This window comes from Trachurus japonicus, chromosome 9, assembly GCF_045865225.1.
Source record: "Trachurus japonicus isolate A0001 chromosome 9, Traja_1.0".
Classification (NCBI taxonomy): domain Eukaryota; kingdom Metazoa; phylum Chordata; class Actinopteri; order Carangiformes; family Carangidae; genus Trachurus; species Trachurus japonicus.
Window position 1 is genome coordinate 30,673,278 of NC_140915.1, and position 144,179 is coordinate 30,817,456.

Below are 144,179 nucleotides of genomic sequence, written 5' to 3' on the forward strand. Positions count from 1 at the left end.
GACTGGTTTCATCCATCTATCTGTGTGTTTTATCTTACCACACCACGCCCCACATCCCAAGCTGACAGTAAAACAACACTGCCTCCATCTAGTGTGGGTACACAGCCAATGCAGGCCCAGCCTCTGTATCAGGGGCTGCATCTGCAGCCAACGGACATGTCGAAGGAAGTAATGTGACTGTAGATTTTACTTGCAAACAAGGAGGATGAGAATCAATCATGAACACACAGGAGCAGGAAAAATGGAACAAATCTCTCCCAATTTGTTCTGTTAATCTAGCAATTGAAGTCAGTGACGCACGTCAAAATGGCAGCACGTGTGGTTGCAGCAGCTCTGGCCTTGTGGGGAGCCAGTGCTGTGCATGGGGGTGGAGGAGCTTGACAGTCTGTGGGCGGTTTGTGAGAAAGTCTTTGATCCAGTCAGGGGGGAAATCCAGGGCAAGTAGTTTGTCCACAAGGATGTCAGGGATGATGGTATTAAAAGCTGAACTGTAGTCAATTAGTAGCATCCTGGTGGAGGTCTGTGGTGCTCCAGATGGCTCAGAGCAGTGTGCAGGGCTGTGGAGATGGCATCAGCAGTGGATATATTTTCCCTGTATGCAAAATGATACGGGTCAAAGGTAGAGTATGGAGTCACACAGGTCTCTTGAAGCAATTTACCACCACTGGTGTTTGTGCAATGGGTTGCTGATGTTTTTGGGGGACAGGGATTATTGGTAAATGGTAAACTTGCACTTTATAGGCTACAGCTAGTTTAGTCTCTAGGACCACTCAAAGCACTTTACAATGTACTGTATGTCACATTCACCCTTTTACACGCATTCATAGTGGACAAAAAAATGTCAGGGCTACCACAGACACTGCCAGGAGTAGTTTGTTAAATTATATGGTTGCAAAAATTGTGCCATAATTGCACATTCAAATCCAAATACAGGACTTCCTGTTTGTTTTAGAGTTTGGCTGCATGATGCTTTTTGTGCATCTTGACGTTTTCTATTGCGTCTCGATTTTTTTATCCACCCAAAAAGTAAAGCTGCTAGAGTATGTTAAAATCATGAAAAATGCAGTATGTTTCATGAAGGATCAAGGCAGAACTTTTAGTAAGACTTGGTGATTGCATGTACGTTCAGGGCAGGACTCTTATCAAACACCGAAGGCTTTGAGTCATTTGAACAATGTGTACTGGAATGAGAGCAATTTGGATTTTAATGGCAAATGATCAAAATTAGTGGCACTGCCACGGTCTCTGATGATAAGTCAAGCTTTTATCAACTTTTAATCACAAAGTCTTAAGTCGTTCTTCAGATGAAATCCCTAGGAGGTCTCCAAATCCAATACTATACAATAACCCCTAATATGGGGGGGGGTTGTAGAGTGGTCCAAGGGGTGCTAATGAGGCCTGATGTGTGTGCAAAGTTTCGTGAGTTTTCATTCTGTTCAGGCTGTCAAAAAAGCTGTTACTTAAGAGGAAGAAAAGTTTGCAATATAGACCATCCTCACCCCGTCTGGTGCACTTACTGTAGGCCCTAATAGAAAGGTAAGTCATTCCCCTCTGACCATCCCTATCTCTGCTCTGCCTTAAACGACTGTTACGAAATGAATTAAATCAAAATCACTTTATCTGTTGGGAACTTCCTTTGCAAAAAGCCCCAGTGCAGGTAAGACACACACATCACAACAACCTCATCAACACATCTCATGACAGTGGCAACATCAACACATGTGTTAACACAGCAGACAGGCAAAGCAAGCACAGCACAAAAGTTTAAAGTTAAAAACTGTGACATAATGATCTGTCCAGGAGTCCAATTGCTCACTGATTTGAGGTATATGCTCACCAAGTCACAGCAAGGGAGTTGGGAAACTGTTTGTTGTGATTTAGGTCTGGCCATCATCAGGTAACAGAAAAGCAGAACATGTAAATGGAACTGAGATATAAAGTGTTATCCAGAAGATGAACAAGTCAGGTGACATGCAGTAAAAAGGCATACAAAATACTGAACTACAGGAAGTAGATCTACACTGTCACTACCAGCTCATCACATACAGACACATTGCCAGGCCCTTTGTTGTCACTGTTTAACACATGTGCAGGATAACAATATGTTGCAAGTAAAGATGGACATTGCCTCTGTGACATTACTCAACTCTTTTCCACCGTATCAGTTCTGGGGCTGGTTTAGAGCTGGTGCCAAAGTTGGAACCAGTTCTTCTTGTTGCAACAAACAGCAGCAGAGTTCCTGATATCAGCAGGTTTTACTTCAACACACCTGCACCGTTCTCAACTAAACTCACAATTCCAACAGGAAACAAGCAGTAAGTCCAATATTACACCTCAACTGAAATGTGTTGGTGTCTTTGTACAGTAGTTCATAGGTTGAGCTAAAACACTTATTTATTTAGCTTCATCTACTCAGAATAACTACAAATATTTTCAGATTTCAACACTGCAGATGTGCTCTGACCAGCTGTACATTGCAGGACTGGACAACTGCTGTTGATATTCCCTGCTGAGTCTATGGTGCACACATCTCCAAAAACCCACAAGCAAATTTCCAAGTGGGCATCATTTGGATAAACTGACAACATATTTTGAGTCTTAAAGGAACTTGGGGCAGGATCAAGACATAAGACTCATTAGCGATACAACGGCCGTTGTGGCCGTTAGGGTGACTGCAGCCATCAGCCAAGCCGGAGCGGGAACTCTCCACAACAGTGCAGCTGATACTGTGACACTGTGGCTGTATTCCAAATCGCATAGCCTACTACTGTGCTGCTAGTAGCCTACCTAGCCTACTGATTTGGCCAAAATGTAGTATGTAGTATATACAAACAAAAGCTAAATCTGCAGTACTACTGCATGCGAAAGATTCCCGGATGTCGTACTGATTCAGAAAATATCTCCAGTATGCATCTGACCAGTCTACATTGTGTCCTGTGTCCCACAATGCAATGCGCCCATGACCTCTAGCCCTAACCAAAGACGGTTTAGAGTAGTGAAATATCTTTGCCGTGTACCGTAACCATGTTATATAACTTAATCAAATAAAATTGAATGTAGACTGATCGGTTCATTGTAAGAAAAATATTTATTGATGTGAATGTGGTGGTTTGTGTACATACAGAGCCCTAAAGCAGGGCTGCTCATCTGTCCTGAAGCTTCACTTTACATTCAAACAAACTAATGTGAGTGTGACTGCCACAGTTGTTAGATTTCTTCAATGAGACCAACATCTCTTATAATTTAAACCTCTAAAAACCTGTGGGTTACTCGGTTTGTTTTCTCCCTCAGGATGACGATGCAGCTCAGGAGACCAGCTGCTGCCTCTGAGACGACCTGCTGGTCCCAGTCGCTGCTCCCACAGGTGGAGCTTCACTTCTCCCAAAACGTTGGAGCAAATCTCCTAACAGACTTCAGTTGGATAAACTGGCCACAGATGAACTGATCTAAACTGTCACTTTCTCGTATGAAAAAATATAAAAACTGAAGTGACTTTTTTTTTTTTTTTTTTTACTCGTGACTGTTTACTGCAACAGAAAACAGAAAATCATAAGGTCTATCAGAGTGCACACCTGGCAGTCAGTAGTCCATTAGTTAGTGAGACTGCTTATACTGCATCTATGATATTAGAGTTATGTGTCTGTTGGTGGAATACCTGGTGACGAGAGGGAGTCACACACACGCATAGAGTGTCAGACTGCTGGTGGTGCAGGCAGTGTGTCTTTAAGCCATCCGAGTGCCTCAGCACATATACCTCTGATCTGTGCCACTCCCTACAAGGAAACACCAAGGTCAGCTTTCTGTTTTAATGCTACACACACACACACACACACACACACACACACACACACAGAATGAAAGATTTACACCCAAGGAGAAATTACAATTATGCATACATACATCAAGGGAAGAACAGTAGCCTACTGTAAATAAATCATCAAACACGACATATTGTTCAAACAGTCACAGTTCAAGTCATTTCCACAGGAAGTCTGAGCCTGACTTGGTTAAAGGCTTTTTTTAAGGGAGAAAAAAAAGGTAGCCTACCGTATTCATTATGGACAAGTTCAACCTGATATGAATAAAATGAACATACCGGTACTTTAACATTTTCATGTATTTCAATGCTGTAGTCTAAAGTAGCACAATTCAGGAAATTAAGAAATTTCTATTCAAGATTTCATGAAGACAGAGTCAAAAGTCTCTTTATCTTTGTTCTGAACCTGATCCTGATGTGGTTTCATTACCTGTGGATGTGTGAAATGTGGGTTCGTAATTGAAATAAAAACCTATGTTAAGAATAAACAGCAGTAAAGTTGAGAAGTTAAAAACAAGAAGAAACATACATACTCCCAACCACATCTGATTCAGGACCAGTCACTAAAGCACTGGTGTACAGATGTGGAAAAGAGTTTGTTTCCCTGGGAAAGTTCACAGGATTCAAGAAACCTATAGGAAACCAAAATGTTAGTATGGTTACAAGCAAAGAGTTATAGAGTTGACTATCAACTTAACTGAAGCATAAAACCAACAGTGAAACAGTGAGAGCTGACTTCAGTGAAAACAACCCAAATATATCAACCCACCCAGCTTCAGAACAATACTATACAATAAAACAATAACAATACTGCAATCACTCCTCCCCTGGTCCTAGTCCTGATTGGACAGTGGTATTATATTCCCCTATATCACAACTTTGCCATTCTGAACTTTCCTCCCATTCACATGAAGATTTCCTTCATGTTCTTTATCCTCTGGCCTGTGACTCTTCCAGTGACTGACCACAGTTTGAATGAGATCAGACACTTAACACAACTCAAAGGAAGAGTAACAGTCAGTGAAATAGCCGTTGATCAAACAGCGATTATAGGCCTCAGGGCTCATACGCTCTCTGTCCCACACACACATACACAATCCCTAATCCTAGTATGTGTGTAAATGAGTGTGTGTGTGTCTGTGTGTGAGAGAGACAGAGAGGGAGAGAGAGAAAGAGAGTTTTCATTTAACAAGATGGAAAATATCAGTCAGTGAGTGGTGTATCAGCATGGGATAGCAGCCACTATCACACTCACAGTAGCTCCATTCCTGACATGGGAAATTTATGAATCTCTAGTTGGACCTTCCTCATAAGAGGACGGAGAGGCAGACAGATTGAAGAGGAAGAATAAAAAATTATAATTGGACTCCAGGAAGGAGTGGGGGAAGCAGGGGCAGAAGAAGGAAAATGACGTGTCCTGAAAAAAAAAAAAGGGTAAGATCCTGGTAACTGATAACCAGGACAGCACTACATCCCTAGTTAGGGACAGAGTAACAGAAACAAGCAGGGACTCAGTTAGATCAGCAGAAGAACCAAAGGCTGGAAACAGCTGGGCCTGACAAACACACAGGAGAAAAGACATGGTTCAGGTAACAAGGTTTTTAACTCTGGTGATGAATTTGTGATCGGGAAATGGAGAGTTCCAGAGAATAACTGCTTATGAAAAACATAACAACCCCCTGTATGCCAGGTTGCTGAGGATAAACATCACAGAGCTGCTGAGCAGATGGAGATGATCTGCTTGGGGGAAAGAAAAAACCACACTGTGGACTTTGGACGGGAGCGAGCGAGTCGTTGTCCGATCTGTGAGTTGTTAGAATCAAAGTGTGAATGGGGGTTAAACCGCCTGGGAATGGCTCTATAATGGGTATCTGATCATTGGTGTCTTAGGCAACACCTCTGATCAATGATGGCTGTTCTGGTTGGACATATATGGTTCGAGAGAGGACGAAAAGCCTTCTCTATCAAAAATGTGGACATTAGCATCCTCAAAAGAGTGTCACCTGTCCTTAAGATGCAGATGCACAGCTGAATCTTGTTCTGCTGAGCCAGCACTTCTGAACTGTGCCATGCACCACTGGAGTGGTTATCTTCTATATATAGGTCTGAGCACTACTCACTGCACTGCACAGCATACATAACGTTGCTCAGCTTGTGCCTCGGTGTCTTGTCCTTGGGATGAACCAGTTTTTGTCTGGGGGTGTTGCTGGGTCTAATATGCTCAGAGATGTTAAATTTACACCAGTATTCCCATTAAGCTGGCCTGCTCTCGCTCTGTATACGACCCAGCCCGCCCATCAGAAGTTGCCTTCATCAGCTCTTCCTTGACTGAACTATCCCATATTCCATGTTGTAAACTGTTTTCTTGTCTGTAACAACATCTATTACACGTCTGTCCGTCCTGGGTGAGGGATCCCTCCTCTGTCTCTCACCCTGAGCTTTCAACTGTTTTTTCTTGGGAGTTTTTCCTCAGTGGATGTGAGGATCTAAGGCCAGAGGATTGGTATGATGCTGTGTAAAGACCTTTGAGACAAGCTGTTTGTAAAAAACGGGACATGCTTGTCAACAGTAAACAAATGCATGCATTTCAGAGCATGGTGACTGGTGAACAGCCTACAGTCCAACTTAAAATTACTTACAGGACAACCACAGCAAAGTTGGAGGGTACTCTCACATGTGCCTGTCTTTTTGCTCTCCCATTCTCCTCTGTCCTTGAAGGGGCTCTGCTGGGGGGACTTCCACTATGTAGGAAAAGACGGAGAAACCTGGAGGGGCATGACTGGGTGAATGGCTTCCCTTTCCTGAACCACAGCAGTGTTGCGTTATTGGGCTTGAAAAAAATGTTCAATCATAGGGTTGCTCATACAGTAAGTGTACTTGGCACCACAGCAGCTTAGGCCAAAGGTCAAAGATAAACTTCATGGTCGTATCATTGGACACTCGGGTTAAGAGAGGATTAGTTAAAGTTAGTTATCTCCTGAACCTGGCCAACACATCATCACATGAACCTGCAGCCAAGAAAAGATGCTAAGGATCTGGCATAAGAGAGAAAACCAGGCTAAATATAGATATATATATTTTACAAGCTTGATCTAATATATTCCCATTTTTGCTTGAAAGCCTCATTAATGAAAAACAAAGATCTACAGTGTACTGGCTGTTCAAATCCATATTTCTGATTACTAAAACAATGTCAGTTTTAGTCTGTTCAATAAATGTCAATACATTTGAAACATTTTTGATCTCTCTTAGCCTGTCAGCTAAGTGTTACGTTTGATCCTACCTTCTCTTTTGAGCAGCACATTAAAGATATCACCGAACCTGCTTTCTTTCACCTCTATAACATAACAAGAATTCTGCCTTTTCTGTCTATGACTAATATCTGATCCATGCCAATGTTTCATCTAGATAAATCCAAACTTAAAATATATCTTTAACCTCCAATCAGTACTTAGTTTCTAAAGTTCAGATTTTGCTCCTTTTCTCCTCCAAACCCCAGCAAGTGGCCTCAGGCTCCGTCTAATAGTTTGACTCTCTGCTGATGGACCAGGTTGTTGATTGTTGAGCTGAAAAAGCAATCTCAAGCTCAATGTCAAATCCCCATACAGTCAGTGTGAAAATAAGTGACTGCTGTTTTATGTTTGGTTTGTTATTTGTTATTTTGACTAAATGACTCCTGATAACTCAGTGCCTTGATGGTAAACAGCAGAATCATAAAGGTAATATACTGTAGTAAGGGGCTGGGTCACTCTGCAGAATGTTACTCATTCAGTTGCATCGTAAAACAACACAAGAGCACACAGCACTGCCACAGATCCTGATCTTGTAATTACATTGCTCATGGTAAATACAGCTCATTCTGATCCTGGATCAGTGATTAAGAGTCAAAGAGCAACTTCTGCCTGCAGCCTTTCTCTGCTGCCCGTCAAGGTCACTGTGTGTGTGTGTGTGCGCGCGCGCGCGCGTGTGTGTGTGTGTGTGTGTGTGTGTGTGTGTGTGCGTGTGTGTGTGTGTGTGCACGTGCGCGTGTGTTTGTGTGTGTTGGTAGGGTTTTGATTATGGGATAGTAGCAACTTGCTGAGGAAGCTGAACAGAGGAAGAAAGGAGAGAAAGAGAGAGAGAGACCACTGCAGTGCGTCTAAAGAGAAAGAAAGCGTAACACCATGAATACTGAAACCTCACTTTACCTCCATCTGTCTCTCTCTTCCTCTTCCTCTTCCTCTTCTTCTAGTCGCTGTCCACAGTATTTTTGGAAAGATATGAAACGGGCTGTGATACAGAGATCATTCTATTTATTTTCCTGTCTTATAACTCACTAATGTCACCTCTGAGCTTTCACTAAAAATACATGAAAGTGAGGAACCAGAAATAGAAGAGAAGTAAAAGAACAAAAGATGACAACAGCTTAGCAGTCTAACATGTCACTGTTACCTCAAAATAGATACAACTGTAAATAAGGGCACATCTGCAATGCACTGTGTCTTGATTATGTAAGCCTGCGTGTGTGTGTGTGTGTACGTTGACCAGATGAACAAGGTGACAGCATGTTACTGTACCCTCTCGAACACCACCCCCTGTGTTATCCAGCACATGCTCTCTCTCTGTGTCTCTCTCTGTGTGTGTCTCTCTCTCTCTCTCTCTCACACACACACACACACAGACACACACACGCACGCACGCACGCACACACACACACACACAACTTTGACAGAGTGAGAGTGCAGAGCAGAAGAGAAAAGGACAAAAGATTCAGAATGAGGGGAGAAGATCTTTGTCTCTGAGGAAGGGGATGTGAGTGTGTGTATAAATGTGTGTTGCAAATGTGTATCTAAGGGCCCAAGTGCACTGGATGGTGCAAGGACTGTGTTGTTTTCTTACTGTTGTTGTTGATGAAGATGATGATGATGAATATCATCATTATGACCAGAGAATTACTTTTTTGAGGGATTTCCCATTCTCAAAATCTCACGAAAATTGTGCATATTTTCACACATGGCCTGTGCAAAATGCCTCAAGAGCGCCCCCTGGACCATTAGGTTATAGGTGGATAAAGATCGGGAACCTTTTACACAAAAAAAGCCTCTGGCAGGCAGACAAAGTCTAAAACAAACAAGAAGTTGGCCATTGTGATTTGAATGTAAAATTTTGGTGCAGCACCTAATTGTTTTACCAAACCCTATGGGATCTGATCAAGTCTTTAGTTCATATCAGCTTCATCATGAGACCTTTGTGATTAATGTTGTTATAAGGTTGAATTCTTGTCAGAGGGCGTGTCTGAGGCTAATTTTGATGATTCTCCTTTAAAGTCAGACTGCATTCCTCCACTCTGTGTATGAGTTTACAGTAAGATCGTCAGCTGCCATTTTGAGAGTAATGTAGCTGCAGTGGGTGAAGTCACAGCCACTCAGAGAGTCTGATAGGGAGACTTGGCCTGTCTTGGCTGTACAACCACATTAGATGAAAGGAGCGCTGTGTGACTATGGACCTTGGGTGAGCTAAGAGAGAGAGACACGAGAGAGAGAGAGGGCAGACTAGTAACACGGTTAGTTCAAGCAGAGTATTTTTAGGTTATTTTTCCTGGAGCTTACAAACATCACCCATAAATACAGCTCGAGAGGATGAGCAAAAGTCATGAACAGGTAAAGATAGAAACTTTAACTACAACCTCTGTTTCTTTAAACTTTAACATCCACACTCTCTAGCAGGTAGTAGGCTATACAGTACATATCAGTGACATGACATCCCTATGAGCCATCCAAGTGGCACATACTATATCATAAGGGGGTAGGTACACACTAAAACTCTTATCCACTTATCATGTAAAATCATTTCAATCCACCAATTTTCAATCATTCTTCATCCACCTTTACTTCTATCTGTATCCAAAGTTTGGCCTGATGGTGACATATGGTCTCAGCAACACATGAGGATTCGATTAGATCAGGATTTAGTAGCTGCAGTAATATATATATATATATATATATATATATATATATATATATATATATACACAGTTATACAGTATCAAACTTGAATCATTGCTCTAACAATGCATTAGCACTCTAAGGGAGAATAGTGTTCACAAGGCCAAAACTGTCAGGTAAACAGGCTTTGTGACATGTAACATGCCCTTGATTTTATGACCTTTGACCCCCAAATATAATCAGTTCTTGCTATGATCCATTTTTAAATACTTTTAACACCTTTTCAAAACTCTTCACCCAGTTATCACAACAACAGCCTGTATGGGCTATACAATTAAAGGGATAGTTCAACATTTTGGCAAATTGGCCCATTGCCACAATCCCTATACTGTAGTCTCAGGAGTAGGTTTGTTACCTTTAATTGTCGGTGCAAGCTGTTTTTAGAACGGCAGAGCAGAGCCAGCAGCTGCTCAGAGCTTCGCTACGGAGGCTCATGGCATGGGGTTTCCCTCATGAAACTCATCACGGAATGGAACGTTACAAGACAGAGTTGTTTTAGAGGTAAATTCATGCAAAACCGCTGATGCGTGTTCCTGTTTTTAGGCAAGCAGTCTCTGTATTTGCCTCTAAAACAACTCTGTCTCGTAACATTCTGTTATTATCTCATAGTGTGGTGAATGTGCAGGTCACAACTTGTCCACCAGAGCGTTTTGGAGTTGTTGGATTGTATATTTGATGAGTTTGATGAGGGAAACCAAGAAATCCCATGAGCCTCCGTAGCGTAGCTCTAAGCAGCTCATGGCTCAGCTCGGCCTGTTTGCCGACTATTGTAAAACAGCAACAACAACAAAAAGTGATTCAGTGTGTGTTATTTCATCAGTTGTTAGTGTTTTTTATGACACTGTGCTGTGACTGACTAAATGTTTCTGTTGGAAGACAACCTGCTGTTTAGTTACACTGTTGTTTGGGGAATTGTGTGTTTTAGGTGTGATGTGCGTTAACGGTTTTGAAAAAGTTAAGAGAGAGTCTCTTGCGTTTCAGCCCCGCCAGGTCGGTGCTCACAGAGAGGGCCAGCAACATACCAATGGATCTGAGTGAATCCAAGGAAGAAATTGGAGCACACAAATCACTTGATGCTGCTCAATTAGGTGCAGAGGACTAACACATTCACTGCTTCTTCATCAGTCAAACAGTACTGCTGCAGTTTGAAACATTTACCTTCCTCATTACAGGGTTTCAACCCTGATTGGTTGTTGACAGTGGACCAATACTGTGACAGCACTCATGTTTAGTCCTCTATTCCAATCAGAAATTGACACTGTCACAGTTTTGAAAAAGTGTTTTAAAGGGGAATTGCCGTATTTTTATCTGGACCTTATTTCCAGCATAAAATGCGATCATTTACTCACTCAGATAACTTTGGTGTCATTACGAGTCCTTCTGACGAAATTAGATCCAGCCGAGAGCCGCGTACTGTATATCCATATAATGCAAGTATAGGGGGCAGCGCAATGCAGCCTCTAAATGACACATTATCTGCCGCGAAACTCATGAGACCGGGGTTACCTGTCTCAGAGGGGGATAGCACTAGCGTATCATCACAAAATATTGGTGAAATGAACGAGTTTCGTGGCAGATAATGTGTTATTTAGAGGCTGCATTCCGCTGCCCTGTAGACTCGCATTATACGGATATACGTGGCTCTCGTCCTTCGTCGGAAAGGGACTCGTAATCACACCAAAGTTGTCTGGGTGAGTAAATGATCGTATTTTGAGAAATAAGGTCCCGATTGTAAAAAATGGCAATTCCCCTTTAAGTATTGACAAATAGGTCATAGCGATCGTAAAAAACTGTAGCGTGTGACCTCTCAGGTTAGAGCTGTCAGTGACCACCTCTGATGTACTGTGGTAAAACTATTTTAAACACTTAAAAAGACAGATTTTGAATCCTAAATAATGCAGTGTTTCATAAAATAAATGAATGTTGCTGTTGCTGCACTTCTAGTTAGGAAAGCAGACTAGCGTACACAAAACTATGGTAATGTACTTTGCACAGCAGCACTGGAATACACCCAACAGTATAGCGTAGTGTTTTCAGCCTGTGGGGAACACTGTGGTGCCAGCTACGTGCCAGCTGTTTCTGTTGCTGGGTCAGTGAACTGATTAGCAGTATGTAGCAATGGAGGCATGAGGAACACTAACTGTATGAGGTGGTCCTTACATACTGAATGGTACACAACACAAGAAAGTGCATTAGTTAATGTGCTGCTTATGACTGGAGAGCAAACGGTTCTGTATTACACTAGTAACATGGTGCAAGTGACGAACAGCTCAAACCTGTATGAACTGTCCTTGAAGTAGCTGAACTACCTCTGAGTCCTAATAATCAGACTCCTGAAAATTCATGTACCGGTAATAATGTAGTAATGATAATGACAATATTAACAATAGGATGTAACTAAAGATGGACATATGGACAAGACATCACCCATAGGTGCCAGTCAGACATCAGCGCATGCATAACTTTAAGCCTTAATGAAATAAAAACAAGTTAAATTATATATATTATTATTAATTATATTCACAAAAAAACACCCTGTACAAAAAGTTGTAGAGGCCAAATCTGTTTTGTACTAGGCTGAAAACATTTATCTCTGCATTAAAATAGGATATTTTAACAGCCGCCAACAGCCTATAGTGACTATGTGACTGCCCATGATCCCCATCAAGAACAGAGCTTTGTATTGACACTGTTGCTGTGCCCTGTAACAGGAGGAATCGTGGAGGGAGGTTGGGTTTTTTCTGTTGTTACAACAAGCTTATAATATTACATAACAAAATTGATTCACTGAAGCATGGACGCTGTTATGAAGCTCTGCTTTTACAAGTTTTTCCTGTGTTTGAGTCATTACTGACGGCTAGTTCTCCCGCCTATTCCCCAGAGAGCTTTGTATAGGTTTTCAACATGAAATGCATCAACTCAGAGGATAATGGATAACGAACTGATGTGGATTGATCAGCTGCTGCAAATAATCCCCCACTAACACACTGGCAAGAGAAGGGCTTTTTACAGAAATGACTGAAACTGTTTCTTTGTGAGCTGTTTATGTAGAGTATAGAGCTATTCTGATCTTACCTGTGTCTGTGGTTGGTATAATAGTAGATTGTAATGTATCATGGCATCATATTCATTCAGATAGTCAGACAGTCAGGATATCACTGGTGAGTAAGATGGGAGTGTTCACACTACACTGTTGCCTTTGCTATCTGTGTAATGTCAGGTGACCTTGCCACACCTTAGCTTTAGCTAAATCGATGTCTCTGGGCTGTGTACAGTAATGACTGCCAGATAAATAGTGCAGGATTGATGATGTGTTCCTCCAGCCATGTGTGGACAGAGAGTGCTCTGGTGTTTGATTGGTCTATCAGCGACAGATCCGCAGCTGCCTCTGCACTCCCTCGCCGACGCCCAGCACTGAATCTAATACTGCTTCACACCCAGGACAAATCCATCAATCTAACGCACACACACACCCACACACACACACACACATAGCAGGGTCACTGTTAGGTTAGATTGAAGTCTTAACACGTCTCTCTCTCTCACCTGTCTGTCACACAAACTCAATTGATATCTGTCCAAATCAGTATCAGCCAAACCAAACACAGATTACAGAGACATACATACTCTCACTGTATGCATAAATGAACTGACCAAATGCTTTCATTTGATTGGCTGTCATCTGACGATCAACTTAAATAAAAACTGCTCCACCTACAAACTCATTTTGTTTGAAACTCGACTCAGATTAAAGGTTCACCTGCACAATACAACATTTAACACAACATTAGAGATGTATTTGGACTTTTTACAAGCAGAAATCGAGATTCGCCAGTGAAACTAGCCGCTCTATCTGGCTGCACTGAAACACAGCAGCATTGAACTTGTCACGAAAGTCGCTAATGATGTAAATAGCTCAATGTTCCACAGGTATAGATTGTTTCACATTTTAGTTTAGCCTGTTTGCAAGAGAACTTTAGACTATTGGAATTAAACACGACTGAGATAGCACTGTAGGGGATGTCTTTAGCTCTATTAGGTTATATTTGATTGGTTACAAAGTAAGATGCAGGTCAGATGACGGGTTAACGAGGCTGTCACACTTCACCCTGATGAAGGTGGATGTGTGAGATGCATGTGTGTGTAAATGTTGCAGCTATAGACCCTGATCTTCTTTTGTAAGATAGCAGTCAAATCAGTTTGTTAAAGACACTGAACTCAGTATTCATCAGTCAAAACCACAGAAACTTCCACGGACCAATCACCACGTACACTTCCTCTCAACACACCAAGGGCACATATTAACTACACACATATGAAACAACTCAACCAATCCAATAAAGCTGAGCAAGCCAAACTTTGACACACACACACAGATACACACACACACTACACTGTATTCACAGCAACACCCACAGGCCCTGCAGCAGCAGGGCAGAGGAGGAGGAGGAGGAGAGGAGGAGAGGAGAGGAGGTGTGACTCTACCTTGCCCTCTGTCCAGCAGAAACAGACGTTACTGGAGGTGCTCAGGATGTCTGAAATGAAGGAGCAGACGCCTAGACGCATGGTGAGAGACGACAACACCGGAGAGATGTAGAGATAAAAAAAAGAGGAGAAAAAGAGAAAGATGCAGGAGCTGTTGACAGAGCGGAGACCAAGCAAGACTGAGGAGAGAGAGAGGGGGAGAGAGGGAGGAGGAGAGGAGGAGAGAGGGGGAGACAGAGAGAGAGATAGAGAGAGGAGGATGGCTGCACTGTTCCTGCTGCTGTATGCAAGACTTCTGCAAGTGTGTGCCTCCGTGTATGCACCTGTGCATGTGCAAATGTGTGTGTGTGTGTTTTGCTCAGCTATTTCAACCTGGTCTTCACATGATTCTAATGATGTTCGTGTCTCATTAATACACACACTCACTCAGCCAATGATGGACCACCTTTTTCTTCTGCATCAGTAACATCTACATTGTCACTTCAGATGAACCTAATAAATACATTTCGCACATCCTGCTCAGAAACAATGTCATTCTAAAACACTTTTGTACATAGTTATAATATTTATGTGTAGTGTATTTGTCACTGTTTTTTGTTTGTTTTGTTTTGTTTTTTATCTATCTTTGATATTTTTCCATTTGACCTTTTTAATCTTTTTTAAAAAAAATACTGCAACAATACTGCAACAAACTATTTGGGAGATATTTGGCACTATCACCAATTCTAACAATATCAACAATAAATGCAATTATGAATAATAATGTCAGTAATAATTGTTTATTTGCACTACCTATTGACAACCTTTAATCCACCGGCCATTTTCTTTAATTATATTTTCATTATGTGTTTTTTGTAGTATTGTGTTATTGCTCAGTTGTTGGTGTCCTCGTTCTGTGTGTCTTTTTTATACATGGGTTATCGTAGTACACAACACGTCATAAAAATCCTGCAATTCAGTGTGTGTGTGTGTGTGTGTGTGTGTGTGTGTGTGTGTGTGTGTGTGTGTGTGTGTGTGTGAGTGAGACAAAAAACCCAAGTCAAATTCCTTGTATATTCGCACAAACCTGATTCTGATTAAGGAACAGAGGGGAAACTATATGAACTGGAGGAGGGTGAGGAGTCGGACAGTGGTTGCTTCTGGATTTGACATTCACATTAGATTAATTGGGATTATTTAAAATGTCCATAGGTTTGAATGTGTGTGTTTGAGGTCATTAGATGTCCATGGTGTACACTGCACTTATCATCAGCTGGGTGAATGGTATAGCTATTGCTGCCCCCTATGGATGTAAGATTTTACACATTACACCTTTAAAGGGACAGAGACAGCTGTAGGCAGGTGAGGGAGTCGGCACTGCATGCTTTCAGACAGACCCGGTTCTGGCTCTGGTTCCGTTCTGGAGTCTCAGAACCTCGGTGCTTCCTGTTAAACCAGCCCATGTTCACACCAGTTTAGTGGAACCAAAGTTGGCGTATGTTACTCTGCTTTAGTAAACACAACAGTGGCAATGTCATCCTCCTTCAGTGTAATGTAAAGCTAACTTTAGAGACAGATAACAGACCCAAAATTTGGGAAAGATCACATGTGGTTTACACAGAAAGACATATGACATATGAATGAGATTTTAGGTGTTGAATGAATAGTCTCTGCAAGGCCATGAAAGCCTTGTTTATTGTGCCAGTCACTTTGTAGTAATCATTATTCACAGATATATGTGAGTCTTTATTAGACACCACATTAAAGGTTTTAAAGATGCTGCTTCTTTGATATCTGATCCTATTTTACTGAGGGTCTGTGTGTAAAAAGTCATTTAAAACCTATTTACTCTGTTTACATGCATGCAGTTTCCTATTCATTTGTAGTTCATCAAATACATTTCATGTTCATATCTGTCCAGAGATAAATCTGAGATAGAACATGGATTTTTTTTCTGTCAATATTCTTTTCACATTATAACAATGTAATGATTTATGTTGTAAAAACATGAAACAACAAATTAAATGTTTGACTTTTTTTTTTTAAATATTCACTACATTGTTATAATGTGAAAATATATTGTTAGCAAAAAACAACAACACTGAATACACTTTTCATGTTATTATTTCAGACTACACTCCTTTTACAGTATCTGCTGCATTTAATGTTTATGCAGCAGTTCTGTTTTCAGGTTCCCAGTGTTCACATAAAGGGCAGTCTGTCTTTTACTTGTTCTTAAAGTAATACAGGACGTTTTCAATTAAGCATTCTACTTTCCTACCACAGTGTTATATTAAGCATTTTTCTGTAAAAAAACAAAAAAACAACAACTTGTGATTAGATTACAGACAGACAGACAGACAGACAGACAGACAGACAGACAGACAGACAGACAGACAGACAGACAGACAGACAGACAGACAGACAGAGGTCCTCAGGGCCACATTAAGATGACACACAATATATTGTTAGTATTGTTAATAGTACAACTTGCAGTTACGTATATGAACCAGTAAATAAGGCGTGAAGCAGCCAGAACCTGTGAGGGTGAACTGTTGGTGAGGCTGTTGAAAGGAGCGGAGACATCATTATTTAGGCTACATAAATAGATCCTTGATACCTTTTTTACCACCAACTTAATCAAAATACATTTACACAAGGACATGTGAAGGCAAGGCAAGGCATTTGTATTTGTATAGCCCATTTTTACAAACAGTTTGTCTCAAAGGTCTTTACACAGCATCATAACAACATCCTCTGCTCTTAGACCCTCACATCCACTGAGGAAAAACTCCATGGAAAACCCTTTTAACAGGGAAAAACTGGAGAAACCTCAGGGTGAGAGACATAGGAGGGATCCCTCACCCAGGACGGGCAGACGTGACATAGATGTTGTATACAGACAAGAAAACAGTTTCATGGCACAGAATATGCAAAACATGGAAATGTGAAGACAGGCACACACACACAACAACTCACCGTGCAGGTTTCCACAGTTTACGGGGTGCAGGGATCAACTCCCTCTTGTTGAGGAGGGTGACTCCTAGGGCTGCCTGCAGGATGGTTATAAACTTCTTATACTTCATGTTGCTGCTCAGCAAAGCTCCAGTATCATAACCACACATGTCAGTCAATCAGTTGCCATAACAACTCCTTGGCTGCTCGCCTACTCCTCTGTCACTAGGAGTTTGTGCAGTGTTGAGGGGACGAGCTCATCGCCTGGAAGCCGAGCACTGAACAGAGGAGATGGAGCAATGATGGAAAAAAGCCAAAAGAAAAAACAGCCCAGGTCAGATTTGTGTGCAAGTATCACTGTTATATAATTCACGCAGAAAATCCCATGACAGGAGGATAATAGTGGCGCTAAGCCCCTGGGTGCTTAACGTGCTACATCCTCCTTTTTTTTTACGAGCCACAACAGCAGGGTTTTAACCTTGTGTGTGTGTGTGTGAGATCAACGAATTGTTCTGTTGTAATGGATTGTTGGCCTTTGTGTTTACATCTACCTGACCGAAGATAAAATGACAAACTTAACATGCAGGTGTCTACTTAAGATCCAAATGAAGAGTTTTGAAGATGGGTGTTGTCTGACTGATGGGTATATGTAGTAATGACTAGTACTGTATCCAGACTCCTTGGTCTGTGGTTTAGTCACTGGTGAAGTAAGCTGAATGCTGTCTGCTGTCTATCTTGAAAAATGTCTCATGATAGATTCATCTCTTCTCGGAAGGACTCCTCTTTAGGGTGTGGGGGTTTCAGAAACCAGATCAATAAACTAATAAGGAGGGCAAGATCTATCGTAAGCGTGACCCCATATGCAGAAGATAATAGGTAGGACTTGAGGACCATCCAGTGAACAATGTTTCTGCAAGCTGTGGACAGTGTTCTGTCCAGTCCTTTGTACCAGCTGCCGTGAAGTTTGTAAACCAACATTGCTGATGAGTGCCCTTGTTGTTAATGGCAATGTGGTTCTGATGCATCTGATGTGGATGCACTGATGACTGTGATAATCTTCACAGTTCTCTCCTGTGCTGGTGACAGTTTTCTCACTGGGGGTTAGGTTGGCTGGTCCAAGATTTATATCACGGTATAATCTGAAGCGTAGATCACTCCACATTTGCTGAAAATGCATTCTTTTTTTTCCTCATATTGCAACAGCAATACTGTTTTTGTTTCAAATACTGTTTGTTACATTGTTACAAAAAAAATCAATGTACATATAAAACATGTTACTCCAAATATACCTACTATTTTCAAGAAAAACAAACCCCAACAGTACGAATTGTAGCTGAAATGTAGTGATGTATGATCTCCAATGTAGTTGACAGATGATAATAAAATCAATACTTGGTAATGTTAACAGTTATCTTACTCCTTAAACAGGTTTTATTGTATTATTATATTATATATTGTAGTAAACTCCGGCTACCTAAGCACAGAGTCCCTCATCAACTCCAGGCTGGTCAGTACATCATTTCCCTTGACACTATCCCTGCACTTCCTGTCACTCTCCATTGTCCCATCAAATGGAGGCACCATTAAAAAGGGGCCCTCAAAATGTCTTGTTTTCATGAACTTGCAAGGATCAGAAAATGGAGCAGAACTACAGCATCTACCCATCAATCATACATGTGTACTGTAGATAGATACATACGTTTTAATTACGAAAGAATATCAAAATATATTAACAGACAAAGACTAGAATCTGTACATTCAGTACAAACTAGATATTTATTGATCAACCAGAATGAATAACTAAACCCAGTGGTGGTCTGAAATCTTTTATTGAACAGTCATACAGTGGACTGGGAAAAACCTGTGATAAATATCAATAAATAATATTAATAATCTGACAAAGTGGGACCCAGATTACTAAAGGGGATCACAATACTACACTGTGGATCTCTGGATTCTCTGTGCTTTATTATCTGCTCCAAGTACACTCCTTGTGTAAATACTCCTGGTTATAATTTGATTAGCACACATGTGGAATGTGTGAATGTGTATGAAGTGAGTGAAGTGTTATTGTGTCACTGCAGATGAATGCTATTCATATAGTTGAACAAATGAAATAAATACAAATCACAAACTGACAGATCTCCAGCACTGTTGAGATACTGGAGTGTTGTTGGGTTCTGTTGTTGAGACATTGACAACAGATGTGAAAACCACTGATTGCCATGGAGACAGTGAGGGACGTTGAGGAGTTTACATGGAGACTGAATGAATACTCTCAAAGTGCTACACTTCATACTTTGGCTTTCATACAACTGAACAGTTATTCAGTGAGTCCCAGTGACTCTAGTACAGACGGGTGAATACAGGCCGGGCTCTCAGGAGTAGGGCAGGTCCGAGAGGTCCATGTTCCTCTTGAAGATATTGGAGAACTCTGTGGAGAGCAGCTGGTGGAGGCTCATACCATCATGAGTGTACACCCAGGATTCACCTGTCCAGTCGTAGCGCTTTGGTCCACTGCAAACAAGACAACAGAGGAAATTCACTGACAGGTTGATGTTTCAGAATCCCCAGACGACGACTTGATAATATTAGTTTATATTATTAATATGAATATTTATTTTCACCTGTCTTCATTCTGACACGTCTGTAGTAATCTCACAGGTCTTAGCTTTCCTTTTAAAAAATAGACTGAAATAAAACTACAAATCTAATGGTTGCCTATTTTTTTTTACATAGTACTGTATCTTTGTTAGATGTGTCCAAAAAAGTTGAAAAGCAATTTCTCAGTCTTTGTTAGCCGTTTGTGAAATTTTGTGCTCACGCGCTATGTTCGCTCACATCATGTGCATCTCCTGGGGGCTAAGCCCCCCCTGTCCTTAAAACCTAATGACGCCCCTGGTCCGGTAAAATAAAACAAAACTCATCAGTCCAGTCACTGACAGTCTTCCTGGTCCACTTTGCCTCCCTGTTATTATTACATCTGACTTACTTGGATATTTCACTCAGAGGACCGGTGGATCAGCTGGTGTGTGAGTCTCTCTCTCTCTCGGTACTGTACAGTGCGCTTATACCTCTTACGTTTCTCACTTAGTTTCATATTAAAACAGGTGCGTCAGTGCCAGTGGATCATCGCGGGTCAGACATTTGGCTCCTAATTGGACCGCCTAATGGGGATGGCTGGTTTAATGTGTCTTTGTCATTAAAATTGCTAAAAAAAAAACAACAACAACAAACAAAAACACGTCCATATAAAGTTTGCCGTGCTTAAATCCAATGTGCAATTTCCTAGTATGGAAATAATCGATTGTTTACCATTTAAAACAATGTTATATCAATATATGTCGCCCAGAAGGCCAACTTGCTGAGCACAGACCGATGTAGTTGGATCATATGAATATAAATGGATACATCGATGCAGTAGAGTAGATGAATCGTTACACCCCTAACTACCAGTGATGAATACAGCCCAACAGTGTAACGGACCTGGATGGAAGCTTTATTGATCCTTTTTAAAATTAGTTCATATTTTCACTTGCTTTGTTGAAAGATGTTGAAAAGTCTGATGGCACTGACGACAAAAGCCTGTGTAGGTGTTTAGTTCAGCTCTGTATAAATCACAGCAGCTCTCTTTGCTCTTCCTTGTTCATAGTATTTTCACAACAAAACAAATGCAACTGCTAAACAACTTCCTGTTACAATGACATGCACCGGTGTATGTAGTTGTTGAGGTATGTAGATGTTTTCAGCTGTGGTAGACTGTTTCTGAGGCAAATCTAAAAGTGTGTCAGTCTTACCTTGTGGGGGAAGAAAGCCAGATCTGTTTATTTGGTGTCTGTTTGTTGATGACATAGGTGCCATGGTCCCCGCTCACCTTAACTGTCAACACCCCACTCTAGGCACACACCAAAGACAGAACATTTATCTATTATATTTAATAAACCAGTTCAACAACAAGTGTAACCAAACAGAAATGTTCAAAAGTCCCATGAACATTAACAGCAATGAGCTTCACACTGCTCTGATTTAAGTGTCATCAATTTTACACTTTGATTGATTATATAATTTCTTCCCTTCGCTGTCAGATGGTGTCAGGAGTGAGCACGTTAGCTTAGCTTCACAAAAAGAATGGGATCAGTTAAATACTGTAGCTGGCAACACCTCTACAGCTCAGTGATGAACAGATTGTTCCATCAATATCATTATCATTAAAACCTGTGTTGCAGGATAAGTGAAACGTTTGAAACAAGGCCACAAGCTGACAGCCCATAACTCCAAAAAGATTCACGTGCAGTGTCACAGCTCTCTGCTTTATGCAGTCAGTGTGTGTGTATGTGTGTACGGGCCCCATGTGCTATTGCAGACGTTTGAAAAACGGGGTCAGTTGCCAAGATGGGAACACTTGGCCATCAGTGTGACAGCAGAGCCAATGAGGAGGAAGGTGTTAGACCAGACGGGGGTGAAATAGTAAACATAATCAGAGATTCTCCTCCCAGTCTGGAATCTGAAATGCTCATTTAAGTGAGCAATTAAATTAGCTTGTGCATATGTTTTCTTAAAGTCCCCCTCCAACGACCCTTTTTGGTTATTTTAAAGTACCGGTATTCTCTGTGGTCTTTAAATTGTGATTATGAAGTTTTTTGCCAAAATCACAAAACCTGTGTCATTTCCCAGGGCTCTCCTTCTGCACAGCACCAGCAGCTCATTAGCAATGCACCTCTGAGTGGTGGGCCGAGACTGCGCTGCTCTGCACCCACCCAGCCACCTCGCGTCTGATGGATTCATTTGCATTCATTCATCTGCTGCATATATATGTGGCTTTACAATGACAAGGTTTCTTTTTCTGTTGTTTTTTTGCAGTTATTCACACTACTCATTACCAAAATGTAAAAATAGGAGGAACTACGATAAAGCACCTCTGGTGCCTTCTTCTCAGGTGAATGGCCATTAGCCTATCACAAGTAAGTATCAATATCCTGCACAGAGACACACTCACAGAGAAGATGACGTCATATTCTGGTCCAGTGAACGCTTCATCTGTCAGGTCTTCAAAATAATCAGCCAGAGCATCCAGAGTCTCATCTGCCAGCTTCTCATAGGCAGGTTCAGTCAGCTCACTTCAACAAAGACACAGACAACATCACGTGACACATGTGAAGAGGACTGCAGATACAGCAGTCCAAACTGTCAGGTAGGAAAAGTAAACAGTAAACACCATACAAAAGACACAGACAGTTATTCTCCAAACATTCACAACCGTAGTAATGCTCAGAGCAGGGGAGCGCCGTCAGTTACCTTGTCTGCACGGTGGTGGGGTTCTCCAGCCGTGACGGGGTCAGATGGATGTTCTTCCTCCAGCTGGCTCCATCAACTCTGCTATCAAACCACTAACAAACAAAACCTGAGGTCAGACAGTGAACAACACACATCCTCTCTCTGTGTCTTTGGAGTTCACTCCAACAGGTGAAATGAACATGACCAGAATTCATGATTCATTTACCTCATTATTAGCTAAATAATTGTACATCACATTCTACATACATTCAGAAACACAGATCTCTTTTCTGTTGGTTCTGGTGGATCCGCTGCTGTCACCTTCCAACTACAGGAGCTTAGAGGGGCCTACATGCAAATATGAATATGAAGTTCAAACTTAAATTATCTCTGTATTTCTTTGTGTAATTATATTTTTACTATCATCAAATAGTTTTTTGAGGAAAATCAATATGCATAAACTGATATGGAGATAAAAACGCACACTACAATCAGTCATGGTTGTTGACATCAAGAAGCAATCATGACCACAACCACCATAGGACACAGGAAGTGTAGCCTATACCAGTGGTTCTCGATTTTTTTTTACATCAAGGACCCCTAAATTGAAACAAATTAGACCACGGACCCCCATTGCACAAAATTTTGAAACAAACACCGAAATACACAAATATTTGTTCTGAGACTGAAGAACGTTACTTTTTTGTCAATGTACATTCAACTTAGGGCCAATGGCATGAATTTTTGGAAAATTGTCGAGGAATTTCTGGAAAAAAAAGGTGGTACAATTTTTTCAAAAACATTAAAATATTTCTAGAAAAAAGTGGTAAAAATGTTCAGGAAAAAATTTTGTTGTTGTTTTTTTTAATCTAGAAAAAAGTGGTAAGATTTCAAAAAAAAAAAAAAGTTAAACATTTTTCTATAGAAAAAAAGTGGTAACCCCCCCCCCCCCCCCCCCCCCCCCCTCCCAATAAATAAATAAAGTTTTAAAGAAATTCTTGAAAAAGTGGTAATATTTCTAGAAAAAGTTGGGGACCCCCTTGAACCCTCTCAAGGACCCCTGGGGGTCCCTGGACTCCACTTTGAGAACCGTTGGCCGATACCATTTCATACCATGGATGTTGCTGTAATGCAACACAATGACACAATAGCACAGGCTATGTTAATAAAACTTTAAATCAGCATTAGTCATGTTTAAAGCAGAAGTAAGCAATCCGGTCATTTTGGCTAACTTCTTGTCAGCCGATGGAGTTAGCAGTCCCCGCCCTCGTCATGGATCTATTGGTCCTCATCCCTACGTCACCACATTCACGCGCATCCCTTGGCTGCACACACAGCCCTTCATGCCGTTCTCTCTCCTCATTGGAAAGGTTGTAGGATACAAGGAAGTATACAAGACGTTTTCTCCTCGGCTTACAGCAGAGCAGAGTGACTGACAGACCCGTGTTTCGAACCAAACACTCTATATAAGTGATTGCTGTCGGAAGATATAACTATTTAAGACTTATATTAACACAAATATTCCGCTTACTTCTGCTTTAACCTATTGATCCTTAAATTGTCAGACTTGTAGTGTGGCAGGAAGACTCACTGTGTGTGGCCGGAGACAGGAGGCAGCACGGCCCGGCAGCGTGTGTCTGGTGACTGGATGAAGCCTCATGAGGTGAGAAATACTCCTGAGCTGAAACATAAATAAGACAGACTGATTGTTGCTGCTTTCAAAAGTCGCACACAAACTAGTTCTATGTGTCTGCTATGAAATTACATCACTGTCACATCTGGTTCAGTGTCACACACACGGAACCGAATGTGGGACGCGTCCTCAGCCCCATCCCCTACACCCAGTTCACCCACGACTGTGTCCCCTCCCACAAGGACAACATTATCCTAAAGTTGGCAGATGACACGGCAGTGATAGGACGCATCGCTGGCGGGGACGGAGCGGCCAACAGGAGGGACGTGGCCGGTCTGGTGTCATGGTGTGATGACATCAACCTCACAGACAACACAAAGGAGATGACAGTGGACATGGGGGAGGAGAGGAGACCCCATTGGCCACTGTACATCCAGGAGCTCCAAGTGGAGAGGGTGAGCAACTTCAAGTCCCTGGTGTCCACATCAGTCAGGACCTCACTTGGACATTCAATACCACACAGCTGGTCAAGAAGGCCCAACAGTGGCTGTACTTCCTCAGGAGGCTGAGGAGATTTGGGATGTCACCAAAGATCCTTTACAGCTGCATTGTGACAGCACCTTCAGTTTGCACATGCACAATGTGTACATTATTTTTAGGCTATATGCTCTACTACCATTTACAACAGTTGCCTCCATCTGTGTTTAGCTTTTAGTTTTGTATTTTTTGTATTATTATGATTATATTGATGCTCTTTGATTGTCTTTCTATTTTTCTACTTAGTTTTATATCTCCTATGCTGGCAACTGTGTGTGGTCAACAAAGAAAGAACTGTCAGGGAAACATGCTTCCTGCTGTGCAAATGACAACACTTTGAATCTCGGGTGTTAAAATTCACCAGATGATGCAGGTTCATTGTAACATAATATCCTGTAGTGAGACATGACATCATGACATACAGACTGTGATCAGCTCTTCATAATAACAGACCAGCAATGAGACATTTGAACATGTCACGAAACTGAACAACCAGTTGAGCAGCTTCAACAACTGAACGTCTTGATTTGTGTCTATGTGGGTGTCGTTGCTGCAACTTCCCCAGACTTCAGCAGCCATGAGCTAAAGCTAACAGCTGAAACATTAACATTAGCACAGAGAGAGTTAACTCATTGAGTGCCAACCACGTAATTTCTCGTTTTTCGTTCCCATGCGTTGAGTGCCAAAAACGAAATTTTTCGTTTTTTGCTTTTTTTTTAAATTATGAAAATAGACACTTTAATACACATTATATGTAAATTTGGGGACTCTACGACGAGGAGAACTGAAATAGATGACGATCAAAGTCACATGACAGCTCATGATCTGGAAGTTTTTATCATAACTCAGCTTCTGCAAACGGAGTTCTGCATGTGGATGCAGCAGCTGCTCCGCTGCTGCTCCGCTCTCACCTGCGAGGCTGCAGCAGCTGGGAGCTGAACCAGGAAGCTCTCAGCCCACTGTCCCGCCCGGTCTTCATCTGGAGCAACACCGTGTCCTCCCCAAAGTCCTCCCGCGGTAAAATCTGATGGTCTCTGGACCAAAGCAGACCGGCACCACCGACCCGTACCACAGACGGACCGCGACCACCGGCGGGACCGGTGTTCGCGAGCCGCTGTGGCCGACAGAGCCTCACGTTCCGCGGCGAGAGGCTGTGACACGGCACGGTGCGTCTGTGTTATTGCTGTTTAGTGGCGCCCCCCCCGCCCCCGATGGTGGTTTTGTGAATAGAACAACAATTGTTGTGTATATTTATCTTATACGAGCCCTTTGATCCAGAAATGCGAGTGTCTGAAGAGCGACAGACACAAACAGCGCACCTTTCATAAAAGACGCTCTATCTCCTTTTCTAGAAAAAAAGGAGGGATTTTGGTGAAACCCAGCCATGTTTAGCTTGACTTTTCTCAGGAACGGAGGCACGTAGAAACAAACGGTTTGTGGCCATTTGAAGGATAAAGTTAAACCTTTCAATTGAGCTACAGTATGTGTTGGTGGCAATAATATAGAATACACTATGGCTCTAAAATAAAAAGTCAAATATGGTCTAATTTGCCGGTACACTTGACTAAAACTTTGGAAAGGAGCGCGGCACTCAATGAGTTAACATGAAGCAGACAGACACGTCAAGGTGTTTCCTTCTGCGTGTGTCGCAGGACGCAGGCTGCTACGTAAGTGTGAATTAGAAACGACACTGAGCATGTTCGAGGTGAATCAGCTGCTTCCTAACTTGTTGTTGTTAACTTGTTCCTGTTTGTGTGGCGCAGTCAGAGCCGGGTTCGAACCCGTTCCCTCCCTGCTTGTCAGCGACGGGCCGTCCTACCTGGGAACAGACGGTCCTGAAGTGAAGCGCCATCAGTGCGCTGAGCTGCGGCCTCAGGAGGAGACTGATGTAAGAGGAGCCACACGGAGCTCTGCGGAGGACGGACATGACGGAGCTGACGGCGGCGGGCTGCTCTGCCTCCGGTGGCCGCTTCCTGCTTCTCTTCTTCGGCCGCTTTGCTGGTGAGACCGTGCTGGCTCCTGCGCTGCGCCCCCTGGTGGGGCAGACCGCCTGGTGGAGCTGCTCTCCTCAGGCCGGCTGAACTTCTAATCTACACAGTAAGGTTAGACATTGTAATAGGCAAGGCAAGGCAAGGCATCTTTATTTATACAAAGGGGACTCAATGTGCTTTACATAGAGACAAAACATTTTTTTGCAGCATAAACAGCATAGAAACAAAAAGACAGAGTTAAAAACAGGAGCAAAGAAGAATTTAAAAAAGTAAAATAAAATAATAGATCAAGTTTAAAGTTCTTAAAAAGAGCTCAGCCATAACCTACATGAAAAGATAATACTCACAAAATGAGATTATTACGGACAGTTGTGGATTTTAAAGATTACACGTGTAGTTCCACCAAAAATCCAAAGAGTGGCGCAAAGCTTCTTCAAATGACAGAGCAAAATGAGACTTTTTTTTTTTGCAAGTCAACTTGTTCTACCGTAGTTGGTAGAAGATCATGGAGGACCTCACTTTATGTGTTTCTCTGTTAAAGTAGGTACACAGCCCAAAACCACATTCACTGACTGCAGGACAAAAACAATCAGAGAAAACTCTTTACTGATTAACAAATAAATGCAAGCCATAATTAAAGATTTTTTTTTGAGAGAGAGAGAGAGAGAGAGAGAGAGAGAGAGAGAGAGAGAGAGAGAGAGAGATTAATGTTTTATAGAAAAATAAGCAATTGCCTTGAGAAATTAATTTAACTTAATTTGTGTGTTATGTTTTGAGCATTTTAGTTGTTCATCTCAGAACTGCCAATCCCTTCCAAGTTTCACCAGTGTAAAAAAAGGGAGAAAAAAAAAAGATAGGCAAATTTACTGGTTGTACATGCAAAAGTAGATGACAGATTTACTTGCACTGTCTCAAATTTTAGGGGCAAAATGCCCCCATTTAGGAGCGGTCTGGAGCCCTGCAGTGACTACAGTTTGGCTGATGGTTTTATATTGTTTTATTTATTCTGTAGGCCTACAGTTTGTACGAAAATATATAGGAACTATATACAGCTATGAAACTATTGAGAATATAGAACATATATATATGGGCCTATTTACATGTACACAAGGTTGGAAAAATATTGCACAGTTTGTGGGCATAGTCACAGATACCACTAAAAATAAATAACTAGTGGTAGAACCAAAAAGATATACACACAGATTGTATATAAAGAATGTAAAATATTAGACTAAATAAATAAATATGGGTAAAATGAAAATTATTTTTTGTGATAATATTCTCCAGATATTTAACTACAGCTACACAATGACACAGAAATATGAGCTTGAAGTACTGTAGGCTGTGTCAGTTTATAACCTGACCAACACATTGACTGTGATGACAGGTGAGCTTCAGGCTCCTAGGTTACCTCTTATGTCACAGACACAAAGGCAGATTAGATACACACGGGCAGGTGAGCTGCACATTCTTGGTGAGTTCCAGACACTGAGGTGATTTACAGCCTCTTCTGTTAACTGTCCAATAGTATAACAAGGATAGATGATAACGAAAGCATAAACTGTCTCTGCCATGAGTCCTCTCTGTTAAAATATAAATGCTCTGTGGTACAATGTTATGTCCAGCTGTAACAGATATCCTGTTTAACAGTGTTAGGCCATTGCCTGCTGGAATGTGAAAATGCCCAGGGATTTGACAAATATTAGGCTATTAATTTAACATTTTATCCTTATTCATCAAGCGTTGCAACTTATAATCCGTTTCGATAACGTAAACTCAATGTTCATACTACTCTCACTAGAAGTTGTCCGTCCCCTCTTACATTATTTCCACAGTCAGGCTCCTCCTGAGAGAGGTCTGCAACTCATACCAAGTATGTGTACCTGTACCTGTGCATGCGCATGTTTACTTCCCAATTACGACACCTGAAAAGTGTGTTTGATTTCTTACTCTGGCATGTTAGATTTTTTCACAACCAGACCTCAGCCTTTTACTTAATCATCTCTTTAAACCGCTTAAACTTAGAACTTAAAAACTTGTAGAATATGCCACAAAAACTATAGATAACCAAGTAAATCAGCACGTTTTACACTGCAATTCTTTCTTTGTGTCCAAAATTTCAAACATGGAATTAATACCATGGTCTCTGATGAAGAATCTTCTTATTCATCTTTACTCAACATTAGCCTACTCCAGGTAAAGAGAGCATGTAGCTAGATTACGGTAGTGGAGTGAAAAGTACATTTGTCTGTAATTATGGGGTAAGTGTTTCAAAAAAATAATGATAACAATACTCAAGTTAAGTACAGATACTCAAAAAAATCTACTTTAGCAGTAGGATTACTTAGTCTGGATCATTTGGACAGTGAGGGACAGGGGGGAACACACTTTCAGTGTGGAATTTCTTCAGCATTCAGAGTTTGTTTAACTGTGTTCTTTGAACAGACCCTGAAACTCCAACACTCTGACCTGAAACTATTCACTCAGGTCACGTGTTTACATGACGCTCTCCTGTACCTGCAGTGTTAAAGAGGGGAGCGGAGGTGTGTCATTTAACTCCTGCCAAACTTCAGACTGGCTCATTCACAACTATTCATGAATCTGCTCTGCAGCGTCCTACCAGTGCTCAGCCAATCAGTGCGCTCACAACTGGTGAGATGTGCTGGGCCCTCTTCTGATTGGATGGTAGCCTCTCTGGTGAGGCCTGTGCACTGAGAGATCAGTGGAGGATTTCTGACTGAGACCTCTGCTGAGCAACGTGGGGAGAGAAAGTTAAAGCTGGATAATCTGATTAGAAGTGTAACTTTCACCAACCTATGGCCTTCACACATTGACTGGACATTGCTGAACAGTGAAGCTGCGTTCACAGGGTGACTCCAGGACTGCTGTTTAATCTCTTAATGCTAGGTCTGAGTCAGTCTTGTATGTTGTGCACCATTACTCTGTATGAACATATATGTTATACATATTATTTGGAGATAGTGATTGTTTTGCAAAACAAAGTGTTTTAGATTTTCTCTATATCTGTCACATCCACATCCAGGCACTGGTTTTCATTAGTATCACTAACATAATATAAAATAAATTTAAATTATAACATGAAAAGCCTGTTTATTAATAATATGTTTGTACATATGTACATGGCTGTGTATGTGTATGTAGGTGCATATGTGTAGAGATATTTGACAGTGTAGACATATGCACATCATGATCAGTAACAACTATACTGTTGCTCCTCCTTCTACGTTATGTATGCACTGTGCTGTGGATTGGGATGAGGGGGAAAAACTGTATTAACGTTAAAAAAAATTGTGTCAAAATGTTTAAATAACAAGAAAAAAAGTATAAAGTTTTATTGACATCAACCGACACAATGAAGTGAATAAGCTGTCACTCTCAAGTCTTTTTGTCTTTATTATAAAAAGTACCCAGAACTTCTGCCTCTTCCTGTTGAACAGCCACACTCACTGCCAGTGACTTCATCAACAGCGTATCACACCTGAAGCATCAACACTGCGCTAATGCAACGTACAACAGACTGACTGATTCCACTGTCACTGTCAAACACACAGTGGCAATGTAACTTGTTAATTTGAAGCAGACATCAATAAATGACAGGCTCAGCTCAAGCAGACATTGAGTTACTCCATTTCCATAGACACACACCTGAAATGTATGACTATACAACATCCATGATTAAATGTTTTAATTTAGAAAAATAAAACAAAGTCACGGATGTACATTACTGACCTGACCTGTTTCTTATAATTTGTTGGGGAAAATGGAGCAGTGGCAGTCAGGAAGCTGTTAATGAAGACTCAAAATGACTGCAGACAAACTGGAATAACTTGATTGCAATAATTATGACATGTTTTCTATTGAAGGTTGAGTGTTGGCCTAATTCAATGTTCTTCTCATTTCTAAATGTTGTATTGTCCAGTGTCAAACAGTCGGGATACAAGCTCAACAATTCACACACACGATCCATCCTCCTTCCTCTCTGAAGGACAAAGTCCTGAGTTAATCTCATCTGTTCTGTCCCTACAAATTAACTCAACCTATGACTTGCAGTCACAATTTTAAAGTGATTATCATCCACTCATTCACATAATTATCAGTTCCTGATGTTGGTCGTGGTTATTCTTTTTTGTCCTCCTGAACCAGGACTTGAATACTGCTCCATGACACTACAATCATCAGCAACTCAGATGAAGAAGTCTGGTCTTCACACCCATACAAGATATGTGCACTTTTTTATGCTGGCATGCATTGAGCATCTTTGGGCCATCCATGACAAAAGGTGATGTGAAACAGATGTTGATATGTTTGTTAGTGGTCCAGCATGAGATGTTTAAGATGCAGTAAAGACCTAGGCTTCTAACCCTAACTCAATTAGCAGCATGATTATGTGTGTTTGTGTATGCTGAAAATACTCCTCTTCAGCTAACTCCAGAACCTTTGCCCTGACCCCAGCTCTAGCTCCCATGTTGGCCTCTTTGAACCTCACTACACCATCCATCATCCAGATTCATCTCCCTTCTTCTTTGGATTTTGGACAATAAAAATTTGAGCTTAGCTTCATTGTGTCCCACCGTAGTGAGGGTGTTAAGCCTATAGTCTGTGTACATAATCATCCTCGTAGCCATGTTTATTAGAACATCATTGCACAGAATGACCTGAAGTATAAGTTTAGTCTGTGTACAGTCTGCAGGCTCCTTTAGGTCCCAGTGTTTCTGTGTTCACATTGTTGGTTTGGAGACAGGAGAGCTGCTTCGTCAGCACCCAAAAACCTAACAACATTCTGAACCATGGAAATGAGTAATTAGCTGCTTTTAGCACCATAGCATGAATACACAACCAAGAACACTCCCTTTAGCTTGAATGGATCCTTTGTATAGCCGGCATAGAGATTGGTCATGATACTCCTGAGAATGTCTGAGGTCTACTTTTTTTCGATGAATAATTAGTCTCTTTTATATTGTCCATGGTTTCCTGAAATTGTGTTCCTGCAGGAGACAACACTGCTCTCAGGATGCTGTCTTGGTGCAGGTTCCTGGGGTCTCCTGTAGATTCGCCTTGGACCTAGAGACAGGACAGTAACATTGTTTTAGACCATCAGGGTTGTAAAGAAATTAGTTGAGGCTTTAAATGGTTTGTAACTGGATATGTCCCTAAATAACAGTTTATACAGTGACTCTGTGAATCAACTTAATTGTTGCTGCTCCAGAAGCTTTTTTTTTTTTTTTTTACATTATAATCCTTTTGAGAATGTTATGCTTTTTGGAAATAATAATAACAACCAACACAAGTCAATAAAAATCTGGACAAACTGCACACTCCCCTGAGGAGGAATCTTCTGCTCCCTCAACACTAACACGCAGAAACATGTATACACACACTTCAATATACCTATCACAAGTCATATCACCTTATCACTGGTATTACAGAGCCTTCCAGCTTGAGATGCTGCGATACAGTTGTGAAAGTACCAGTGATACTGTACATATAAAGGGATCAGTGTTGACTTTTTACATTGCAAAACATTTGCTCTGTGCACATTGCTGGGTGTTGGGAGAAGTCACTATGAACTGTGTATGTGGCCCTGTTCAGACCTGGTTTTAACATTCAGCTCTAAATACAGGAGTGAATACAGAGGACGCATCCGAGATCCAATTACTCAGACAACGTTCAGAGGAGGTCTGGTCACATTCATTAGATACTATGAATTCAAAGCATGCTGACCACATCCCCTGATGTCCTTTACCAGAGTCTATTAGTCTCACCACTGTTTTACCATGAACCCAAAATATCTAGTACTTCAAATGGATAAAACTCCATTCTAAGAGCTATGCAGTGCATTAATTCACTCACTGTCTTCCACTTGCTTGCACTCCCTTTCACTCTCACTCCCACTCACACACAAGCACACTGACGACAGACCCATCTTTTAATTGCAAAAACATATATCTGTGGTCAACCCAGTCACATGCATTTAAAGCAGGTGTGAACAGACGGAGTTGGAGCTGACTACTTGTTGTTGGATGAACACATTAATACCAGGTCTGCCTGTGACTCTGCTACTGTCTCCTTCAGATACAACACTGAGTCATATCAATAAAGATTCCTGGCTCTTACCTGTTGTGCGTCATGTGACTCTTGACCAGGTGTCCAGCAGCCAGAGCAGCCATCAGTGAAAGCTCTCCAGCCAGGACGGTGGCACATACCACCCTGGCCAACTGCCGAGCGTTCTCCCCGGGACATTCCTGACAGGCTCCCTGTACGCCCAGCATCTTCACACACACAAACAAAACACATATACACACCCGTTAAAGCTGCTGTTAATGGTGTCTTTTCTTTCCAGCAGAAAGGGCTTGCTATTGACATATGATCAGATTTAAAGGGATAGTTCAACATTTCGGCAAATTGGCCCATTGCCATAATCCCTATAGTCATAGCAGTAGGTTGCCTCAAAAACAACTGGGTCTCGTAACGTTCCGTTATTATCCCATAGCGTGGTGAATGTGCAGGTCACAACTTGTCCACCAGAGCGTTGTGGAGTTGTTGGATTGTGTATTTGATGAGTTTGATGAGGGAAACCAAGAAATTCCATTAGCCTCCATTGCGTAGCTCTGAGCAGCTCGTGGCTCTGCTCCACCACTCTAAAAATAGCTTGCACCAATAATTAAAGGTAACAAACCTACTCCTAAGACTATAGGGATTATGGCAATGGAACAATTTGCCAAAATGTTGGAACTATCCCTTTAAAGTTTCAAATCCGCAATTTTTTCCACAGTAGTCACTGAAATGTGTGTATGTGTACCTGGAGGCAGGCTTGCTGGGGGGGCAGGTTGGTGCCTCCACCCACAGTGCCCAACTCTATGGAGGGCATGGTGCAGCTGATGTACAGGTCCTCTCCTGTTGGACCGGATGCCTCCATGAGGGTGATGCAGTTACTGCTGCCAACTGACTGGGCTGGATCCTGCAGGACACAAGCATACACTGACATAAGCACAGGAAACCCCAATAAAGTAAAATGAAGCGATAGATTTTGTGAAAACTATTCCACCTGTCCACAAGCGATGTAGATGGCTGCCACCAGGTTGGCTGAGTGAGCGTTGAATCCACCGATGCTCCCAGCCATGGCTGAGCCCACCAGATTCTTACTGATGTTCACTTCCACCAGAGCTTCTGTTGTTGTCTTCAACACCTGCAGTGAAGAAAAGAGCATTAGTCTGCAGGGGTAAAATTATAAAATATATACAGAAATATTTTGTATTTGATGGAAAGCGCAGTAAAATTAATTTAAAGGACCTTTCTGTTACAGGTGAGATCACCTGAAGGGCTGACAGCAGGACCCTTTAATCTGTGACACCTCATCTACAACCTTTTAGAAGTCCTAACTCCTCTTACCTCTCTGACTACTTTAGCTGGGATGGTAGCTTCACAGACAGCAGACTTGCCCCGGCCTTCGATCCAGTTGATGGCGGCTGGCTTCTTGTCAGTGCAGTAGTTTCCACTAACAGCTATGACCTGCAAGTCTGGGAATTCTTGCTTAAGCCTGCCGAGAGCCTGCTCTGTACCCTGCAGGGAGGACAGGTGTGGTGTGTGAGAGCCATTACCAATAAACAGGAAACCCTGAAATCACATATGCATGCACAATAGTTACCTTAGAGATCATGTTCATCCCCATAGCATCTCCAGTCCTGGAACAGAAGCGGATGTACAGATTTCTTCCAGCCAGGGCAACCAGCAGCTTCTGCAGACGTGCAAACCTGCAACAACAATCACAGACAAAACCCAAATGTAGATACAGACACTGAGCCATACTTTTAATATTGTCCTATCCATGTTTGGTTCCTGTTTTACCTGCTTGTGTTGTCAAAGGCTTCTTTCATGATTTGAAAACCATCTGCGCTGTCCAACCAAGCCTTGACCTCTGCTGCCTGGCAGGCAGAGGGCAGCCTCACCACTGGTCCTCGCGTCATGCCGTCAGCCAGAATACGACTGTTGGCTCCGCCTCCCAGCTGCAATGTATTAACATGTTATCGTATTAACACAGGATGCTGCTATCACAAGAGTCTTTACACGACGAAACAACTACTAAACCGAATCAAAAAGAAGTAGTCTGGACGATTTCATCATGCAGCTAATCAAACAGGAGAAATCACAAGTAGTCAACATGTCACTGCTCATGGCCCATATGAATGAACCACATCTCATATTTTAAGTCTAGACTAAACATTTTGAAAATGCACAACTTTACTTGTAATAACAAGTAGCTCACTGACTCAACTTGTCAGTGTGTGTGTGGGTCACACAGTAAATAGAGGACTGATTGTTGTGAGGGAAAATGGTTGCTTGACTCACAGCGATTGCTCGACAACCACGGTTGGTGCTGGCAACCAAGCATCCCTCTGTAGTTGCCATGGGAACCTGGAACTGCTTCCCATCCAAATGTAGTGGTCCAGCCACGCCCACTGGCACAGGAACATAGCCAATCACATTCTCACAGCAGGTGCCCATAACCTGGGAAACAGGAAGTGTGTTACAGAAAGGAATGCAGTGTGTGTGTGTGTGTGTGTGTGTGTGTTGAAACAATATCCACCTTTTTCCGAACATCATAAACGTAAGCCGTTTTTTTGCTCTTCCAGCAGTAAATGCATGGATTTTTTTTTTCAATGAAAATCTGCTTTTAACAATGGATATCACACAAATTGACATCCGTGTTAAAAGTCAGCGTTAATAGATCCATGTGTTTACCGCAACTATGACAACGACTGAAAACCATGGAAACGTAAACGTACAATTCCACCAGAAATACAAAACCGGCTTCCGGTTTTGACCATAGATGATGTTCGGAAACTTGTGGATAGATATACAAAAATGAGCAAAATGACGGTAATCAGTCGGTTGTTACTGTGGTATTATTGAATAATACGTTTTACCATCTTTTTTGTTTGTTTGCAAACAGCTTTCCTATATTACATAGACCAACTTATGAAATGTCTATTTTACTAGGCAGCTAAACAGCGTATAGGACAAAAGAGTGAGTTGCAGCCCTGAAATAGGTTTTCAATCACAGTGAGGTGTCTCACACAGAGGCTCCAACAGGAACACCCACCCAGCTGACCAGCTGGTCTACCAGTCTGCTATCAGCAGCCATCAGAACAGTATTTGACACCATCGTTGTGCGCCCTCACTTCAAAAAGACAGGAAAACTCAACTGTGGAAAAATATTAAATGCTGTCCTTGGTGTAAAAAGAATGAGGAGGATAAAATATCTCCTGAGTAGTGCCATACTTTGACTGCCAGACAACAAACCCCCACCTGGTTGTGACAGGTAAATGAACCACAGTAATCAGCTATAGTTATAGTGATACTAGATCTAAATGTTAATACTAACCATCTGGTAAATCGACTGTGAATCGACCCAACTGAGTGTAAAACCAGTAACCATTTCATCTCTAGTGTGTCCTCACCTTGGAGTAGTCATAGTGTGTGTATGGCAGAGAGGACAAGGCGGTAGGAGAGGGCAGCTTTGAGGAGATCATCTGTCTTCGGATGGCCACTCCTCTCTCTGGCCTCTCCATAGTGGCCTCCAGTTTGTATGCTGGGATGTGTTTGGAGTTGACCAGCAGCATCACCTCAGCGTCGCTCAGGAAACGAGGCCCCAGCTGCAACACACACATGAGGCCATTTAATGTTGACTGAGGACAGATCTTTAGCTTTAAAACATTTCAATCAGTTGTTTGACACAGGACTGTAGCAGGAAGCAGGCAATGACATTGCTGGTAAAGAGAGGGGAGGGAAGGTTAGAAATGAGACTGCTGTTTGTTTATAACCATTTAGTGTAAACCTGTTTGGCCCTCCATGAGCTGTGTTCATGTATATACTCCATTAACGGGAGACTCAGGTGAGCTGAGTGCACAGTGGCCCTGGAGAAGCCCTGCAAGTGTATTTTCTATTGGTGTCATGCACTAATTGGTTGAGCCTTAAAGAGATACCACTCTGACTAATCTTATTACGGCCCAGTTCAATCACACAACTTAAAAACCCTGCAGGCTGATTGGAGGGAGGTGACAGCACAGCCCACGCAGACACCCACTTATTAGCTGGGTTTATTATGGGTAATGTTTTACCTCAGGGTTGTTGAGGATGGCCACACATTGGTCCAGGTCTCTGGGCTTTAAGGGGAGGCTCGACTTAGCCGCCTCAGTCTTGAGCTCTTCCTCTTCAGCCCCCATGACAAAGAGGCTCTTCGGCTGGGGGTCAGCGGCTGGGGCGGACAGAGGCCGAATGACCTCATCTAAGGAAACATGGTGGGGTTAGAAGTTAAAGTTAATGTTAAAGTCGTCTCAGTTCCAAAAATCTGCCTCAGCATTGTCACTGCAGACGCACCTTTCTCTGCCTTGCTGGAGACGACAGCAGCCACGCTGTGGGAGGGGGCAATGGGGCGAGAAGTGGGCGGCTCCTTCCTGCAGCAGGTCTCGGTGGGCCGGCGCAGGGGCAGCACCGGGGCAGACATAGTGATGGGGTTCTTCAGTGACAGCGTGGACTCCATCTCAACCTGCTCGAAGAAGATGTACTTGATAGCCAGCAGCAGGGCCAAGGCCAGACAGATGACCTGCTCTATGTCCATGGTGATCATCCTGCAGGGAGGAGGGGGACAGATTCCTTTATGTCTCACACAAACACCACTATTGAAAAAACAGTTAATCATAAGAAGACACTGGCAGCACTGTTATTTCTCATCCCAGTATGACATCAGTACACTCCAGTCATCCAGGTTCACTAGATCCATCCCCATGTTAAAGGGATATGCCAGCATTTTTTTTTCATGTCTTGCCTCACTCCCGAGTCCATGACAAGCAGATGGACACCATCCATTCGACTGTGCGTGCAGTAACAAGGGAGATAGAGCCCGTATCGCCCGTAATTAGCTTAGCTCAAACGCTGGAAGTTTATCGTAATGGTAGCCTGCTCCACCTAAAGTCATCAGAGACACTCTTCAGCAACTCTAAACGGAAACCGACGGGCCGATCTTCGTCTCAGAGCTGATAAAACTCTCCGGTAAGGCATCTTGAATGGTCAAATGTCGGTAATGGGACGAGATCGGTCAAAACGGAGGGTTCAAGCAAAGATGGTTTAATTTGCTTCAAGCTAGCTACATCGAGGGTAGGTTAGCTTCCTATTTCAAAGTAAAAGCACAAATTCTTTCGTCATGGTTTTCTGTATGTAAAGGGCAACGGGTGTTTTACTTTGTGAAAGTAACCAGAAGTGCATTGGTCACAACGGCTAGCTTGAGTAGCGTCAAATTTGTCTGTACAAAACAGCTGGTATTTAGACAAATTAACGACATACTACTGATCTAAACGGCTACTTTCTCGCCTAAAAATGTTTGAAATGTCGATAAAGTGATATATTTACAGAATTTAGAGCTAAAATGAAATCAGCTTCTGACTGCTAATTTCGGCTGGGGTAGGAGTCAGACACTTCCTATGTACTTCCAGCGTTTGAGCTAAGCTAATTACGGGCGATACGGGCTCTATCTCCCTTGTTACTGCACGCACAGTCGAAAGGATGGTGTCTATCTGCTAAAACGTTGGCGTATCCCTTTAAAACCAAGGCCCTCCCTCCAGAACATGTTTACAAAAACCACTGTGAATGAACTGCATCTTAATTTCACATAAATATACAGTGCAGCTATCAGACGCACACAAACGTGCAACTAAGCAAATCCACGGCCTTCACCTGGTGAGGTAGAATTGCCAGAGTGGTTTCTCTGGCTCGACCCTCCTGGGAGACATGTGGTCCAGCTCCATGCCCACCTGTGGGATGCCCGCTGTGGTGTTGATGGAAAGGGGTTCAGCGATCCAGCGGCTGTGAGCATGAACCATCACCAGGCCCAGAGACTGAACAGAAAGCATTGAGAGGGAATCACATGGTGTTGGAATGAAGATGGAGAAACGGGAGAAGAATGGAAGGTGTTAGCTACCATGATCATTTTGACTCTCTGGGTCACAGGGTTGGGTTTGTTGTCCTCCTCCTCCATCACTCTGGAAAAGTGGCTCAGCTGCCAGATGGGATGGCCCTCCTGACTCTCACGAGACAGCTGCAGGAACACAACACAACACTGTCAGTAAGGCAGACTTGAATACATGTGTGCACACATACAACCATTGACTGCAGCCTTACCTCCAGCACCAGTGACACACATGCAGGGAAGAAGGTCATGAACACAAAGTAGTTGGCCAAGACAGACATGCAGCCGAAGCAGCACATGATTTCCAGCTGCCGCACACCTGAAAGACAAAAGGCAGAAATCACAGGTTAAGAGTAGCTCAGATATCCATGATTCAACGTCTGTGGCAACAGACAAATTCACCACATTCACAAGTATTTCAACATGCTTTTTTAATTTCATCAGATAAAGTTGTGTTGAAACGTAGATGTCAGTGAAAGGATAAATGGAGCTAGATGGGGCAAAAAGTACCTGACATGGTCCCAACCCCAATCACGAGGCACTCCACCAGGGCATCCAGAGTGAAGGTCGGTCCCAGCACCGCCATGCCACGAGCAATGTTGTCCCTCACTTCATCCTGAAAGGTTACAGAGAAATAAGCCAGTCAGGACACGCTGTCAAAACTCTCGGCCTCATATATACATTTGATGAGTGAATATTTATTTTCTACATACCTGAGAACTGGAGCTCAAAGCAAACTTGGCAAGAGCGCAGGCTTTTGAGAGGTCGATAAGAAGCAGGAAGAAGGGCAGAGCCTCACTGAAGGACAGAGAAGGACAATCAGCCGGAGCATGTTGACAAAGACACTAAAGAGAGGGCAGTATGAGGAGTAAGTCCTTACTTGAGACCGGTGAGCTCTTTGTCAAGAAAGTGAATGACCACCGTGCTGAACACAAAGCTGGAGAAGATGGTGAAGAGCCCAGCAATGCCTGGAAAGAGAGGATGAGTTGCTTTTTACTTATATCTGGTCAAGTCAGGGAATGTGAAAACATGCAACACTGTGACATCAACATGTGATCATCATCAACTTACCTAAAATATACTTGGATCCTAGCTGTCTCAAGTTTTGGAACTGGAAGTAAATATAGACAATGGCGATGCAACGCGTGATGGTGAGGATGATGATGTCGCTGCTCAGTATTTGCTATGAGACAAGAAGATCAGAGACTCTTGTTAGAAATCAGACCACAACTCAATGATAGATTGGATATCCTGACAGCATCTTCAAATCTACAAGGTGGGATACAAGACTGTCGCCAGCAGCTGTTTAAAGCAGAAGTAAGCGGAATGTTTGTGTTAATATAAGTCTTAAATAGTTATATCTTCCGACAGCAATCACTTATATAGAGTGTTTGGTCTGAAACACGGGTCTGTCAGTCACTCTGCTCTGCTGTAAGCCGAGGAGAAAACTTTCCTTGTATCCTACAACCTTTATCCAATGAGGAGAGAGAACGGCATAAAGGGGACCGGATCGCTTACTTCTGCTTTAAGCTTAGCACAAAGAATCAAAAGAGGAAGAGACAGCCAGCCTATCACTCTATCAGCATGTCTAAAGCTTTCAACATGGAATGCTGCTGACTCGTGAACGCCACACATGGAGCTTCTTACAGACACGGTATGGTTGTCAAAAAGAGAATATTGCATCATATTGTGTAAAACTATATGATATTACCAATGAACTGCTTGCTAATCAGTATTTCAATTAAGTAGAACGCTGCTTTTCTTCCTTTACAGCTTTCTTCTGGAAATAAAAAACTACTGTGATCAACTAACTGTGATAACAGATCTGAAAATGTAGAAGAGATCAGTGAAGCCTGTCCAGTCAGGACAACGCTCTGTCATTCATCTGGTGAATGGATCTCTAATGTGCGCACTCAAACAGTAATTATTATAATGCATACGCCAGCTTTTATGTTTAGCCTTCAACTCTCTGGATGCTCTTCTATCAGATGGGATGAGGAAATGTGTTTTCTAGTGCACATGTTTTATCTTGTTTGTTTCATTTATATAAAAAAGTGACTTTGAGTCAGTGGAGTCTCTGAGTTTGGCAACAGAAGAGTGAAGACACCAGGTAGTGATGAAGACAGGCAGGGTTACACCCTGGAATACACTATATTAACACACCTAACTAACATACACAACAAATTATTTCTCAAAAGGGATTAATTAAGTATTTTTGGTATTATTACATCAGAACTGTGTAATTGGTCAAATGATCCATATGCTGTCAGTGAGACATGTAGTCTGAGGTGCAGGTGCAGAGACAGCCACGAGGCGCTAGTCTTATCTCATTGTCTCACCTCCTCTGATTTGGGGCAATCAAAGTTCCAGCCACAGATCTGGTCGTTGCCGGTGAACATATTCATTGACATCATACAGATGGTGAGAGTGACTGTGCCAACAATCACCTCCCATGGGTGGGAGGCCACCAGGAGGCCATGCATACGGAACAGACGGGTCAGCATGGTGGAGCAGAGCTGCCAAACAAGAAGAGAAGTATGAGTAAACTGTGAGAATAACCTGATTGCACAGCCATCAGTACAGCCACAGCCAAAATCAATCATCAATCATAAGGCCTAGATAACACATAAAGAAGGAAAACAAAACGATTATGTGTCGAAATATAATCTAATTATCCAGATAATCAACTCTGGTACTTTCACATAACTATACTCCAGGACCTGGAACAAGGCAAGTTGATTTGTATAGCCCACGTATACTGTAGCTGAACAACAGTTTATCTCAAAGGGCTTTACACAGCAGAGAACACTTCAGAGAACCTTGTATTTACAGTATTATTGTCTATATCGGTTCATGAGAAGTTGATGTGATACCTGGAATGTTTATTATAGCCTAAAGGTTTTTACATTTTTATCATGTTTAGGCAGAAACAAGGAAAACCCATACTGGTTGTAGCTACTGTGAGTATTTCAACAGATGGGCATGATCAGACAAACTCCGGGAGCATCAACAGTCTGAAATCCGACCATCTATCATCAACTCCCTGGCCTCAGGTCTGATCATTCAGTTTCATAGGCTACTGTAAAACATCAAATCTCACACACCTCACTGGAACAGTCTGTGTGTATTATTTTTTCCGTTTAGACTGACTGGCCCAAATCAAAGCAGCTGTGCACGTTAATACATTGACACGGTTTTGGGAGAGATCTGCAGCCGCCGGCCTGTCGCGTGCGCTGGACGCGTTACCGGAGCGGATGAGATGCGGCGTCGCTCCCGGTGTACTGATCAGACATTAAACTTTACCGGCCTGAGTCGTCAGTGTGCTACATTCAGGCCTTCGTGTGTTTACAGACAACACAGTAAGCTGAAGTGAAGACAGACTTACCGTGTGCCGGTGCCGGTGCCGGTGGTGGAGAGTGGAAGCTGTCTGTAGGCGGATGCTCACCGACGGTCTCGGCAGCTCAGCAGCTTATGGAAGACCGATGAAGCGATGGCACGCTTCTACATCACCAGACGCTTCAGCCAATCACGGCGGCCACCTGCTTCACGAGCGCTTTATCCACGCCCCGTTTCCCTGGCGACGCAGTGAGGGGGCGTGGCCAGGAGGAGAACGCCTGATCTCACCATAAATGACAGCGATCTGCTCAGGGAGCGGTGCCGGCCCACGGCGCTGACAGGACCCTATACTATGACTTATGATTTATTGTATTATTATTTTTTTTTACCTTGTATACTGCATTAAAATTGAGGGGGGGGGGGGGGAGGGGGATAACAAATAAACTACTGCAATTTGTACTGACCTCAGTGACAAAGTATAATTATAATGAAGAAGACTCTGAAACCTCTTAATTCAGATGTTTTAATCCTGCTCTCTTATGCCTCAAACATTCGATTCCTGGGTGCATTAACTCATCTGGGGGATTTACATTAGCTCACCACAGAGTTTCACATTGTTGCTAAGAGTATCAGTGACACATTTCTTTTTTTAAATTCTTTTTAGAGACTTTGATGTCGAATCAGGTCTAACACCTGTTGTGTTGGTTCAGGGCTATGTTGTGTTGTTGCTATAAAAAAAGACATTCATTCAGAACAGATTAGAGTTTTAGAAATATTCAGTTATTTTTTTCTGTCTTATAATTTATCAGCGCTATAATAGTGCTCTAATCATTCAGCAGTCAAAGAATAGTTTGTCCCTTTTTATTCTGAAAAATCAACATGTCCTGTACCTGTAGTTTGATTTATCTGAGCAACATCCAATGATAGTCCTGTGGTTCTCCCTCACATGTGTCCTTCTGAGTGATGTCTCTGGTGTCTGTGTGAAGGACTGGTCTCCATCCCCAGGACTTGATATAGCCGACTAGGCTATATCAGATGTGTAAATTCTACAGTACATTAGCATGTATTATCATTTCTGTGTTAGTTGTCATAGTGTCATGGCTTTATTGGTTTTTCGTACGGTATGAGGTTCAACAAATTTGAGAGCATAGGTTAAAGGCTGAACCAACTGATCATCAAAGTCCAGAGGCTAAATGTGCTGCCTCTGTCCTGCACCTGCAGATTACAGCTGTAGTAACCAGGCCACAACATAGACCTCATGAAGACCTGTAGCACCACCTGGGCCTATTTCAGATATAATAAAAAAATAACAGATGAAACTGAAACTTCGAGGGTCAAACAAAATCAGGTTTTCTACATTTTAATGCCAATAATAAGCATAGATGTTGGATTCTAGATCATGAAAACTGAGGAACTATTTTTCTGGATAAAAAGTGTAGTAAAAGTGATATTTAAGTTAGGTGTTAGGTTTCTGTCAAGTGAATAGTGGGTGGTGGAAAGTAATACATTGTCGGAAACTCATTAGCCCACTAAGTTTTAAAACTGCTAGCTACATGCGACACAAATTGCACAGTAAATGTACTGTTAATCACACAGAAGTGGTGTGACTCCTCCATTGCTCTGTCCATAAGGTGTGAGGGCTGGCCAAGAGAGAGAACGTACTGTCCCGTGGAGCTGTGGAGAGGAGGAGAGGGGAGCGAGGAGAGATAAGAGAGGAGGCGCTGTGGCCCATGGATGTATTATATTGCTGTGGCCTCTGTCCTCAGCACCTGCACCAGAGGCGGGCGGGTTTGAAGCTGGAGGGTTTGGCCCAATGGCGTTTCGGTTTACATCTATGGTTTCCATATAGCCAATGGGCTAAACCACTGAAATCATACGTGGGCGGGGCTAAACGTCCGTTGAACCAATGACATCCAAAAGAGGCGGGAATCAACGCCCCCCCTCAGCTTTGCACCGTTCATCATCCAGAGGTTAGGGAAACTGGACTGATTCTCCACTGAAGAGGCGGTTTGAGAAAAGCAACTACAAAACAAAATAGGTGATGAAGTCAGTAATGTTAAACCCTGTCTTTGACGTGTTACCTAAAGCTATCCAGCAGAGAGTAGACTATTCACTCTCTTAGTTATGTTAAAGGCCACATACTGTGTTAGCCGCTGTAGCTCATTTCACATAATAACGTTAACGTTAACGTTAGGCTAAAGTTAGCAGCTAGCCACCGTCGTTACAGCTACAATAGACTTCGCTGAATTAATAGAGTGAGCGCAGAAAAGTAATGAAGAGACTGAACAACATGGCGCCAGGTAGTTCTGTGACATTACCAACCATCAGATCAGCCCATATGGTGGACAGTGGATTTTCCATATTTTCTCTTGACTGTAGGCTAAGTCAGTATCTTTGAGATAAGACTTAAGGGGCAAATTATTTATCTAGAAAACAACAGGTTGATCAGTAATTCAGCATTAAAAGTTGCAGATTTCTCTGATCAGAACAGGAATGAAGATTATAAACTACTCTGCTCAGGATATGATGACACTAGACTGTATGATATTAAATAAATTGGAGTTAGCTGTAATAGCAGTTTAAGACCCATTTCACTGTCTAGTGGGGGAATTGAATCAGTCCATTTGACACAGGACACTATTTTGCATTGATAACCCATATTCTACATACAGCAGTTTATGAGCACACTGGTATTTATAATTCAGTTTTATATTTATTAATAATATATTTTTTTAATCTGTTAAGTGTGTTACACAGTTTGATTTCTAATTCTAGATTATTCCATTGATTGACTCCTTTAACTGATATACATCTTTGTTTTACATTTGTTCGTACCTTTGCTTTTGTATACATAAGTCCCTCTTAGTTCATATCTACTGGTTCGAGTCTGACCATCATGCCATCAGGTAGGTCTGATGATGCTGATACTGGTGTTGGTGATGATGGTGCACATGGCTCAGATCCAGGCTTCCCTTTGTGGGGTGACTTTAGTCAAGATTAGAAGTTAATTATCTGGTTCTGTCTGTAGCACCGAATCACGAGTCCACAAGAATTTCACTGTACTAGCTGTTTATGTGACTAATAAAGTACCTTTACCTTTACCTTTACCACATCGATGGACAAAATGATGGTGACTGAATGATGTCACAGTGTTGACATGTCAATGTTTTGAGGAGAAATGTAATTTATTTATTTGACAACACAAAACATGTCAGATAGAACCTAAGTTAGAAAGATAGTCATGTTTTTAAAAAGTGTTTTCTTTTTTTGTATTTAAAGACTTTTGGTGACACTTGTGTTTTTCAGTTTGGAACTGGTTTTGGCTCTGTTCTTAAGAGCAGAGACAAGTAAAAGCAGAAGCAAGTCATCATTCACTTGTTTGGAAGGCAAAGAACAAACAACGTTGTCATTTCTGTTCAATTTGACGTAGGGTTTTGTTGTTTCAGGCCTTGTTTGGTTCAGATCTGAGTGAATAACCTCAAGTGTCTATCTCTTTCAGAGACACTCTGGAGATGACTGACAAATATAATCAGGAGCATGAGGGGCAAGGAGGTGTATCAGAATCAGATGATGACTCTTTGAGCCTGCTGCATGATCTTACTGTCTGTGAGAGCAGACGGACAGAAGAGATCATGGAGATAAATGATTCAGGTGCACCGGTTGGAAACAAAGAGCAGGAAGTGGAGATGAAGATAAACAGAGTGAACCCGCCTAAGGGAGCGACGCTCAGCTGTGTCCACTCTGCCTCAGGCCAAGCTGAGTCTACACCTCAGTCAGGTAACAAGATGTGTATGGCCACTGCAACTGAAAGTGAACTTCATAATGAATTTACTTCATCTCATAAACTTTGATTTTATTTATTTTTTTCATCTTCAAAGCGAATATCTCAAAACGTGTGACAATCCCAAACAAGAAATATCTTCACAAGAGAAATGCAAAAGGCGAGACTCGGCTGCACATAGCATGTATGAGGAAAGAACTGGAACTGGTCAAAGGGCTTATTCAGGCTGGGATCAGCGTCAACGCTGAGGATCATGCAGGTTTGCCACAGCTGTTTTCTATTTTTATGAACATCTGCTGACTTCCTTTTCCTTATGAAACGTTGCTTACCTGTTAAACATTAGGCCACTGGTGACAGCAAGTGTTTAATTGACAGGCTGGACAGCTCTGCACGAGGCTTCATCTGTAGGTGATGAGACGGTGGTAGAGGAGCTGCTGAAGGCAGGAGCTGATGTTAATGCCAGGAGCTGTGATGGCGTCACCCCCCTACATGATGCCGTTACTTCCGGACACTATCAGGTAATGGAGGAACCCCCACATCAGGTTTTCTTACGGGTGTCACTGAAACTGTTGTGTTGTGGTTACTGGGTCTGCCTTCAGTCATGGATGAACCAATCCCCACTACCTGCAACATTTAGGTTCTGTAGAAAACATACAGTCATGTTTTCAGACTTCTAGCCTCAGCTTGGTTCTGAAGTATAAGTTCTTGTCCCTGCTGTTCACTCCAAGTAACTCAAGGCACGCTGTCCAGAGTCCAGATGAGTCACAACAGAAGACTGGAGGACAGCATGTGATGTAGTGAGGAGACAGGCTGAGCTTTGACAGTTTTGTTTTCTGCAGGACCGTGACACTTCCTACTTGTTGTCCTGCTTGTTGTTTTTATGAGACCAAAAACAAATTTCCACACCGTGGACAATAAATAGCCGTGTTTCCACTGCAGGAGTTCCTGGTAAAGGGAGGGGGTAGGAACTTCTACAGGAACCGTCCTCTCACTCGGCCCTCTCAGTGGTCGTGTTTCCACTGCAGAGTAGGACCCCGCGGCGACATCATAAGTTTCGATCGCCGCTTAATCGCCGTGCAACAGTTTCGACCGTGACGTCACCCAGGCAGGTCACAAGCACATGCACAAAAATCATAACAACAACGGAGAATAGGGTTGGGCGGTATGAGCAAAATCTTATATCACGGTATGAGTAGTAGTAGTAGTAGTAATTTATTTGTCCCCGTAGGGAAATTGAGTTGCAGCAGATCACTTGACATTTCATAACACGGTAACGGTATATATCACGGTATGTTTTTTTCCCCTTGTAAATTCAATTAATGGCTTAAAATAACCATACTGTCGCATTTGATCATTTTCCTCTTTTATTTTTTAACTTGGATTTCTATAAAAATTTAAAAAAAGACAGGAAAAATGCCAGAGCAGTCTGGCTCCAGTTAGTGCAATTATATAGGCTATATATATAAAAAAAGAAATCACAGAATCACAAATTAGCATTTTACAAAAATGCCTACGGTCTGTGCTGTTTATGGCTGTTCAAACAGGTCAAACCGGGAAAATCAAAGAAGTTACTTTAGAGTTCCTAAGTAACCTTTACAGTCTATGGTAGTACACAAAGGGCTCAAATTTCAACAACTGACGGAAAAACGGTGTGTGGGAGGGACGGAAGTGACCATAATAAACAAAGAGTGTCCTAGCCTGTCCTACAGTAAAAAATGGCACATGGAGGAGTAAAGCAATATGTTAAGCGGCAATATATATTTAAGCATCAAAGATGTTAACCCACATAGTTTGAAACAATGTTTAAAACACACACAGCCAGTGTCACAACTAAGCATAAAAAGCCCGCTAGCTTAATGCTAACGTATAATGTAAAACACCATAGACGGGCTAACAGAAATTAGCATCGCTTATAACTTGACTTACTCCTCTTCTGAAAAACTCTGACAAGTCAAACTTTAGGATGTGTTAGAGGTCTAATTCATCTGTCTAACCATCAGAACTATGACACATGAAACGGTAAACACAGCTGATCGATCGAAAAAAATTACGGCTGGAGTGAATTACTTTCACTTTTCGCTTTTTCGTCTTGTTGGGCGGGTCGGGCTGCCTCCGCTTCCTCGTGACTCCCACTCTCCCACTTCTGCTTTCACTCTCCGCCTCAGCCATGGTTGTTATTGTCAGTGCCCGATCCGTACCCGGAACACGATCCGTTCCAGCGCTTCTGCGCATGCGCCGTTTTACGGCATTAGCTTCAAAGCTATGCTAACTGATAGCCTAGCAGTAGAGCAGCTAAAAGTCCGCCGTAGCGTTGTTAAAACGTCACTTTATTAATTTTAAATATTTTTTCATGCAAGAAAGTCACAGTTTAGAGTCCTAATCTGTGGTCAGTTTATCCAACTGACGTCTGTTTGGAAGTTTGCTCCGGTTTTGGGAGAAGTGCAGAGCTACAGGGAGCAGAGCTGGGAGCATAGCTGGGAGTAGCCACCGGGAGCTAACGTTAGCTCGCTGCTCGGCTCATCTCAGAGGCAGCAGCCGGCCGGCTGAGGTGATCGACCGGTCACCCAGACGTCGTTATGCCGGTGGAGAAAGGAGCAGATTAATTTATGGTCTCATTGATTAGTTTGTGTGAATGAAAAGTGAAGCTTCAGGTGGAGCTGGTCAGAGGAGCAGTGCTGACTTGCTGCTGTCTGTATGTGCAGAAATCACCACATTTACATCAATAAATAAATGTTTTACAATTAACTGATCGGTCTACATTACATTTAATTTAATCAGAAATAGAACAGAGGGGAATTCGTTGCAACGTGCTTGTGTTTTTCCTCATAGAACGTCTCTGTTTTCATCCATATCCGCGGTGTCTGCCGTAAACTAAAAGAAGGGGGGAGTGCGCATGTGCGTGCGCATGCGCAGAAGCGTCCTGGAACGGATCGTGTTCCGGGTACGGATCGGGCACTGACAGTTATCACTCCGGTAACCGGTAAAGCTGTTTCTTCTTCGTCGTGCTCATGCAACCACGCCAAGCAGTCTGCTGCAGTGCCGGCTCCCCCGTGTGTGGAGGCGGTGTAACTACAGTGACTTCAGAGAGATGCCGCAGACACCTGCTCTTTCTCCGGTATAAACGGTATTGCAAAATCTCTACCGGTAGACATTTTATACCGTCACACGGTATAATACCGTCATACCGCCCAACCCTAACGGAGAAGGATGGAAGGAGCTGAGGCGGTAGCCGCGTTTCTGGTTTGTGTGTTTGTGCGCATGGCGGTTGATTGTAATCCTGCTTGAGTTTTTTTATTTTTTTTTAACTTTTCATGGCATTGTTTTGTGGCGTGATGGATCCCCATTGTGTTGAGGTGCGCTGATATTTTCATTTCGCCGCAATGACTCAAACCCCCTCTGAATCTCCTCGGTATAGACTGCAATCAAGCCATGTTTCCATCCAAAGTGATTCGAATTACTGGGCAATGCGCATTAAAAGAAATTCGAATCATGTGTGTTTCCATCTACGGACTTTGCATCCCCCCCCTCCCGGCCGGACGGACGGACGGTCTGATTTGAACACATTAGCGCGATTTAGCGCATATGTTTATTACCGTCATAACGCGACCTGTGTGTGTGTGTGTGTGTGTGTGTGTGTGTGTGTGTGTGTGTGTGTGTGTGTGTGGGAGAGAGAGAGAGAGAGAGAGAGAGAGAGTTGCGCCGCCCCAGACTTTATTAATGATAAACGCTGGATTCGCTGGTTGATAAGTTTGGTTTTTACTGAGGAGGAACTATGAAGAACTGTGCAGTAATCACATATGAAGGTGTGTGGGGGCTTTTATTTTGCCGTGGCGATGCGCCACAATTAATTAATTGTTGTGTGACAGCGGAAACCCTGATGTTGTCTTGTGAGTGAACTGCAAACATGGGAGCAGATGGGGTGAAAGTGCGCTACGTCACACTTGATTCGCATACAGCTGTTTCCATCCCATTCGAATCAACCAAAACCCGGCCATAGCGAGCGTATTTCATTTTGTGCGAATCAGAGGATTTTAATGCGAATCACGGCGTTTCCATCATCATTTTCCGATGCGATACATCTCGATGCGCATCTAAACAGCTGATGGAAACGCACCTCGCACCTCATCGTCGGTCCATTTGTGTACATCTTCCTGCTGTTTTCTTGTTGTTTACAGCGGTGTCTGCTAGGCTAATGCTCCCCTTCTGCTCCCCGTTTTAAAAATGCCGGTTGTTTTGGTGCTTTCTGGTAGCGTCAGAGCCTGCTCTAGCTTTAGCCAATCAGTGCCGGGTTAACCTCGAGCCCCACCCAGGAGCTTTTCAGTTGGCCCCTGTAAAAGTTCCTGTAAATGGCCCTGTGGAGGAGGTTCCTGCAGTGGAAACACAGCTAATGAAACTAACTAACTAACTAACTAACTCCCATCTGGGCTGCACAGTCCTTTCGCAGCCACACACACCGTCCGGCATAGTTGATTATTATTATTTTTTTTTTTTATCCAATATTTTATTACGTTTTAAAGCAGACACAGAACAGTGAACACACATGACAGCAATGGTAGGTATAAACATCACATAAACAGAATGGCATAAAAGAAGGAAAACAAACAAAAATGTTATAATACTATAATGTTTAGTTTATTAGTTTAATAAGGGACAGTGTGCAATTACATTAATCGTTTAAAGGAAAAAAATGAAAAGATGGTTGCACCAGATTTAGCTAATAGTTAGTATAGTATAGTTATAGTTAGTATAATGGACCTTACATGGATCGTTTTAAGAAAGTTTACAGTTTAGACATTATACATGGATAAGGGGCTGTGCAGCCAGATCAGTGAAACAAAATCAATACCTGGGAAATAGCATTAGGGAGCTACAGAGGTGCAAGGGTGGGGGGGGGGGGCAGTCAACATTGCAGCGACCTATACGTACTAAGTCCCGGCAGGTTCACAACTTATCAAAATACCTCTCGTTCCCCTTGAAATCAGAGCTCAGCTTAGTTGATTTTACCCTCAGTCATTAGCCTTTATGATCTCCATATTCTGTTTACATCAGCTGTTAATGAAGATGTCATGTAAACATGTTACACTCTGAAGTAGTTTACAGCTAATCTCATGATACTTGTGTTATCCTGATCAAATGGTAAAGGACTTGCACTTATAAAGAGCTTTTCTAGGCACTAAAGCACTTTACACTGTGTTGTCACATTCACCTTTTCACACACATTCATACAGCTCTGTTCGCAGACAGGCTTTTTGGGAGCTAATCATTCACACACATTCACACATCCGATGACACATCGGAGGGTGCCCAAGGACACCTTGGCATGCGGACTGAAGGAGCTTGGAATCGACCTTTACTAACCCTCGACCTGCTCTACCTCCTGAGCCACAGCCGCTGGCTTGTTATCCAGGCAACCATCACGTGACTTCAGTGTTGTGGTATCATACACAGGGTTCCTATGCAAGTACTGAAAAGTATGGAAAATGGAAACTATTGTATGGAAATATATACTTATCTGGTTTTGGTCTTATGTGAAGTTATTTGGATTAATTATCTGCAAGTGCTATTGTAAAGCTACGATCTCCTGGGAATTATTTGGTGACATAATGGCATACAAATTCAGAATAATGAAAATCAATAAATAAAATAAAATTCATTGCATAATTTATTTACATGAAACACATCTAATTACTCAAATTTAACAAATTATTCGAATTTTTTAACCGCGAAGTCTGGAAATTAGGGTCTGGAAAACGTATGAGATTTTGAATTTTCAAATGTGTAGGAACCCTGCATACACAGTAGCACACTCAGTTTGAATGGACAACAGGACGTTCATGTCTTAAACTCTCTAAGGCAGGTGAAGGCTCCACCACTTACCAAGCTGCTGTCAATGTGTTGTCTAGGTGGTGAAACTTCTCCTCCTGTATGGGTCCAATGTCAGTGACAAGACTGTTGATGGCTTCAGTGCAGTGGACCTGGCAGAAGAGGAGGATATCAAAGAGCTGCTCTCAACTTTCCAAACGTCACCTGTTGTACACAAGCAGCCTGAGGGTGCACCACTACAGCATAGACAACCAGGTGAGCTACCCTCCATGTTCCACACAGGACTACAGAGAGCAGTCTGTTTCCTCTGGAGAACAGCAGTCACCACTCCAAGCAGGGCAGCTGATTCCAGAGGTCAAATACAACAAATACAAACAGCACTTGAGTTAAGCATTGATTCAGGGGCTTTGAAACCTGTGAAACTTTATGCTGTGAAGGTTAGGATTAGAGTTTGGATTGAAATACATTTACACCTTTCTAGCCTCAGGGTGGTGAGTGTTGAATGGCAGATGACCTAGACCAGAGGTCGGCAACCTGCGGCTCTTTCAGCCCCCTGCTGTGGCTCCGTGGTTTAGAGAGACCGAGCTCATTTTGGGGAAGGAAAAAAAAAAAAAAAAGTGAACAATGAATTGATTTTATCTTGTTTTTCTTTCGTTGTGATAGTTATTTCTTTGGAGATTGAGATGCTCTTGTGACTTTAAATAAATTTTGTTATTATTTTGTCCATCAACCACCCCCTGGTAAGCTACAGTAGCAATGGATAAATCCAAGAAGAGAAAGGTTTCTGAGGAAAATAGAATTTTTAATGCATCATGGACAGATTCATTTGCTTTCACTGCTGACAAAACTGGTTTACCAGCATGCTTGATATTTGGTGAGAAATCAGCAAACAACAAAAAAAACGAATCTTGAAAGACATTTCCAGAACAAACACACTGCCTTTGCTGCAAAATATCCAGCTGGAGATGAGCGGAAAAAAGCAGTTTTGGAACTGCTGCGTAAAGCTGATCAGAGCAAAACTGTTTTCAAGAAGTGGATGAACTCTACTAACTCAGATACCTCTGCTAGTTTTGTGGCAGCTCAAGAGATAACCCGGCACGGGAAGCCGTTCACAGATGGACCGTATATAAAAGAATCTTTCATTAAGATATCAGAACATCTCTTCTCAGACTTCAAAAACAAAAGTGAAATTATTCAGAAAATTAAGGATATGCCTCTCTCTGCAAAAACCGTCAAGGACAGGACAATTAAAATGGCAGCAAACATCACCAGTCAACAAATTACGGACATTAATTCGGCTCCAGCATACTCAATAATGATCAGATTTCAGCGATATTGAGCAAATAGCGCTGTTGTGCAGATATGTGAACTCTGCTGGGCCACAGGAAGAAATCATAGAGATGATACCGCTTAAAGGCCAGACACGGGGGGAGGACGTCTGTGAGGCTGTGTTGGATTGTTTAAAAACCAAAGAAATAAACACAACCCACCTGGTGTCAGTGGCTACTGATGGGGCACCAAGTATGACAGGAGCACAGCGCGGGTTTGTGAGTTTGCTTCAGAAGTCACTGGATAGAAAGCTGCTGACATTTCACTGCATCCTACATCAAGAGGTATTATGTGCTCAAACCTTTCCTCCGGAGTGCACAAAAGTTATGGATCTTGTCATTCACATCGTGAACAAAATAATGGCACAAGGATTAAACCACCGACAGTTCCGTTCATTATTAGATGAAGTTGAGAGCACATATTCCGATCTCCGGCTGCACAACAAAGTCCGGTGGCTGTCCAGAGGGGAGGTGCTGAAACGGTTTGCAGCGTGTCTGCCACACATAAAAAGGTTGGAGAAGCTGCACTTCATGGTGGATATGACAGCGCATCTTAACATGCTGAACAAAGGTCTGCAGGGGAAAGGAAGCACAGCACTGCAGATGCTGGAGGAGGTTTTGGCGTTTGAGCGCAAGATGACAGTGTTTGCCAGAGATGTACAGAGAGGTACGCTGCTTCACTTCCCCACTTTGAGAGAGTTCAAAGAAGAACACAATCAGATAAATAATGAGTACTTTCAGCGGGCCATCACCAACATGCAAACAGCATTTCAGGGAAGATTCTCCGAGGTCAGGGAGGAAAAAAACACATTATCTTCCCCATCACTCCTCTGAATGTCTTACAGCTGTAAGTCAGCCCGATCTTGAGTTTGAACTGGCCGACATAGCTGAAAGACATGTGGGTGTCTAAGTTCAAAAGCTTGAGCGCTGACCTTGAAGATGTTGGTCGTCAGAAGGCCGGTCTTGCTCAGATGCACAAATGGAGCGACATTGAAAGCCTCCCCAAACCGGACAAACTTGTGTTCGACACATGGAATGCCATACCCGACGTTTGCGGGAACATGAAAAAGTATGCATTTGGAGTCCTGTCGATCTTTGGATCCACATACCTGTGTGAGCAGGTTTTTTCCATAATGAACTTTATAAAAAGCAAACACTGCTCAGGGCTCACGGATGAGAGCCTGCAATCCTGCATGAAGCTAAAAGTGACATCTTACGACCCAGATATTGATATGCTGTCCAGTGAAGTGCAGGGGCAGAAGTCTCACTAACCAGGTGAGAAAAAATAATTGAATGAGCTATTTTGAAAATATATATTTCTATATCAGACCCTGTTGGCTGCTGCACATCACCTGAGGAAAGAATGATGGCACATGACTAAAACTAAAACTTTTGTTTGCCCTGAAATGTTCAGATTTTACAATGTTGGTGCAAGCAGATTTCTTTAAGTTAAAAACAGACTCAAACAGACCTGCATTGGATATTTTAGTTAAAAGGTAATTAATTAATTAATTATTAATTAAAAATAATTGCCAGTGTCTTTTTTTTCTTTAAGAATTCAAAAGAATTTGATGTTTGGTGTTGTTAAAAATGGAAAATGAAATGAAAATAAAAGACAGTCATTTTATTTATTTATTTCATAAAGGTAACACACTCTCATAAAGCATAAGTTTAAAGAAACTATGTAATATCGTCAATTTAGTGGTGAAATAGGTTTTGTGGCTCCGAGTGGGTTTTAAATGGGCCCAAATGGCTCTTCTAGTGTTAAAGGTTGCAGACCCCAGACCTAGACCAATCCTGGCTGACAGGGTGAGGGCAGGGTACACCCTGGTCAGGTCACCACATTCACACCTACAAGCGATTTAGTTCAATCAACATACTGCACATGTCTTTGGACTGTGGGAGGAAGCCCATGCAAAGTCCACACAAGCCCTAAAACCCTGCACCCATACTGCTGACCACTGCACTACCCTTATATAAGACTATGCCTTATGCCGTGCACATGTTCCAGGGATCAGTCAGTAAAGGATCGATTGGAGGTACAGTAGTAAGGGAACAGGAACACTTTGGTTCTTCATGGAGGTCGTTCACTAAATGTATGATGTATGCTGCCATCTAGTGGCCACACAAACACATCACATTAAGTGAATATGTTAATTATGATGTTGTGCTGTGTGTGTGTGTGTGTGTGTGTGTGTGTGTGTGTGTGTGTGTGTGTGTGTGTGTGTGTGTGTGTGTGTGTGTGTGTGTGTACATTGACATTCACTGGCCATTTTATTGGGTACAGTTGTTTGACTACTACCTAATAGGCCAGTGACATGGTGGTGGTCTAATGGTGTATAGGGCAAATCTTCTTAGCACACTTTGGGGCTCTTTGGGTACTATTTGAGCACCCTTTAAATGCCACAGCCTACCTGAGTAAAGTTGCAGACAATGTCCATCCCATTGTGTACCCATCTTCTGATGGGTACTTCCAACAAGATAACTCACCATGTCACAAATATCCAATAATTTCAAACTGGTTTCTTAAACATGAAAATGAGTTCACTCCTCTCACATGGCTTCCACAGTTACCAGATCTCAATTCAATAGAGCACCTTTGGGATGTGGTGCTACAAATGTCAAATATGTCTGTGACTGTCTATATATTTGTAGAAGCAGTGACAGCACTGCCACAGTGATTTCTCAGTCCTCCAATACTCTTTTATACACCGAAGTGAATGGGTATAATAAGCAGGTTTTAAAAGCCAGTAAACCCACTGAAAAGGCAACTGAGTCCTTGTTGACTGTCAGATGAGTGGGAGCGATGTCACATGTGCAATGGTTCAGTTGGTGTGTTATTATAAGGGCTACTCATTAACTACTGTTTCGTCCCTAAGTGGAGTATAGCTGCCGTTTTTCCTGTTAGTGTGTGTTTGTGTCTGATATGCGTTAGATGGAGAATAGAAATCTTGCTATTTTCTTGCCTACAGGGTTAGGGTTATTAAATGTATAAATACAGATATTCACCTGAAATGATTTGGTATGCTATATTACTTCTTGAACATTTGCATTTTGCAACAGTGCGTATAACACCTGCTGGGATAACACTGATAACCATGATCATTTTGGACATATTATCTTGATACTACATTTTTTGATACTTTTTCTATTTTCATATTACACACCTGTCATAACATCCATTTGATCCGTCTTGACGTCGTCAGGGTTGACATGAGTTTGAGACAGTGTCCCATGAGAAGTAGGGGCACACACCTCTTGTGTTGTCAGTTGTGATCTCTCCACCTGCAGTCAGTTGTGCCATTTGGCACCGACATTACCCCAAAGCTGAAATAACCAGAGATGTAAAGATATTTGTCAATAGTAATTATGATATGTATTCAGTAAGTTTTTGCTTGTTTTGTTGAGAACCTATGCAATTATACTAGTAGGCTAACTGAGTTTGGTGACTTTTACTGTCATGAATAAATGAATGAATGAATGAGACTGGTACCTTGCTGAACCTGCAACATGATTTTGCTGTTAACAGTTCTCAATAGTAGAAAATAGTTTTACAGAACTTTAGTTGAACTATTTGGTGAAAGTAGTTGAAGCCTAAGTAGTTTTAGCAGCATATTAAATGTTAGACGTTGTGAGTTAGTTCAGTTAGTACCAAAATATGACATTGGATGTGCTCAGCATGATTGATTCTTAATGAGTTTAAACTCTTTCAGACACCACATCTTCAGAGGCTCAGGGCCACAAGCAGCTCTCCTCTCAGAGCAGCTTCCATCTCAGCTGCACTGACGATGTACAATCCAGAGAGTCGGGTAACAGAGATGGAGCCAGAGAGCCTGGTGACATTCAGCTGAGGAAGGAACACACCACCAGTGATAATGTGAGAGCTCCTTACACTAAAACACCTTCAGACTCTAGTCTGCATTAGAGCCAGATGAGGTTGGATTAAATGTACACACAAGAAAGGTCTTTTTATCTGTTTATGGCACAGGTCCACTCATCTAATGCTTTTCTCTCAGGAGACCTGCAGCAACACTGCTTTTACAACCTTGATGTGATAAAGATACTTTTTCACTGCTTATTTCTTCATAGCTCAGACATTCAGAGGCTGTAAGAGTGGCTTTAGAGAATGTGGCGAGGTACCAGGCAGACATGTTCAACTGGCCTCTGGCACATCTGCAGGATGCAGGTAGAACAGATGCACACAGTCTGCTTCACTGGCAGCAGCAGTAACACTCATTATGCTGGAGGGACTTTGATTTCAGGTTGTGGCATCTCAGTAACACCTCAATGGAACTTCTTCAGATTTGGCACAAATTTCCACTTGGACTCATGGATCAACTGATTACATTTAAGAGGTTAAAGGTCAAAGTCATGGTGACCCCACAAAATGTGGTTTAGGCCTTAAAAATAAAATATCTCTGTAACACCTTGATGAAATTTGAACATTCACTTGCTCACAAGGATGAGCTCAATCGATTTGGTGCTCACAAAACACATTTAACTATAAATCAAGACTTTGCACAGTAATCATAACACACCTTGATTTCAGACTGTAAGGAATGCTTATAATTTAACGTGGGTGTGTGTTTTCAGACAGATATCGTGCAGGTCTAACACAGATCCAGAGTGTGCTGTTTGAGCTGCTCAACATACAGCATCACCAGAAGGATCATCTTTCCCGAATGTACCGGTCAGTTCAGAAGCATCTCTCCTTCACCCATGTCAAGCTTAGTGAGCCAGCAGCAGCAGATACTGCTGCTCACACACTTGTTATCAGAACCACACAATGCATTTGTGACATAGAAATAAGCTCTGGGGTTCAGCAGTGTACAGGGATAAGCTCCCTGTACTGATGATTACTGGGCCACACTGGAGGAAAGGGACTCTCCATTACCCCTACTTTGATTTTTATTTAGACTAGAAGAACAGACAGGTTGTGTCACCAGTATCAACGACTTTAGACTTGAACTTGCTCCAGATATGATTTTTACACCTGATAATATGAATTATTTATTTATAAAACAAACACCCCTGTGTGGTTAGTTGTGGTGCATTCTGGTTAATTGTGGTCTCTCTTTGATTCTTGCTGCAGGACTGTGTCTGGCTCTCTTCAGCAGCATATCTTGAATAGTCAGCTCATCTCTCTTGCTGCCTGTCAGAAGACTTTGGTGGAAATTCTCCAGAAACAAATGCATTTGGTGGAATTGTATGTGTCTGTGAAGGCCAGGCTGTCCCGTCAGCCTCTGAACCATGGAAGCAGTGTAGCAAAGAGACAGCAGCCACATCAGCTCGCCATACCATCCTCCTTCGAACCTGGAGAAGCACACAGCCGTAACCAAGACAGGCAAGAAAGGAAAAGCTGCGAAGCTATGACACTGGTAAGATTGCCACCCCCGAACAAGGCCAAGGCCCATGTGGTGCCCATCACCCAGGGGAAGAAGACTCCCTCTCTGGAGAAAAGCTCCAGCCACTGTCAAAGCAGCACCTCACAACCAAGAAATATTGAACAACGTATCAGCTTCCAGATGCAAACAAAGAATGCACTGATACAGGCACAAGCTAAAGACGACGGCAGGAACCTCCGTCAGCTCGTACTGAGGGGAATCCTGCCCCCTGGAAGTGCTCTTCAGCTGCTGCTGAAGGTCAGGCCATTCATTTTTTTTCTTTTTTTTTTTTCTAAATGTCTGTGTGTGTGTGTGATATATATATATTATTTTAAGGACCAAAATGCAGCTATAAGTTTACATTTTGTTAACATTAGCTATCATTGGTTTGCTGAACATCCATCCATCCATCCATCCATTGTCCGCCGCTTATCCGAGTCCGGGTCGCGGGGGCAGCAGTCGGAGCAGGGAACCCCAGACTTCCCTCTCCCCTGACACTTCCTCCAGCTCTTCCGGGGGGACCCCAAGGCGTTCCCAGGCCAGCCGAGTGACGTAGTCACTCCAGCGTGTCCTGGGTCTTCCTCGGGGCCTCCTCCCGGTGGGACATGCCCGGAACACCTCACGAGGGAGGCGTCCAGGGGGCATCCTATACAGGTGCCCGAGCCACCTCAGCTGGCTCCTCTCGATGTGGAGGAGCAGCGGCTCTACTCCGAGCTCCTCCCGGGTGACAGAGCTCCTCACCCTATCTCTAAGGGAGCGCCCCGCCACCCTGCGGAGGAAACTCATTTCGGCCGCTTGTATTCGGGATCCAGTTCTTTCGGTCATGACCCAGAGTTCATGACCATAGGTGAGGGTGGGAACGTAGATCGACCGGTAAATCGAGAGCTTTGCCTTTCGGCTCAGCTCCTTCTTCACCACGACGGACCGATACAATGACCGCATTACTGCGGCCGCCGCACCGATCCGCCTGTCGATCTCGCGCTCCGTTCTCCCCTCACTCGTGAACAAGACCCCAAGATACTTAAACTCCTCCACCTGAGGCAGGAACTCAGAAAAGGAAAAAAAAGTTTTCCTTACAAGAGATAAACAGAGGAGAGATAAACCCTTATGAAAACAAAAGTGTTGGTTGTAGCCCACTGAAATTTAACTTAATAGGACGCAGACACTTAAGCTGTCTTTACACTGCACGGTTCAAGTGGCCCAATTCCGATTTTTTTCTCTCAAGTGGCTCAGATCGGATCTGTAACATGAATGTGTAAACGGGACAAATGCGCATGGAATCGGATATTGTCAGATCAGATTCAGGCCTCCGTTATATGTGGAAATAAATCAGATACAAATCGGATCTCTGCCAATGCGTCTGCAGTCTAAACAGACAGATTGGATCTTCCCTGGCAATGCGTGTCATACGTCATCAATGATAATATTAATTCACATGCTCACGCGTCTCGCTGAACCTCTGTAGTCCGTGATTGACACGTGGGGCTGACCAGGACTACCGTGGTCAGCTGTGGCCAGCTGTAATCACTGTCACAGGCATTACAGTGTTTAATAAACTCGCCGTCCCTGTAAATGAGGGAAACCTCAATGACCAACGAGTTAAAATAAAGGTTTAAATAAATACAAAAATAATTTTTGTGGTGTCCGCGCGTCTGTTTTTTCCCCCTCACTAGTTCTTGTTTTCATATAGCCACTACAGTAACATTCATTTCTATGCGGATCGATACGAGGGCAAGCGAGGGAGCGCGAGATAAACACCAGATTTCAGGTTTTCCTACCAGCAAAAACCGAACCGAGCCGATAAGAAATCAAGAGAGGAAAAACAAACATTGTATAAATGTGTGAGGCTGTCCCGTCCTCACTACGTGAGCGACGGAGGATCAAACGGTGGCACAACTGTCACCGTCACTCAGCTGCTCATCTCACAGCAGCTCCGCTCCACGCATAGACTGTAAAAAAAAAAAGGCTCCACGCAGCCACTTCACTAACGTTATTTTGTAACGTTCACTTTGTAAGTGACGTGTTGGATATAAACTCTGAACACCGGACTCACCTTTGTTTAAAAATATTACTATATTATATATTATTACGTGACAATTTCCTGAAATCACTAGTTTATTTCCAGCGGGTCGTTTCATGCAGGCACAGCAGGTGTAAATGCAGATTATCAGATCTGGGTCACTTCTGATAGAACATGTAAATAGACCGTCAAAAAAAATCGGATATAGGCAACAAATCGGAATTGGGCATCAAGACCTGCAGTGTAAAGACAGCATTAGATAGTACATTTTAGTTAATGGTTTATTAATGATCATTGGCTATCAGGAAAAAAAAAACACAGTGAGCTCTCTCATCAGATATTTGGTTTAGTTATTTCTAGGTTGTTGGTAAATGTTGTGTTTTCAAATTGTTCTCTTCAACACATTGCACAGTCTACACCTCTTTTCCTCAAACTCCATGACGTATGTCTGATGCTATAGTGAGAGGACACACCCTGTACACTGATAAACCTTTGCTAAAAGGACATTAGATTGGTGACAACAGCAAACTTGCCACCCTACACACTGCTAAAGCACAAGTTCTCGTGCTTCTATACTGTGGTACTGGCAACACAGGGTTCAGTGACGGAAATCATTCCTATTGTCTTGCCTCTACAGGGTCACTGGCACCATGCTCATGTGCTGAGAGATGGCTTGATATTAGACAGAAAAGGGAAGCTGCATGTGGCCCCAGAGCGCTGGCTGGGGTCGATTCTTGGAAACAACATCCCAGTGAGCTCAGTGTATGCCTGGGACAAGGTTAGACAGCACCCTTACATACCACCGCACAAACAGGAAATACCGATTCTATTGTCTTTTTGTTGTGTTGGCAGACAGCAACACAGCTGTCCTGTCAGACCTCTGCTGTGGTCCAGGATATTCAATAAAAAGGTGTATCCTGGTAGGCAGAAAAATATGACATTTCCAAACTTGTTCCTGTTAGTCCTGACTCATAATACACTGCCCGTCCAAAAAAAAAGTCACATTCCAATGTTTTGTTGGACTGCATTTAGCTCTGATTACCGCATGCATTTGTTGTGGCATAGTTTTAATAAGCAACATTTACTCACAACATTTATTTCCGTCCAGAGTTGCATTTATTTTTCAAAGATTCTCAGTGGGGTTCAGGTCTGGACACTGTGGTCACATTGGACCACATTTCTTCCTTGAAGATGATGGTTCCCCACTCTCCTTCTTCCAGTTTGTAATAATGTGTTGGACAGTTCTTAACCCAATTATAGTAGTCTCAGTTAACTCCTTAGATGTTTTATTTGCTTGATGCCAATAATTTGACCCTTCTGAAACAGATGAACATCTTCTCCACGACCACAGGATTTGCTTCTGACATGGTTGTTTAAAGCAACATTGCGGAGTTTCAGCTCAGTGCTTCCACCATCTGGTTGAGAAGCGCTATCATCTGGGGGGGGGGGGTGATCCGACCCGTGCAGGGAAGTTACATAGTGCAGCTTCAGCCGCCGCGACCCAGCTCAGGCTGCAGCGGCAGCACCATTCATCCTATTAACCATTTTTCTACCATTGCAATGAGTCTAGAAACATTATTTTAAGGCCGATAAACTCTGCAATGTTGCTTTAAGAAATGAGACTGCATCAGTTAGGGTTAAATAAGTTGTTTCCGCTGGACTGAAGCAGCGTACCCACAGTCAGTTGTTTGACTTCCATATATGCATTACTCCCTGGTAGCCAGTAGAGAAGTGAGGGAAAAACACTCCAATTTCTGATTCACATGGTTTATTTCAGTATGCTCCATAGTTAGTTAGTTAGTTAGTTAGTTTCATTTATTGTCCACAGTGTGGAAATTTGTTTTTGGTCTCATAAAAACAACAAGCAGGACAACAACAAAATAGGTGCACTTGTGTGTAGGAATATGGTAGTTAAGCGATTCAAAGAGTAGTGCTAGAGTTAAGTGCTGTATGTCAAGAGACTCAGGTTTTAAACATGAGATCAAAATTGTGAGTTGGTACAGATCTTGTCCACCAGAGGATCTGGAGCTGAGGGCTAGAGACGTCAAAACGCACTGCAGGTGGTCTGAGTATCATATACAACAAGAGAAATAGACTATAACACCACTCTTACCCTCTAACTATTAGCCTTTAATATTAATATATATTGAACTTGGAAAGTTTGACAAGACGTGTGGAGGAGAGGGGACAGGAGTGACGGGGGAGGGAGCGGAGCTGGTAGAGGCTGTGGTTAAGTGGAGGATGGGGTGTAAGTTGAAGACCATCCTGGGTGACCCCCAACACCCTCTACACAAAACCCTCTCAGGTCAGAGGAGCAGCCGAAGCAAAAGGCTCATCTCCCTGACCTGCAGAACTGAAAGATTTAAGAGATCATTTGTTCCTGCTGCAATCGTTTTATATAACACTTGTTAAAATGTTTTTTGTGTTCATCTTTTTTGTCTTTGTTGTGTGAGCTACTGGACTAACTTGAATTTCCCTGCTAGGGATGAATAAAGTATTCTCTATCTCTATCTATCTATCTATCTATCTATCTATCTATCTATCTATCTATCTATCTATCTATCTATCTATCTATCTATCTATCTATCTATCTATCTATCTATCTATCTATCTATCTATCTATCTATCTATCTATCTATCTATCTATCTATCTATAATAAATGGTCCTCACACTTAAAGCAGAAGTAAGCGATCCGGTCGTTTTGGCTAACTTCTTGTCAGCCGGTGGAGTTAGCAGTCCCCGTCCTCGTCATGGATCTATTGGTCCTCGTCCCTACGTCACCACATTCACGCTCATCCCTTGGCTGCACACACAGAGAGGACCGCCCCTTTATACCGTTCTCTCTCCTCATTGGATAAAGGTTGTACTGTAGGATACAAGGAAAGTTTTCTCCTTGGCTTACAGCAGAGCAGAGTGACTGACAGACCCGTGTTTCAGACCAAACACTCTATATAAGTGATTGCCGTCGGAAGATATAACTATTTAAGACTTATATTAACACAAACATTCCACTTACTTCTGCTTTAACAAACCAGGCAGCAGAATAAAATACACTCCTAGTGCCAGTGACAGTGTTATGGTAATCTAAGGAAGAGGCAGGTGGTTGGTAGAATTTCAGTCGCTCATAACTCTAGGAGGATGAAGTAATCAGCTGACGGCCACTTCCTTCCATCATGGTGTTGCTGTGGAACAAGCCCTGTATCTCTTCTGTTACGGCTGTAAATTATTGAGTGTTCCCCGGCCGACCCCTCACCCATCTGCCATCTCATCAAGAAGATGAAGAGTAGCCATCTAGGTGTCCCACCCACAGGTTTCACATGTCCCACCTTCCCATTGATGAGTATGTATATGAAATTACCTCTCCATGATGTTGAAGGCATTTATTTAAATAATGTTAAGATATTTATTTAAATAATGCTATCAAGATATGTATTTAAATAATATTGTTAAGACAATTATTCAAATAATGCTATTTGGAAGCTGTAAAATGAATACACATGTGCAGATATAAATAGATGGAGCTGAAATTGAATCAGAATTATTATTGTCATTCAGTCAGTACACCATAGATGAACTGCAGAACAAATTACAAGCACAGTCACAGCCAAAAAACACAATAAAAACAGGGCATACTGTATAAAACACACTGCACATATAAAAAACATATTGCACCATATAAAAACTATATTGTACAAATTTAAACAGAGCTTTGAGCCCTTCAGATAATACTACCCGTATGTATTTAACATTCAGATGGCGGTCGGGTAAAAGCTATTTTAGTATTTTTTGGTTTTGCACTTCAGGCTGTAGTACCTTTTGCCTGAAGGCAGAAGAGAAACGGTATCACAGTCTGAAGTGAAGGGGTTGATGAAAATACATACGTCTTTAGCTTGTGTCTGAAAATACATTTTCATCAACGTCTGCGTGGGTTTCCTCCGGGTGCTCCGGTTTCCCCCACCACTAAAAACATGCCAGCTAGCCTGATCCTCCAGTCAGTGCCCCTGACCAAAGGCACTGGCTCATAATCTGGAGTTGGTCCCCGGGCGTCGCACCGTGGCTGCCCACTGCTCCTCAGGGATGGGTTAAATGCAGAGAAAGAATTTCACTGTACTAGCTGTATATGTGACAAATAAAATACCTTTATCTGACACCGCTATCCGCCGCTAGCACCGGCTTCCCAGCTCACCACAACAGCCCTCCTACTCATTGCAGCATAATTCTCGAGACTCCCGTTGTTGGTGACGGCCAGGTTTTGGTTCTATCGATCTCATGGAATTTCAAACAGGACAAATAATATTCAAGGCCAAAAATAAGCAACTAGCAGGAAATATTCAGAAGTCATTCAGGGATAGAAATGGTTTTCCCAGGATACAGGGGTGATGGTGTCCTTTTTGTAAGTAACTCTTTCACTATTTGTCCAGGTGATGTTTGGAGGCCGACCCCTGTTTCATTATTTATTAAACATGACGGCTGTAGGAAGCTCAACACAGACGCATCCTGAGGACAATGTTCAGCACTGCAGGGCTGCAGCTCCACAGAAGGCACTGACCACAGGTCTGTTGTTCCTGACTTGTCTAACCATACACATCCACATCGCCTGAGCACCTCAAACAGAGAGAGAGCAGGCATACAGCCACTGAAACGTCCGGCCAACAGTGAATCACCCACCGCACGTGTTTCCCACTAGACTCTGAGCACTGTTGTAAACACCATTATGTGAATTAAGTGAATTCATTTAGTTCATGTTTTCAATCTAATCTTTATTTAATCGGACAGTCTTGTTGAGATTAAAATCTCTTTTCCAAGAGAGACCTGAGAGCAACAGAATAATACAATAAAACTAGGAAACAAAAAAATAACATATATATCATACTATACTGTACATCAGCCCTGATGAATTGACCCTTTACACGTGACGTCACGTTTCACTCGGGTGAAATATGAACGCCATGACGGACGGCAGAAGAACAGTGGACGTTAATTTAAGTAAGGCATAATGACAGGAGGGGTTCCATACACCCTGTTGGGGTTCACGAGTAAAATAATTAATACAGTCATTATAGAGAAATAACGGACCGTAGAACACAGGGATGGATCAATCAGAGAGCAGCATTCAAAAGAGCTGTGTCATAAAATAGAATATCTAATTATCTGTCACAATATTGTGTTTGTTTTTTGTTGTACGCTGTAGAATCTCTATATCTGTAATCTGTATCACTTACGACTCTCTGCCGTCCACCATGGCGCCGCCTCCTATGTCACGTGATAATTGTGACGTCTCTGCAAAGGGTGGCGACCTGAAACCCACCCTGCCGTATCTCATCATGGTTGGGCTCCGAGCCCCCCAGCCCCGCACAGATGAACAGTATGTCTAATGGGTGGATGATCTTATTACCTTATTTACAAAGTGACTGCATGCACATGTAATTTGGGTTTTTTTCTCTATTACTGAGAAATGTCATTCCCCAGGCTCTCTCTCTGCTTCCCTGTCTCTATACACTGTCCTGTCAAATAAAGGCAAAATAAAAAGCCCAAAAGATATCTTTAAAAAAGAAATGTAGACAGAATGTTCCTCTGAATGATATATCAGTCCTAAGACCGTCAAAATGACACATTTATTTAGATTGATTAATCACAAAGAAATGAATGGAAATTGATAGCTTTCTGTGGTGACTTTTGACCTGCCTCATTTAACCATTCTTAGTTAATGGTACCAATAACAGAGCAGGCCATTTATTAGATTGTTGTAATTTCTGGACAGCCCTTTTACACTAGAAATCTGGCCTCTTGTGCTCTCATTTTGTGTGGTGGGAAATCTGTGCAGCCTAACAGGAAACTGATCTAGACCAACATAATGCAGTTTGTGGATGAGGTGTTTATCATCAACAGTAATTAATATTTTTTGAAAGGTTGAGGAAGAGGGCAGCACAAACTGGTGTTTAAAGATGGACTTGATATGTAAAACAAAGTCATGAATGCATTTGAATTCCTTTTGATCTTGTGCAGAAACGGCCCTGGACAGACTGATGAAGATCAGAATCATCCATCTGGTGAATGATGAGGAGTTCCTGCCCACAGCTGTGATGGACTGCTACTGGGAGAAGCTACTGAAGAGCAACTGCTCAGAGTCTGAAGACTGGAACAGTGAAATACTGTAACATTTTGTTCATAACTGTGTTTGTGCTGACAATACAACTGGATTTTCTCCTTGATATCTTGACTTTTACTCAGCTTCTGATCACTGCTCTGGGGAACAGACTATGGTTTGAAAAAATGTTTTAAAAGAGTTGACCGTTCTTATTGTGTTTGCCCATGTTAAGTGTCATGTTGCCACTGTTTATATGAGATCAAACCAACGATGGTTCTGAAGACTGTAGTTCTCCATTGTAAGGATACTCCACTATATTTCTAAACAGTTTTCCATGTGCAGACTCTACCTGTAACATCGAAAAATGTGATATTCCAGCTGCTGCCAGCATTAAACCAATAAAGGCGTTTATAAACTGTTAAGTTTTACTTAATGCTTCAAGTTTAACTTCATTGCTGCATCGTGAAATCTAGATCCTGTACATAGATTGTAGCTATTTTTATATGTATAATGTTTACTCGGACAATATATGTGCACACTCAGACCGACATGTAGTTATTTCCATATATTCAGCTCATCCAGAGCTGTTAGAGCGGGTTAGTGAGTGGCTGGTGGATGAGTGGCCGTTGGGCGGATCGCTGCTCCCAGCGGCCACTCCTCTCAGCCTCTCCGGCGATGAAGCTCCGGACTCAGCACACGGGACTTTGACCTCGGCTCTGTGGAGGTGCGCTGTCTTTAGTCGTGTCGGTTTCCCCCGGAGACAAAGCTAGAGCTGTGAAGTGTGATGCGAGTGGTCCAGGACTCGGCCTCAGCATGTGATTCCTGTTGGAGAAGAAGCTTTTCGGGTCGCTGTGGGATTAATGGAGAATCAGACCTGAGGAGTGGGACTTGAGAAAGTGTGACTCACACAGACAGAAGGTTGTCTCGATCTGTTCAGTCAGGTCGGTGTCTGTGTTCATAACTTCTTTTTTTTTTTTTAGTTTTTTTTTATGCCACACTGAGTGAACAAAGTGCCCATTACTTTGAGGTTCTTGTGAAACTGGGAGATTTACATGGAGCCACTCAGATACAACTTCAACGAGCAAGGTAATAAGAGTAGAAACAGCTTCTATCATCCACCTTTTCTATGACTCAGCATTTTAATTTACTTGCTTTCTAAACAGAAAAACAGCTGGTTTTCTATTGAGTTTATGAGGGGGATTATTTAAGGGAAAAAATGATTTTTTTAAAAAAAATTATTTACTTGAAAAGTTCCGTTCACCTTAAAACTGTAAACACAACTGAAGTTTTTGCATATTTGTCACACTTAAATAAGTAGAATAACTTTATTAATGCACAAAGAGAAATCCGTTTGTCTGTCAGCTCATCTACCATTTGCAGAAGAATTAAAAAGCCTGATGGCTGTAGGTACAAAGGATCTTCTGTATCTCTCTGTGGTGAAGAGAGAGGAGTCGTCCACAACTGCTGAATTAGTTTTTCACATAGGGCCCAGGGCCAGGTAGGTTTGGATAGCTTTCCCCCCCCCTTAATCAGTGAAAAAATTATTTAAACATTAGAGTGACAAATGTGCAAAAAAAAAAAAAAAAAAAGACAGAAAGAAAGAAATACTTTTCCCCAGCACTGTATATATGTCTGTGTGTGTGTGTGTGTATTATAAATGTTCATCTCCATGTATTTATCCCCTTTGTTCCCAGAATGAGAATAAGATGTGCTCACCACTTCCATAGATTGAGACACAGGTGCTTCCTGTTTTCGCTGTCTCTGCTGGTCGTCTGCCTGCTCAAACTGGTCTACATTAAAGTGACAGTGAGGGAAGGCATCTACATTGAGCCCTATGGTATCACCGTCAGCATATCCAGTATCCACAACCACAGGTATGATGTCAACTGCACTGCCATTTACGAGCTGGACCCCGTGGAGATCGGCAAAGCTCTGGAGATAAAACAGAAGGTTATTCTAGATGCGGATGACGATAGCACTGTGAGTCTGACCTCAGACTGTCAAACATTTATCAAAACAAGGGCCTACAATGAGGTTCCAGTGTCAGAAGCAGAGCAGAACTTCCCGTTGGCTTACTCTCTGGTGGTGCATAAGAATGCACCCATGGTGGAGCGCATTCTTCACGCCATCTACTCGCCACATAACATCTACTGCATCCACTACGATCAGAAGGCCTCTCCAGTCTTCATAAAGGCCATGAAGAACCTGGCTCGCTGTACTCCTAATGTGTTTATTGCCTCAAAACTGGAGTCTGTAGAATACGCCCACATCAGCAGGCTTAATGCCGACCTCAACTGCCTCTCTGACTTGCTAAGGTCAGAGGTCAAGTGGAAGTATGCCATCAACCTGTGTGGCCAGGACTTTCCCCTCAAGTCAAACTATGAACTGGTGATGGAGCTTAAGCAGCTGAATGGCAGTAACATGCTAGAGTCCAGTCGGCCGAGTGAACTGAAGAAGCAGCGATTCGGCTTTCAGCACGAGCTGAAGAATGTTCCTTATGAATACCGTCGCATTCCGGTCAAAACCATGGTGGCCAAAGATGTTCCTCCTCACGGTATTGAGATGTTCATTGGAAGTGCATATTTCGTTCTGTCAAGGGATTTTGTGAATTACGTCAGCAGCAGCGAGATGGCAAAGCACTTCCTGACATGGTCTGCTGACACATACTCTCCAGATGAACACTTCTGGGCCACACTCGTCAGGGTTCCCGGGGTTCCAGGACACATTCCCAGGCCTGAGGCTGATATTACAGATCTGAGGAGCAAGACACGACTGGTGAAGTGGAACTACTTAGAAGGACACCTTTATCCAGCATGCACAGGTACACACATGCGGAGTGTTTGCATCTATGGAGCTGCAGAACTTCGCTGGCTCCTTAATTATGGACACTGGTTCGCTAACAAATTTGACCCCAAAGTGGATCCTGTCCTGATCAAGTGTTTGGAGGAGAAGCTAATGGAAAAACGTCATGTTGTGCAAACATGAGAGAGTGGTTTCAGTATTTCATATTGGACAAAGTGAGAGATGACAAAATGAAGAAGGTCATCAACTCAGTGACAATCACTTGTCTTCATTCATTCCAGAACATTCTCAGGCTGTTGCTTGACCACTCCAGCAGCACAAACAGGTGAAAAGTGCCTTTTACATGAAGGAAGTGCTTTCTAGCCAAGAAATGCAACTTCATACACATCTCATGTGATCAGTGTCCATACTACCACTGTTCTTCCAGTAAGAGTAGAAAAACCAAAAAGCCATGTTACTGCTGTGTGTCTGACAAAAAAAATCTGTTTTTCTTGTTGATTGAAGAAAGCAGTTGGTTTGAAAAGAGTTCAGAGTGAAATGTTTCTCATCTATGATGATTTATTTATTTCTAAATAAAACAAATAAAAAAGTATACTTGTTAGAGGTTGCATGTCCTTAAGTAATGGTCTGAGTAAGTCACATGTCTGAACACTCATTTATTTATAGCAGTATTTGGCATCAGTGGTATTGAATTATGTCATCAAGGAAGAAGTTAGCAGTAGAGGCCAAACTGTTACTATCAGGCTGTGAACATGTTTCTAAAGTTGGACATTTTACCATGAGAGTCTAGGTGGGTTGATTCACTGTTGAGCGCTCCCTTTTGGTTTGAATGGACAAATTAGCTCATTAGTGAAACAAGTTAGTGACATGTTGTAAGTGTTTAGTCGAGGGGGAGGGGATACAGGATACAGGAAGAGAAAGAGGAAGGTCTTCCCGCTGTGTGGGATAGGATAGTTAGGGATATTTGACTTTTGTGGAAAATTGTGGAAAATGTAAAAAGTTGATGGTACAGTGATATTTTATCATGAAAGTAGGGCATTTAAGGAGAAGTATGTAATGGTAACTTCTTCATTTCAAACTATGTATTGAAACAAAAGCTGACAACAGTCACACACCACAACAAAAAATGCCAATGTGTCAATAAGTTGTCATGTGACCAAAGGATGTTCACTTTTCTGCTTTTCTGTGACTCTTCCAGTTCCCCTGTGTCTGCCTGGATTAGAGGGTGAGTGGGAGGAGAGAGAGACCATGAACACCAATATACTGATGATTGTTAATTGTATCAGTGAAAAATAACAACTGTACCCATATGTAATGGTGATGTTATATGTGCAGTTAAGTAATTTATTGTTATAACCCCAATAGCCCACTAGTAGATGCATGAATGAAAGAGTAGAGATACTACTACTACCACTACTATTACAGCTGCAACCACCACAACTAATAATAATAATATTATTATAGTGATAATGGTTGGTGGGCAGACCTATATCCTGCACCAAAACAGGTACCTGCAGACAGTGGACAGAGAGAAGGACAGAAACATACAAAGTTAGTGATATGAAACTGACGTTACAGATGGAGAGAGAGAGTGCCCTCAGTGCATCATGGGAATTTCCCACACAGAAGGGATCCGACTCAACTTTTTCTTCTCCCGTCTTTCTCCTGGTCATAAATTATTATTTTTCTTTCTCCTAACCTGTTCTGTTTTTGGAGAGAATCCTTCACCTTATGAAAACAATAACAGTCTCTGTTCTCACACCATCAGATGACAAGCACTTTGTTTGAGTCATGCCAAGATCTTTAATGAGTGAGGCTATTTCAGTATTGGCAGTATTTTTTTAATTGATATAATGATGTGTTAAAATGACCGACTCCTGTCTGGTAGCACAACACGGACTGATATCAATGAGGGTTGACAAAACAAAAGTCACCTACAGTTAAACCTCATCCTTCAGCTGACTCAGCTTTTCTCTAGATCATAAACACATTAACACCAACATTATGCCACTGATGAAATGATTACCTGTTGGAGTAGACTGCACTGGTTTTAGAGACCTAATCAATATTTCCCCATTGTATATATATTACATTACTATATGTAAATCTTGATCTACAAGCCAGCGCTTGGACAGGCTGAAATGAGATCAGGTCATTTTACAACACAAAGCAGCAGCAGGAGGAGGAGGAGGTGCAGCTACAGCAGGTGGCTCTATAGAATCAGCTCATGTTTCTGTCTGCTTGACTGGCTGTAAATACTTAATCAGCTGTTACCTTTCACGGGAATCTTGTAAAGGACAATATGGGAGAGGTCTTAAATGTCCAGCTTCTCAGCTGATTCTATTATGATGGAAATTTGTACACAAAAGCTTCAGCATTTATAACTAGAGACTATTTAGTTGTTCTCAGTCTCAGAAATGAGGATTCGATCAGAGGTGGTGGACCAGGTAAGATTGTCATGTCGGTACAAACCACATAACCAGTCTGAAGATTTCATGTATCTTCTCAAACTCTTGTTCCTTGTCTTTTGGCTCTTTTAACACTTGAAGTTTTGTGTTTTTATTGAATGGGCCTCTACTGTATACTCACACAGAGCTCCTGTCCCTTCTTGTTCCACTACCTCAGAGTTTCATCCTTGGTGACTTTAACATCCATGTTTGCTGCTGTTGTAATTTCCTGTGAGAGTCCTTAAATCTAGTTCAGATGATTCTCCATAATAACTCCAAAGCCTTATTTAAGGACGGTGATGGACTCTGGTGAGGGGCTCCACCCCTCCTAACACTGATCCTAACCCTGAATTAGCAGAGGCCTTTCTGGGCATTGGTGGAGAACATTAGGGCTCTTCTTGTTCTAATTGTGGCTGACTCATGTGTCATACCTACAGACAACACATACTTACACAATTTCAGCCAGTCTCCCTCCCAACCTCCCCTCGATGCAGATGTGCTGAGACAGCCTTAGTTACTAATAAGCTATTGCTTGCTGCAGAGATGTGGGAGCTCCACTTTTGTCCCACTGGACCTCACTGCTGTGTCATATATAGTCCACCCCTCCATCCCCTTAAGCACATTGAAACCTGATGGGTTAAACTAAAAGGGTCTACCTGGCCAACAGGACTTGAACTTTAGCTGTTTTTGTAAACTCAGATTCAGCTATTCTTGCACTTATTCTTTCTCGGCTACATTGCAGTGTTCTTCATGCAGGCATCTCATAGGAGCCCCTTTAAAAACTGCAATCATTTCAGGATGGAGCAGTTCAAATCATTAGCCTCCCTACACTGGCTGTTTTTACTGTGTGTTGATTTAAAAATGTTGTTCCTAACTTCTAAAGCACTACATGATCCAGCCCCAGGCTGCATTAGAGACCTTTTAATGCTTTACATGCCGTGCCGCCCCCTCAGATCAGCAGGCAGTGGTCCTCTGCTTGTTCCCTTGCAATCCATCCCAGGTACACAACAGTTTAGATTACTGTAGCTCTGCTGATTCTGAGACTGTTTTTAAATCTAACATTAAAACTTTCTTTTTCACAAAGTGTTCATTTCTGCTTGATTTTTTATTTTAATCATAGGACTGTTTTATTGTTTATCAATACTATTTAACTGACTGTATCTCTTCATTTAAAAAGAGCTCTTCATCTGAACCAAGGCTCCTGTGCAGTTGAGAATAGACCTCTTGATGAGTGTTTGTCACCTCTCTGGTGATGGACACATTTTCTAATGTTCCTACTTCTTCTCTGTGATGAACTGTGTCACTGTGCACATAGCACAGTGCTATGAAGTGGAGAATCTGCTCTTTTTTCCACAGTCAGCAGCCTATCTTCCGAGTGGCCGGTCACCGGTGGTTTTTCCTCTCCACTGCTCGCCTGCTCCTCACAATAAACTCAATTCATGGCTGCTCTGCACTGCAGAGGATTTACAGAAGACAGGTGAAATCTGAATACGAACCCTCTGCTCCCTCCTTCGTGCCTGTCTATCTGCAGGTACACAATGAACAATAAGCATCATTCTTTCTCTGTGCTCTGGTATTTTGGACACAGTCCAAGCTGAGCTGTTTATTTTCCTTTTGCCCAGGCTCATTAAGACCTCATCCTGAAAAGAGCTGCTGTGTCATCTTCCAGGTCTGTGAGTTTATCATTCACTTTCAGCAAGACTTTGGGTGGAGAAGGCTGATCTTGATAAAACAGATATCAAATATCACATTCAGTTTAAAAAACATCAGCGTATTTACCTTTTAGCTCATTCTTCCGAGATTACGATGCATGATCCTCACACTGATAAGTATTTCCATGACTATAATTCTTATTACAAAAAGTGAAAAAACAGAAAATGTATTTATAAGTCATGCTCTTCTTCTCTTCGTGGTTCTATGTTGTTTTAATTAACAACTGAGCCTTTCTCACATGAAGCAGCTCAGAGCCAGAAAGGGAAACCCAGGGTTAACTGAACAATTTGATAGACAATGTTAGGCTCAGTCAACCCAGATAACTGAGTTATCCTGGGTATGTTCTGGATATGCCTCTGATCTACTGAAACCATCTGTCCAGAAAATGAGAACTTCATCAAGGACATGCATGAAGGACCACACATCCTTTTGTATCCAGACTGCTCGGAGGTGGTCTGTGTGCGCGGGGCAGGAAGGTCATTCAGAGAGGCAGAGCGGAAAGGAAACAGGAAGGACATTTTCCAGGATCACCTTTCATTTGCCTGGAAAGACACTTTTAAGGAGGTGTGCAGATCTCATTGTTTAATACTTTTCCATATTTACATACATAATATTGATTTTTCTGTTTTATGATACACTGTATTTTAATGTTATTATCACATTCCCCTTACTCTGAAGATTCTGTTGTTTGTAAGTTTGTGTTGGGACTGGTAAGCATTCCTCTAAGTCAGTGGTTCTCAACTGGTGGGTCGGGACCCAAAAGTGGGTCGCGGACCCGTTCTGGATGGGTCGCGGACAGCTGGTCAAAAAAGTAAATAATATTTAATGCACATCTGATGTTGGACATGTCTTTTATTTTGAAAAATAACTTATATTGAAAGGCATGCGTCATGTGAACACATGCAGTTGTAATGGTCCTCCTCAGTTTCTTATTATTTGCTCTGAATGCAAAGATATCAGTTTCTTATTAATGTGGCCTTTTGTGGGTCTTTATTTTGTGCAATTTGATATTTATTCACTTTTGTGAATATGTTATGAATGCAGAGATGCATTAGAAGTCAAATATATCGTTTTGTTGGTCTTCATTTTGTGCAGTTTGATATTTTTTATTCACTTTCGTACTTGCTCAATAAAGAGCAAAATGAGTTTTTAAAGGCTTAAAAAATAATAATCTTGGTTTGAATTCTATAAAAGTGGGTCGCGACTTAATGACCATGGGAAAATGTGGGTCCCAGAGTGAGACTAGTTGAGAACCCCTGCTCTAAAGTGACTCACATCACATACATTTCTTTCATAAAAAACAAATTGGTTTTGTCCTTGGTTGAATGAAATGTAAAAATGAATTTGTTTCACACTTTGTAATGTTGTTTTTGCACTACCAAGCCACCGTACTTACAAGTACCAATAACAGTCAGTCACTACTACTGCTACTTTGAAAAATAATTATATACTAATAATAAAGTTAACAATAACGCTGCTCCTAACACCTGCAGAGTAAGGCCACAGATAGACAGACTATGGGAGAGAAAAATATAGTTTGTGAAATTAGAGAGAAAGAGAGAGAGAGAGAGCCTCATACCTTGATGGACCTGTAGAAGCTCTAGGTAACCAACCTTTCTTACTTCCTGTGGAATAAACAACAAATACTGTAGTAGGTTGAATGCTGTCAGAGGATACAAGTGTTTATATGAGATAAGACATGACTTGCAAACCAGACCAAGAACAATTGTGAACGTGTCACTGGCTCAGTGAGTAAGAACAAAAACATGTCTTTCTCTCCTACAGCATGAGGCAGAAGTGGATAAACTCTGACATGACGTGCCTGATGGCAGTTTTTCTCAGTCTCAGGCTGCCGTTTATTTCTGTCCCACTCTGACCTGAATGCAAATACGTGCTTGAGCACACTACCTGAGCAAACAATCATGCTTTTGAGAATGTAAGCTAGATGGCGTGAAGCATGACCTTTAGATAGCCTAAACACCCTTTACATCAAACTTAGTTATTTTCATCCCTCTTAATAAAATTAGGTCAAACTAATAAAATATCTAATGTCTCTATCTCATAAAACGATCCTGCTGTTCAATCACTCAAACAGACATGGACCTCTTGTGTCATTGGCATGAAAAGCAACTTTATAACTGATGCCTGATGGAAAAAAATACCCATGGAGCACAGTCCTCTAAGCATAATGGAGGCCTTGTCTGTGCAGACAGCCACTGGTTCCAACCGGCCAACACCTCACTTCATGAGGGAATAGCCTGGAATAACAGAGCACTGTATGTGATCACTGCACTTACACTTCCTTGGCATCTGGGCAGTTACACACAAATGACATGCTTTCATAAAATGATTTGAAACATCACAACACAGACCTCACACTAAAAACGAAGAAATAACTCATTTAAATGGTAATTTAGTGCACTTCTTCACCACTCACTTCACACAGGCCTCATTCACTTCATTTCTACACCGTTACCTCATTTCCAACATTGCATGCGCTTACGTGTTAGTATTTGAGTGCAATGTCTTTAACCAAGTTGAATGTGAAGCCAGAAACTGAATCACAGACCTTCTGCTCAATGGATGACTAGGTCACTTCCTGATGCACAGCTGCAGCAGAGCACAGTCACTTGACAACTACAAACCAGATGGAGATAGACCTTTGGCTACTTTGGCCCCCTGAGGATACATTTTTGTACATTTTGTGACCTCTTGACCTTTGATAAAACGAAGAGAGGCCGGTTTATACTTCTATCTTGTACCTTAACCTCTCTTCAAAACACTGACATGTTTGTTCATTTTATATGAAGCTGTACTAATGGTTTTTGTTGTTTAAGTTGTTTATTATCAGCAGGATAAACCCCTTGAGTTGTCGCAACTCGTTTTCGAGGGGGTCCTGCGAACCTCACATCAACATAAAACACATCTCATCACAGTACAATAAAAGGATACAGAACAATACAATAAGTATTGTAATAAGTACATACACACACACACACAAGAAAAAACAAACAAAAAAGACAAAACAAAAACAAAGACTGGACAGACATACAAAAATCAATCAGACAAGTTGCAACCGGGTTTGGACAGGTATTCAGCGAAATGTGGTGACAGATTCAATGAAAGCATGAACAAGTAATTTCCAGTCATTTGGTGCTCTGAACATAAACGCTTTTCTACCGGTTGTTTTTCTGGTATGTGGAACGGAAAAGTTTTACATTCAATTGGGTGGGCATTTTAATGGGACATATTACCATAGACTTATTCTAGTGCCACAGAGCTAAGAACCTGCCAATAAGTGAATTATCAGTTAAAACCAGTCTCCAGACCCTCCCAGAAAGCAAAGATGAACATCACACTTGCTCCATTTCTTTTCCGTAGTGTTTACAGATCTTCCATTCATTTGAACGATGTACTCATTTGTGTTTGTTGTCGGAGCTTAAATCATATCTTCTACACAAACTTCCAGAAGTATTCCAATGGTGTATGGAAGGAAATTACATCTTCTGTGAGAGCTGGACCAGAAAAAATAGTATTGGGACCAATATAATATATATATGAGCAGCGATACCAGTCATGGAGCATGTTGTGTTTTTTTGGTCAGGGGTCAATGTCCACATTGGCTGCGCAGTAAGTGGCTTGTTGGTTTTCTTTGTCCACTTGTCCACAGGCATCATCACCTGACTCTTCATCACTTGCATCAGTGTCATCTAATGCCATGTCAAGTGAAGGGAGAAAAGCCAAAAATCCATTAGGAAAGTTTTAATCAGCAGAGCACCAGGACAGGCAGGACACAGACGTTTCGACCAAAGTCTTTTTCAATGTGTGACACACATTCAAAAAATACATAAAATAATTTACTTTACTTGACTGACCATACAACACTGACCAACTTGTGGGTTTTACTTGGTTTTTAATGAAATGGCTAAATCTGATAAGGTGCAAAACTGTTTATTACGGTGTCAATTCTATTCAGCCTTGTTGTGACCAACAAACGGCCACAAGATGGCGCCAAAGTATAGCCTTTTCAAAGTATACAGAAAGGTGGCCTTGACTTAGAAAGCTGAGCAAATTAGGTAAGGCAGCATTTCCAGAAAAAGAAAAGAAAAACAGACTACAAACAAACTACAATAACGCTACAATTAATATTTTATACTAGTTTAGCTTTAATATTTCTCTCATTTCCATATGCAAATTAAATGTAATGCCATGTGTGATGTCATATGTGACTGTAGTTATCAATTTGATTATGTGAATGCAACATTTATGTTACAAAAAGGAGATTATTTGCTGGAAAATATGGTCTGATTTCAATTTGAGCTCTTGTCTTTATATTTTATGCAAATTTGCTCATGTTAACAAAGAATTTCAAAAAACTTGTAATACATTTTTTGTTTGTCTTAATGTAAGTTATCAACTCAGTAATTTTCATGGAGATATCTAAAGGTTAAAAATTTTACCCTATTCACGTGAAAAAATGTTTATATATGCGTATAAATGGTATATGTTAGGGTGTTTTTCGAAACTTTCCCGTAATGGGATTCTTCGGGGCTTTTTTTCCCTCACTCAGGACATGCTGAGGATACAAAATCAGATGAGTTTGCTTCTGTTGCAATTTGTTTAGCCTTTTCTCATAAAATGACTGGACTATTAGTCTCTCTTTGGTATCTGCATAGAGCTGGGGTTGTAGATTTCCTTGGCAGGAGGTCATTTGAGGACATGCACGTGCATGTCATGTGCTGTGAGGGTGGACTATAAAAGGAAGGGTCTTAAAGCATTCACACCTTCTTAAACGATCTCCTCTCACTTGATTAAGACTTTTGTCTCTCTGTTCATGATGCGGCTGTATGGCGCTCTGATCCTGCTTACCATTCTGTCCACAGGTGAGTACAGCTGCAGGCCTTGACTACACAGTGCAACACAAAGAAATTTTAAAAAATAAGGCACTATTTTTTAAACTGATGATTTTGGAAATACAATTTACAACAGTTCCACAGTGTCATCTAAAAAGCTGTTTGACGTTCTCTTAGAAGGGTTCAAGAAGATGGACTGTAATTGAACACTTGTTGGCATGTGACTCTCATGTTTCATATTGTCTTGGTGGAATATTTTCATTGGTGCTGTCAAAGGTGACATAGTGTATCCTAAAGTGTGTGTTTGTATTTTGTGTTTCTGTATAGCATGTGGATTAAAATGTTACGCGTGTGTAACTGACAAACCTATGCTCTGCACACGGGTCTCAACTTGTCCAGAACCCTTGGACCGCTGTTTCTCCACCGAAACGTCGGGTATGTTGTCCTCCACAATAATTGATACTATACTATACTATACTATACTAGAGCTAGTATATTGCTGCGGTGAATTTCTGAGCTTCTTCTTACTTTGTGTTCTACAGGTATCACCACAAAGGGCTGTCGGAGAGGAATAAACTGTTTAAACTACATGCACTGCTGTGAGGAGGATCTGTGTAACAGTGCCTTGGTCTCTGGTTCCAGTGCAGTCCTCCTGCTGCTGTCCTCGGCCATCACCACACTCTTTCTCTGAGGCTCTGCAGCAACTACAGCTGAGAATATTTGACCCTCTTCCTGTTTTTTTTTTGTTTTTTTTACCAGATTTGTATGACTCAACACCAATGACAGATTACATCTCAGTTTAATTATTATAGTTAACTAAATTAAACTACAGTATGATTGACTATCAAGTGCAGCAAAATAGTGCGTTGTTGTGAAGCCATTATTATCTATGGCTATTAAGTTTACTAACAAAGACTAACAGACATTCGTGTTTTGGATTTCCTGTTTGATGTGTTTTGTTAATTTAACATTCACCAATGTGAAATGCTTCCTTGCAGACTCATAGAAAGACTAAACTTCTGTATTCTAAGTTAGGTTTTGTCATTTACACAGTTTTTAGTTTTTGCCTCTGTGTTACAGCAAAGATGTTACCTGCACTAAAAAAGAAGAATCCCAGTGTCCTCATGTTTAAGACCTCAAAAGAAGACAGAACAGCATAGATTTAAATTTAGGCCACAAATTCTGAAAATACGTGTATGGTTAAAAGCCCTAAATGTCATCAAGACCTTAAAGGAGTCCAATAAATTGCTTCCTCTAATTAACTAAATTATTGATCATTGGTTTCATTAAGGAATATAGAAGTGTTTGTCTATTTTATAATCAATACCAGTTGATCAGGAAACAGTGAGTAAGTGTAACCCCCTATGTTCCTCCTCTGTGATAATGAGAAGAAATCATAGAGTGCATCAGCTTGGCTTGCTTCAAGAGTATGGGAAACAACACCATTCCCACTGTTGGGCCACAAAGATGAGCCCAGTCCCCCAGTCTCCTTCCCAACCATCGCCCCCACTGCCTTTATTTTTTATCAGCACCATTAGTAAAGGCCTTGTGTTTTGTAAAGATGGTGCATAAAAATCGAAAGTGAAGTGAAGTGCATCAGTGCATATATTTAAATGCAGCATCTTAACTGACTGTCCATGCTCTGTTTATCATCACTGAACATCTTACTGCCCCTCCCAACCACATATCTCCAAGGAGCATATCTCTGCCGTGAGCCACCAAAACATACCGAATTAGACTGGAGGCATCTTTCAGGGTTTTTCAATAGGGAACAGAAAGGTGGTAAATGCATATCAGCTTGAAAATGTCAGGATCTTTGAAAGTAGAGTGAGCATTATGTTTGTTTGTTTTTTAATGTTGTTGAAAAATTAGAGAGATGTGCAATTTGTGCAAAGCAGTGGCAGATAGAGGATGTCTTATTTTAATGAAGCCATTTTCTTATATTTTTTCCTGGCTGATAGCAGAGATATGCCACTTGGGCATATGTGTTGGGTGGAGCAGGAAGGTGCTCACTGCTGATAGGGTGGAGAGTCAGTTTTTGATGCTTGGCAAAATGTCATCGTCATCATTACTTAATACACCAGGGCCTAACCCATTTAATCCCACATTTTTCCCAGACATGAACATATCCAAACCATGTGCCATTAGCAACCCTTTGAAATAATCAATCATTATTTTTTTTAATTTTCATGGAAAAATAGGAGAAAAAGTGTGTTTTATAGTCGGTCACAATTGTGACCGGTGGGATAATATACTAATTTTACATATCCATCATAGCTATCAAATTGCTTATATTCCAGCCCAATTTTAACTGGGCTGTACTACAGAATTTTTTTTTTTACTGTTACCAGTGCCAGCATACATAACAGATGCTTGTGTGCTTTATCACATGTTAGTGGGGCTATTTTACATATCAAAAACATGTAGAATAACTAAAAGCAAAAACAAAAAGACGCCTATCAACATTGCCATTGTCACTTTTGTGAAAAATTTAAGACATGCATATTGTAACTTTGTTATTGGATTTACATTTTAGTGCAATATTGCTTTAGTGTACTTTTCATTTTACCATTGTAAATGTACATTTTTAGTGCAATATTGACTTATTGACATAGGGGTCACTCAGAATAACCTGCATAACCTCAGTCTTACTTTTGTTCAGGTTCAAATGTAATTTCAAAAGACATAAAACCAACATGACTACAAAATGCACATTTTAACAAATTTGATGCAAGCTTTTAAAATAGTTTTTTTTAAAGAAAATTCATGAATTGCTCATCTTGCCAACCCTTATTTGTCACTGACCCATGTATGAGACTTCCTTTGTACAACATCTCTGTAGAAGAGGTGGCTGCTTATGACTGCATTGAGGGACCATGTAAAGGTGGGGCCCCACCACTTCTTGGACCTGATTGAGATATGACACCTTATAAAGTTTGTTTGAATGTTTAGATTTTATTTTTGACCACCTGCAACTTGGTCTTTGGCTCATCTGTCTGGGCCCTCTGGTGCGGGCATGGGCGGGCTCTTCCACAGGGGGTTGTGTGGCTGTAGGTATTAGTTCCATCCAATCAAGAGCACACAGGTTGACCAATCAACTGTCTGAAGACTGAGATCAGTTGATGAAATGAATCAAGTCTGGTGTGCTACTGCTGCTTGGTTGGAACGGAAACCTGCAGCTGCAGGGCCTTTTGTGGGCGAGTTTGCCCATGATTGCTCTGGCGGGTACAGGTGGGTATAGGGATTTGCCTCTTCACCAACAGTGGGTGGAAGTGGGGTAGTGGTGAGAGGGAAGTTATCATCCCTGATAACATTGTTTCTTACATAATCGTTTTGCCTAACCTTCATTCAACAGCCAGGCTGGCAATTGACCTGTCTCGCCCTTATAGTCCATATCACAGTCAATGGGGACAACATGTATTTCACTTTGAGAGATAGGTTAACTGAAATGCTTTAAGGTCTGTAAGGTCCAACATATACTGTGTTTAATTCAAATTTAAATAATAGTAATAAAAAAAGAAAGTTTTTAAAAAGTAGAAAGTTAGCTACTTACACTGTGTTATCCCACCGGTCACTATTGTTGCCATCGACAATTTTACTCATGCTGTGACCACACTAAACACAGTTGAGTGATTGTAGATGCATATGTCAATACTAGACACCTTAAAGATGATGTGTCCCAAAAATCTTTCTCTTATCTTTATGTCAACCTTCTTTGCTGACCTTCTTTGTCGGGGCTTTGATGCAGCCATCTTCCTCAGATGGTGCAACCAGGAAGTAATCAGCTCTGATCATGTGACAATTTACACTAAACATATGAAACTGCACATATGTGATCAGGAGGGTTTCTTGCTTCAGTATTTTTTGGAAATATGTTGATACTCCATTTACTAACATTTTTAGGGCCTTTAAACTGGAAATATTTTTTACGGTCACTTTTGTGACCGATGGGATTAAATGGGTAAGACCCAGCTTATGGTGAGGGGACTTGAGTGGTGGTGGTGGGCAAGGAGTGGAAAAGTCTAGGAAACAGTGTGTGGATCATTGAAAATCACTGCTTTACATGAGCTTAACTGTTGTTTAAGAGCTTAATGTTATTTCACATTAGTGAATCATCCTATAGTTAGTTAGTTTGGGGATGTTTTGTCTTTAAGTCCAAATAAAATCATAATTAATGTGAGTAATTTTTGCAGACTGTGAGTGTGTGGGAGAGCAAGAGGGCCGAGTGATCGGTATTGTGATTGTTAGCTTTGCACCCACATGTGAGGGAAGGAGCTGAACCTTCGGGTTTGACAGGCAACAGACATGCTGCACAGCTGGACAGATAATAAAGATTATCATGGCTATCATGGACAGTGTTTGTGTTTTTGTGACAAATGTTTGTTCATCAAAGATATGTTCTATATTTATACATTTTCATTAACTGTGTTTGTGTACATTTGGATCAGTGTTATGGAGACATCAGCTTGATGGTGGAGAAAACTAGGACAACACATATCTTGGATAAAGTATTTTTACGACTTCTTCCTAACTCAGAGACACACACTGTGCCAGCTCATAATTTGATTAATTCAAGTCCACTCACATCTCCTGTACTAAGTAGGCATACATATTCAATTCTGCACAAACATGGAACATTAAAGAGGGATTAGTGGAGATCTCTAGAAAGAATAGTTGATGTTTGCATTCACTGTTTCTCATAACGTATTGTGCAAACCCACCTTTTTAAACAGGCCTACTCCCTTTAACTTTTTTAAAACCTTTTTTTTTTTTTTAAGGTGACCTGATTATTATATCCTGGAAACAATCACACAGTTTATTTTTCAGTTTACACGTTTGTTACCATGAAGTTGCTCAGTACATTTTGGCGGTGCACAGCCCCATTTCCTGGCCCATAGTTGGCACCTGTTTATCAGTGAACAGCTTGAGACCATTGGCATCGATGAAGGCTGCTGCACACACGTACATGTGTCCCTTGGCACACGACAAGCAAAATAACTATGTATTACAACAGTGCCACCTCGTGTTACTGGTGGTTGAAAACTGTCACCGTCAGTTAATGTTGACCAGAAGAAGTGTTAAACACGCTTTATGACTCGAGTCATTATTGATTAATATTGACTGGTATTTAGTAACACATGGTGTGCCATGAAACATAGAAGTGAACTATCACAATAGCAGCCTGACTGTTGACAGCAGGCAGATCACCTCCATGGATACACCTGTTGTTACACATCCAGCCACCTGCCCTGTCCCTCAGTGTGAAAGGTAAGTTACCTCCTTCATTAACATCATGGGCAATGTGTATGTGTACCCCCATAGCTTTAAACCTCACTGCTGTATAACACACAACACTGCTGTGCAGTTCAGCTGAGAATGTTTCACTTTCTCATTTAGCAAATTTGTACAATTAAAAAAAATCATCAATATGTAAAAGCAGTAAATGACTACAACACACACAATCTGATCAATGACTGAACTGTTTAATCACTTCAGTTCTGCCTTTCACACACCAATTACAGCAAACAAAAAAAATAGCTTAGTCATGAAGGCCTAAATAGAGACAGGAGTGACAACAGGGCATAAAACATGAATAATCATGAAAAAAAATCAGTGGAGGACGTGGTTGATCCTGAGGAGTATCCAAGCAGACAAGAAGATTTTGGATGGTGAGTCATTTAAATTTTTTAAGTTTTAAAACTCTCTCTGCAGCATGCTGCTGTGCAAGGTTCAGAAAGGTCGAAGGCCAACCAGCACCGCAACAAATTCAGATGCATAACATGAAGATTTGGTTTGCTCTGTATCAGACAGGAATCTGACTCAATCTTTATTTGTTCTGATGCGTGGGCCTGCTGAAATATCCTCTGCTTTTAAAGAGACAGCCCCGGGTTTCACTTTCTTTTTACGGGTGGGAAATACTGACATTCAAACAGTCTTCATAGGCAAATTAAAGGTAGGGCTGGAGATTCTGGAAAATCGGCTCTAGCAGGCAACATTTTGAAAATACACAAGTCAAAAGTCCCAGCCCCTTTCCTCAGACTGCTCTCTGAAGCCATGCCTTCACCTTCCGTGGACGTAGGTGAAGACACTCAATGCGCATTACCAGAGCTACAATGATAGCCATCAGACTGGAGTGTGGCTTTTCCACGGACATAGGTGAAGACTCTGATCACGCACACGAGAGGAGGGAGAAAGATGGTAGCTTGATTGACACAGCACGATCCAATCAACTACAACGTGACATTGTACGTGATTGGATGGTATTTTTTGAGGCTTGTTCGTTTCCCAGGCAAGTGATTTTTTTTAAGTTCATTTTTGTGAAAAAGCCTTTATTTACTCAGTTGCAATTGGGTGTTAAGATGATTTCTAGCAGATTAGTAAAGAATCCAGAATAAGATCTCCAACCCAACTTTTAAGTCAATCTACAGCTGACGCAGATAGACGGTTCTGAGAACCACAAATACGATCCTAATTCAGTTATATAGATATAATGTAAGCAGTGTGAGATTGAGCATATCGTTGTTGTCATAAGAAAATATCTGACTTTAGCTTTGGTGATGTTTAGGGTTACACATTCCTCTGATGCCTTTGGAAACTCTTCACAAAACATCGACCATACTGTTTAGTTCATCTATGCATACGGAAAATGCAATACATTTGTTAAAAAGTGCTTTGGCAAAATACCTCTCAATTCCCTTTAAAGCACATGTCAGCTTTTGAATTGTGCATTCTGTGATCTCTTTACAAACTATGAAATATAAAAGCATTGTGAAAATATGGCGGCATTGTCATTTTGTCTCCATATGTATTCTAAATTTGCCCTAATTGCACTGTGTAAGCTTTGCAACATTTCTAACTTTGGCTCCATCTTTTGGTGTCATCAAGAGTGCAGGAAAGCTACACAAGGATTACACTAAGAGCATTCTAATAACACCAAAGATGCTCTACTCCCATAACAATTCTCTGTGCTAAGGCTGGCATACTCTAGCTCATCTGATAAGGCAAATTAAAGTCACAAGGCAGACATTGACAGCACAGGAAAATATGGCGTCTCTTATTTAACAAGGCAAACCAGCAGCAGTTATAATAAATCTACGTCTTGCTGTGGATCAATAAAATTAATTAAGTGTTTTTTCTTTTTAAATCTACCCTGAGCTGTGAATTTAAATGGAAATAAAACACACCAGATATTTTGGCACTGCATTGACAGAATGGCACTACAGGTCAGGGAAAAGTTGACATAGAATTCACAGTCAGCCTGTTGATCACGTGGTGTTTTAGTACAGGTGAGTAACCTAAACCCAGTCACATTCATTTACTACAGTATATATACACTCAGACAACATCCATCAATCAAAAGAAAGCAAAATGAGTAGTGTTGATCAAACTAAATAAATATAAGACTAGCTTAGCTTTACTCATTAATGCACGTTTGCTTTAACAGGTAGTTAAAAATGTAAAATCACAATTCAGCAGTAGCAGTAGTCACATAAGGTCGGACATGTCCTCTAAACTCAGGTGCATCTGTCCAACTCAAGAGTGCATATTCATATTAATGGTCAGTTGAATGGCCAACCCTGTCCACCGGTCCCTTACTTATCTGCCCAGGTATACAGGCCACACAGAAGCAAAATAAATCCAACTCTCACTAAAACCAAAACCAGTCTAGCTAGAGGACTCAGGCTTTAAAGAAAAATGTAAATCTATACGTCCATTAGGTGGAAGACTGTGGTGGTGATACAATCTGAGATCGGTTTCACTATTGGCTGTGGAAGGCACATGAGGATGAGGATCAGATTTAGGATGGAACAATCTAATTCTTTGGGTGGACGGTTCAAATTTGCAGGCGGAAGTCCAGATAAAGGGCAGGACAGAGTAAACGTGAGCTTAATCTTTACCAAAAGTCACATTCTGCTGGGGCAACAGATCCCTAGTGGTCATTTCCCTTTGAAAAACAAACATTTGCCTCTATTTCTTGGCATGTGTGCTCACAAGAATGTATATGTGCATACTGCATGTGTGCGTGTGAGTTTATGTGTCTTTCACTCTGAAAAGTTTTCAGTGAACCCATGTAAAGTAAGCTACCTCATCCAGGTCCACGGGGTAGTCAGTCAGGTAAATGGGGCCTTTATCAAAATGTTCCCCCTTGTAGCTTCTCCAGCGTCCTGCAGGGAGGTAAATGTCCCTCTCCTGCTTCCCTGGCTCCAGCACCGGGGCCACCATCAGATCGTCCCCTATCAGGAACTGGGAGTCGATCTTGTAGGCCGCCTCGTCGTCATTGGCGATCCACCAAAGGGGCCTGATGATTGGGTCTCCTGTATCGAGAACCTCACCCGCCAGTTCAAGAACCCTGGGAGCCACCAGGGTCTCGTGAAGCTCTGTGAACTTCTGTGCTATCTGGACCACCTGCACAGGAATCCACAAAGATACAGAGTTAGCATCAGTGTACAGCATGAAGGCTGGTTCCACATTCTGTGTACATATACACCATTAAGCAATTAATTATGATTCAATTAGTCATCATGCTTTCCAAACAAAACCACCCACATATACAGTATTTCACATTATAATACTCAAACATTTGTATTTTAATCAATAATATAAACTTCTATTTACAATGTTGGCAGCCAATTTAGGCTTGAAATGCACCTTTATTGAGTAAAATAAAGAAACTTTTTTTTTTAAAGAACAGTGTTTTACACACTTATCATATAATTGAACCACAGGAATAACAGAAAACATCTCGTCATGTAAAAACATTTTTTCCAACTGGAAGACGTATCCTCTAATCTGCTGCTCACCTCGCTGTCGTATGCCCAGGGTGGGATAGAGAACTGCATGGCAGGCATAAAAGCTGACAGCTCCAGCCATCGGATGTACAGCTCTCTGTCCGGCAGACCATTGTTACCTGAAAGACAAAGCAGGCATCAGAGGGTAGAACGGGACCAGGTCTAAGACTCTCTGGAGCCATATGTAGTGGAGGGTCGTACCTGTGGTGCGGTTGGGGTATGCGTTTCCTCCGATCATGTCAGGTAAGACAAACTGGTAGCCCAGGATGCTGATGGTCAGAACGGTTGGGATGATGGACTTGAGGCCGAGCTCGTAACCCCACACCGAGTCTCTGTCGATGATCCTGAAGAAGCAGGAGATGTCCTGACTCTGGTAGCCCACCCTCAGCTCGGCGCGCTCGCTGAAGGGTACGGCCATCTCCGTGTAGCGGCGGGTGAAGGTGGAGGGGTCAGAGAGTGGGCCCAGGGTGCTAAATTGCTGGGGGAGGTAGCTTGTTTCTCCTGCGTCAAATTTGAACGAGGTCACGTCGTAGCGGGTTTTGAGCATGCGCAGGTGGGAGGAGTACCACTCTCTGGCGTCTGGGTTGGTGAAATCCAAGATTCCTCCGATACCGTTCCACCAGCGGACCAGAGCCGGCAGCTCGCCGCTCGGCTCCCGGACAAACAGCCCCTTTTCCACGGCCACGCCAAAGTTAATGGAGTCGTAGTTAATGAAGGGATGTGTCCAGAGCGACACCTGGAACCCGTCCTCTCTGAGTTTGTCGAACATCCCGCTGGCGTTGGGGAACTTCTGCGGGTCAAAGTCAAACTCTCCATAGTCGGCGGTGTAGCGGTCGTCCAGCTCCAGGTGGGAGCAGGAGAAGCCATGTTCTGTGATGTCGGCGGCATAGCGCAGCAGCTTCTCCTGAGTTACAGATGACTTGTGGAGAGCCCACGTTGACCACACTGGCTGTTTGAACACTTCAGTGGACGGGACCTTGATTGGCTTTGGGAAATACCGACGTACCTGTGCAAAAATGCATACAGAGCACACACAGAGTTTTCATTGTTCAAAAGGTTTGTCTCTCTCTTCTATTAGGCTCATTTGTATTAAAGACATACATTCCTCTACCCTCTACCTTAGCATAATGACTGAAAACAAAGGGAAACAACTAGCCTGCCCCTAGAAGACACCACCATTCCCTGCTGACAATAGTCCTGCACATAACCCCACAAACAAGATATAACATGTTGACTTGTGAGGTTTAAAGTGCTGTTAGTTTGTTTTTGTTACCTTTGGACAGAGCCATGGGGACAGAGCCTGTCCCCTTCATTTCAAGTTTAGTCATAGTGCCATATTGAGCAGACTGCTGACTGAAATCTCAATGTCAAAGCAAGTAGTTTCCAAAATGTTGAACTATTCCTTTAAATACCACCGCACAGGGATTAAAGGTTTGGCAGTGCTGTGTAAGTCCACGGTTCTTACATTAGATTCATCTTTAAATTCAGACAAAAAGTCAGTGGCAGTTTAACAGAGTTCAGTCACCCCTTGGATTTAACTAAGCTAACAGGTCAGAGCCTCCCATTGGATAATTACTGCATGGTCCATGGATGATTATGTTTCAGCTGGCAACAACTTCTTTAACCCAGACTGATGCAGTCTCATTTCTTATACAACCACGTCAGAAGACACATCCTGTGGTCGTGGAGAAGATGTTAATCTGTTTCAGAGGGGTCAAATTATCGGCATCAAGCAAATAAAACATCTAAGGAGACTACTAGTGGGTTAAGAACTGTCCAACACATTATTACAAACTGGAAGGAGAGTGGGGAACCATCTTCTTCATGGAAGAAATGTGGTCCAATGTGACCACAGAGTCCAGACCTGAACCCCACTGAGAATCTTTGAAAAATGACTGCAACTCTGGACGGAAATAAATGTTGTGACAGCTTATCGAAACTATGCCACGTGCCGTAATCAAAGCTAAAGGCAGTCTAATATTAGAGTGCGTGACTTTGTTTTGGGGACGGGCAGTGTATCTTCAAATGTGTTTGACAAACAGTGCAAAATCCAGCAGAATCTAAAACACAGGGAGGTTCATCTCCTGCTCCGACCAGAAACTGTTTGGTGGTTTTGATAAATGACTTCAACAGTCAGAATTCTTACTGGTTCATTTTCTGTCTTCACAGCAGTTAAGACATCATGATGTCATATCAGATCAGCATTAATACCAGCCAACACTGCAGCTCGGCTCTGAGGTCATTCCTGTCGTCTCTCTCCAATTCTGCTCTTAATTTTGTTACGTTGTATTGGAGTTTACAGGCAGAGGAACTTGGCCTTAGTCTCTAAGTGCACCACAGATTTCCTGGAGGAGAACGAACAGATCCATTCCAGGTGTTGTCAATACATTCATCTAAGAGTCAATGCAACTGTTCCCATGGCAGTTCCCCAAAAATGTTCAATGAAGGAATGTTCAATGCCCAATGTCATCCAGGTAATTTACTAATTTCACAGCATTTACCCACAGCCATCGGGCTTTTTAATTCTTCTGCAAATGGTAGATGACAGACAAATGTATTTCCCTTAGGGGATTAATAAAGTTATTCTTATTTTATTGCTTATCTTTAGTTTTAAAAGATCATTCTTAAAAAAAACTTGGCTACACTGCAGATAAATTAATACTGAAAGTTTTCTATATGTTAAGAGGATGGGTGATTTGATCAGCAAAATACACAGCATGCCAACAACAGTACACTCACCATGTATTTATGGATAGATGTCACATCTGAGCCCACACACACTCTGTAGCTGAGCTCAGGTAAGGCCTGCTGTTCTTCTGCTGGTCGGAAGGGGGAGTTCTGATACCGGGCCTGGAACCTCAGTGTCCTGTCCTTCTCCGACCAGCCCAAATGAAACGGTACCGAGTCATTAATCTTGATTGCGGTTGCATTAGATGACAGCCAATAGCGTTCCAGGATTCCCCCAAAAGCATTCCTATTGGAGTAGACGTCGCTGGTGATGAAAGGCCGTGGTTCCTCCTCCCCCTGGATTTTTACGGGCCAGTACTGCGTTGCCATCTCCGCCCCTCCGTACCAGTGGGATTCATTGTAGGCCATGGCGTGCTCCACCGCCTGCTCACTCTGCAGCTCCTCCCAGCGAACACGGTAACACATCACTGTGTCCTTGAGTTGGACCGTCTCGATAAAGAAGTTGATCTTGCCAGAATTTGACCGAGTGCAGCTCAGAATTCGTCCCTCTTTTGTGCATGAGTCCAGGTCCAGGGTGCCAGACCTAGAATGGTTTGTGGATGGACAGGAAGAAAACACAAAGGAACTGGTTCAGCACAGCATGAGCATGAGCCAAGCGAGTATTATTAGCAGCAAATCATACCCCTGTATAACTGAAATGAGAGGCATGAAAATATTTTAAACTCCATTCAATTACTGTATTTCTCTGCACATCCTGGGCATGCACTGTCTATTCCTGTCGATGAGAGGATGTGATTAAATCGGTCTTCCCTCAGGGTGTAATCATGTGTCTGATTCGTCTGGCTTTGCATTATCCATCCACACGTTGTAGACAGGCTGTCTGTTTAGGCTCAGCACATAAAAAACAGTGCTGGGACCAAAAGACTGATGTATGTTAGAGAGTTATTGTTAGCCATGTTTTGCTGACTGTCACTTTTAAAGTGGAACAGTAAGAGTATTTCACTTCCTATTTTTGCCATCAATCTGTGTTTTCTGTTTTAAAATGGCCAAAGCATCGGCAGCATTATCTTCATTTCTTACCAAAAATCTTTCTAAACCTGACACCTTCTATTTTATTGTATTCTCTATGGAATCGTCCAATAACCAGAGGGTTAGCAGTTCGAATCCCGCTCTCTCCCAGTCTGTCCTTGGGCAAGACACCTTACCCACCTTGCCTCGTGTGAATGTGTATGAATGATCATGGTGGTGGTCGGAGGGGCCATTTGGCGCACATTGGCAGCCACGCTTCTGTCAGTCTGCCCCAGGGCAGCTGTGGCTACAGACGTAGCTTACCACCACCGGTGTGAATGTGTATGAATGAATAATGGTTGCTGTACGTGCTTTGGGTATTGGGTAACAATAGAAAAGTGCTATATAAATGTAATCCATTATTATTATTATTATTATTATTACCTTAGTCTCGCATCCATCATAGTTTTCTGCCATTTGATGGACAACTATATGAGAGGACAGTGAGCTCACCTGAAGGTCATATTGAAGATGACGGCCCCCGCCTGGTTACGAATGATGAAACCTTCCTTGTCAAGGTCCAACAACTCGGTCTTCAGCAGCTCCGCTTTACGGAGAGACGCCGAGTAGTAGCACCAGGCCACCACGGCGGCCAGCACCAACACACAGCCCAGCATCCCCGCCATCACCAGGGGTCGGCTTTCGTTGCCTAGTTTCTTCTTCAGCGGAGAGGCTCCGGCGCCCCCGGCCATCTGCTGCTCCCCAGGAGCCACTGGGATGATCTGATACATACTGAAGACTGGAGGCGGGGGGGGGGGGGGTGCTCAGAGGAGGAGGAGAGGCAGGAGTGGACAGCTGCAGTGAACCGGCCGACAGCCTCGGTGAAAAGATCTAGAAGTGATTTTCTCACTTACAGCAGGGGAGGTGGAGGTGGAGGGGGGGGAGGGCGGGGGGGACGTGAGTCTACCTGGTGCTTTTTAGCAGCGTCTCCATTTCTGAATGAGGGTGGAGTTTTCCAAATCTGCGACACAGATGAAAGCAGAGGTCAAGATTCACTTCAACAACACAAATATCATCCACGCACACAAAACCTGTAATATCACATCAGCTGTAAGCTGCTAAATAGCAGGTAGCCACTAGCCAGGCCCTGCAGCCACACACAACTAATGAATCCCTAAAAACCGGCAACCATCAGATATTTCAGACAACATGTCAGCATTGTTCAATCACAGCTATCCCTCGGGCGAGAGCAACCAGGACGTGATTAAACATATCAATCAATTGCAGCTCTGAACGTAACCCTACAGTTTTCAGATACAGCCCGGGCCAATCATCCACAACAGAACCCTGTTTATCCTCCCCACACGTATCATTACACTCCGGCTCCACATGCTTATTTGGTTCAGATGGAGGTTAGTGGCATTGCAGCAGCAAAGACAGGAACTCTTGCAAGTGCAAACCCTGCAAAAACTGGGTTAATGTGTTGAAACCAGTGCTGCTGCTGCATGTCTTCAGCTCAGCTTACTCACATCTCCTTAATAAGATGCTGTCCCACTTTACTTTATCAGCCATGCATTTAGTAGCACATACACAAACTAAAACTCTGCTGCTTTGTTCCAACACTATACTTATCTGGACTCTCTCTATCTACCTGGCCTGTCTGGTGTTTTTACTAAACTTAACCAACTCCTTTCTTCATTGTCTAAACCCAACCAATGGGACAGTTCCACTTCTCACTCAAAGTCACAACTCCACTTCCAGGTGTGGGACCAAAACTTGCATGTTCCCCGGGTCCTGTGGAAAGCGGGGAACATTTTTCTACAAAAAAAAAAAGGGGTTCTATGTTGTCACATTGAAGTGGGGAACACAGGGATGACCCTGTCAGCACTTACTTTAATAATGGTTACTACACAGACATAATGATACTGTGGCTCTTTGAAGCCATGCAGCTGAATTCATGCCTTTCAATGAGAGGTAATGTGGCAGTCTTCAGGTGCATTAGGACCTTCTGCCTCCAGGACGGTGTGACCACTGGCACTGACCACAGACCAGTCCACTTCTGCTGGTTTGCAATGGGAGGTGTAAATAGGCTTCTTTGCAGCAGCAGAGAGCGGCCGTGTGGTCAGACCGGCCTCAGCCTGCTCCCTGCAGAGACGTTTCGTTTTCTCACAGCGCCTCCCCTCCCCCTCACTGCTGTTGTATGTTCACGTGAGTTGTACCAAATATATAAAACTATGTAAAGCTGACAATGACATGTGACATCAATGTCATGGTGACAGCAGACACAAACAGCTTACAGACAATCTCCTACAGGCTATACCGGAGTCACGGTGACGTAGGTTACATAGTATCCAAACATTCCCAATTCCTGATCGATAACAACAGTGTAACTCGTCGACGGCTGTTGACGCTGTGTCGGGACATTAGTAGGCTACTAACCGGCTGCACCGGTTGTCACGAACTGTGTTAAACGGTCTTGTTCTCGGTTCAAAGCAACGTTTTCTGTTTCTTTACCCCACACACGAGTCAGACACTTCACCCACGCACCTTCAAATCTCCCTTTTCAGCGCTGCGGCCGTAAAAAACAGAGTTATCTCACCTCCGCATCTGTCTGCTGGGGTCAATGTGGAGCTACAGCTGGAGCTGGGAGCGCAGTGTCTACTGCGCAGCTGCGGGGCCGTTTGAAGTTTCACGGCCACGCCCCCTAACGGACGACCTCGAGGTGGATTGGTCCGTGAACGTGTCACTCATACGGTAGGCGACGCCCTTCGCTTGGCTACTGGGAAATGTATTGTAAATACAAGGTAGTCTTCTTGAATCAACATTTATTATCAGTAACAACAACTTTAACATTGTGACCTGCCTGCAGATGAATATGCTTTTACAACATGTTAACAAAGGTTTTTTAAACTACCGTGCAAGACATACACCTACACCTTAGTTACCGTTTTCCATGGAAACAATTCAAACGTAAGGTGTGGGCTGATCTGCGCTATTTTATTTTTTCCTCACTTCCTTCATACCGCCAGGAAAATGTTAATAACTGTATTTTTGTAACTGTTGTTATCGTTATTATTTCTCCTAGGGTCGTTTTCTTACCGTTTGTTTTTCGGCAGAATCTGACAGTTGCCTGCACCTGGCACCGAAACAACGTTGCACAACTTGTCCTGAGCAAACTCCAGGGGTGAGATCATCCAGAGCAGATAGTGGTTGTAACAGTCTTTGGACCACTGGGTGGCAGCAGCAGGCTACATGATACCATGAACGTGTGCGCTTTTGCTAAAGCGAGCACTCCACTGTTTCCCATTATGTCCTTTAGCACTGCAGACATGTTGTTGTCGTTGTTCCACTGAACATCAGTTGGCTTGTAGGCACTAACAGTAGCCTACTGTCAACAGTAACTTACTGTTGAATTAGACACTAGGCCTAATAGGCTAGTGGTTGAAGGAGCAACAATGGCTACAAATACCAAGTATTAGTAAGTACTAGCCCACTGGTAGTAACATTAGGCAGCAGGAAAGAAGAAGCAGCTCCCCATCTGGAATTTGATTGTAGTTTTTTCATAACAGCAATTATGTAAGTGAATATGCTATGCATGTAATGGGAGAATCATCAAATATTCACTACCTTCAGATTTTGAATTGATTTATTTTCTTTCTTTATTTTTTTTATAGGCTATCTGTCACAGTTGGTTTTTTGTTAGCAAGTTATCTGATGACATCACCTTGGGCTTTGGGAAACTGTGAATGGCATGTGCCACTGATTTCTTTTCATTCAATTCAATTTAATGACAAATCTGAAAAATAAAAGACTGGTAAATCAATAACCATAATAATTGTTAATTTCAGCCATGGGCATGGTGGGTGTTTCTTATAAACTTTTTGACTAATGTGTTATCTGGCCATGGAAACTGTAGCCTAATGTTAAAAGTAGAAACAGGAGAAATGGGAGTAACAATGGGATTCAAGAACAGTAGGCTATTACCGTAAATATAACAGTAGTAGGAGTGGTGATAATGGTTACAGTAACAGTAATAGTGGTGTGTGTGTGTGTAGCAGAAATGAAATTTGGCAACTGTGTTTCAGGGCCTGCAGCGACAAGAGCCAAAGTGACTCATGCTCATCTCTGCAGGAGATTCAGGCTGCAGAGGGATATGCTGCTGCTGCTGCTGCTGGCCGGTCTGCTCTGCTGTGTGCCTGCAGCTGAGCCCTGTCTGCAGTGTGATCGCAGGGTCAGGCTCCTCCACGAAGACTTGGTGCTGTCCGCCCCATCTGTGGCTGACCAGATTGAAATGAAAAAGATTTGTGACTATGCTTATGAGACCTACAGAGAGACCAGCCGGCAGCGAAAGGGCGTCATTGGTGAGGACAGGACATGGTAGCACAATATGACATGACTTGAACTTCAATCTCCAAGGTTTTTCATGATCTGGTTGAAGTCACTTTGTTCTCTAATACCGAGTGAGATGTGTAAGAAGTGTAAAAGACGACTGACTGTTTCCCATTGCTCAGATCCCACCACTCTGTACAGAGTCAGAACTGAGTACCAGAGTGAATTTGATGGATTTCTGAAAACCCCCCGCACTGGTGAGAATCACAGAAATACATCATTCATTCTAACTTTCTGATCCAAAAGCAGACACAGAAGTTGGAAACCTTTGAAAACGCACAAATCACCGGATGTACAACATGACATGTGACACATTACATTTTACATTACCTTTTTTTTTTTTTTCACATTTTCCAAGGCAAACTCAGTGTGCTCCAGGTTCTCTGTTCTTTTTAAAGGGTCTGTAACATTTGAAGCCATTCAGATCATGGACAAAGGCAGGAGGATATTGGAGAAACACTTAGATGGCTTCATCCCTCATGGTAATTGGTATGAATAACAAAGTATAAGAAGTACAACATATGTCAATCTCAGATCATTCATTTGTCTCTCCCATAGGATTGTGCCCCAACAAGTGTGGTAAGTTTCTTCTGTCCAGTTCTGCCACCTCCAGTGCTGTAAATCCTCATACAGACACATGCTGCTCTATACATAGATTGTGTCTTTACAGGACACGTGTGTATACATGTGTGTGTGTGTGTGTGTGTGTGGTTCTCAGGGCTTCTGAATCGAAGAGTAATGGATTGCCTCTCTTGCCGTTACAAGACCTACATCTGTCACTCACCCACCGGCCAGCAGCACTGCGGTGGTATATTTTTCTGTTGGTTTTTTGTGTTGTATGTTCATGTTGGTGGGTGGGTGAGGGGGGCGGGGGGGCACCTGTATGTACCAGTCTCCTCAGGGTACATGGACACGTGCTGTCATGGGTGTGTAAATGTGTTCTAAAGCAAGGAGGCACTGCTGCTGCCTGTCCATGTGCAAGGCTAATGAAAAAAGATTATTCAAGCACTGCAGATGCAAATGAATGAAGCATCCCCTCCACACACATACACACATACACACACACACACACACACACACACACACACACACACACACACACACACACACACACACACACGTACCCCTTCTCTCCAGAGTACCCAGTGCAGGCTGAGGAGGGAGGCCAGGCAGTGCTGAACTGTTTTCTTCCATGGCATCGACTCCTGCTAGGAAAACCAGAATACCACTACTCCTGGGCCCCTGGACAAACAGGAAGTAAAAAGGTCTCTCCAATTCTCATGTTTCTTTCTCAAATGACAGTGGCATAAGTAGTGAATCATTGTCACTTTAAAACTATAGCTACTTCACGTTGTAAAATCAGTTTTATGTATGTGACACTAACAGAGTTAGGTCAAGGCCTAAGAATAAATACAGAGAGAAACCCAACAGTTCCCACAATGAGCAAGCACTCACAGAGAGGAAAAACTCCCTCGTAGCAGGAAGAATGCTCTAACATAAGCAGACTGGGGTGGGCTGCTGTATCCTCTGGTTGGGTCAAGAGGAAAGGAATGGTTGGGGGCAGTAATTATACATTTAGGATGACTGAATGAGTGTTGTTGTGGCAGATCAGAAAAGACAGAGAGACAGTGAGGGGAAGCACAAACTAGAGGGGGGAGAAAATTAAAGTCAGTGATATGGTTTAACTACTGAAAGTCAACATTTAATTACAAACGTACCTCTGTGCCCACTTCCTGATACCAGTATGTTCTTTATTTAGCGTCATGGTGAATATGTAAATTGACCGTCTGCCAGCTTTTTCACCCACTAACTTGCAAGTATCACTTCCTAATTTGTAGAAGCCGCTGGATGAAAGTGATTTCAAAACCTTGGTGGTGACGCACGACTCGTCAGTGGTGTTAAATCAGCTGCGTTTGGATGAGCAAGGAACATATCGCTGCTCTCTGCGCCGTCACGATGGAACCATCCTCTACCAAGTCACTTTCCTGCTCAACGGTTAAGTCACAGCCCAGTCTAGATAATCTAGTGCAAGTGCTCTTCTATTTTAGTTTTCACTACACTCACTACAGATTCATCGTAAGGGTTCTGAGTGTCTGTGGTTTCTGATCTTTCAATTGTGTTTCAACTTGACGCCCTATTGGTAGTAGAACTTTGTTAGATGTTTGTCAGACCCATGGATCCATGGTCAGACCTCTTCAATAGCAATTACTGGAAGTCGTAATAATATTTCAGGAAGCAGGCAAAGCAGGCGTGCTACGTAAGTCGAGTATGTTTGGGGCGGTGTCAAGACAGTGGGTGGCCCTCTTTCTTATGCGTCTCTATTGGCTTTCTAGTTTCTAAAATTGTATCTTCTAAACATGTTATATATATTATACTGTACACTATTGTTCTATGGGTTCTAAGAAAATCACATTAGGTTTACTCTTATGGAAACATGCTATAGGCTATATTAAAATTAAAAGTACCTAACAAAAGGCTCTTCCAACCACTACCGATCAAGAACTGCATACAGTTCCAACAGTAGCTGCTAAATGACCAAAATGAAAGTTCTGCTGACATGTTTTCATGTTGTAAACAGATCTCTGTGTTGTTTCCTCACAGTTTCTCCTTTGCCTGACCCACCTCGCCAACCCCCCGTCACTCTGCCCTCTCTGCCTCATGGAGACAAGTACTCACCTTTCCAACCTCGCAAGGACATGCTGGTGCCAGTCATTGCCATGGTTACTGCTCTGGGTCTGATGGCGAGCGTGGGCCTCACAGTCATCCTGGGGTGAGTGTCAGTAAGTGGGTGGTGGGGGGGTAGAAAGAGAGAATGAGAGGTTAGCAGGAAGGGTTGAGGTAAAAGAGGTGATACCAAAACGTCTCAAGCTGTCATGTAGTTTGTATATCTTCATGTATATGATCATTATTGTTTTAGAGAACAGTATTGAGTTGTTTCTTTAGAAGTAGCATCATAGCATCACTTCTTCTGGGAAGTTATGTCAGCCATCAACAGGGGCTTACACATATTGTACAAACAATTAGCTGTGATATTTACTGTGTGAACCCATGACTAAAGGTTAGTATGATTATGTTGTTGTTTTTTAGAATGATGATGAGCCAGCGGAGAGCAGTACAGGAGCTGAGATACTGTCCGGTGCAGTAGTTGTACATTTCACCCTGTTGTTGGATACATTCTCCATGGCAATGAGAATACATGGAGCTGAATGAGGCAAGGGGTTTCTATAAACATGTTGTTTTTGAAAAAACACTAAACTCAGTGTACAATTCACATGGAGAGACTAAAAAAAAAACACTCACTAACATTATGCACCAGCATTGATCTGACCCCAGCAGGGACACGTTTCCTCTGAATGGGGAGATGGCCTTGTCACATGGACGTATATGAGAGGAATCAGGGATGAGGTAAATCTCCCGGATTACAGTGTTTTTCAGAGATTAATAGCCCCAGACATCCAATTAATCCTGGATAATCCCCCAGTGGGAGGAGGGGGTTGATGTGAAAGGGTAAAATCCAGCAGTAGATGTTTTCATCTGGGTTTCTCTTAATGTTTATTTACTCATACATTCATTCAAAGAGACAGACAGAGCAGGGGGAAGTGATTGAAAACTGGTGGTTTTCTTATCATTCTGAAGTGACTGTCTACTGACAACACTGAGATCACTGACATCATTTGCTTCCGTCTGTCTGTCCGCTCTGTGCGTTTTTGATGACATAAGCAGCTTCTGTTTCAAAAATAGTCGCCTCTGTTTACACAAGTTCTGTCACGGTTTCCTCGTCAAGACTCGGCATATTTTTGCACACCGTTGCCTTTTTTGGCTCTTGTGGTGTGTGAGTGAGTGTGTGCTGCAAGCACCTAGCCCCGTGTTGATGTCGAAAGACTGATTTCCTGTGAATGGGTGAGGTCATTGTTGTCATCGACAGGAGCGCTCCGGCTTGTTCACAGAGGGAAAACACTTTGAATCAAGTCAGGTCAGTGTTGTGTATGTAGCAGCAGTATAGAGGATCCACGGTACTTTGCATACACAACAGGCTGGAGCACATTCTTTACACATAACTGAATCAAAACGAAAGTGATTTGTTATGGATGAGACACCACATCCGGGAATTAGTAACTACCTCACCTCTGGACTCGTTGATCAAGGCTCAGGGTTTCTGAGGTAAATTCTGAAGAACTTTTTGGATCACAGGAAGTCAGGCCGGGTCATGAGCTATGACAAGTGTAAGAAAGGTTGTAGTGAGGTAAGGTGAGGGGGTGAGTGTGTGGAGGCTGAGGCCCTCATGGATGGTGACAGGATGTGCGTGCGCTGCTATTTCCTGTCAGGCTGCTGAGATGGGGGCGAGAGAAAGAGAGAGAAAGAGAAAGAGAGAGAGAGCGTAATTTAAAACACCCTCACACAGACACAAGCTCACGTCACTGCTAGTGCCTTCCAATTCAACTGGCCTCATTGCTTCACCGTGACTTAATATATGTGTTTGGGCCTACAGTGTCAGTTTAGGCTACAGTAAATGCATGCTCAGCGATTCTGCTGACAGCCACAATGAACTGCTCACATTAATGTGTGTACGTGTGTGTATGTGTGTGTGTTGCTGTGGACTGAAACTGCAGCCTCAGCAGGGCGCGAGTGGGACAGAGTGCTGTGGGACCAGCGGAAATGGGAAGATGAAGAAAGTGGAGTCAGAGGTTTGAGTGGGAGACGTCTGTGGGAAGGAAGGCAGAGTCTGAATGTGGGTTATGAGGAAATGAAGACACAGATGTCAGATTACACCTTAAGAACCCATCCCACACTGCACATAATGAATACATGTATCCCCTTGTTTGTAAGGCAAAGAATCCTGTGGACAGCAGAGAAAAGGTAATACAGTGTCCTTCTCAATGAGGATCCCTCAAATTTAAATTGACAAAAAAACAAAAAGAAAAACAAATGCGAGGTTCATGTAAGCCCCCAGCTTTTATTATAAGTGAAACTAAGACAACTGGGACTACAGGGACTTTTGGTCGAGGAACGAGACAACATGACATCATGAGAGCTGATTCATTAACTGTACCTCAAAGTACTTTATAATGAGTAATCTGTCATTTTCGAATTATTAATACAACAAAAATGACTGGTATTTTCATGGGATTTCCTAACAGTAATAAAATTATATTGCCTTATTCTTTAAGTATGAGTGTGTCCAAAGTGCAAGTAGTTAGATTATGGATGTGTGAGATTATCAGAGATAACAGCTCTGTCTTTGCATTCTGCAACTGTTTTCTGTCAGGAATTGATTCATTTGTCAGCAGGCTGTAATATCACAGAGGAGGAAGACTCAGTTGATTTAGATTTCCCAGTAGAGCAGGGAAAAAAAAGTCAAATCTGCTCTGACATTTTATGAGTGCAACATTTGACTTGTCCCCGAGGTCAGTGATAACATGCTGGGCACAGAGAGAATCCATTTAGGCCAACAGTTACTTTAGTGTGGGAGGGGCCAGAGAGGCTCAGATTTAATCTAACCCAAATAACAGAAATCGGCCTTCACCCTTTTCCTCTGAGGGCTGTTGGCTCAGGCGGGGAGAGGGAGGGAGGGGGGGGGGCGTTTCAGCATAACGTCATTCAACACAAAAACACGGGATAACCCCAAATGACCACGTGCGCGGTAGGAAAATCAGGTTTGACGTCAGTGTCCATATGAGGAGTGGCGGCCGCGCCATATTTGGTTGTTCCGCGTGTGACGTTGTTCCTGCTTTGGAAACCAAGGCGGGGCCGCGGTGTCCCCGCCCCCTCACACAGCTGTTATCAATGAACAAGTGAAACTCAACATCTGAAGCTGCTTCTGAGCGAGCTGACAGAAGTGCTCTTTGCATCTAAAGGCGCTTCTTGACACACTTCATCAACTTTAAACTGTCACTGAACAAATCTCCAATCTAAAACCCCATAGGCCTAGTTTTAGTTTTACACAAAGAAATAGTCTTTTATTATTGCGTCTAAATTATTTTGAATTATTTTTTTCCGCCATGACTTCAATTAATGAGCCTTTGGAAATTAGTGGCAATGAGCTGATCCACATCCTCCGGACCCCCCGGGACCAGTACACCTCTGCCGGGTGTGTGCTGCTGGACTGCAGACCGTTCCTCGACTTTTCTCTCACTCACATTTGCGAGTCCCGAAACGTCAACTGGAACTCCATGCTGCGTCGGAGGTCCAAGGGCTCGGTGGTGGCTCTGGAGTGGCTGATCCCGGACAAGGCGCTCCTGGCCCGGCTGCGGCGTGGGGACTTCTCTCCCGTGGTGGTGGTGGACGACAGGAGCCGCTCCGTGGCCGGGCTCAAGACGGACAGCGTGGCCCAGATGCTGCTCACCGCCCTGCACAACGAGGTCCAGGCGCAGGTCTGCTTTCTACAAGGTAATAATAACACACACTCATAAATTATAGAATTTTTATGTTCACAATTTACTTGGCGAGAGCAGAGGATAATAAAACTGTGATTTCCATTTAGGCGGATTTGAGGGATTTTCCGAGGCCTACCCAGAGCTCTGTTACAACTCTGCCAGCAGCTTCTCTACAGCAGAACCTGAGCCAATGGTGACTGGTCGGAGGACACCAGCATATGATCAGGTGAAATGAAATTCAATACATAGTATAATATCGTCATTAGTGATGGGAATAGGCCTAATTATATATATAATTATTATGAATAATTATAGGCTATAATTAAATTAAATTAAATTGAATAAATAACCAATAATAACCAACAACTAGTTCTAGATAAACGGGAGATTATATGGTTAGGGGGGTGAGTCCAAGTAATTTGACATATTTGAGCATTTTATTAAAAAGTAACGCAATAGTTACTTTTTCTGGCAATTAATTACTTTTATAGTGTATTAATTCAGTTACTAACTTAGTTACCTTTGGTGGGAAATTAGTAACTATAACTAATTACATTTTTAAGATAATGTGCCCAACACTGATCGTCATCCAATAACAATGACAAAAAAGAAAGCTTGCTGGTTTTAACGTGGACTGTGGCTCTGCTCTGCCTCAGGACGGTCCCGTGGAGCTGCTGCCCTTCCTGTTCTTAGGCAGCGCCATCCACTCCTCCCGCAGAGAGACCCTGGCAGCAGCGGGCATCACGGCCGTGCTCAACGTCTCCTCCACCTGCCCCAACTTCTACGAGGGGGAGTTTGAGTACCTGCGGCTCACAGTGGAGGACAGTCTGGCTGCTGACATCAGAGCCTGCTTCTCTACAGCCATCGGCTTCATCGGTGAGTTTCCTCCCTCCGTTCAAACCATGATCACTGTATGCTTACATCAATTCAAACCCCAGTCAAGTTAGTAGCCACACAACACTCAGGGATTTATTTTTCTTTACACCTTGGATGAAACCATCCAAAACATTTTAAGTAGCTTGTACACCATAATCCATTTTGTAGGCTACAGTTAAGGAGGTTACAAAACACCTGCATTATGCTGCGTAAGCTGCAGAAGAGAAATGTTTGAACATTTCTTAAGCTTGTTTTGACCCCTGTAACTTAAAGTTTAGCTCAGGAGAGTTGAATTTCCATTGTCACACAGTGAATGACTGTATTTTATAGACCTTAGCCTCCGTCACGCTGTGTAAAGCTCTGTAGGCTATGTATTTCCACTAGTGAAAGATTCTGATGTCAAAGGAACTTATGTGAAACGGAGCACAATAAGCTGATCTGTCTCTTCCTCTTTCCGTCTCGTCTTTTCCGTCCCGCCTACAGACTCAGTGAAGCAGAGTGGTGGACGGGTGCTGGTGCACTGCCAGGCAGGTATCTCCCGCTCTGCTACCATCTGCCTGGCCTACCTCATGCACACACAGCGGGTCCGGCTGGACGAGGCCTTCAACTTTGTGAAGGAGCGCCGTCATGTCATCTCCCCCAACCTGGCCTTCATGGGACAGCTGCTGCAGTTTGAGACAGACGTCCTCTGCCAAGGATGAAGGACCCACAAGTAATGAGAGGACATTTCTATGACTGTACTTTTGATCTCCTACCTCCTGTAGGTACTGGGCTGGACTCAGACCATTATCAGGAGTTAGAATTATGTACAAATATGCTGTTTGTGCTATTAAATCTAGTACACAACAGGCAAATACTGCACTCAGAGAAAAGCTCCATGTGTTGCTGGCATCACATGGCTGCTGGATCTGGCCCCTGGACAAATAGTGTCTGCAATATAAACCCCACTGGAAAAACCACATTATGAACAATTGTGATTCTGAGCCAGCAAGTTGGAGCAACTATGGAATAATTCCCCATGATGTTTTGAACTCGAGGCGGGGGCAGGGTTTGTGCCTGCTCGTCGAGTTTTGTGTACGTCTGTGTGTTACATTGTTCCACTAATGTGCCTGATTGTTTACAAGGGCTGTCCTATTTTCATACTGGAAGTCATTCCCTCACTGTGATGCATCTTGTTATCATATGAGACAACACTGTGTTAATATCTACAGCAATACATGAATCTCAAGTGTTATTGTCTAACTTGCAAAAATGCACTAACCAGAACACTGGTGTCATAAGTCTAAACATTTTTTTTATCTCAAGATACACAGAAATCACTCAAATTGAAAGACTTTGTATTTTTTATCATGTAGATAGAATTTTTATTTTTATTTATTGTTTCAGAGTCTGTTCTGAGAGTGTTGGCATTATTGCTGTCTCTTACTGCACTTTACACCTGATAGGTTCAGCTGATTCCTGCTGATTTTCCACTGAAATAAAAATCATGCTGGAGAACACACTGAGTTTCTTTACTCTTTAACACGCTGTTCTGATTATACAAACACTTCACTCCCCGTTTAATATTATTACATAAAAAGGATACAGAGCGTTTTGCAGTGTTTTCCCAGAGCACATTACAGATGCACAGCTCCACACTGACCGAACGCGCTGCACTTGTGTTGCTCTGGCTAAATCAGGAGGTATTAGAACTGTGCATTGAGTATTTTTCAGGATTATCCTCTGGGAATGGGTTTTACAGTCCAATTGTACTTTTATTTTTGCTCAATGTTCAGCTGAATCCAGGTCCCTCTCTGAATAGTATGGATACACTTTAGAGAATTCAGAGCTATGGTGCTGTGAAAAAGTATTTGCCCCCTTCCTGGGGGCCTGGGACCTGGATGACTTGCAGTAATTGATGGACCAGAAAATCCTGAAGGAGAAGGTCCGGCCATCAGTTTGTGACCTTAAGGTCAAACGCTGTTGGGTTTCTCCATTAATGGATGAAGACTCTCACCGTGGTTCACTGGAGTCCCAAAGCTTTGGAAATGGCTGTGAAACACTTTCTAGACTGATAGATGTCAATGATTACGTTTTTTCATCTGTTCTTGAATTTTTTTTTAGATCACATTATGTGTTGCTTTTTTAGATCTCTCAGCCTCCTTCACTTCACTCAAACAGGTTCAATAGAAGGGATTTCTTGATCCAACAGGTCTGGCAGTGATCAGGTCTGGGTGTGGACAGTGACATTGAACTCAGCTTTAAAAAAAATGTGATTTATCACAGTTAGTTCCTGATTTAACAAGGAGGCCCTATGTGTGACTTTTTCCACATAGGGCCAGGTAGGTTTTTAAAGCTTTTTTGCCTTAATAAATGAAATCATCATTTAAAAACTGCACTTGATATTTATGATGTGGAACTTGCCTGGAAGTATTTTTAAGAATTCAGAGTAAAAGGTTAAAATGATTCCAAGTTTTCCGTAGATATTGGTCATCTCTCTAAAGAAAGAAATGTTTCTTGGGCCTAGGACAGAAAATCTGAGGCTGAGGTGGACAGGCAGAGATTTCAGAAGCTTCTTAAGAAGTGCACAGCTCTCAAAGCCAAGTCAGTGTTACCTCTCTGAAACCACAGAAAATCAAAATGACCCAAAGAAAATTTGGAAACTCATAAAATCCTTTTCAGGCAGTGTGACAGGCAGTGATCTGCCTAGCTACATATAAGATTCTCCCCTCTCTCTCCCCATTTCCTGTCCATTTCTAGCTGGCCTATGGAAATAGAGGCATAAAAGCCCCCCAAAATACTTTCAAAAATAAAATAAACTGGCGATGATTATATCACCAAGCTTCTCACACATATTCATTTTAACTCGAGTCTCATGAGAGGACCCTATAAAGTCCAGAAATCTGCTTTTGTTCTGCCCTTGTCATCCCTCACCATCCTCACCGTTTCCACCTGTTGCTCTCAGCTATGCCTCATTTCCACTCACTGACTCAGTGCCAGGCACTTTGCTCCTATGGCCTGACCCTCTATTACTTATTGACAGACTGACTTCATGGTTTTGACTTGGCTGGCCTCTGACCACCTCTCCTCATCTCTGCCCCAGTAAATGCAACATCCCCGATATGAACAGCAAAGCTCAGGGTTCTAGCTTCTTTAGATGATAGGGCCCTAAAAAAAGTGTTCTTGCTCCCTCTTGCGTGCTCAGGCCCTAAAAATACTGTAAATTCCTTTGACCATAGCAGAGAAAATTCACTTCCTCTAACTCAACTTGTGAGAAAAGCATCTGGCAAAAAATATGTGTATTTATATATACAGTATATGCACAGGATAGAAAGCCATAATCGGGAAGTATGGAAAGTCCACTTCACTGATTGATTCCCAGTCATGATACAGTGCTGTAGGCCTAGTGACCTAGCCTCTGGTTCCTCATTTTGGTCATTTACAGCTAAACTCAGGTAACCCTGACACCCACACTGAGCTGCATTTAGGCAGCATGTCAACCACAGGTTCCCTACCGCATAGCATCATGGGTGAAAGTGGCCTTTCCAGACAGATCGAGTTGAATTTTGACCATTTACAGTAAAAATCTCTCTCTCTCGCTCTCTAAACAAAAATGCATTTAATTCTAAAATCTACTAATCCAGATGAGATGACAACAAACTGAAACTAATAATGCCACCACTACCTCTGATTCTAATGAGGCCACCCACGCTCCAGTTGTGACCATAGATCCACTTCCTCTCATTTGCAAGGATCCATTACGCAATGTGTACACAAGAGTAACTGTTCTACTTGTAGTTTTCCTTCTGTTACCCACAGTTTTCTGTAGGACAGAGGAATGCACATAGGAGTTTTTAGCTTTCTGGTTTCGACCCAGACGACACATCAACTCAGAGACACAAAATAACATTTGTATAGGTTTGTGCTGGTTTTAACATGAACAGTCACTTGTAGTTTAGATCATTTTACATTTTACTGACCGCTTTCGTGTGTGTGTGTGTGTGTGTGTGTGTGTGTGTGTGTGTGTGTGTGTGTGTGTGTGTGTTGTGTTGTCAGCAGCTCTGCCAAAAATGGATTTCTCCTCTAAATTTCTGCAATACTTTCACTGAAATAACTGTTTAAGGCCAAAAGAGAAATAATCACATTATTTCACAAATAGTACATTATTGAAAATATGAATTTGAGTAGCCACTCTGTGGGGAAATCTCCCCGTAACCACTGGGTCAAATTCTAGGGCCACACTGGAGCCACTAAACAAGGAAGTGCTGTCATAAGATGTCATTCTCAAATATGGCAGGTAACAGTTGATCATAAACATACAGAAAGCATGCAGAGATGCTGCAGATCACTCTTTGTAAAGTTATTATAATGATGATATGATGAAGAGTGATATATATTACATATTGTTGCATTCAGGGCAGGACTCTTATTAGACACAGAGAGGATGAAGCTTTTAACATGATGTGTGGTGGAGTGAGAGCGATTCACATCTTTATGGCATGGTGGCATCGCCATGGCCATGTCCTCTGAACAAATTTTAATCCCATTGGTCGACTAAATACAGTGTCTAATGTGCACTATTGAGGCATTTTGCCCCACGCATTTGCGAGACTCCTACAATATGTAACTTTTCACCAAGGCCGAGGTGTGTGCTGAGTTTCATTAGTTTTTGAGTCTATGTTCAGGCTGTCTAAAAAGAAATTCATGTTCAGAAATGGAGGAAATGCAACAGTCCTTGCACACCCCCTGCACTCTGGCCCTAATCGATTCATCTCAACCACCTACCACAACAAGTGCTGGCTAAGCATTTTTGCATCTTGAACTGAACAAGCTCTGATTCAACAACCTAAACTATTCTGAATTCTTGTGGTTTTGACATTTTACATTTGTTCCAAAGGTACTGTATGTTGGCTAATCAAAATTATATTTTGGATTTCTCATTTATTTTTAATTGTGTACAATAGTACACAAGTAAAATATACATTACAGGAGGCTGATTTCTTCCACCACTTCAAAAATGAGAATGTCCCTGAGTTACCACCAACAGTGTCACAGTGGTGGAGAGGAGCTTGCAGTAAGTCAGTGCCCTCTAGTGGTAATGTTTTGTTATTGCTTGAATTTAAGATGATGCAGAAGTATCCAGCAGATGACACCAGCAGACTGTATATTAACTGCTGCAGCCTCTTTATCACCCAACTAACATAGAGTAACCACATGAATGTAGTGTTCGCTCACACACGGATACACATTCTGTCAATACTATGTCACTGTCACTGCATATTTAAATGACAGAGCCACCTCACTTGGTTATTTAGGCTAAATGTTCCCCCTCCCTTTCATTTGAACATCTCTCTCATCTCATCTGTTCTTAGTCAGGCTCCTTAATGACAACAGACATAAATTGTTATTAACGCTCCATATCCCCATGAATCTCAGGTCAGACTCAATCATAATATATTATGGTGTGGTGATACCTATCAATGACATTGCTATACTGTGTGCACTACTGTATTTAAAGAGGGAAAAAGAAGAGCATGAGGGATTAGGAATTTACACAGGCATCTCACTTGTGTTAGATATTTGCTATTCACAGCTGAAGACTGTGTCACTCAAACAGTCAGAAAAAACTCTCACAGAAAAAAACTGCAAATAGACAATATGAGCACTATCATTAGGTGGAGAGCTAATGTGAGGATATAACACATACTCTGGCCTACAGTAGTTGTCATCATAAAAAATTCAGTCAGAAAAGGACTTTTTGACCAAGTGTTTGACCGTCATGCAAACACTGCTAATGTTATACCACTGAGAAACCATTATGGTGTTGAAACAGCGTACTGTACATATTCTGATATGTGTAGTATGTTTAAAGCATTTCTCCTAATATTTGCTGCATACTCTTAGACCTTTAGGGATGTTAAACATTGAAACATTATGTCTGAGGTGAAGAGAACACTATTCATTTGGTCAGCTTGGAGTTCACAGTTAAAGCAGAAGTAAGCGGAATATTTGTGTTAATATAAGTCTTATCTTCCGAAAGCAATCACTTATATAGAGTGTCTGGTCTGAAACATGAGTCTGTCAGTCACTCTACTCTGCTGTAAGCCGAGGAGAAAACTTTCCTTGTATCCTACAACCTTTATCCAATGAGGAGAGAGAACGGCATAAAGGGGCGGTCCTCTCTGTGTGTGCAGCCAAGGGATGCGCGTGAATGTGGTGACGTAGGGACGAGGGCGGGGACTGCTAACTCCATCGGCTGACAGGAAGTTAGCCAAAACGACGGATCGCTTACTTCTGCTTTAAATGCAAGAGGTCAGAGGACAGATAATTCTGTCTCAGGGGGTCACAAAGTGAAAGCGGTGATTCTCCAGTTCCCTATTCTAACGGGGGGGCGGTGCGTGGCGCAGTGGTTAAAGCGGCCGCCCCATGTAGAGGCTACAGTCCTCGACGCAGGCATCCCCGGTTCGAATCCTGCGTCGGGCAGACCTTTCCTGCATGTCATTCCCCCTCTCTCTGCCTCCCCCTTTCCTGTCTATCTCACTGTGTGCTGTCCAATAAAGGCAAAAAGGTCGAGAAAAAAAAAAAAAAAAGTTCCCTATTCTAACCTTAGACATCACAGATGCATGCCAAACCCCAACCATTACCCTACTGAACCTAAATCCAATTCAAACTGTAAATCAAAACCCAACTCCCCACTCTCTAGAGATGAGAGAACCAGCTAGAGTATCCTCACTCTCCCAGACTGTCCTCACTTTTAGAAACCTAGAGATAAAACTGGTCCTCACAAAGGTAGCAGGAAGTACACAAGCACACAGAAAACAGGAAGCGAGGAACTCAAAAAGGGGGTGTCTAATTTGAAAGCATCCACAGGGCAGGTACTGTGCTGTAACTGATCTGAACCCCCAACCATAATGTGCACAGCCTCCAACCACAAACTGACATTAATGCTGACCTGGCTGCAGCTAATCTGGTGCTCCCTTGGAAAACAGCCTTTAAAGGCAGCATAGTTATGTTAAATCTTACCACACCGGGGAACTTCAGGGGTTCTGCTTTGAAGAAAATTAAAACTTTATCCAAAGCACATAAAAGTTTTCTCACAGTGAGAAAAGGGAGATCTGCACGGACAAGGTACAAAACCTCTCCACCCTGGACGTCAAGCGAGACGGCTACTGATGCGTGATCAGTGTGTGTGTGTGTGTGTGTGTGTGTGTGTGTGTGTGTGTGTGTGTGTGTGTGGTGTACACATTTGTATACCACACACTCTTATACAACAAGCCCTTGAGAAGCAGTGCAGTGCAGGCTGTGCTGCTGTGACACACCCCTCTCGCCCAGAAAGCATTTTCAGCGTGTAGCAGAGCACAGTTCACCCACGGAAACAGACACAGTTGATTGGAGTGCACTCTTGCGCTAAAAGCTTTATTCTCTCTTCTCTTTATTTAGATTGTGTAGAGGAAAATGTACGCGCATTATTGACTGGTCACACAATCAGAGAGCACAGGGGCTCCCAATTGAAATTCCATGTGTGGCTATAGCTTGGCTTCACTCTCATTACAGCAGCAGTGTGTGTGTGTGTGTGTGTGTGTGTGTGTGTGTGTGTGTGTGTGTGTGTGTGTGTGTGTGTGTGTGTGTGTGTGTGTGTGTGTGTGTGCGTGTGCGTGCAGGTGTAGGCTGGTGAATGCCTCTGTGTGCCTGTGTGTTTGTTTATTGTTGTGATTGTGAGCACCGAGCCACCCACCTACTTTTCAAACACCACGAGCTAAACTTTGACTCTTGTTTAATTTGCGGCTCAGTAAAAGCAGCCGGCGTGACGTAGGTTCCACTGCAGTAATTGAACAATCGGGGCCACTTGATCCCAGGTAGGCAACAAAGTGTGTGAGGGAAGCGGGTGGGGGGGGGGGGGGACTGTGTCAAGTGATGATGTATGGAAATAGGAGCACCGGAAGACACGAGTGGGGCCGTGCAGCTGGCATGATGAGCAACGGGAGGAATTAAGGTAACCCAGTGCATTTGAGATGTTAAATATGTGTTGGGAATACCTGTCTCTCTGTACAACACGCTGTTTCAAAATATGAAAATGCATAAAAATGTGATGTATTTGTTATGAAGTAGAAGGACCACGTGCAGTCTAATGGCTGAATGAAGTGATACACTGAAGAAAAGCTGTTATCAGAATTTTTTTGGAACTTTATATTACTTCTTTACCTTAAAAACGATCAGCCCTCTTGGAAGCCAAAACACGCGTTAAAGTGCCCTCTAGGAGCCAAAATGCGTGTTAAAATGCCCTCTAGGAGCCAAAACGCGTGTTAAAGTGTCCTCTTCAGTGGCGAGGACGCGCTATATGTGCCCTTTTTTCTCCCAATTGCCCCTGCGCCTTCAAAAAGTCTGTGCACGCCACTGCTAGAGAGCAGGTCTGAGGCCGGGTTCAGGTCTGTCCATCTCAGCCGCTGGAGCTGATCAGAGAAGACACAGTGTGACGTCTCATGTTGAGGGGAATCATGATCATGATGATGATGATTATTATGATTATGAAGTACTTCGTAGCTGATTACCGGGGTCCCGTGGAGATAACTGACCGGGGCAGTCACCAGCCAGCATCCCTGATGTATGTGCCGGTATATGTTTAATGTGAGTGAAGAGGGAGAGAGGGAGGGAGAGGAGGAACAGGCGTAGATAGATAGAGAAAGTAAGGATCCCGTGACGCCCACAGCTCCACAATGACATCACTGGCTCTAAAAAGAAGCGGAGGAGAGAGATGGGAGGTACCCCACTTATTAGATTTCGTCGGAAGGTCCTGTTCACGAGTGAAGATGCTGCTTCGCCGCTGCAGGAACGCCTGAGATGTGCGCCAGCGGAGCGGCTGAATCTTGGCATCCTGGTGAACTTCTGAGGAGCCAGAAGCGCCAAGGCGCCGGGAAACGCCTCCCGAGACCTGCGGTGTGAAGCGGCTGTGGGGATCGTTTCCACTACTAAAGAAGAAATAAGGTCTTTTCACCTCTGATCCGGCATTCGCGCGCAGGGCTGGAGCCGCTGGTTAACTTTGAGCTTCCCCCTGTTCGGCTGGGTGGAAACGTGAGATTCAGCACTGACTGTACTCCGCAGGGGAACACCGGTATCTTTTTAATTAATGAAGCACAGTAAATATTTTTTATTTGATTAACTTTATTCCCCACTGCATGTCATTATGTGATCAGTCCGCTCGCATGAGACGTTCAGGTGTACGCGCGTCTCCAAACGAGGGCGCACGGAGATTTTGCGAGAAGTGTCGCTCTTATTTCCTCTGTGTGTGTTCTCCTGTGTTTATTTTTTGATTGAGCCAAAAAAAATGTGACTATGAATTAAATCTTCCTATATTCAATACAAGTAACCAATCCACTTTGGGAGAAAACGGACCTCGGGGTGCGTTATAGCTGTCCGGGTTCAGATCATTAATTACATTCTGTTTTGCGGGGAAAATCAGCCTGTTCTACAAAGTGCCAAGGCTTTTAATTGAAAGGGCACTGATCCGTGTCTTGACGCACAGCCCAGGACTGTTTGTGCGCTTAAAATGGACTTGGAAGAGCTTCCGTGGAGGATACAGGGGAGCTAACGCTTGGAAACAACACAGAGACTAAACGAAAACAAGTGAGGTAAATATAACCCATAATAATCACATGTGTTGCGTTGAATTTAAATACATTTTATTGTGGACGAACAACATGTGACTGTCTTGTGACAGGTAAAAAAAAAAGAAAAGAAAAGAAAAAAAACTTTCATGTGACTAAACAACCATACATCTGTTGTACTTTGTGTGTCTCTGTGTGTGCAGACTCCTGGAACAGAGCTCAGCATGGCCTCGGCTCTGGACAGCGGCTGCTCCATGGAGCTGAGCGGCTGGAACAGCAGCGTGAGCGGCTCCGGAGCCTCCGTCCCCTGCAACCAGAGCGTCCTGAAACTCGCCCCCTACTCCCCTGAAGCCACGGCGGCCTTCGCCACCGCCATCACTTTAATGGTGCTCTTCACCATCGTGGGGAACATCATGGTCATCATCGCGGTCCTGACCAGCCGGTCACTGAGAGGTCCGCAGAATCTGTTCCTCGTGTCCCTGGCCGCTGCGGACATCCTGGTGGCCACTCTCATCATCCCGTTCTCTCTGGCTAATGAACTCCTTGGTTACTGGTACTTTAAGTCTCTGTGGTGTGAGATCTACTTGGCGCTGGATGTGCTCTTCTGCACCTCCTCCATTGTGCACCTGTGCGCCATCTCACTGGACCGCTACCTGTCCATATCCAGGGTCACCTACGGTCGTCAGCGGACTCCCAAGCGCATCAAAGCCGCTATTGTGCTAGTGTGGCTCATCTCTGCCATCATCTCCTTCCCCCCTCTGCTCTCACTGAACAAAAGTGAAGCATCAAAGCAGGGAAACGACAGGGGACCACAGTGCCAGCTGAATGATGAACGCTGGTACATCCTCTACTCCACCATTGGCTCCTTCTTCGCCCCATGCCTCATCATGATCCTGGTCTACATTAAGATCTACCAGATAGCCAAGCAGAGAACACGATGCCCACCAGGAGAGCCCAGGAAGGACGGGGTGGGCAGTGCCACGCCGAGTCAGTCTACACGACATGTACAGGCCAATGGGAAGGATGATGAAGAGAGCACACCACCTTCATCCAACAAGACATCCAACGCTAGACCCCCCACCCTTGCCATCACCCCTTCCCCATCCCTAGGAGATCCTCAATCCCCCCAGAATCCCACAGCCAATAATCTCCTGCAACCTCCATCCACCTCTCCGGCCGTGACCCCCACTTCAGTCTCCCTTGATACCTCTCCCACCGTGCCACAGTCTGCCCCTGCCCCCGCCAACATTAAAGGGAAGGGGAAGAAGGGCAAGCGGCAGGGAGGGAAGAAAGCTGACAATAACAATGGTGACAGCTCAAGCACAGAAAGCGATCTGGAGCACAGCCACGGAGGAGGCCGAGGCAGCACCAGCATGCCGGGGTCACCTGCAGGCGGGGGGGTCCACTCCCCGGCCTCGGTCAAGCGCTACCGGGACATGCTGGCCACTTCAAAGGGGGCTCGGCTGGTTCCCGGGAGGAAGTCAAAAACAGACAACAATCCCGGGGCGGCGAGGCGTAAAGCCATGGTCAACAGAGAGAAGCGCTTCACCTTTGTCCTGGCTGTGGTCATCGGTGTGTTCGTAGTGTGCTGGTTCCCATTCTTCTTCTCCTACTCTCTACAGGCCGTGTGCCCAGAGACCTGTGCCATACCTGAGCCACTCTTTACATTTTTCTTCTGGATCGGTTACTGCAACTCTTCTCTCAACCCGGTCATATACACCATCTTCAACAAAGACTTCAGAAAGGCCTTCAAAAAGATATTGTGTGGTGCCACCAAGGGTACTTTCTTTTAACGTATAATCTGCTGAAAAGGACACGGACACAAAAGAATAGCTATTTCTGAGGCATACAGAATAAACAAATATTTTCATTTTTTGGAACACTGAAAGGGCTGTTTTAAGAATACATCAAATTCAGAACTGAGAGCCACTCTTTTACAGCCACAGTGTGTGCAAACAGCCATCTTGGACCATGAAATCCCAGCTTGCAGCTGTTACACACATCATTTTTTACAGTACGGGTGAATACAGGATCTGGAACAGAGGCAGAGCTCGACTGCACTGAACTGCGTACCACTTGGCTACTGCTGATAAGATTTTGAATGAAGAGTTTCTCTCCTGATCACACTGAATAATGAATAGTATTGAGGGAAAGAGTGGTGCAACATCACAGAAGAAATGTCTACCCATTCTATGAAACTGGCAAATTTTGAAGGACACAGGAAAATTAAAGAGAATTAACTCCTGGATGAGAATACATGCCATTTAATGTATAAATTATATTGTTTTTGTAGTTATGGGGGACTTCAGGACTTCTGGGGGGAAGAAAACAGCTGATAAGAAAAGGAAAAGTGACCTTAGATTCCTAGGAGCCTAGGGCCCTTTATTTATCAATACAGAGCACAAGGAGCACACAAGGATAGTGGTGATTTCTTACGTCTGCAGTCTTAATTTGCCCAGCTGCAGGGCAAACATGTGTTCCTGAACATAATCTAAAAGCGCAACAACAAGCAGAGGTTTCTGGTTATCTCAACTCTAATAGCACAGACAAGGGCCCCCTTTCAACCTGACCTTGTGGACTTTTATTCGGGAAGCCTTCACGGGAGACTTGCAGACACCTTGCTCTTGGCTTGGCAGGGGTCACAGTGGACACTCAGGTTGTTTGTGACTCTCTGCCTTAACCAACAATAAGACTTAAGAATAAGCTGAAGTGTAGTGGACTTTGAAAAATCACAAATGTAAAAAAAAAAAAAATGAGACAGCTCCCTCCCTCATCCTCTTAGCTCGCTGATCCCTGCTTTTTAACTTGACTCAGGCTTCCCCATCCTGAGCATTTCTTTGAATGAACTGCCTCATCGTTTTGTATTCAAGAAACATACAAGATTGTTTTCCCAGTTCTGGATGTGTAATGTTAACCCTAATTATGCCTATGTGGGTTATTCTGAACACAATTTGGCTGAGTCACTCTTTACCAATGTCTCTGGCACATCATTTCCTGCACTGAGGCAACGAGCCGACTGCTTTTTTTTTTTTTCAGTTTTCTTGACGAAAAAAAAAATAGAAAAAAAAGAAAAGAAATTAAAAAAAAAAAAACAGAAAAAGAAAATGTATCAGTTACAGCACACAGGTTTATTGACTCAAATGGGACAAGGGCTGTCAGCAGCAACACTTCAGTTTACTAATTGTCTTATTCTGCTGACCTGTGTGAGTGCGTGTGTATGACGTGCATGTGTGCGTGTTGACTTTAATGTTGTTGTCTTGTTTTTCTGTAGAAAGTGTCAATGCCTCCTCCGGCTGCCATGTTCTACAGATCTACTGCAATATTTAAGAACAGAGAGCAGACTTACTGGCACAGGCATCACATTGCTGCCTGTCATGTGAATGTTTCACTTGATGTAAAGATCAGTAGTGTGTCACTATGGCGAGAACATCGTGAGCTGAAAGGCAGTGTTTATCATGTTTAGTACATTGCTTTTCAGTAATCGCCCTCAAGGGACCGAAAGGCCTTACAGGACAGGACAGCCGCCTGGCTCTGGTTTGCTTTGATTACGTATTACTTTATATTTGGTTTATGTAATGGGAGGCAAAGATTGAAAACACTGTATTATTTATTTCCAACAAGTTTGTGTTTCTGTCTGTTACCTATTTATTGTTTGGTTATCATGCTTTTATTCTGAAAGTCAAGCAAACTGATCAAAGAGCAGGAACACTGTACAGATTTTTAAATACTTTGTTGAATAAGAGCAAAAGTGATTAATGCCATCAAGCTCTGCTTTGTGAGCGTGATCTCCACCTGAGCTTGGAGGATGTATTTGTGTTGAACTGAAGGAATGTGAACTTTGAATTATGTGCATAATGCAGAACCTACAATGCAACATTTGTCTTCACTGTTTTATCTAGTTAGACTAAAGTTAAATGTTAAATCAGAATTACAAGCACATTCATGTATGTACAATTTATCAAGCATACTGCAGCAGGAAAACCTCTCTTTATCAGTGCTGCAAACTTTTTTTTTTTTTCTGAAAAAGTAATCGACCATGAGCGTGTCAATAGCACCCATAGCCAGTTTCAGTCGGATGACTTGCAGGCTTTGTGCAGAACATTATGGCCACAATCCATACCACACAGAGCCAATAACCCATTAAACAAAACGGTTGAGCTCTGTGCACTTCACACAGCTGTCTTCACCTCAAAAGGAGATTTTCTCTTCAGAAATATAAACAGCTGTAGCAACACAACAGTCATGTGGTCATGAGTTGTTGCTGTTTCCGATATGTATGAGTTGCAATGCTGGTCAGACAAACAAACACACACACTTATAACCCCCTCCCCACACCCCATGGCTTTATGTGATGGGAATGCTGCTTTGTTTACTTTTAAAAGTATGAATAATTTTAAAGGTGACAGTAATCTGACTCTGGATCACCATCCCTTTTCCCCTGAGACCACCTGAGTTGTCTCTTCCCTCCACTATGTTTGGACCAAACTGCATGGTGTGAATGTCAGTATCTTTATCTATTTATCCCCCATCTGTTATCATCTCTCTCCAGTTTGGAAATAAAGCTTCTTGAAAAAGCACAAGTGGCTCTCTGGTTCATTTATTTTATGTTTTTTCTTCATGTAACATCAAGGATGGAGGGGGAAAAAAGAGATAAAAAAGATCATTTCTGGGAAGAGAATTACCAATAAGTTCTTTTACAAATATGAGAGTTTGAACAGAATGATGATTTTCTCGCAAATATGTTGTAAATCTGCAAAAGGTGCAATCCAAAGCAATTTCAGGCCATTATGAAATAGCCCTAAATAGCAGCACAACTTCAGGAAATAGTCCATAATATTATGGGGCTGATGGTAGTTCAAGATGTCATTGAAAAGTCTCCTAACACAGTGGGACATGAGAAGTAGGCCGCCACAGCAGAAGCAGCATTATGTTGACTGCTGCCAACAAACAGAGGAGAAGTCTGTAAGGAATTAGAGCATGTTGGCAAATATCACATATGCACTCACACATACTGAATGTGTCAGTCTGCACCAAGTGTCACATACTGTATTCAAGTCAGGAAACATGCTCAGTGCGCACAGAGATGCAGCTGCATGCACACACCCGCGCACGCACACATGCACGCACGCACGCACGCACACACACACACACACACACACACACACACACACACACACACACTCTTGTTGTGACAGCTTGTTATATTTGAGGTCAGCAAGCCCACGGTGAATTGTAATTGATTTATGCTGATGGGCAGTTTGGGGATTTCTCGGCACACAGTCAAGCCTCTGCCCTGCTTTTCCTTCACAGACACACACCAACACACACACACACACACACACACACACACACACACACACACACACACACACATTTTCTCTCAAAGACAATACAAGTTCTACATCACCCTTACATCCTCATGACTTCATTTGCATATTCATGGTTGTACACAACACGGGGAGGTGAACAGTTAACATATCTTAACCCAGCGTAGGTTTATTTTTACAGTGTAGTGTATCCCTACAGACACTGAGTACCCTTGCTCCTTACTCTCTAAGCTCAGCTGAAATATAAAGCAGCCCCAATGGGTGCTGGTCTGGAGAGAATATGGAGACAGTCCAACTAACGCGACACACAATATGCTCATTAGTGTCTTATTCACGCAAGATAGTAGCCTTGAGGAGAAAAAATGCACACACAAGCTTCTATACAAGGAGAAACGTACACACAAGACATGCAAACACATAAACACCAATGTAGGAACACTGAGAGACACACAACTTTCATTTTAAAATGTATGATGGATGTAGCATTCCACTGTATGAATATGTATGTGTTTGGAGGGCGTTCCAGCACTGAGCGTTTTCCATTTCCAATCTCCTCTACGTTATAATGCCAGATAAATTTCTTCACTCTGTAATTTGGTTGTAGGCAGGGTGAAAAAGAGAGACAGAGGCACAGGCAGGCTCTTACCCTGTTGAAGGTAAAGACATTTAAATGCATTGCTTTGTGAAATCTGGGATAAAGACTTTTCTTTTCTTTTCTTTTTTTTACTACATGCAATTTTGATTAGCATCACCTAAAGAGTCTGTGACTTCAGTGTGTGTGTGTGTGTGTGTGTGTGTGTGTGTGTGTGTGTGTCAGTAGCTATGAGTAAGTGAGCATTTTTCAAAATTAGGAAATCCTCCTTTAAAGGATAATTGCCATTTTTTACAATCTGGACCTTATGTCTAGCTTAAAATACGATCATTTACTCACCCAGATAATTTTGGTATCATTACAAGTCGTTCCGATGAAATTAGATCCAGCCGAGAGCCGCGTATATCCATATAATGTGAGTCTACAGGGCAGCGGAATGCAGCCTCTAAATAACACATTATCTGCCGCGAAACTCGTTCATTTCATCAATATTTTGTTATGATACTCTAGTGCTATTCCCCACGGAGTCCGGGGTTAGCTGTTATCAACATCCAGCATCTGTAGTTTGACCTACTGACCTCTGAACCGGATGATGTCATCTCTGAGCGCCGTGCGGTGTGGCTTGTTGCTACCGCTAATGCTACGGTCAGTTTCTGCGTGTTTCTGACTTGTCAGAACAAAATGACCAGCTGGATGAAGTTCAGCTTCCACAGGCTTCCTCTCCGCAGCCTGGACTCACTAAAGCTCCGGCTAGTTGCACTAAAAATGGACCCGAATGCCGAAGCAGAATGATTATTATCAGAATGAGCCGTGCAGCGCTCAGAGATGACATCATCCAGGTCAGAGGTTAGTAGGTCAACCTACAGACCCCGGATGTTGATAACAGCTAACCCCGGACTCAGAGTGGAATAGCACTAGCGTATCATAACAAAATATTGGTGAAATGAATGAGTTTCATGGCAGATAATGTGTTATTTAGAGGCTGCATTGCGCTGCCCCATGAACTCGCATTAGACGGATATACGCGGCTCTCGGCTGGAGCTAATTTCGTCGGAACGACTTGTAATGACACCGAAGTTATCTGGGTGAGTAAATTATCGTATTTTATGCTAGAAATAAGGTCCAGATTGTAAAAAAAAAAAAAGGCAATTCCCCTTTAAGTAAAGTGGTAGAGTGGGACTTGGTAGAGCTGCCACCCCATGTTGGGGCTGCAGTCCTCACTGCAGGCGGCCCTGTGTCAAATCCGGCGTCAGGCGGCCCTTTCAATGCGTGTCTTTCCCCCTCTCTGCCTCCCCATTTCCTGTCTCTCTCTGCTGTGCTGTCGAATAAAAGCAATAAAAAGCCAAAAAATATACTTTAAAAAAAAAAAAAAGGAAAGTGGTAGGGTAGCATTTAGTGGTTCATTGTTGATTTGACTCTCCATTTAGCTGATTAGAGGTTACCATGACAACAACTGCTCTTACTGGGCTAAAAAAAAACACAAAAGTATGACAAAAGTCAAGTCAGTTTTATTTATATAGCACCAATTGACAACAAAGTTATCTCAAGGCACTTTACAAAAAGAGAAGGTGTGTGACTAATAAAATGATTGTAAAGTTTTGCAGCAGGCAGTCGTCAGGATAGAGCAGCCACAGCTGAAGCAGCACCTTCACTGGAGTCAGTTGTGTAGATGTCTTTCCAAATAAAAGAATGTCTCTTTCAATATAAAGTTTGTACAACTTTAAAAAGTTTGGATGAATGTGGGTTCAACAATTCCTCCTGCAGGGATAAATAAACTGGTGTTGATTTGATCACACACAGCAGGTAGGCTACATGACAAAGAATACACAAACTAACAAACAGTGAGGGACTCTCAGGGTTAGATAAAGCACTGACTAAATGAGAATCATTATAAATATGGAAAATACAGAGTTATATTTTTATCTAGAGTTCAAAAACACCAAACTCAGCAACACTCATACAAACTGAGCCAGTCCACTAAGTAATGCACAAAGATACATCAAAATAAACATCACACATTTTTTCCAGCTGGAGAGCAATGCTTTTTAGAGGAGTATTCTTGTATGGCTTCATCATTGAATTAGGAATGAGGCTCATTTCTTCTCTCCCTGTGGACACAATTACTCAGATGTTTTTCATGGATATAAACCCTGACGCCATTATTGTGCCTCCTGGTGTTGGTAAAGAAAAGAAACGAGAGGCAAAATTGTCACATTATTATCATGGGAAGCATCAGGCTTTGCTGTAATAACTCTATTAGTGCTACATTTCTTAGAAAAATCGAAGTCTTGCCAGACCTCTGATGAGAATCCAAATCAGAACTGAATCATCTGATTGAAAATCACATGCACAGGCTATGAAACAGCCATAAAATCTGCAGCTGATGTGTTTTAGTGGGTCAACAAACAATAGGAGAGATGACTTGTGCAGTTGTGGGAGACTTCCAAGCAATGTTGCCAAATATGAAGAGGGCAGAAAGACGGCAGTGTCTTTATTTAGCTGGGCTGTTGTGGAAAGGTCACAAAGTTTATTTTGACAAAGACCCACACCTAAGTACCCTCATACGTGTGCGCGCACACACACTCTAAGGCAGTCACAAACATGCGCAAGCCACACACACACACACACACACACACACACACACACACAGGGAAACAGACGACTAACACTCAACTGCACAAATAGAGACATACTTGAGAATGTCAGCACACACACACTTGCTGTACAGTCACATATGCTGTCACGTGTACTTCTGTCTTTGTGAGGACACTCATGGACATAATGCAAACATAATGCAAGTGAGGACTATAGCCTCAACACATGGGGCGGGTGCTCTACCAACTGACCTACAGTAACACCGCCCCCTTAACCCAGTTCTAACCCTGACCCTAAAACCAAGTCGTCACCTTCAACCTCAGCCTTTTCTGTTAGGAAAAGTTAGCCTTTACAGGTACACACATACACAAACACACACACACCATAAAAACTGTCTGTGAATTTTACAGCAAATAACTGAAAAATGTTGACAGTGAAAAACCATAAACTCTAAAAAGGTTAGTTAGGCACCATTACAGTAATATAGTATATCAGTCATACCTGCCTATTTTATTTCAAAAGACTCCTCTGTTGAACAGTCTCTACAGTACAGTATATACCACAGTTTATATAATGGTAAACACTGCCATTTTGCATCTATTTTCTTTTCTTTTTTTAAATAGAATTTGCCACTTATAACCTTGTGTAGATAGATATATGATGTCATATATAACATAACCCTGTAAATACTCAGAAATGGTATTGGCCAACTTGCTCCTTCAGGATAAGTGGGTGGGATTTCCCAGCATGCTCTGAGGTGATATGTCACGGACATATGAAAAAATAGATTCTGTTCCAAATTTCAGCCTAACGTTAGCTGTGCGTGATGTTACTGTTCTAGAGAACTGCCTCATATTATTTTGGGCATCATAAGGTTTTTAAAGGGAAAAGCATGTTACACTTTGAGTGTATTTCCATGGAAATATCAAATGTTGTCTTTGATGCAGTGCAGATGTAGCGGTAATGTGATGTCAGGAACAAAGGGGGGCTGAGCTGAGAATCCATCCCTCAGCATCAGTCATGACCACAGCACACACTGGTGCTTCTGTCTCTGCTCTCCCTGATGCTGTTGTTCAGCCCATCACTGTGACTCAAACTCACGTTTTTAGCATGGAAAATTGTGCTGCGTTGGCATATAATAAACGTAAAAATCATGTTCATTAAATGGCCAAATGGTGTGTTTTTATTGGTTAAATGTTTATTTATATGGTCATTTTGGAATCAAACTTGGATATTAACTGTATAATCATCTGCACTGATCTTTTTATTATAATAGTAGAAAAAGTTCTAACACATCTATTATGGTGAAATTCTGGTTACCACAGCTGTCAGTTCAGGTCTTTACTGTTGAATTTATCTTTTTTGTCCTTTATTTTACAGTGCAGTATCACAACTGTAATTATGTCAAAGGTCCCTGACTCTCTGACAAAGCCTGTCTTTATAAACTGACCCAGACATACAGTATAGTACTTACAGCATGTGTGTGTGTGTGTGTGTGTGTGTGTGTGTGTGTGTGTGTGTGTGTGTGTGTGTGTGTGTGTGTGTGTGTGTGTGTGTGTGTGTGATGTGTGTGTTAATGGTTTGTACAGTTGAGAGAGAGAGGGAATGGGGAGGCAGAGAGAGGGGGAATGACATGCTGTGAAGGGCCGCCCGATGCGGGATTCGAACCGGGGTCGACTGCAGTGAGGACTGTAGCCTCTATATATGGGGAGCCTCCTGCACACATGTATTCTAATCCGTACAGAAAACAGGGATTGTGTGTTGGATTTTTCTCACTTTGGTGAGATAGTGCTCCATAAAATCCAAAATATGTGGTGTTAGATGTACAGGTTGGTGGATTTTGTCAATACTGGACAGAGTAGTTTCACCTGTTTCAGAGCACTTTCCACCTGTTTCCAGTCTTCAAGCTAAGATGAACGATGCCATGGTATAGCTTAATATGAGAAAATGATTAATATGAATTTTCTTCTCTATTATCTGCACGAAAGCAAATCAAAAACAGTCAAAATATGATGATTAATTTCTGTGATGTGTTCCTGTATGATTTGCCCTTTCACCTCAAAATTAAAAAAAAAAACAAGAAGAAAAAGAAACTCAATTCAAACACAATGCAGCCTTTTTAAATATAGTAATTTCCTGACTGTGGGTTTCTGTTTGCATTATTACATAAGTATCAGTACATATCTAACTGTAACACCATTTTATAAATGAGGTTGCTGACCTTAGTTCTCCGTCATCATCCCACTCTTTTTCCCCTCTGCTTTGCCACTTTGAAGCTTGAACAGTGACTGATTTCAGTGGTTAGTGTGGATGAAGGGCTTCATGTGACTAACAGGAGGAGAGCATCCACCATAGCAAAGAGAAAGAGGCATTTATTTCTTATCAGGCTCAACATTGAATACTTGTTTGCGTCTTTGTATCAGGAATCTCTCTTCTGGTTTCAAAGCTTTTCACACATAGTTGTTTTTTTTGTTTCTTGTGTTTTTCAGATGAATGTGTTTTTGGTCCACTTTGAAAACCAAGAATGAGGCCACCACAGCATACAAAGATAGTCAGGACCCAGGACTCTGTTAACACAACATAGGTTCTGCTTTGCTGCCTTTTTGATGAGATTCAAAGGTCTCAGATGTTATCCTCTCCACTCATTTGACTCAACCAGCACATGCTGTACATTCATCTATTTTTGTGTGGGCACCATTATGCTCACAGCACAGAATGTTATTACATTTTCAATTACTTTACAGTGCCTGAAAAAAGGGTAGTGACATGTGGGGTGGATGAGGTAATATTTATAGTAGTGTGTTACAGTATATTCTACAGTACGTTTAATGCATGAATATTTATCGCTCTGCAGAATTTAGGAATAAATGCAAGTCCAACTACGGATGAGGAAGAAAGGAAGCCATTGCCATCTATTATTGCCTACAAACTTCTGAGACAAGTCGTCTGATATGCTTAAGATAAATATTTCCTGTAAGCCTCCCTGTGCCAAGAGGATCACTCTCAGTCAACCACAGTCCAGACAGGGGTAACACTTATTCCTGGATGTTGAAGTGCACATGCACACTGTTCTCATGCCAGTCATTTGGTAATGATGACATTTTGCAAAACATCAATGTGTTTTATTCCCATGGAAGACACTGCAGAAAGAGATGAGACATAAAAGCCTTCTTGTTATCAGCTTCAGATGAGATTTGGGTCATCTGGGGTGAATCATGCTCCCAGAAATGTGTATTTTGCGATACAGCTTGTACTTCTCACCATGATATCACACAAAGAACAATTAAAGATATTCCCTTCTCTTCCAGGGTATGAATGACAGAACAGATAGTGACTGTTTCCTCTATGGGAAAAGGGGGAGGATACCAGCCATTCATAATTATTAATTATGCCACTGATGAATCCCAAGCAGCCTGTTTTGATTAAGTTTTAGTGAAACAGCTAAATTCAGTCAGATCCATAAATCATTTTGGGTACTGGGGGCAAAAAGAAGTACATCCAACAAGTTGTCCAAGTGAAATTAAATAATTTACGTTTGTGACAAACTTTTTTATTTATTTACACTTCTTAACTAACCCTAACCCTCCCTACATATTTTTTATTTTTTTTAAAGTATATTTTTTTGGCTTTTCATGCCTTTATTCGATAGGACAGTTAAGAGTGTGACAGGAAATGGGAGGCAGAGATGGGGGGAATGACATGCAGAATAGGGCCGTCCGACGCGGGACTCGAACCGGGGCCGCCTGCAGCGAGGACTATAGCCTCAACACATGGGGCGGGTGCTCTACCAACTGAGCTAAACACCGCCCCCTCCCTACATATTTCAGAGTTTAATAACAGAAGAATCATTGCCAGAAAATACACAGCTTGGCACATATATCCACAGTTTCAGACAAAGTGCTTTTTTGATCCTCTCATGAACATTTCATACTCTTATGCAGTGTAATATGCAGAGAAAGTGGGAGGGGGGGTTGCAATGGCTGTTATTGCGTGTCAGATGACAAAAGCAATTATAGCTGCTGCGCAGCAATGGGTCGGGTCCGGGCTACTTTTGGGCAAATTTAGGCAATTCTGAGCAACAAACAGGAGAATAGGAAGACAAGACAGTTGACCTTATAATGTCCAATTTGCACCAGTTGAGGATTGAACCCACAACCTCAAGAACCAAAGACCATTGTTTATCACACTGAGCTAATTGCCAAGTGGCGTTTAATAGTGGCTTCACAAATTGAGTAAGCCATTCACTGTCGCGCAGGCAGATTTGAAACCACAGTAAAAAGAAAAATCCGTTTTGAGGTAAAATAATGATATGTATTTGTTAAACATCTACTGTGACTCTAAGATGTTAGGAGCCTTCGCACATGGTCCAGTCCAAGCTATTTGGATTTTTAAACTTAGAGGCTTGCTGTGATGCCACCATCAGTACAACTGTCTTGTGTTTCGTGTTGAGGACAACTGACATTTTGATCTGTCATCATCATCATCATCACCCTTGCTGGGTCTCGAACCCACAGCCTCTGACACCAAGAACCAGCTCCTAACTCGCTGAGCTAATTGGCTGGTAGTGAGACCTGCTGTGTAGCTTCATTTATCCACTCAGGTGAGTCAGTGCCCGGGCAGCTGTTGTCAAGGCAGATTTAAGAAAGTCAGAAATTCTATTAAACAAAAATCAGTTAACACATAAATTGCATCTAGACAGCAAAACAGCTTGTGGACATGTGACATTTTGATCCGTAATCATCATCATCACCCTCGCTGGGTCTCGAACTCACAATCTCTGGCACCAAGAACCAGCTCCTAACCCGCTGAGCTAATTAGCTGGTAGTGAGACCTGCTGTGTAGCTTCATTTATCCACTCAGGTGAGCCAGTGCCCGGGCAGCTGTTGTGATGAAATGGTCAAAATTTCAGAAATTCAGTCATCTAAACAAAAATCTGATAATACATAAATTGCATCTTGACAGCATGGAAATGTTGGTGATTTGTTTTTAATGATAAGTGTTTTGCTTCATGAGAGAAAATATGATGTTTATAAATTCCAGTCTCACATTGACTGCAGTTGTTCCCATGAGAGCAGAATTCAAAATATTCTAGAAAATTCAGTTTTTGAGATAAAATTCTGATATTTGCCAAACTTCATCAACCATGACTCCAGAATATTCTCATTTTTTTTCAGGAAGATTGAAAATGTATTTATCAAGAATTTGATGGTATATGTTTACAGTAGTGTTTACAGTCAAACGTTTTCATGCACTGTAGGCTCAATTTTTGCTTAATCAAAAATCCGAGAAACAAGTTTTGTGGAGGACGGTCTGGAGATGCTCTGTAGCAAGTTTGGTGTCAATTGAGCAAAAATTGTGGGAGGAGATACATTTTAAAAGTTTTACAGTTATTGAAAAAAACAGAGTGATGGACTTCATAATTTGTAATAAGTTTAAGTGGACAAAAGTTTCAGCAGTATTGAGGCTACATTGTGGTGAAGTTTCAACACTGTAGCATCTACCGTTGGTTTGGTAGGAATTTTTAAAGTTTTTAAATTTAAACGCTTATTGTGCCCCCCCTAGGAGGGGGGGGCACATGTCCTTGGAGTTGAGTGAATCTGGCATGGGGTTGGATGTTTCTGTGAAGTTTGGTGAGTTTTCACCCATGGGAAGTATGACTTCCTTGGAAGAAGAAGAAAGAAAGAAAGAAGAAGAAGAAGAATTCCTAGGAATACAATAGTGTCCCGGCAGCTTAGCTGCCCGGACCCTAATTAAAGCCGCAAGCGGCGATGACGGGCCCTCGCTCACCCATGCGACCGCGGGGCCTGAGGCATGTCGGGGCTGCAATGTTTTGTTCATCCACCAGGTGGCGCTAAGCAGTTGTAGGTGGGTGCATTCAGGGGCGGCCCCTCATCACTCATGTGAAGTTTGGAGTGAATCGGACAAAGCATGAGGGAGTTATAAGCAGTTAATGGTTCATCCACCAGGGGGCAGTAATGGTATGCATGCAGGTGTGTTCAGGGTCAGTCCCTCATCACACATGTGAAGTTTCGTGGAAATTGGACAATGTTGATGTAAAATATGGCACTTCCTGTTTCCACTAGGGGGCGACATGAGTGAGATCGTCTACGAGCATATGGAGACGTTGAGGTCGTGACCCTTGACCTGTGTACCAATTTTCATGATGATACGAGTTCATTAAAGCCATCAAAAAGCCAAACGTATTTTAATGGCGAGGAATGGTCGCCGCGTCGCCACACGGTCGCCATTACTCGTAGCTTCACAGCGTTCATGATGTAGCTTCACCACCTTAGTCTGCATGTTTTAGAAGTGGAATGAAGTTGATGGGGTCAACTATGTGCCATCAGTACACGTTAAAGGAAAACCTGGCCACTTCCTGTTACCACCGGGGGGCACTATGAGTGACGTAGGAAATTAATATATCGGGACGTTCAGGGCGGAGCCATCATCATGTCCAGCAAGTTTGAAGTTGATCGGATAAAGTATGTGGGCGTGAGAGCTGTTCGAAGGTGAAATGGTGAGCAAACGAAAAGTCGCCAAAATCCTCAAGGCCCCAGAAGCCACGCCCTTTGACCTAGAGACCTGCGGAGCACAACTTTTGATCAGAGTGGCATCTCGATGGTCCGAAGCCAATTTGAAGTCAATCGGACGAAATCTGTAGGAGGAGTTAGATCAAACAGGTCAAAAGTTCAAATCAAAATGGCCGAGTTCCTGTTGTGATTTCACCATGACATTAAGAGGCTTTTTTGTGCGTCTTGCCAAATTTCATGCATGTAGGTGAAACGCAAAGGAGGGGCTGATGTTTTGAAATTTTCTAGGGGGCGCTATTCAGCCATTTGACCACGCCCATTCCCAAAGACTTTAAAATATCAAATTTTCCCGAGTCCTGATGTGCATGCCAAAATTTACGCGTTTTGGGGCATGTTGAAGCCCCCAAAAATGCGATTTTAGGGAGAATATAATAATAAACAAAGCAGAAACAATAGGGCTTTCGCTGGGCGACTTGCAGTCGCCCAGCGAAAGAAACTAATTGTGAGATCAGAGACAAAAGGGGAGTCAAGAGAGTAGAGGGTAATTTGATTGTGATGGGTGTTGTTGACCGACAACAGAGAAATTCTCTAGATTGGTTATCAATCTTAGTAGCCACTGAGTGCTGGGGTGAACAATAATGAAACATGACATGAGGCAAACACACAATGGCATCTATTGGTGCTTATGCCAGGGTGAGTATAAGAATCTCTATGCACCTCTGAGTGTGCATTTCTCACACTCAGGCATGGATGCACACAGAACACAGTGGCATTAAGAATGTTAAGTACTTTTGCAGCCACTAAAGTAACTGTCCAGGTTCCCAACCAGTAGCAGCAGACCGGACCACCAGACCATTGAACCTACTGATGCATACTGAGTCAGAAAACAGCTGAGCTTTAGTGAACATAAACCAAATGAAGACTCATCCACCTGATTCCTGACAGAGATGGAGATAACTCCTGCACACAAATGGCATGCAGAGATACAGTATAATCACACTGGTGCATTGCAGGAACAAACTCTTGAGGCTGGGAAATAGCTATCAAGGTAATTGCACACACACACACACACACACACACACACACACACACACACACACACACACACACACACACACTAGTCTTAAAATGTATTGTAGATGTATATTTTATGAAAGGCAGTTATCACAATGATATATCCTGATACATCTTGGAAAGGCCTGTAATGCTTGTGTATAAATGTGCGCCATCGTATGAGTCGTATGTGGGTGGGTGCGTAAATATCTCAATATTCTACCTTACTGAGGGTGCACCAAATATGCCATTGATATTATGTATACCATGCAAATGAAACCCACGAGCAATAGAGAGCAATTTAAGATATTCAAAGCATATCCATTGAGTCAGATTCATTCAGTGATGTGTCTGCAATACAGAGATAATTGAGGTACACAACATTTGGTTTGGAAAATAGGTATGTTATGAAGAAATACATCATCATCCATAAGCGCATTGGTCTAGGCCTCATAAGATGTGAATGTAAATCATCAGTTCCAACAGGACTGAGCAGCAACCCTGCAGCTTTTAACCACTCCCCTTTGCCTTCAGAGATGAGAAAGCCAAATGGTTACATACAGTATGATTACCATAAAGAGGAATTTACCATTGATTGAGTGGCACTGTCATAAGTGACACAATCCACATCTGAATTGCATCTTGTAATACAATGCACAATTCAAATATCCTGTTTTATTGTCAGGTAAACATTGTTCATGTTCCATCTAAGATGCCAGCAATAATTTGTTTACTCATGCACTTTTCAGTAGGTCTTATTCAAAGATTTTTATAGACATGGCTTTTATCAGTACAATGGATCAAATGATTGTCTTCAGTGTAGATTGGGTCATTGGCAGGGGCAAATCTATACAGACCCGACACTGCAGTTTATCTCAGGTCCTTAGACCTTTTTGCCTCTTTCAGCCTATTGTTTTGGCTTTGTTCTAGATTGAATGGAGCTCTGAACACATTGTATACTAGTTGCTGACCACCAGTTATCAGGCAGATATGGCTAGTTGATATTGAGCAGCAAAGGGGCCAGAGATCAAAACAGAGCTTAAAGGACAGTGAATGTTTGCTTATGTTGCTATGCATCTGTTAGATATGAAAACATGCAACTGATTGCAAACACATTCCACATGGTGATATCATGCCATTGCCTTGAAGTGGCTATTAAAATACATTTTTTCATCATGTTTTGTCACCATTTCAGTTCAATTCAAGTCCATTTAATTTGTGTAGCACTAAATCACAGAACGTATTATCTTAAGGCACTTCACAAGATATTGAGCTTACAAAATTATAGAGAGAAACCTAACAATACCCACAATGAGCAAGCACCTGGAGGCAGTCAAGAGAAAAAACTCAACCAGAAAATGTAACCAGCCTCAGGGTGGACTGTCTGGATCTAGTATCACATGTGTATGATTGCATCCAGTGAGGCTTCCACCTTTGAAACTTAAAAAGCTCCCTAGGCACCACCTCTGCCTCATCCAAAGAGCACATCAGGAAAAACTTCTCTGGTCTCTTCTTCTATTGAGCCACGCAGGCCATAACAGCATTAGCTTACATGCCAGAGAGGAAAAGAGGAATGATTTTGGACTTGTTCAGCTCACCCCATGTGACTTCTCTGATAAATATACACCTAGGCTATACATTCTGAGGGAGGGAACTATCCATTCATTGGACTGTGGGAGGAAGTCAGAGTAGGCTACTCAAGTGAGCACACAGGGAGAACATGCAAACTCTGAGAGGTAACAGTGCTAACCACAGAACCACTGTGCCACCCGTGAGGGAATTAATCAGTGAAATTATCTTGGATAAATATCAAATCCACTAAGTGGATCAATACCTGCATGCACCTGCAACAGAGTAAATCCTTCCACTGATGTCTTGGAATCTTTGCATTACATGAGGCAAAAATGGTTGAGTTGCTCTGAGTCCTACTTGATGCTTTGTGCACAATCAACTCTTCATTTCCCATCTGCTAAGTAACACATCACAACACTGCAAATATATGGAGTTATTTTTGTCTCATAAATACCTGTAAACACACAGAAGGTGATCTACAAATGTTCCTTGGTTTGCACACGTGTTTTGCTATCCACAAAGGGTGATCTACAAATGTTCCTTGGTTTGCACACGTGTTTTGCTATCCACAAATACAAATTTCTAATTTGTAACTTGTATTTTGGTTTTTACAAATAAATGTGTATTTGTAAATATATTGGGTATTTGTAAATGTATAATTTTCCATTTGTAAAAACAAAAAAGCCATTTGTAAAACCGAAAATTCTGTTTGTGAAGTGTGACATTTGTGGATCACCAATCACACACACGCATCTCTTTCCGCAATGACGTATTTCTGAGACATTCCTACCGAGATCGACACAGATCCACAAACTCACAGCTGCTGATTCACAAAGGGCCGCTCTCCTCACCAGTAGGGGCTACTCGCCAACACTGCCCCTACTGGTGAGGAGAGCGGCCCTTTGTGATCTTTGTGATTTCTATCTTGGCTATATATTTGCACTCGTACTTGAAATGAGTCAACTGTCTGTGGATTGTTATGTCAGGCCCTTTTCTCCTTTTAGCCTCTGCTTTAGATAAGATACAGTTTATCTGCCTTGGTTTGATGACCTGTCCAATGTGAAGCGGCCAGGTCACAGGGAGGAAGTTACAAGTGGAACTGAAGTGAGAGAATTGTCTATCTCCACAAACAGGCTTAAACAAAAGATCTTCCCATCTGGTTCCAGTCAAGCTGACACTTGGCCTCCGTGGGGTCGAGGTGGTAGCTGAGAGAGATAATCATAATAACACAGTCAGGTTAGCTGCCCTGCTTCCGTCCTCCAAAGCTAGTCTGTTTACATATTGTCAATGCACACTACATATGCAAATATATGTAATAATTAGATTTAGGTGATTTAATTCCACGATATGAACACTTTAAAACAGTTTAGTTTGGGCAAGGATTCTTATTTTTCTCACAACCATTTTATACAAGCATAATAGCCTACATGTGTCACTGTGACTGTTAAGGGTTGGTGAGAACATAATAGAAATATTAACTAAATAAATGTACCTATCTAATGCACAATTTGCTTTTGGTTTGGTCAGTTTCTTTGACTTACGTGATTGAAAATCAATATTTCTGTGTTCCTGACCTGTTCATTGCACAAAACAAGTGACATCAAGTTAGCCATATTGTTATATGGTTTTGATTAATAAATAATAATAAGATTTATTGAAAACAACCATTAGCCTATTTAAGCTAAAGTTAGCTGATAACACAATATCTATTTATGGTAGGCTAATGAGAACTTTAAATGAACAAGGATTAAAAAATTGATTAAAAAAAAAAACCTACTGACAGACAGCTGAAAAGGCCTAGCCCTTGTGGTTGAAACCTCTGGAATAAGCCTGTAAATGAACCTTCAAATTCATTTGAACCAAACTACTATTTTCAGTGACAAGACTGACCTACAAATATGAATTTGAATTTAAATCAGACAAATATAAACACGTTTAAACGTGATATTTATATTGGGAAAGCTGTTGAAAATATCAAGGATTTAAATTTTCATTCAGCTTTTTTTTCTTCCTCAACTTTATTGAAAGTTGCAATTCATTTTGATTCTGAACGCCAATCATCTCGACTACGTAACTTCCGCTCACCACCTTTGCTTGGATTAGGGGCAGTCTATGATTGGGACATGTATTGACATGATTGACAGTCAGGATGTCTATGGGATTAGGAGACAGAATTCGAACAACGGATGCAACTTTCATCTGAACGGAGAGTGGACTGGAGAAATCTACCACGAGGAAGGAAGAGTCTTCATAACGTTGAAAATAAGCCGCGGTACGTGATGATAAACGACTGTGGGTTTTTTCGGGATGGAAAACAGGTGCGCTAACGTTAACGTTAATTGTACAGAGCACGAGGGGCACGAGCGGCTGCTAGCAAGGTGCGCAGAGACACAGGTGAGGAGCAGGAGCAGATGGAAACACAGGCTAATTATTTCATGTGTTTTTGTTGTCTGGCACCAAAGGGAGAATACTCCGTGGGATGTTGTGTTTGTTGTGAACAGGCATGGGGCTAAATACCCGGTCACAAATATGCTAAAACTTTAGCAGCAAGCTAGGCCTATGCAACTGTAGCAGCTCTGCCTCTGGTCATGTGTACCTTCCTCTCTGTGTCTGGTTTGATGAATGATGCCACAGCTGTGGTAGAAAGGGCAAAGTGGGAAAACTTTCTGTGATTTCATTTTTTAACCTGGTTTATAATATATCCAAGGTTTGATATTGACATTGGTGGGGACATACTGTAAAAGTGCTCCAAGGCAGCACTAGGGTACTGAAAGTTGATTTTTTTTTTTTTTTTTGCATTTATCATCATAATTTCTCATCATGTGTAAACAAACAGTCAAACAATCATAATCAGAAAAAAGATCAGTAATTGACATGTTTATAATGCAGATGAATATCTAAAGAGAGCACAAGAATTTATTATTTAATATACTCTGTAAATTTATACGGTAGGTTAAAGCAGAAGTAAGCGATCTGGTCGTTTTGGCTAATGCTGCGTTCCAGGCAGGCTTTTGAAACCGTAAGTTACGGCTTCAAGTCACGACTTACGACTTTGTAGCATTCCAGGCAACCCGCAACTCGCGTTTCTCGGACCTGTTGTCTGTGAAAGTCACTATAACGGCCACTCGTAACTTCCGACCCGTGAACTCGTACCAGTTCGACTTCACAGGTCGGAAAAACACGAGTTACAGGCTGCCCTGAACGCACCATAACTTCTTGTTAGCCGATGGAGTTAGCAGCCCCCGCCCTCGTCATGGATCTATTGGTTCTCGTCCCTACGTCACCACATTCACGCGCATCCCTTGGCTGCACCGGGCTGCACACACACAGCCCTTCATGCCGTTCTCTCTCCTCATTGGATAAAAATTGTAGGATACAAGAAAAGTTTTCTCCTCGGCTCAGAGCAGAGCAGAGGGACTGAGAGACCCGTGTTTCGGTCCAAACACTATATGTAAGTGATTGCTGTCAGAAGATATAACTATTTAAGACTTAAATAAAAACTTAACACAAAAATATCGCTAACTTCTGCTTTAAAACAACTAATGAAAGAGAAGGAGGCAACCTAGAAGAGTTCTCATCTTTACTCTGGCTGTAGTGCAACTGTGCATCATTCATGTTAAAGGCCCAGTGTGTAACTTCTCTTGTTGTCTATTCACAAAAATCAATTATTTTGTTAAAAAGTATGTGTTTCATTAATTAGAAATTACCCCCATCAACAAATTGAAGTGTTCTGGTTAGGGCTGACCTCCAAAAGTCGACGATTCGACGATTCGATTCGGAGGGGTCTGATTCGACTATGAACCTCGTAGTCGAATCTAACCCCTACCATTCTGACTATATGGGGGTGCCCACGGCTGCTGAGCATAAATTGTTACATAGAATGTCTTTTTTCGTTATAAAAAGACTATTTTGATACAAAATCTGCCTACTTTCTGTTAATAAAGTGTTCAAAATTATGTGTGCGTTTAAACGGTAGTCTTACGTATTAATAAATCACCCACTGCAGTTGCACAATTAAATGAGCGGAGGTTTTTTTTTTTTTTTTTCAAATGAGCGGAGGTGAGCAGTAGGACCGTCAAAGTCACTGCAGAACACTCACGGAGTGGCAAAAAGACGAGGGGCAGAGCCGCCAAAGTTTAAAATCAAGGAAGTCTGACAGTCTAACTTTGTCAACATTTATCATGCATGACCTAACAGAACAGCAAAACATTGTGAGGATACATCTGACTTTGACCGAGTTACATTCAAGAACCTACTTTCAGTCACGGAAAATAAATTAACTCCAGCGGTGATTTTTTTTTTTCGATGGATCAGCTGTGTTTACAGTTTCAAGTGTCAATAGTTCTGATGGTTAGACAGATGAATTAGTCTCTAACACATCCTAAAGTTTGACATGTCAGAGTTTTTCAGAAGAGGAACTTGTTTTTTTTCCCGTTTCCGACTTCCGAGTTGTCATGAACGCATCATAAGTGTCGGGAGTCACAGCTGTAATCTCGTCCCTCTGCAGCCTGTCTGTCTCTCTGCCGGTGCCGCGGTCACACTGTGTGTGTTACAGGAATGATTAACGTAATGTACGGATTGTCGAGTCCTTCTGACCTCCGTTTGTTTTGATACTACATGTTTTACCCGGTTTCTCTGTGTCCACGACCACCGCTATCCTTCATCACGTTGAGGGATGAGGGATGAGGGATGACTCACAGTCCGAGCAAAAGGAGCGTTGTCCAGGGCAACGTAACATAAACGCATACCCTGGCTCACAATGGCTACTAAAAATCATCCAAAGTGTGGAAAATAAATAAAGGTATTTGTTTTACACCTACCATATTTTTGGGGTGTTTTAGCTCTTTTGTTTGAAACGGAAAAAGTCGCAAATTTGCTGCTATCTAAAAAAAAAAAAAAAAAAAAAAAAAGGTTCGACGATCAGTCGACTATGGCAAAATCTGACGAATCAGATTCGACTATGAAAATCCTTAGTCGAAAACAGCCCTAGTTCTGGTAAGCTTTGAATTTGCCATTTATACATAGAGCTGGTAGACTCAGTGCTGGCTGCCATGTTGTGCCACCATCTTTTACGTTCAGTGGCAGCGTGACTGTAGGTAACCACAGAAACACTGACTCACTAGAGTGGTCGGCTCTGGGAGAGACTCTCGAGGTGGCGTCTGTTTGTAGTGTAACGGTGCGTTCACACCAAACGCGATGGACGCGATGAACGCCACAACTTTCCATTAAAAGTCAATGTAAATGACGCAATGACACGCGGTGGCGTTTCGGGCGATACGAGCGACGCGATGAAGCGATGGCGCGTCCATCGCGGCCATCGCGTCCATCGCTTGAAGTTGAAAAATCTGAACTTTTCAAGCGACATCGCGTGACGCTGTGCCGCGACATCCAATCAGTGTTGATATTCAACCACGTCACCGACACAGCTGCTGACACACATTTCAAAACATGGTGGAGAAGATTACTGTGGCTGTAGTCTCACTCACCAGACCCTCCTTCAGAGAACCTGTGGCTGTGTAAAAAAAAAAAAAACCCCGGGGCTGTGTGTGTTTTCCTCAGATCAATAATATACATCCATGGCCGTTTCCCGGAGCTTTATGACACGACATCGTACTTTTACCGCGGTCGTAATAAAAAAAGATAATGCCTGCAGAGGGTCAGAGGACCTACAGCTTCCTCCTTGTGAATATGCCTGGAACGCTACAAAGTCGTAAGTTGTGACTTGAAGCTGTAATTTACGATTTCAAAAGCCTGCCTGGAACGCAGCATTAGCGAAAACGACCGGACCACTTACTTCTGCTTTAAGTCGTGTCTGCTTTGTTGTATTTATACTTGTGTAGGGAGAAGTCATGCACATCTCAGTGCTTGTTGCTGACAGTGCTGGTTAATGTTTGAACTATAATTCTACATTTCCCTGCCTGTTGTGATAAGAGAAGTGCATTTATTTTTAGGCAGCACTTTGTCAAGTTATAATGCTGTGCAAGACTGCAACAGGACATGGATCCAATTTATGTTTTGCAACAAGACTAAACAACTCCCTAAAAAATAGAAAACCTGAGTGAGTATTTGCTTTCACTTATTTTGTCATATCAGCAATATTGAAAGCAAATATCCAGCTGGGATTTTTCCCCCTGAATTTGTAACTGAATGTTGTATGTGGTATGCAGGCTGGATTATGATAATTTTAACAATGAGAATATTAATAAGTCTTGTAGTAGAGTTTTCCTAATTTCATGGCTCTATCGAACAGGCTGTTTAAATGTTGGATTCATAAAGTGGAGGTCTTCAGTGGGAGGAGCATGAGTCTAATTCTTAGTTGACAGAATATTATCAGTTTACTTCATATGTTCCGTCTGTTATCATTTTTCTGTGGCCTTTTTCCTTGCCTTTACTTCAGTCTCACTATCATTTACTCCAGATTCACACAGATGTGACACATCAGTTGCAGGCTATGACTGATTACCTTTGTGTTATCTGCTTGCTTTTTGATACAGTATGTTTCATCAGGAAATAATGGTTGTGCCTTTCTGCTTTACACAAGCTTCAAGACTTTATCTGAAGTCTTTAGTGTTCTCTGTGCACCGTAGTTAAAAGGGCCTAGTAGTCTAATCAGTAATTTGTAAACACAAACACACCATGCTGTAGTCAGAAATTAGCACTGCAGCAGAATACAATATAGAGCTGCTGCAAAGACACAGATGAGAACTAAACAACACATTAGCTTTCAGCCTTTCATACCTTCTTCGCCAGTGTTACTATTTAAATGTGCAACCCTTGCTGTGTGTTAAAGCACATCAATTACTTTTCCTCAAACCTGAATATTATATTTCATTAGGGTGCAATAATTTCTTTAGATTTTTATCTGCGGTTCTTATTACAAGTGAGACACTGTGCCTCTGCTGTTATACTGTGGGGAACCCTGGTGACAGTACAGATAATTAAAGTTTTATAGGTACAGGAAATGCAACGTATGCCCTGTAAGTAGGCTATATGGAATGTCTATTGAAAGCTGTATGATGGCTTTTACCTCTGGCATTATGATTTGCTCGTCAGTTCAGATGGGATTTTTTTGTTGCGCAAGGAATGTTTTGTATCTGACACTTTTTCGAGGTGTAGTGGTCACTGTGACTCAAAATCTGTACATTTATTTGAATATGAAAAAAAAAAAAAATTAAAACTGTTATCTGCTTAAATTCAAAATGCAATAGTTTACTCAGTGGTCTCGTAAGGGGCATCGATTGAATTAACTGTATTCAATGTCCTATTGGCCATTTAGGTAATCATCAATAGGATAAAAATGGCAGAGAATCATATAATTTAAATTAGTTCAATTCATTTTAACAAATTGCAAACCAGTTCAATGTTGTTTGAACATGATGTTTTCTGAGAATGTTCCTGAATGTTTGTTGCTTTCACTGTGGGTGATGCATGCTCCTACATGTAGCAGAATTGTCAATACATTTGACTTTGATATGAGAAGAAAACACAATTGCAATGAATTATTAAACAAAGTTTCAATTATGAATAAAAAGTACAGAGAGCAAAAGAACGAATGTGGATGAATCATAAATTTTGGGCTCATGAACGTTAAAGTCTTGCTTGTTTATGTGCTGGTGGTGGAGGATCTGCTGTAGATGTCTGAGGCTTAGCTTTGGTTGTCTGGAAGCCTTCCTGATTGTCATTTTTTTTTTTTTTTTTACTTTTTTCTCCATTCTTTAAAGCAGAAGTAAGCGATCCGGTCGTTTTGGCTAACTTTTTGTCAGCCGATGGAGTTAGCAGCCCCTCACCCTTGTCATGGATCTATTGGTCCTCGTCCCTACGTCACCACATTCACGCGCATCCCTTGGCTGCACACACAGCCCTTCATGCTATTCTCTCTCCTCATTGGATAAAGGTTGTAGGATACAAGGAAGTATACAAGAAGTTTTCTCCTCGGCTTACAGCAGAGCAGAGTGACTGACAGACCCGTGTTTTGGACCAAACACTCTATGTAAGTGATTGCTGTCGGAAGATATAACTATTTAAGACTTATATTAACACAAACATTCCGCTTACTTCTGCTTTAAAGAATTTACCCATGCTTTAAAAGGCCATGTTGTAGAAATGATGTGACACATAAAGCTGTATTCAAGTAAGAGGAAAGAGGAAAGAAATAGACAGGATGATGTCCCAGTGTCAGACTGTGGTGGATAGAGATTTCTCACATCATCCGATGTCTGAACCTGATCCTTCTGTAGTAGTCTTGACTACACTGACAGAATAAAAATTGGTACGCATCTTTTCATGCTTATGCTACACATCAGGGGTGTAAATCTCAGGTTTCATCACAATACGATATATTGTATCGAAGCAAATGTGTCTCATATCTGAAATTAAAATGGATTAAAGGGGACCTATTATGCTCCTTTTTGCACAAACTAAAATAGTTCCTGGGTGTCTTAAAGACATGTCTGTGACGTGCTTCGGTCAAAATACCCCAAAGATCAAACATCACAGCACTCTCAAAAACAGGGCTGTGCAAAACGGTCTGTTTCAGTGGCCCCTCCCTTTAAATGCAAATGAACCACTCCCTCAGCATTGCGTTAGCATGACTATGTCTACTACTAGCACCTATACTGATTTGGCCAAAATGTAGTATGCAAACTAGGCTTGGGCGGTATTACGGTAATACCGTATACTGCAGGTATTTAAAAATAGCAACGGTATCAGTTTCAATACCGTCATGAAAAAATGCAATGCACTTATACAGGAGATAAGGATTAAATATTAAATAAAAGTAATTTAATGTCTAAAATTAATTATATGTCCAGTAGCACTTATGTGTGGTTGAATTTTAAGTTAGTTTAATATGTTTTAGCCTACTTTTAAACACCCCCCCCCCCTCTCCGCTCCCCCGTCGGACACGTTCCTCATAGTCACTCTCACTCACACACACACATCACACAGCCAGATCGCTCTGCACACAGTTTATTAACTTGATTAGTTTCAAAAAGTCGGTCAGGTTTTACTGTTATGCCTGTTATTTCACCAATAAACACAGTAGATGAGCGTGAGTGACTGAGCTGCGGCAAGTGGGGTGGGGGGTCCGCGGCGTGGAGCGGTGCGCGACTCTGACTGCAGCGGGGACTATCATGTCTCTGCTCCGTGACACTGTGAGACACCGCCGGTGAGCCTGTGGGACGGGTCCCGCTAATCGTTGAAAACACCAGTGATACGTCTCCAAACCAGAAACTTGGAAAAAGTCGCTCTTGACAAGAAAAAAAAAAAAAAAAAAGGGACCGGACCTGCCGTGCCGTGTAAAAAAAAAAAAAAAAAAAAAAAAACTGACAGCGAGTGCGTGTCATGACTTCCTGTATCTGGCCCTTCAAAATAAAAAAGCCCTATAGCCTTTCATATACAGTTCGGTCATATAGATTTTTACTTAATTTTGACAAGACAGGGCTCCAAATGTTTTTTTTCTTTTCCTGCGACCAATCGACCAATGAGATTTTGGTCTGCTAATGTTTAGCCCTAGTATTCAGTTTCTGAATGGTGAATACACAAGCCAATGTCATCATTTTTAATTAGTCACCAGGGTTTCCCCCAGTGTATCATAAGCCTGGCGGCCCGCCAGGCCTTCCTTGCCCCCCCGCCAGGCTAAGCATCGTTTATTAATTTTTTAAATCAGTTTTGATACTCCATAAACACGTGATCAGGTGTCTTTTTCATCACCTGACAACGTCACAACTTCGTCGCGCATAACGGGACACGTCACAGACATCCTGCTCATCAGCCCGCTGCTTCACCAGCTGACCGAGAGGAACGCACCGAGTCCAAACTTTAACGTGAGCGGAGCCACAGCTCCAGAGGCAGTCAGCTGCTGCAGCTGGTAGCTGGTAGCTGTTAGTTGGTAGCTGTTAGCACGTCGTCCCCTGCAGCGTCAGAGCTCCGTACTCCTGTGAGCCGCGGGGCTTTGACCTGATGTGAAAATGATCCATTGTTTCATTTTTCAGCTCGTAACGTTTGCGATCACACACGTTGTCTTCTCTGGTCTAAACAGTAGATCCGTGAGTGTCACGTTTCCATGACGACTGACCGGAAAAAGAGCGTGGTACAGTCATGGATGTATTATACAGTACGTCATGTGTAGCCTCTGTAACGTGACTCCAGATATAAAAAAATCTCGGAGAGAAGAAAAAAAAATCTACGCTTCACTTCAACAATGGAGACACCAGGCAGTAGTTTTTTAGTTTTTAATGCAAAGAGTTGGTGTCATTTATTTAAATAGTTTTTTAGGCTATAATTTGTGGTTGATTGAACAGTAGGCTATTTCAAGAGTGCCTTTCTGTAAGACTCTGCTATAGGTGTTTAAATATGTTACATAAATGTCTTATAATAACAAATGTTTATGATAAATTATAATATTTTCAAATTTCCAGTCAACTTTTAACATTGATCTTAAGGCCTTATGGAATCACGCCTTCTAAATGCTACTGCTCCATTAATGAATCTGTTACCTACAGGGCCCTGCCATCAGTCAATGGTCAGGGTCAGGCCCCTGTCACAGAAAAACACGCTTGGGCACCGCACCGGTGGCCCGCCGATGGGCCGCCGGTGCCACCCTACCACCGGGCTTAACAAGTTTTCTGGGGGAAACCCTGGTCACGGTAATACCGTATACCGTGGTAAAATGTGGAGGAAGTTTGACGGTATCAAAATGTGGATACCGCCCAAGCCTAATGCAAACAAAAGCTAAATCTGCAGTGGGCAAATTGCCAGTATCTTCAGTATGCATCCGACCAGTCTACATTGTGTAATGAAATGTGCCCATGACCTAGTCTCACCCTAACCAAAGATGCTATAGAGTAGTCTTTGCCATGTAGGCTACTGTAACCATGTAACATGTAATATAACTTAATAAAATAAATTAAAAATATATATAGACTGGTCAGTGCATTGTAAAACAGTTATTTATTGATGTAAATGTGGTGATTTGTGCACATAGACTACAGAGCTCCGCAGCACTGCGCCTCCTCTCCTCCTCCTTCTCACAGCTTCATTTTTAATTCAAACTAATTCAACTGCCACAATTGTAAGATTTCATCAATGAGACCAACATTTATCTCCTAAAAAGAATAACCACACGGTGGTAAACGTCTAAAAAAAATGCAGGTATGTTTATTACCGATGGTTTTCACTACCGCGATGAGCACGGACGTCTGCCCGGCCAAGGAGGCCTGCAGACGGGCTCTGCCTGTGTGAGGAGCCACTGCAGCTCCGGTGCTCCAGCGTTACGTCGGTCTGGCGGTACGTCGCTGCTCACACAGGTACAGCTTCACTTATCGTCTACTTGCCAACAATGAGTACCTGGAAATGTTGAGTACCCCAAAGTTTTATGTTAGAAATAGATAGTATGGGTCCCCAGTATTCAGAAACTGCCGGATGCTAACTTATATATATTGGACAATTAGCATAATTGACACAATTAGCATAAATTAGCACAATTGAGATAATTAGCATAAATTAGCATAATTGCCTATATGGGCAATATTTCAACAAAATTGACTTGGCTGATCTGGGCAATATTGGAGTGGTTTTAGGGGTTATAGATGATGCTGAATCCATTCCTGACATTTTCAAAATTCAAAATGGCTGTCTAAACCGGAAGTGACCAGATTTTAACTGCCAGTGGGCCGATTTTGATGGATTTTAAGCCAAATCTTAAGTTTTAGAGGATGCTGGTTGGACATATAACTCATGTATTTGAAGTAATATATAGTATGGGTCCCCAGCATTCAGAAACTGCCGGATGCTAACTTGTATATAGTGAACAATTAGCATAATTGACATAAGTAGCATATATTAGCATAATTGCTATGGGCAATATTTCAACAACTGCTTCGCTGATCTGGGCAATATTAGTGTGGTGATTGCTGAATCCATTTCTGACATTTTCAAAATTCAAAATGGCTGTCTAAACCGGAAGTGACCAGATTTTGAAATCCATCAAAATCGGCCCACTGGCGGTTAAAATCTGGTCACTCCCGGTTTAGACAGCCATTTTGAATTTTGAAAATGTCAGAAATGGAAATGGAAACTCGTAACTCGTGTTTTTCCGACCTGTGAAGTCATACCAGTTCAATCTGGTACGAGTTCACGGGTCGGAAGTTACGAGTGGCCGTTATAGTGCACTTTCACAGGTAAAACAGGTCGGAAAAACACGAGTGGGTTGCCTGAAACGCTACAAAGTCGTAAGTTGTGACTTGAAGCTGTAATTTACGGTTTCAAAAGCCTACCTGGAACGCAGCATTAGCCAAAACGACCGGATCGCTTACTTCTGCTTTAATTTAATTTTTTAATTTTCAAAACATCCTCCTGCAAGAAGTTCTCAAAATTGAATTTGAAATGTCAAATTTGAAAATTAAAATGCATTAGCAGAAAGGCTTTTTCATTTCAAGGTAATAGCCTAGCTTCTGTGACTTCATTAAAAAGAAAAACCAGAGAAATGCTTTTTCGTTTTCTGGAATGTCCTTTTCTTTATTATTTTAATTCACAGATTGAGCAGTCTTGAAGAAGAAAATGAAAATGCAGTTTGGAATATTGATTATTCATTTTATTTACGAGTCAAAAAATGCAGCTATATTTTGAAAATGAAAAAGGATTTCTGTTAATCCATTTTAATTTTAAATATGGGACACATTTGCTTCGATAATATTGATTCAGTGGACAACGATTCAATGTTTGCTGATCACAAAGTCTGCCACAATATGAGTTTGATTTAATTCAGGAACCAGTGATAATGAGATGATCACAAAAAACAACTTAAGTATCATTTGACATTTTTATTTCTGACCTCAACCAGACAATGGAAAAAATTTAAAACTATTTTTCCATAAACATAGGCCATAATGTGTGACATTCTGCTTGATTAACTGAAGGAACATTAAGCCTGTATTTGTTTAAAGCAGGATGTTGTAACCTCTCATATTTAGAGTCTCAAACTAAATATTTTCCAAAACCCAAAATGTTTCCAGACTACTGATTTATTCCTGAGAGTAGAGACGATATGGTAGTTAAGTTTTTTCTGGCTGCTTGCTGCTTGCACTGTGTTTGAAGGTGTGCATGCTCAGGTGGGAACAGATGGGGAAAGCCAGGGGAATTTCAAAATAAAGTTGTGCGAGCAGCCAGGGTTGTGTGACATGCTGTATCACTCTGTCTATCAGCTGTTTGGGTCAGACTCTAAGTGGTGTGTGGACGAGGCGGAGTGATACAGCATGTTGCACAGCCTGCCTGTGTGGAGAAAGACTGGGTGAGTTGGTTAGGCAGTGAAAACATGCTGTTAGTTTGGGTCTGTTCACAATTGTTAGTCTCCTGTGTCTCTGTCCAGCACTGTGCGCTGCTAAGGCTAACTGGGGGGAGAGCAGTCTGTCTACTGAGGGGCCATTTGTACCTGATACAACCCCACCGTAAAAACACTGAAATATCCCTTTAAGATTAACATGCAATCAAATGTGGTTGAACTTATTTAATAATTCAGCTGTAGTAGAGACGATGGAGACTCAAACTCAGAAGTTGCTTCCTACAAAACTGGCTTCAATGATTCAGAATCAACATTGATCTCAGTGTTGTTCGATACCAAAATGAGTACCCAGGATACTATACCAGACAAAGTATCACGGTTTTGGGTATTATCGCAATACCACAGCCTTTTGTTAATTCTTATTTTTATGAACTGCAATGTATTTACATACATGGAACTATTTCAACTTTTTATATCAACAGACAAGCAGTGCCTTGTTCCTATATGACCAACACAATATTTCATACATACAGGTGAATTACTCCTCTAGTTCGCTGTGCACACTGTTGCTTGTTTTAAACAGAGATCCCACTATATTATGGATGCCACCAGGAACAGGCAAACATCCAATCGTTCAGCAGCCATGTGGGTTTGTTTACAACAGAGCAGTGTGTAGTGAGAAGCCAGGAGGAGAGATCAGGGCCTGCTATGTAGCAGAAACCGGCCCGGTAGTATAGTAATCCACAGTACCGTTGTGTAGAATTTCTGGTATAATAGGAACCGTGATGATTTGGCACCGCTTAGTACCATGGGTATCGTGCAACTCTGCTTCAATCATATCACAAAGCTGCACCAAATGGCACATGACTGGGGAAACACCACTGCTGTCAGAGATTGCATGAAGATGACTTTGGCAAAGCAGAGAAGTGTTTTCAGTAGCGTTTTGAAACTCTGTTCAGATAAAGAACTTTAATAGAAGTTTAGGTTAGCAGAGGACGTGTTCTCCACACTACTGCACACAAAACAATCCCACATTTATCAACCAATTTACTGTCTGCAAAGCTTACTGGATACTGAAATGATGACTTCTGTTTAGGGATGGGCCTATCAGATTACCGATCACAGGAATCATAAATCTGCCGATACTGATCACTGAATGGATGGGAGAAGAATAATCCCCCATGTCCTGTGTTTATAATTTAGCCTTGTGCACCACTTAAAGAAGTAAAACCATTCGTACCATTTATATGCTTTGTCAAGAACAAGCCAATACTAGCCTATATGGCAACATAAAACTAGTTCCATTTGATGG

At 42.3% G+C, this 144,179-nt stretch overlaps 8 protein-coding genes and 1 long non-coding RNA gene across 11 annotated transcripts; 6 read left to right on the forward strand and 3 right to left on the reverse strand.

The window, feature by feature from the left end:
* Positions 1–19,351: 19,351 nt before the first annotated feature.
* Positions 19,352–26,629, reverse strand: fxn (frataxin). The gene is made up of 6 exons (XM_085788199.1): positions 26,484–26,629; positions 24,086–24,175; positions 22,516–22,607; positions 22,217–22,337; positions 21,018–21,115; positions 19,352–19,737 (listed from the first exon to the last, which is right to left on the reverse strand). The coding sequence occupies exons 1-6, from the start codon at positions 26,589–26,591 to the stop codon at positions 19,599–19,601; spliced, it is 648 nt and encodes a 215-aa protein (XP_085644325.1). The 5' UTR covers positions 26,592–26,629; the 3' UTR covers positions 19,352–19,598.
* A 4,656-nt stretch (positions 26,630–31,285) lies between these two features.
* On the reverse strand, positions 31,286–41,213 carry hmgcra (3-hydroxy-3-methylglutaryl-CoA reductase a). Its single transcript, XM_085787338.1, has 19 exons — positions 40,978–41,213; positions 39,710–39,821; positions 39,519–39,606; positions 39,352–39,436; positions 39,149–39,254; positions 38,851–38,957; positions 38,651–38,767; positions 38,407–38,567; positions 37,054–37,304; positions 36,795–36,961; positions 36,135–36,329; positions 35,023–35,181; positions 34,522–34,679; positions 34,322–34,427; positions 34,066–34,236; positions 33,722–33,862; positions 33,476–33,634; positions 32,791–32,945; positions 31,286–31,737 (listed from the first exon to the last, which is right to left on the reverse strand). Exons 1-19 carry the CDS (start codon positions 41,140–41,142, stop codon positions 31,683–31,685), a joined length of 2,658 nt encoding a protein of 885 aa, XP_085643464.1. The 5' UTR covers positions 41,143–41,213; the 3' UTR covers positions 31,286–31,682.
* A 4,257-nt stretch (positions 41,214–45,470) lies between these two features.
* LOC146981805 (uncharacterized) lies at positions 45,471–66,779 on the forward strand. The gene is made up of 11 exons (XM_085787339.1): positions 45,471–45,751; positions 45,853–46,014; positions 46,131–46,273; positions 51,659–51,833; positions 56,620–56,783; positions 56,996–57,092; positions 57,500–57,596; positions 57,999–58,548; positions 60,948–61,088; positions 64,733–64,865; positions 66,318–66,779. Exons 1-11 carry the CDS (start codon positions 45,487–45,489, stop codon positions 66,467–66,469), a joined length of 2,079 nt encoding a protein of 692 aa, XP_085643465.1. The 5' UTR covers positions 45,471–45,486; the 3' UTR covers positions 66,470–66,779.
* Positions 66,780–67,462: 683 nt separating this feature from the next.
* Positions 67,463–69,422, forward strand: gcnt4a (glucosaminyl (N-acetyl) transferase 4a). Its single transcript, XM_085787340.1, has 2 exons — positions 67,463–67,485; positions 68,094–69,422. The coding sequence occupies exon 2, from the start codon at positions 68,095–68,097 to the stop codon at positions 69,382–69,384; it is 1,290 nt and encodes a 429-aa protein (XP_085643466.1). The 5' UTR covers positions 67,463–67,485; position 68,094; the 3' UTR covers positions 69,385–69,422.
* Positions 69,423–78,115: 8,693 nt separating this feature from the next.
* On the forward strand, positions 78,116–82,532 carry LOC146981807 (uncharacterized). The gene is made up of 3 exons (XR_015036608.1): positions 78,116–78,244; positions 78,542–78,649; positions 78,757–82,532. It is a non-coding gene; the product is annotated as an uncharacterized LOC146981807 (long non-coding RNA).
* A 3,494-nt stretch (positions 82,533–86,026) lies between these two features.
* Positions 86,027–93,431, reverse strand: LOC146981808 (alpha-galactosidase MYORG-like). Of its 2 annotated transcripts, none has more exons than XM_085787341.1 (6): positions 93,299–93,431; positions 91,213–91,720; positions 89,743–90,274; positions 87,205–88,009; positions 87,016–87,122; positions 86,027–86,620 (listed from the first exon to the last, which is right to left on the reverse strand). In XM_085787341.1, the coding sequence occupies exons 2-6, from the start codon at positions 91,488–91,490 to the stop codon at positions 86,273–86,275; spliced, it is 2,070 nt and encodes a 689-aa protein (XP_085643467.1). In that variant the 5' UTR covers positions 91,491–91,720; positions 93,299–93,431; the 3' UTR covers positions 86,027–86,272. The 2 variants fall into 2 exon arrangements, with proteins under 2 accessions (XP_085643467.1, XP_085643468.1); XM_085787342.1 differs by having other exon boundaries at positions 93,247–93,346.
* Positions 93,432–93,557: 126 nt separating this feature from the next.
* Positions 93,558–100,570, forward strand: izumo1 (izumo sperm-egg fusion 1). Its single transcript, XM_085787343.1, has 10 exons — positions 93,558–93,883; positions 94,785–95,060; positions 95,211–95,285; positions 95,487–95,570; positions 95,647–95,667; positions 95,807–95,896; positions 96,226–96,353; positions 96,927–97,083; positions 97,690–97,858; positions 98,176–100,570. The coding sequence occupies exons 2-10, from the start codon at positions 94,853–94,855 to the stop codon at positions 98,231–98,233; spliced, it is 990 nt and encodes a 329-aa protein (XP_085643469.1). The 5' UTR covers positions 93,558–93,883; positions 94,785–94,852; the 3' UTR covers positions 98,234–100,570.
* A 332-nt stretch (positions 100,571–100,902) lies between these two features.
* On the forward strand, positions 100,903–103,837 carry dusp2 (dual specificity phosphatase 2). The gene is made up of 4 exons (XM_085787345.1): positions 100,903–101,475; positions 101,570–101,688; positions 102,119–102,338; positions 102,822–103,837. The coding sequence occupies exons 1-4, from the start codon at positions 101,088–101,090 to the stop codon at positions 103,037–103,039; spliced, it is 945 nt and encodes a 314-aa protein (XP_085643471.1). The 5' UTR covers positions 100,903–101,087; the 3' UTR covers positions 103,040–103,837.
* Positions 103,838–110,956: 7,119 nt separating this feature from the next.
* Positions 110,957–116,461, forward strand: adra2b (adrenoceptor alpha 2B). Of its 2 annotated transcripts, none has more exons than XM_085787346.1 (2): positions 110,957–111,943; positions 112,123–116,460. In XM_085787346.1, the coding sequence occupies exon 2, from the start codon at positions 112,144–112,146 to the stop codon at positions 113,710–113,712; it is 1,569 nt and encodes a 522-aa protein (XP_085643472.1). In that variant the 5' UTR covers positions 110,957–111,943; positions 112,123–112,143; the 3' UTR covers positions 113,713–116,460. The 2 variants fall into 2 exon arrangements, with proteins under 2 accessions (XP_085643472.1, XP_085643473.1); XM_085787347.1 differs by having other exon boundaries at positions 111,711–111,969; positions 112,143–116,461.
* The last annotated feature ends 27,718 nt before the right edge of the window (positions 116,462–144,179 follow it).

Excerpts from the sequence above, each read along its gene's own strand:
- dusp2 (XM_085787345.1), top strand. The coding sequence starts at position 101,088 with ATGACTTCAATTAATGAGCCTTTGGAAATTAGTGGCAATGAGCTGATC. Across the intron at positions 101,476-101,569 it reads GCAGGTCTGCTTTCTACAAG|GCGGATTTGAGGGATTTTCC; the intron begins GTAATAATAACA and ends ATTTCCATTTAG. Across the intron at positions 101,689-102,118 it reads GGACACCAGCATATGATCAG|GACGGTCCCGTGGAGCTGCT; the intron begins GTGAAATGAAAT and ends GCTCTGCCTCAG.
- gcnt4a (XM_085787340.1), top strand. The coding sequence starts at position 68,095 with ATGAGAATAAGATGTGCTCACCACTTCCATAGATTGAGACACAGGTGC.
- hmgcra (XM_085787338.1), bottom strand. The coding sequence starts at position 41,142 with ATGCTGACCCGTCTGTTCCGTATGCATGGCCTCCTGGTGGCCTCCCAC. Across the intron at positions 38,568-38,650 it reads AGAGAGTCAAAATGATCATG|TCTCTGGGCCTGGTGATGGT; the intron begins GTAGCTAACACC and ends CTTTCTGTTCAG. Across the intron at positions 33,863-34,065 it reads CAGCTAAAGTAGTCAGAGAG|GTGTTGAAGACAACAACAGA; the intron begins GTAAGAGGAGTT and ends TCTTCACTGCAG.
- LOC146981805 (XM_085787339.1), top strand. The coding sequence starts at position 45,487 with ATGACTGACAAATATAATCAGGAGCATGAGGGGCAAGGAGGTGTATCA. Across the intron at positions 56,784-56,995 it reads AACACACCACCAGTGATAAT|CTCAGACATTCAGAGGCTGT; the intron begins GTGAGAGCTCCT and ends ATTTCTTCATAG. Across the intron at positions 64,866-66,317 it reads ACAGAAGGCACTGACCACAG|AAACGGCCCTGGACAGACTG; the intron begins GTCTGTTGTTCC and ends GATCTTGTGCAG.
- fxn (XM_085788199.1), bottom strand. The coding sequence starts at position 26,591 with ATGTCCGTCCTCCGCAGAGCTCCGTGTGGCTCCTCTTACATCAGTCTC. Across the intron at positions 24,176-26,483 it reads TCAGGACCGTCTGTTCCCAG|CTCAGGAGTATTTCTCACCT; the intron begins GTAGGACGGCCC and ends TTTATGTTTCAG. Across the intron at positions 19,738-21,017 it reads TGGCTTTCTTCCCCCACAAG|TGGACCAAAGCGCTACGACT; the intron begins GTAAGACTGACA and ends TCTTGTTTGCAG.
- izumo1 (XM_085787343.1), top strand. The coding sequence starts at position 94,853 with ATGCTGCTGCTGCTGCTGCTGGCCGGTCTGCTCTGCTGTGTGCCTGCA. Across the intron at positions 95,571-95,646 it reads AGATGGCTTCATCCCTCATG|GATTGTGCCCCAACAAGTGT; the intron begins GTAATTGGTATG and ends TCTCTCCCATAG. Across the intron at positions 95,668-95,806 it reads ATTGTGCCCCAACAAGTGTG|GGCTTCTGAATCGAAGAGTA; the intron begins GTAAGTTTCTTC and ends TGTGGTTCTCAG.
- adra2b (XM_085787346.1), top strand. The coding sequence starts at position 112,144 with ATGGCCTCGGCTCTGGACAGCGGCTGCTCCATGGAGCTGAGCGGCTGG.
- LOC146981808 (XM_085787341.1), bottom strand. The coding sequence starts at position 91,490 with ATGTATCAGATCATCCCAGTGGCTCCTGGGGAGCAGCAGATGGCCGGG. Across the intron at positions 90,275-91,212 it reads ATCTTCAATATGACCTTCAG|GTCTGGCACCCTGGACCTGG; the intron begins GTGAGCTCACTG and ends AAACCATTCTAG. Across the intron at positions 88,010-89,742 it reads CATCTATCCATAAATACATG|GTACGTCGGTATTTCCCAAA; the intron begins GTGAGTGTACTG and ends ATTTTTGCACAG.